Below are 113,304 nucleotides of genomic sequence, written 5' to 3' on the forward strand. Positions count from 1 at the left end.
CTCACAGACTTCTCTGCCTCTAAGACTCCCGAGTTTTACTGCAATTGCATCACACAGCTAGCCACTTGTTGGCAAAAGGCAGTGGATGCGGATGGTGATTACTTTGAGAATTAGTGATGATTATTATTTGTTTTGTGACTTTTTCTTTTTGACTGTCCAAATCAGCAAGAACCTTTTTAGTTACCTTGTATAAAAAGGGAAGAATTTTCTTTTTAACTGAAATTTATTATAAATGTTATTGCTAGTCTACATATGTGCAAATGCTCAGCATTAACTTAGAACTTAAATAGAGAATCTGTAATGCTTATCTTGTTAAGTGTGGAAAAAATATTATGTTTAAAAATTAAAAACCGTCACATAAAATTATAAATAAATAATTAAAACTACTGAAATAAAGACAAGAACTTATTATAAAAGAACATTTTTATTTATACATTTTTATTTTGAATGTATACACCAACAATGCTGGTGTTTCACTCAGTGCTCTAAAAGTTATGTAATTCAATGAAACATCTTCTCCAAATTTATTTTTGGCTCTAAAATTGCAACTAACTTTGATTAAAAGACATACTGGATTAAAGTAGGCACAGGTATGACCAAGAATTCAAGTTGATTCAAATTTGATTCATATTGCATACATGCAATATTTTAAAATATATTTGCATCATTATTTTTTTGCATCATTATGCATAGTATATTATTCTTCTCAAGGTCATGATTTAAAAATTATTAAGCAAATGGAGAAATAAGTTATATGAATTAAAAATGCTTTTATTAATTCATACAACTTCAATAATATTTTTAATTTATCCCTTAACTGTAATGGAATAAACTATTGAATATATTAATATTCAGTGAAAACAGTTCAATATGCACTCTGACATTACAATTTGAATGAACCTTGAGGAAAATAACACTTATCAATGATCAACTTCAGATTGTTCTTAATTAACTGACACCCCCAAAATTACTGAAGTCAAAACTGCCATTCATTTCACACCAGCGCATGAAGCTGAAATATTAGTTAAAAAATAAAAAATACAAAAAAAAAAAAAAAAAAGCTGTAACATTAGTAACTGTATATTTGTGATTAATATTAGAATTAAATGCAACTATACAAAATTACAAAAACTTCCAATTTTCAGTTTATTTATGGAAAAGGAATGATTGAAAAAATTATCACACATTTTGTTGCAGAAAATAAGAAGAGAACACGATGAAAATCATTATCAAAAACAAAAATCCTTATTTGTGATTCTGATATTTTAGAAACTTCATTTTCAGCAAAAGCTTTTTGCATTTAAATTTGAAAAAAAAAAAAAAAAAAAAAAAAAAAAATTAAACAAACTAAGAACACAAGCATATATATATATATAGTAATATGCGACAAAAGACTTTCTACTCATAATTATGTAATATTTTAAGTTAATTAATTTTTCAATTAAGTGGTTTTTCTAAATTTAAGAAAAATGGTCAAATATTCAATCTCTTTCAACTTGAATTCTTAGTAAGTTGAATCGAATTTTTAATAAATACTACACTAGCATAACAATAGAAACACACTGGAGGAATATTTTCAAGGAAATAAAATTTTAAAGTTCATAATCTAGTTTAAATTTCTGATAACTACATTTAACAATGATAAATATAGTGCATACAATTTACTTTTTTATCTATGTAAATTAAAATCAATATGAGAAAAATCAACTTATTTACTTTTATTACAAAAACAATGATATAAATTTACTACAGTAATATTTTAATTACTTATTTAAATTAAAAATTAAACTGAATTAGTTTTGTATATCAATTCAAAATGATTTTAATGCTCACTTAAGAAAGTTACATTATGAAAGATCAAAACTTCGTATTAAAAAAAAAAAAAAAAAAAAAAAATCTGATTTAGTAAGCTGTTTCACAGTAACAATTTTAATTTGATACTGCAATCATTTTGAGAAAAAACAAGACTGCATAATATAATATATTACTTTGCACTATTGCAATTAAATATATTTTCTGCTTAAAACTGAAAAACCTTCCATATATATACATATATGTAATATTTTTAAAAAATGACATTTGAGATGCAAATTCCAGCTTCAAGTATATATATATACATAAATTTCTATGTTATGCAAAATTGCCCAATATTTTAAAGATTTTACAGTAATTATGTTGTTTATTTTATATTCTAAATCAGCAAAATATTTTACAATTAATTTTTCTCACAAATATATATATATATTTACTTGTAATCATTTGTGTTTGTTTACGACTTAAATTTCTATATACATATATACTTGCAAACCACTTTTTAAATTTAGTTAAGACTAAAATTTATAACAAGTTTCATATATATTTTAAAAAAATTTAAAAAAAAAAAAGAGAGAGAGAGAGAGAAAGAAAGAAACAGAAAAACAAAGTTTTTTAGATTTTCAGTCCCCCCCCCCTTAATGCAATTCTCAGAATGTTCTTAATTTCTATATTTAATTATTATAAATTGTATTTCATGAATGTTTTTACAAAATGATTATATTTTATACAACACACTTCTAGTTCTATAATTTAAAATTTTAATATGAATAATTAAAAAACACTACCTATTAATCAGCTTAAGACTGGATAACTACTTTTACAGTAAAATTTTAACTATTTCAAATTTTCATGATGTCACATATTTGATAAATTATTGTATATCACTTTTTCACATCCATCTGATTTTTCAGGTCGGTATGCCAGATATTGAAAAGTACAGACATCTTCATTTCAGTGCTTCTGATTAAATACAGTAAACTGCAATTAAAATTATCATACACAGTCATGGTGACTTTTGAAACAACATGTTGCAATTTAGTTTCAAGTACTTGTAACTGAAAAAACACAGGAGCATATGAATTGGTTTTTGATTTCTCCAACTTCAGCAAAGTAAAATTTCAGCTTTCTATACTATGTTTATATTATTTTTTATATAATCCCTTAACATTATAAATGCTTTATATATATATATAAAATATTTAAAGAAACCAGCTAATAAAGGTTTGTTTGCAAGTTTACATATGAAAATTTTTGCATGCAAAATATAAAAGAAAATTTTTATTTTTAAATAATTATACTATAACTTCAATGAAACAATTTAATGATAAGTTCTATCAAATTTACAGCCTACTCCAAATTCAATGCAAATGATAATCTATATAACAAAAATGTGAATATTATTCTTAATATTAATATCAGGTTTACAAGCTTCATAAAAATAAAAGAACTTCTGCAACTGGTTCAAACTAAAGAACAACATTATTTTACATATTTAAATTTTAAATTATATAAAGTATTCATATTTCTCTCTCTCTCTTAATAACCCTAACATCAGAAAAAGTAACACATGAACTACTTTGTATATTCAAAAATTTTCTTCCTAGCTGAGATACATTAATAAGAATTAGAAGCATCTTTCATTAATTATACTAAGAGTGTAAATAACATAGCATGATGTTAAAAATGGTAAAACTACAGATATTTCTAATGACAAAAAATTCTGTACCCTATTACATAACAGCTTTGTTAATAACTAAATCCTTTTATTTTTATAACATTAAAGAATTTAGAAATGATTGTTTTATTATTATAAAGAATTTTGTTTTGTTTTTATTTATGACACCCTAACAACTATATTTTCACTGAACTAATGCAAATATAATTTATTTAAATAAAATTTAAATATATAATATATTTTTTAAAATTTGACATTATATCAAACTAATAAATAAATTTCACACATCTCAAAATATTCATACTTGAAATTCTTTAATTCAGACATTAGATTATAAAACATGAATTTAGCAAAATCTAATTCAGAATGATGAAATTTTCAACTTAGTTATATACTAACATTTTCTAATAGTATAAAAATAATTTAGGATTAGCCCCCATATCAAAGGTATCTTAAAAAAACACAGCTGTCTTTATGAATAATAAAACATTTCAAATATTTTAAATTTAAAAATTTGTGAAACATTTATATTTTTTTAATTTAAAAATCAGTGAAACTCAATAAAGAAACTGTCAAAAGAGTGCAAAAGCAGCACAGTATTCAAAGATGAAAAATTGTGCTTTCTTATTCTATAGTATATAGCCCCACACAATGCAAAAAAAAAAAAAAAAAAAAAAAAAAAAAAAAAATGAAAATTTAGTTTTTATAAAATCAAAAAAGGAAGCTTATAGTGACAAATATTTTGAATAAATAATTTTGTTATATGAGCATATAAATTGCATGAATGAAATTAAGTAACAATTAGATAAAATTCAAAAATTTCAATCCAAGCTAAAAAATCACACTTTATAATTCCTCACAGATATCAATAAGTTACTACTACTGTTTCTTAAAAAATGAGACTGGCCTCCAACCTATATTTCTTTGACTAGACCTAATAAAAATTTCCCAACTATCACGTAAGCTAGTAATTTTTGTCTTTAAGTATGCTTTCTCAAATACATAGATGTTCATTAAAACCAAAAGATATTCATTTGATATGCTTATAAAAATGATACAAAATAACTACTCTTTTTGCTAAAAGAAAGTTTTCAAAAAATACATGCACAACAGATTATCAAAACTATATTAACCAATATATTTTTAAGAAGCTAGGTCCCAATATTACAAATTAAAACAGTAAATAAAGCACAGTCTTACAGCATACATATTCATACTTCATATATGATGTAAAAATATTTTTAATGTGATTATTACAATGCAAGCAGAAGTGTTTTTCAGTTTCAAAAAAATGTATTAAACTTATTATATGCCAACATTTTAATTTAATCCAATTTTCTAAATAAATTCTCCCATAAACAGCAAATACCAGCAAGAACTGTTATGCAGCAGAAATAAAAAATAAGAAAACAATTACACTCAGAAAAAAAGGCGGGGAAAGAATTATTTATGCTTTCCATTAGTAATATATATAATTATTTTCACTGATTTACCGCACAGTCACATCCTTTAACTTGAAAAGAATCTGAACAGTTGAAAAATTCTTTAATTTGAAATTAAAAAGATCTTTTAATTTGGAGGCAAAAACTGAATATTTGTACACTTGAAAAAAATTACTACAGAATTAATTAACACAAGTACCATTAAATAATTACACAGGAAAATTTCCAATCATATTTTTATCAATAACCCTCTAATCTAAACATAACTTTTAATTTGTGACTAGCTCTAATCTACTGAAGTCTCACTCCAAAAACAAACTACTAGCAGTTAACCGATTATTAATATTCATTAAGAAATTAGATGCATGCCCATAACATATGTTTCTCAACATTTTTTAATGAGTATCAAAATATTTAACAATATGCCACCAAAAGCATTGCATTGGCATATCAGAATTCAGTTAATGTATTGTAAATACATCTATGTACAAAAGAACATATTTAAAAAAAATAAAATAGAAATAATTCTTTGACTGGTACTAGTGTCAGTATCAATCATAATTTCTGCCTTATAGGGAGAAATTAGTTCAAACAGAAAACACAAACATGCAGTGACTGCCAGAGATATACCAGTTCATCCAAAAAAAAAAAAAAAAAAACTTAAGAAATATATATCATCCTTCTATAACCACATTTTTTAATATCAATGATTTCATTTTATTTAATATATAAATAAAAATTTATATATAAGTATATAAATAAAAATTTACTTAAACTGGATTTTACAACTCAAATGTGCTTAAAGGAAGAAAATAATAAAACTCATATTTTTAAAAAGCTATTAAAGATCAACAATTAATGACAATGCATCTAAAAAATGTTTTAAAAAATAATGTGTGAATGTCAGACTGGAAAAAGATAAAAATATTATATATATGCACATCATAAGAATAATAACAAATGCAATTAACTTCTGAAAAATTCTTATGGGGAAAAAATATTAAGTTTTCTAACCAAGCATAATCTTATTTTGATCCATTACTTTTAAAAAGAAGACTATTTCATCAAACTATTAATTTTTAATTCCTTTCCTATAAAAATCATAAAAACAGGATTAACATAAACAGAATTTTAAAATGAATAAAAATTAATTATGCAAATCCAAGAATAAATCTTGATTTGGCACAAAAGTATACAACTTAAGCACACTGTCTCCCACATGCACTACTAATCAAATATGTCCGGAGTAATTAAAAAACAGTACTGTACAATGCACTTTATAATGTCAATAGATGTTTTCTTTTCACATTGTTATCATTTAAAGTTAAATGACCAGTCACATATCAACCATAATGATACATTATTTTTAAAGACACAAGACTGATTTTCAGAGTCTGTAGTACTGTGTTTCTTTGAAAACTGACATGTCCATAAAATCTACCTTCACTTAAAAAGATATTAAGGCGCTCTACCAAGTGGTAGGTAAGGTAGATTATTTCTTTTATTAGAATATTACTGGCAAACAGCTCTTGTATGACTCCAGTATAAGTCAACTCCAGTATAGTTTTCCAACTGCTTTTTTTCACACAATTAATCTTTATATTATAAAAACTAAAGTTTTTCACAATTTTGATAACATTCTTGAACTAGCTGCTTACACTAGCTTTATCAAGGACACTTCCTATATATTCTGCAAGATTTACAGTTTCTCGTTCTGATCGAAGGACAAATGGATGCTCCTATAAAGAAAAAGAAGAAAAAAAAAAAAAAAAAAAACATTTGAATATAACTGATTAAAGCAAATGACTTTTTCATGATGACAGATAATATTGAACTATTTAATGATGTTATATTCCTTTACTATTTTATGCAATATTATAAATTTCTACAATTAATAATAAAAAGCATATACATATGGCATATTGAACCCATCAACTTCTCTGTAATAATAATACATATAATAATAAATATTTATTATAACATGCTACCCACTGTAACACATTAATTAATTCACAATTAATTCAACATTAATTGAGACATTAATTCAACATTTCTGGCAAACATTAATTCAAAAGGCTTTTAAGGACCATTCAATAAGTCTTCAGTTTATTCAATAGTCCATGAAATGCATACATAGTAATAAGGAGGGGACCATTATACCCTTTCCTTCTATAAATAAGTTTACATGTATGTGCAAGAATTTATGTACAAGCTTATTAGATAATACACGTAATTCAAATTTTATTACTATAGCAATGCTTACATAACAAATGCCTTACACAATGAGTCTTGCAGAATGGCTATGCATACTGACTGGAAAGCGTCCTTGGTAACAAACCACACCCAAATAACATATTATTGTTTAAACATGAAATAAATTATTTTAGTTTTTACTCAGACAGTGCATAGATGCATTTGTGTATAGTCAAAGATATCAGCAATTTAAGTAATTAAACATAATTTTTAATGTTATGTTGCTACCAAAAAATATCAAGTCTTGTTTGAAAAGAAATGTGAGGAAGCCCAGAGGAAAATTTCTTATGGTGAGGAGAAATATAACACAAAAGCTACATGCCTGCTGTAATCGCCAGGGGTATTTAATGAAGAAGGAAAAGATCTAGTACAGTCAACAATTTCAAGAAAAGTAAGCAGCTAACTATTTTAGACATCCTCTTGAAAACAGGATTTCGCACAAAAGAAATGTAAGATGTTAATTTAGGAGTCAAACAAGAAAAATCAGTGTTATATTTGCTAATTTTCACAGGACTAGTCTTGATGGCTTTACTGAACCATCATCATCAGCTGCCAAAGAGCAAATGAACCAGATAAGGTAAAAATGGTTGGACAGGAGTTAAGCTACTGGTGACATCCACTGATGAAACAAGAAAATTAAAACATAAATTCCTTAAAGAAGAAGGTAAAGATGGACTGGAATTAGGGTCGTCAACAAGAACAGAGAGATTTTTTGAATGTGAAAAGACTCTAAAAAATCTAGTTCACCAACGGATGCTGTTTTTGAAAAATTTTGGCTGCAGAAAAATGAAATGTGTGATTTTCAGACCAATAGTGCTGGATAACAGAGGACTTCTGTGTTTCCTTTTTCCTAACATACGCTTCAAGTTCTTTAATGCGAAATTTTAAGGCTCTCTTGTTTTGACCAATGTAAATTAAATAACACTGGCAAGGAATCCTGTAAATGCCCCCAGAAATTCATATCCAGAATGGAGTCCTTAAGTATAAAACTCTGAATTTCTTGATAGGCGAATAAACGAAAAACATGCAATTTTATAGCTAATTGATAGAAAGAAAAGAATGACAACAGAATTCTTATAATCTCCTAAAACAAGAGTGTGCTTTTTGGTGTGTTGAGACAATAATTTTTTAACTGCTTGGTTAATAATGCTCGGTGAAAATCCCTAATAAATAGCTACTGCTTTTAAATAATTTAGTTCTTGATCAAGAGCCAGTTTAGAGGAACAAACCTGAAGTGCACGGAAAAACAAAGGAATAAAATAAAGCTAACTTTTGTTTAATCGGATGACACGATTTGAAAAGTGGTGCAAGGCAAACCAATGAAGGTTTAACAGTAAATGACAGTTGGTTGTGTTATGTGTAACCAAAAAAACGTGTCGTGGAACGGAAGAGAATTGCATGTTTCAATTTCAAACGTGAACTGAATAGCAGGATCAATATAATTCATTACTGAAAAAACTTTATTTAAGTCATCTTTATCATCAAACAGGGTAAAAGGTATCGTCTACGTAGCAAAAAGATACCAGGAAATTTAAAGTTTCAAATAATTTTGATTCATAATAATGCATGTATATATCAGCCAGGATGGAACTAAGAGGGCTTCCCATGACTAATCTCTCAATTTGCTTGTAATACTTATTTTGGAAAACAAAATGTGTTTGGTTCAAACACAGTTGTGTAAGGGAAATGAGCTTATCGATGTTGATGCAGGAGAAATGAAATTCACGCAAAGTCTGGTTTCTAGACATCTTAATGCACCCTCCACTGGAACATTGGTGAATAATGATTTTACATCAAAAGAAACTATGAGTAAATTTCTAGGAGAAATGTTTTAAACCTTTTTTACAAACTCTATTGAATTTTTTATGATGTAAATGTTATTGTCTAATAGAGTTGAAAATCTGGAAACTAAATATTTAGCTAACGGATATGAGGCAGTACCTAAATTTGATACAATAAGGCGGAAAAAAATACCACTTTTATGAATTTTGGGAAGAGCATATAATTCTGGCACAATTCGTAACATAGAATAAGCAATTGTTTTAAGTTGGTCAAAAGGATTTGTGAAGATTTGATCACACATTTTATTTTTGAGAGGTCCTTAGGGATTGGATTATACTGGCCTTCATTTAAGAGTTTAGTGACACCATTGATGTAAGTGTTCTTGTCCATGACAACTATCTGGCCACCTTTATCGGCCTTTGAAATAATAATGCCTGGGTTAGAATGAATTCCGTGCATTGTAGTTCTTTCTCTCACATTGAGATTTGGTTTCAAAGGTGTTTTATTTTTATTTATTTATTTATTTATTTATTTTTTTCAATGACAGATTGTGAACAATTACAAATGTAACCCAGTCCATTAATCTATACAAGGCCAGATGTGGTGGTCTCTTTATTACGGATGCACCTAATAGGTGGTCCACCATCGCCTTTCCTATGAAGGGACGGACAGTTACAACCATGCCTTCTACGGGATTTGAACCCAGTCCCTTTGGCATTGCAGTCAGCTTCCCTGATCACTATACCGACTGGGTGGCAGGCTTATTGTTGAATCTCAAATTATAGGCCATAAGATGCCTAATCATTTCTTTGTGTATATCTGACACTTTACTGAATTTAAAAGCTTTTTCAATAAGAGCCAAAATCTTTGGAATTGTGGGTTTTGAGGTTTGTGAGAAGTGAAAATCATATTTCAGAATTCTCTCTTGTTACTTCTGATATACTAACACTAGAAATAATAACTATTGTCTTAATATTTACGATGGGAGGATTTTTTGAACTACTTAAATTAGAACTATTTAAATTTCAGTAAAGAGCAGATACACAGAAAGAAATGATTAGGCATCTTATCACACATAATGCGAAATTCAGCAATAGCAATAAGCCTTTGAAACCAAATCTAAACATGAGAGAAAGAGCTAAAACGTGCGAAATTCATTCTAACCTTGACATTATTATTTCAAAGGCCGACAAAGGTCGCCAAATAGTCATCATGGACAAGAATACTTACATCGATGGTGTCACTAAACTCTTAAACAAAAGACCATATAATCTAATCCCTAAACACCCTTCACCTTCGGACCTCTCAAAAATAAAAACTGCGATCAAACTGTCACAAATCCTTTAGACCAACTTAAAACAGTTGCTTATCCCATCTGCTGTGAATTATGCGAGATTATATGCTTTTCTCAAAATTCATAAAAGTAGTATTTTTTTCTTTCTCTGTTTGAAATAAACACATTTTGTTTTCCAAAATAAGTATTACAAGCAAACTGAAGGATTAGCCACGAGAAGCCCTCTTAGTCCCCATCCTGGCAGATATCTATCTACATGCATTAATATGAATCAAAATTATTTGAAACTCTAAACTTCCCTGTATGTTTCCACTACATAGATGACACTTTTACCCTGTTTGATGGTAATAAAGATGATTTAAATAAAGTTCTTTCAGTAACGAATTCTGTTGATAATGTTATTCAGCTCACTTCTGAACTTGAGACTTGCAATTCTCTTCCATTCCTTGACATTTGATCACATGTAACAGATCCAACTTCAGTACTACCTTTTATCATAAACCTTCATTGCTTTGCCTTCCTCCACAATTCAAATCATGTCACCCAATTAAATAAAAGTTAGCTTCATTTTATTCCTTTGTTTTTTGTGCACTTCAAATTTGTTCCTTCAAATTGGCTCTTGATCAAAAACTAAATTATTTAAAAGCAGTAGCTATTGATAAGGACTTTTCAATGAGATAGTGTATGATATTCTTTGAAACATGGGTGTACGCTAAGTCCAAAGTTGCATTAGTCACAGGAATATAATATCTGCTGCTATTTTACTCAGCAAATTTGACTCATTTAACATTTGTATATGTTCTATGGGGTCAGATAGTGCTTTCGTTTTGACATTAGAAAAAAAAAAAAAAAAAAAAAAAACCTTTCGCTAAGGGATACAAAATATTCATCTCAAGGCCTGAAAACTCAAAGAGTAATAAAAAAAAGTCTCTAATGGTAGAACATCTACTTCACTATAACTGATAAAAAAATTTTAAAAAAATTAAAAAATAATAAATTAAATTAAAAGTATTCCAGAGCATCGAGAACATGTTCATTTGTTTATATAAAATGACACAGTAAGAGCCATTACTTTACTCAACACTAAAGAATTAGGGATTGTGTATAATCTACGTATAGATACTGCTTTCCTTTGCCATTAAAAAAAAAAAAAAAAAAAAAAAGATACGTTTCACTGATGATTAAAAATATTCATCTCAAAGCACGAAAAATCTAATAATAATAATAATAATAATAATAATAATAATAATAATAAAGGGGGGGGAATATAAGAGTAATAAAAAAAAACTCTAATGATAGAACGTCTATCCCACTATATCGCAAAAATAAAAAGTACCTCAATGCAGTGAGAGCATGTGCATTTGTTTATATCAAATGACCCAGTTAAAGAGACATTACACTGCTCAACACCCATCCACGAATCCCACTCTCATTCCGAAACAAAATACCAAAAATAAAAATCATTGCATAGGAATGAAAGTAAACATACTTAATTTTCGATATATTTCTCCATAACAGGCATACAGCTACATCTAGCGGCAACAAAAAATATTAATTAAACATTCTATGTAAAAAGTCAAATCTGGTATGCCCGGCAGGTAGAGTGAATTAAATGGCGATTCAAATATGACACATCCGGCCATGAGATAATGTTCGCCGCTGATCCATATACGATAAGCCTGTACTGAACGGGTTAAGGATCCCATTCCTGGTATGAATTCCTGGGATATTTACAGGATTCCTTGGCAGTGTGGTTTAATTTACATTGGTCAAACTAAGAGAGCCTTAAAATTCCATGTTAAAAAACATGACCCAAGTAGCATGGCAACGCGGTAATGCGCAAACTAAGTCGTTTTGCAAAAACATTGCAATATGTCATCTTTAAGATACCCAGATGTCTGTGAAACTCCACTGTTTTGTAACTGTTGCAAAGACATCTTTATTGCGTCTTTGCAGATGAGGTTTTAGTCGCATAGACCTCATTATTTCATCTTTCGCAGGTGATATTTTGGTTGTGAAAGCATCATATAACGACATCTTAATGACGCCTTAATGTTCGCAAAATTCCACCTTTTTGTAAAAGTTGTGAAAATGTCGTGATTATGTCCTTGTATTACATATTGATTTACGCAGAAAAATAAGCTTAATAATTAATGTATTTTTCTTCTTTTTTTAAATTTTGTATTCCTTGTATATTTCTAAAGTTTAAATATTTTATCATTTCCTGTAAACCAGAAGATAATACAATTTTTTTCTCTTTAGACTAAATATGCATAATTAATAATAGCTTTAATTATTTTTAGTACTTTAAACTATAGTTTTTAAATTTCGCTTTAAACTAAATATGCATAATTAATAATAGCCTTAAATATTTTCAGTACTTTAAACTATATTTTTTAAATAACTTAAACTCTAAGTTACGATTATTTAAGATTTCATCATTTTTTCCCTTAGGTGAGAGTAATTATGAAAGTGATTATTATAAATATATAACATTAACAGTAGGTTTTAAGTAAATAAAACTCAATTAGACATAAAAGTAAAGATATATATGTGGGTAAAAAAAGAGCATTTCTGATAACAGCATTATCACATTTATTTCTGTTAAATCTCAGAGACATTGAAAATTGCCCCTGTCATGATAAATTAGAAAGTGGTTCTTAAGGTAACATAATCAGTATTTTACCAGAACTCAAGTATAAATTTATTCGCATTTCACAGTAAAAAATATAACCATTAACTTCTATATCTCCAAGATATGCAAATGAAAGACTGTATAAAGTAGTTAATAAATGTGATAAAAAATATTTCATACAAAAATATACCTAAATCTAATAACTTCCCATATTCCTATCTAAAATGAAATAATAACCTAACAAACAACATACATGACAGCACTTTTTAAGAAAAAACATGAACTAGTAATGTTTGAATGTATAAATAGCAGAAGGAAGATAACAGAACTAAAATTTCCAATTAATAAAAAAATATTTGTGTTTTTTAAATATGAAGCAATTATTATGGATTGCAGTATTTTACTAGTAACAATGATGTTTCTTAGCACCATTTCTTTCGATCATGTGTTAATGTATTTATTTATTTTTAGTTTCTACATTTTAGAATAGCGATAGATTACAATGATTACTTCATGCACTTTTTATAAACAATAACTTTCCTTTTGTTACTGTACAGAAATAATTTAAATAATATAGTATATGACAGTAAACTAAGTGCGTTAAAGTAAGCTCTTCGTTAAATAGCACACGATGAAACATTTTGTTTCTATTTATTATGAATTTCTTTGTTATCACAAGCACATAAAAAATAAGCGAAGAAAATAGAATATACTTAAATTTAATAAAAAATAAAACCTAATTTCCAACATTCATTTATTGAGATAATCTAATAAACATACATAATGGCAATATTTAAAAAAAAAAAAAAAAAAAAAAAAAAAACACGAATTACACAGTGTTTGGAAGAATAGATACCAAACGAAAAGTAATAAAACTGCATTTTGCAATCAATAAAAAATATTTAGTGTTTTTTAATATTACACAGTTAAATATCACATAATTATAGATTACAATATTTCATAGAAATGCAATTGTTTCCTTAGCACTAGTTTTTTATCATGTATTTCATACATTGTTTAAAATCATTAACCTTTTTTGCATACTATACAAAAGACAACACACTATAAAATGTGCATTATTATTAATTTTAGCTATTACGTATATCTAATTCATCTTCAGCGGTCATATTAAGTACTGGTACCAGTCCAATAATTTCTTTGTATTTTGAAAATAATGAACATACCATAACAGCTTGAATTAGTGTTGCTTCTGTATTGATTGCATTTTCAGCAAAACCAGAAAGTGCCTTACCGGGGTATGTTATTTTTGGTTTTATATGAATTAATTCTGAGACCCAAACTTTCAATATGAACACAATAATCGATTAATATGAATGATATGCAGATCACACTTAGGACGTTATAACCGAAGCACAAAGCTAATAAGGGTATCCAAATATTGCACCGCTGAAACCACAGAGATTGAAGAACACCACCAAAACACACAAAACACCAAAACACAACACTATTTCACATACACTATATTCACGATTATCATTGTAGCATATCTTATAGCAGATATTCACAAACAAAATAAGCACAAATTCAGCATTCTCACCATGATTCTCCTCAATTCAGAGGCTTTCAAACAGAAGCTCACAGCAAAGGAATTTCACTTGCAGAAAGCAATTGAAGTAAGTAGATACAGAACAATGAGAAGATTCACAATGCATTCGACTGACAATGCATTACATTTACTTTTAATATAAGCAATATTATTTATATCAGCCATTGCTTGATTCAATTTCAAACATAAAGTCAGTCTTTTCAAACGCCTTACAGATGGCATCTTTACCAAATTACTTACAATCATATCATTACAAAGAACGGCTAGAATCTCAATTAATTGCACAGTTACTTGTTCGAATTTGGCAGCTAACCAGAGTGCGCAAATGTTCGCTTATACACTGCTCGACATTGAAAATGCAACACCAAGAAGGAGTGGTCAGAAATTTATGCAAATTTTAGAGTAGACGCACGTCACTGAGTTATGCGAATGATGTGAAATGTGCAGTTCTCCGACGCACGTGAAGTAAGATATAAGGGAAGGAACATGCAGAATGGGCAATATTAGTGTCGTTATTTCTGCCAGACGAATTTTCGAAGAAAGTTGGGTTTTGTCCCAGAGGATACGTGTAATAGGAGAGAATGTCAGGCCCGCCATCAACGAAGGCACTTCCAGCAGATAGACGATTTTACGAGGGTTATGGTGATCAGACTCAGAAGGGCGGGTTGGTCCTTACGTCAAATTGCAACTAATACCCACATGGATGTGAGCACGGTGCATCGGTTATGGCAACATGGTTGGAACAAGCAAATGTGGGAAGAAGGAGGGGTGCAGGTGCAGCCAGAGTGACGTCAGCACGCGTGGATCGACGCATCTGCAGACATCTCGCAAGTCACTTGTACCGCAATTCTGCAGCATGTGCAAGATACCCTGGATGTTCCCATGTTGACCAGATCTATTTCTCGTCAATTGGTTGAACGTGGCCTGCATTCACAGCATCCGTTAAGAAGACTGACACTGACCCCACAGCATAGACGCCAACATTTAGAATGGTGCCAGACTGGAGCAATATGGATGACAGAATGACGAAATGTTGTGTTCTCAGAGGAGTCACGCTTCTGCTTATCCAGTGACAGTCGCCGCATACATGTGTAGTGTCGACATGGAGACAGATCTAATCCGGCAGTAACTGTGGAACGCCTCACCATGCGACAAAATGGCATAATAGTTTGGGGCACTATTGCCTACAATTACAGGTCAGCTCTAGTTCGTATTCAGGGCACTATGACGGCCCAACAATACTTGGATAATGTACTGTGGCCGGTGGCAATCCCCTACCTTCAGGGGCTGCCTAATGCAATTTTTCAACAGGATAATGCCCGACCACATAGTGATCGCATCTGCCAATATGCTCTGCAAGGTATACAGATGCTTCTCTGGCCACCGTACTCTCCTGACCTGTCACCAATCAAACATGTGTGGGATGTGATTGGACGCCATTTGCAGACTCTGCCCCTGGCTCATTCAGAAGATGAAATGTGGCAAATGATTGAAAGGGAATGGAGAGGCATCCCTCAGAACACCATCTGCACTCTTATTGACTCTATGCCTAGACGTGTTTCTTCGTGCATCGCTGTCCACGGTGGTTCTACATCCTACTGAGTCGACACTGTTCTCGCACTGTATTCTGACAATCATTTTGAAATAAAGATCACTTATTGCTGCTTGCTGTCCCTGTCTTTTTTCCAAATTTCATCACTTTCTGACCACTCCTTGGTGTTGCATTTTCAATGTCGAGCAGTGTATAAGCATCCAGTAAATAATGTACCCTTCTGCTTCTCCTGACTGTCAATGAGTTTTCCGTCATATATATTGGACAGCCGTTAAATATGCATGGTCTTTCAACACTGGACGTTTTCTTGGAATTCTTAAAATCGCCCCATTTTTCATTCCGTGAATACATCTTCACACACAATCATATCTTCGTGAAAATTGTACTTTTTGTAATGTATGCGGTAAAACGTTTCATATAACGTTACCATATTAATTCAAATAAATTCGTCCTTACTTCAAAAATAATAAATAAAGTCATATTTCAGTGGTGAAATAATTGCTAACATGTGATTTGCATTGATTTGGGAAATATGATTTTTTAAAATATATAAAATGCATAACTTAATATCTTATAGATTAGTTTCATTTTTTAATATTTTGCTATAATAATTATAAAAAATATTTTAAGTATTACTTATTTTAACAAAATTTTAAAGAATTATTTAGCACGTATTTTTAGTACTAATTAAATTTAATAAATCAAAAGTATTTACATTAAATTTATATAAGACAAATCTACCTTAGATTAATATATTTAGATGAAACAAAGTAATGAAACATTACAAAGTAAATCTTATATGGACTTCAGATTCTTGAAAGGGCCGATTTAGTCTCTTTTCATTCTAAAAGTAACGCTGATGAACTATGAAAAAGATGCTAAAATGACCATGTCTAAAAGTGGTCATATCATGACGTTTCAGCAACGTCGACAAATTGCCAAGATGCAACGGCAAATATTTTGCATCTTCGCAATGTTGTAAAGACGTCATAAAAGTTACCATGACCACTTTGCAACTTTCGGACCAGTTTGCAATGTCGTGTGCTACTTGGGGAGGCATATGTTAGGGAAAATGAAACACAGAAGTCCTATTGCCCAGCAATGTTGGTCCAAAAATTCCACTTTTCATTTTCTGCAGCCAAAATTATTCAAAAAACATCTTCCATTGGTGAATTAGATTTTCTCTAAAGGCATTTCACATTCAAAGTTTTCTTGTTTCATCAATAGATGGCCAGTAGCTTAACTCCTGTCCAGTCATTCTTATCTTATCACTATATCTTATTTGGTTCATTTGCTCTTTGGCAGCTGAGGATGATGGTTTGGTAAACCATCAAATCAGATTCACAGAAAGAAATGATTAGGCATCTTATCACTCATAATGTGAAATTCAATAATAAACCTTTGAAACCAAATCTAACCGTGAGAGAAAGAGCTACAATGTACGAAATTCATTCTAACGCGGATATTATCATTTCAAAGGCCGACAAAGGTGGCCAGATAGTCGTCATGGATAAGAACACTTACATCGATGATGTCACTAAACTCTTAAACGAAGGACCATATAATCCGATCCCTAAAGATCCTTCACCTTCGGACTTGTCAAAAATAAAAACTGCAATCAAATCTTCGGAAATCATTTCAAGCAACTTAAAACATTCGCTTATCCCATCTGTTGCGAATTGTGCCAGATTATATGCTCTTCCCAAAATTCATAAAAGTGGTACAGTCAAGAGTCGTTAATCCGGACTCCTCGGGACTTCAGCGATTCCGGATTATAGATCATCAGTTTAAATCTCGTAAGATGGCATGCAGAAATTCTAAAATTAAAAATATGAAACTGTAATTTATGAAATAAAAAACAATTATGATCTAAAGGGTATCAAAATTTACAAAAAAAAAAAAAAAAAGCTTAATATTTATTTGTTTACTTTATTTAACATTTCTTTCAATGTAAGCTGTATAAGTTGCTTCGTTTTATGTGATAATACTTTCTCTTTAATTCTATAAACAGACATAATTTCTTGTTCAGTTACAAAGTTCTGCCGTTCAAGTCCCGTGATTGCCGAGCCGAGAATACCGACTAACTTGTCAATTGAAGTTTTTTCGTTTTCACTAACCTCTTTGTCACCTTCTTCATGTCTTTATCAATTTTTTGCAGCTATTCCACTTTTTGTTTGATGGACATTGAAACATACTTTTGTTTTGTAGATCCTTTGGGAGCTCTAGCATCAGAAATTCCCTTTGACGTAATCGAAAGTTCAAGTTTACTTTTATAAAATTGCTCTTACAGACTGCAAAAAATAATAATCCGGTTTCAATTCGAAAATTAAGGAACAACGCAATCATCAACATTAACTGAAATGGATAATTAGATCATTTTAGCTTATACTGTTCGTTATACATTAAACGCGCATGTGAAAACGTATTCTGCGCTGGCGCACATGCATATGCACAGTTGTAAAGGTCTTAACGCGTAAGAGCCTATGCGCATGTGTCAACGCGGCGCATGCGCAGAAAGTTTTTAGCTTTGAGGTCCGAATTAACGACTTTTGACTGTATTCCCAAAATTCATAAAAGTGGTTGATAAAGAACTAAATTATTTAAAAGCAATAGCTATTGACAGGAGCTTTTCACCCAACATTATTAATCAAGCAGTTAAAAATTTCTCATCTTAACACATTAAAAGGCACACTCTTGTTTTAGGAGATTATAAAAATTCTGTTGTCATTCCCTTCTTTCCATCAATTAGCTATAAAGTTGAACATATTTTACAGAAAATTAACTTTCGGGTTGTTTATTCTCCCATCAATAAAATTCTGAGTTCCATACTCAAAGACCCCATTCCGGATATGAATTCTTGGGGTATTTATAGGATTCCTTGCCAGCGTGGTTTAATTTACATTGGCCAAACTAAGAGAGCCTTAAAATTTCACGTCAAGGAACATGAGGCATATGTTAGAAAAAAGGAAACACAGAAGTCTTCTGTTGCTCAACATTGTTGGTCCGAAAATCACACTTTCAATTTTTCTGCTGCCAAAATTATTCAAAAAACATCTTCCATTGGAGAACTGGATTTTCTAGAGGCATTTCACATTCATAAAAATCTTTCCGTTCTAGTTAACGATCCTAATTCCAATCCAAATTTGCCTTCGGCCTTTAAAGAAATTATGTTTTAGTTCCGGTTTCACCAACAGATGGCGTCACTTGCTTATTCTTGTCCAGGCTTTCTTATCTTATCTTATCATTACTTCCTATCTTGTTCATTTGCGGTTTTGCAGCTGAGGATGGTGGTTCGGTAAAACCATCGAAACTAGTCCTGTGAAAATTTCGTAAATATAACGCTGATTTTTGTTGTTTGACTTCTGAATTACCATCAAAACGAGTTTGGTGAAAATTTCAAATATAACGCTGATTTTTGTTGTTTGACTTCTAAATTAATATTTGTCGATTTCGTTATTTTTGTCCGAATGTAAGATAGTCAAAGACAATTCATTCTTCCACCTCCAACAGAAAAATGGCTATACAATGGAACCTTGAGACATGAGCACCTCTATATACGAGAAATTCGAGATAAGAGGAAAGTATGAATGAAAAATTCATCTCTAAATTGACTCGAGCAACAAGCCAGGCTGTTGGCATGCATGGCGCCATTTCCCGATCGGCTCGACTCGGGTAATCCCCTCGGTAGTTCATTTAGTGTTCTTTGATCTACGTATTTGTGCGCTTGTGAGTTAATGTTTTATTGCATTTAACGTAAAAATAATTATTTCGCGATGCCTCCCAAGAAGATTGTTGCCTTAAATAGTGTTGCAAAGAAAAATTCTTTTATAGCTCTTTATCAAATACTGATTTTCCATGGATAAATTCCTACTTACAATTTACTGAATTACTGAAATTCAAGCTTCTGTGCTCCCTTTTTTAGGCAGAATCATATACAAATTATGTAACTATTCCCCTTCAGCATCAAACTGTTTAACTAAAAAATCCATAATACATATATAGCAATTCATTAAATTCAGGATATGTGCCTAAACATCAGTCATAAATACGTTCATTCACATCCTCTGTTTTCATAATAAGAAAGAATGTATTATAACATACATATCTGCATATTAAGAAAATCATAATTTTCTAAAAGATCATCAAGACTAATTTTGACAATTCTGAAAAGTCTTAAATTAAATTCAAATACACACAGAATTGTTTTTGCTCTCTAAAATTTAAGGAACCATTTTGAACAAAATCATTAAGAAGTAAATAAGCGTAAATTTGTGCAATCGGTTTCAGGCAAAATCATCAACCAGCAAGTTATAGTACAACAACTTATAATATGCAATTTATGCTCACCAGAAGCTTCTTATATTTTGGCCGATGCTGCTCTTCTTTGATTAAGCTGAAAATAAAGAATTATTATTCAGCTATATACAATCTAGGGATGTGTGATAAAAACAGGAAGAATAACTATCTACCTCATTTAAAATCAAGGAAAAAAATGTTCATCATTTTAATTTTTTAACACTTGAAGTAAAAAACACCATATAATAACTTCAATAATAGAAATAACATAACAGAACATCACCATAACAGAACAACTAACATAACAGAACAGAACAACACAACATAGACAACATAACATCATATAACAGAAAACAATGCATAATCTGAAATCTTCTTTGCTTTCAAATAATATGGAAGTGCTAGGGCAACTCCATTGTGTTGACTAGCAGCTTGGTTGTGTGTTGTTGGAATTGTGTACTCACATACAGTACAACACTGAACTCTAATATATTTATTAATTTCAAAAAGCTTAATAGTAACATGGGTTCTTCAAAGCCACAGCTACTCCAAAGCCACTGCTACCCTTCTCCAATCTGTGAATATAATGTATGTCATTACTACTGCACAGTACTTATTTTCTGCACTTCATTTGAGATTGTAGTTCAAATCAACCTTCATTCATGAGCATTTCATGAAGCAACACATGCTAAACGGAAATGGAGTGGAAGAAAAATATTAAGCTGTTTAAACATCTGCTGCAGCTCGTTCCCAGGTTAAAAAGAAAGTTGGGGAGTGAAAAATGACAATAAGTTTTTATTTTAAAGTAACTCACTACAGCAGCCATAATGCAGCTTTCACAGGCGAGTGGTGTAGCTCTCATGAAATCAAATATATGTATGAAATATGGCAAATAAAAACTACTCAATGTCCAAAAGAAAGTTTTCTTCTTCTTCTTCTTCTTCTTCTTTTTTTTTTTTTTTTTTTTTTTTTTTTTTTATAACAAAGCTATCAGATGTTCCTTTCCATTTGAAACCTGTTTCCCTACTTTTAAAATGATGCAAATATGGACTTGTGGTTGAACTGGAAAATCTACCTACTGCAGCTCTCGGGCTTTCCTGAATACCAACATGCAGCTCTTGCTGACATGATATTTCACTACCCCTCGACTATAATAATACTAACAATCGTATATTAATGCACAAAAATAATGTTTCATGGATAAGTACAGTTAACTGTCTTCATCGTACAAACACACATTTCTTACTTGGACTAAATGTGTCTGTAGTTGAAAGTTTTAATAGTGCTCTGTATGCTTGTTCTGCCTAATGTATTTTTCAGATTGATTTAGCCCCACCCTTTTAATTCTTCTGATTCATTATGGTTGAAGATGATACCAGAAAGGTTGCAGAATCACTGGTCAATGAGCCACCTGAAATCAAGAGGCTTTAATAGCACGCACAATGCAGATCAACAAAATCCTCTAACACTGGTCATGAAATTACTGCTTTTATAATTATCAGATAGCAACATCACTGAAGAAATTATTGCTTCATTAATGTCACACCTTTTAGCAGCATGACTGTTTCAAGTTGGCCTCCAGATATGTGGCCCGCTACAGTATAACTGTAAGCGATATTCTTTAAATGAAACCAAGTCCATAAGACTAAATAGCAGTAGTCTTCGTTTTAATTCTGAGATTAGTGTAGTGTAGCATGCTGATGTTTCTTACTTTTAAATAAAATGGCATAGTTATAGTTGTGTATATTCTGAGGCAGTTTGGTTTCGATTTTGAGACAAGTGTCATGCAGTATGCTGATGTTCTTAACTTTCAGATAATATGAAAACATTTATAGTTATGTATGTGCGCACCTATCTAATGACTTAAATAAATTATACTACTTAATTCTACCTAACAACATGACAAAAGACAACAAAACATCTTTTACTTTTGAAAAAATTTTGTTAAATAACATACATTTGTTTATACAGTAGTTATAACACCATATAAAATTAAAGAATGGATTTCATTTACAAATACAAATACAAAAAAAAAAAAAAAAAAAAAAAAAAAAAAAATGTAAAATTAGGCCAAAAAAAAATCTTAGTCTGAGACAGATTTCAGATCTTGAGAAGATACTCCTTCAGAGGCAAAAAAAAAGTTTGTCAACAACTGAAAGACTTACAGCTTACAGGTGTTTGCGCACTGGTCATTCACCTATTAGTGGACTAAAATGTCATTATTAAGGGCTAGTGTAAAATGTATAAACAACACCAAACATAGTGCTTTTCATCAACATCGCCTACAAATATGAGAATAAGTGCAATTCAGCATATCACCTACAATGGTAGCCATCTTATATCATTATGAAATAAATTTAAGAATAGCCCTCCATTCTAACAATGACCAGTAAGCACCTTTGACACAATTCACAGTGTTATCTGCCTTAGTTGAAATGGGATAAGTCCACTTAATCATGTCAGATTTGTAGGTGAATCATAGTTCTCTCTGAGAACTTCAATGGTTTATATATTTATGCTTGGAGATGAACCAGTAAGTGCATTCAGCCTATAGTGTGAAATTATACATTCTTGATGTCACTTTCTATGATAGACAGATCTCCATAACAACTCTCATAGTAGTAAAGTATTTCAACAATATTCCAAGACCAGTTTTATTAACATACCATCTACAAACAATTTTCTAAATCTACAAACAAATCTACCACAAATGCCATGATGTTCTCAGGGCTATCTCTATAACATCAACAGCCTTGCCCCACTGTTCAACTTCAATCCAACTGAGTGCATTTGCGATAAAACAGCTAATATCAGGCACATTTTACCTCACAGAACTATGAAATGTGTACATCCATAATAAGCCAGATAACTGTTCATATCCAAGCCACAGGGGTTATTAAAATAAACTGACTTATCTGCACTTCTGTTTTATTCAAACAAATGGTCTAGCTGTGCTAGAATCATGACAGATTTCTCTTGCTATTAGTAAACATGGAATCCACATATCAGTTTTCATCACACCTAAAGAAAATGTTTTAAAACAAATATTTTTTAGTTTTTCAAAGTGCCTGTTGTTAACCCATTACCTGTTTTGCGCATATGCCGTACGGGCACGGTTTTCGTGCCTGTAATGATTCGCTCATGCGGCGTGTGGCCAATCTCATTTCTTTGTCGCTTTCATTGTTTTGGCGTATTTTTTTATTTTTAATGTCTAATTAGTCATATAGATGATAGTAGTTGTCCACCAAATATTAGTTTGCGAAACGTATTCTGTTTGGTCTAAAAGCACAGGCTTTTTCACAAGTTTTGTATTACACTGTGAGTTTTTGTCTTTGAGTATTTAGCTTTTAGTATGTATTTTACATGTTACTTGATAACTTCGTTTATATACAAGTAGTGTAAACTATCTTTATCATAAAATAATGGATGATTCAGAACGTATGGAGCTAATTTCTTGTGATTCGGAAGCAGAATCTAAAATATCTGCAAATGAGTCTGGAAGTAGTGAAAGTTTTCTAGGTGACTGCGACACTAGTGACTCTGAGAGTAGTATAGATGGTCTCAGCCAAGCAAGGCAATTTTTTTAAATTCATTCTAATAATCCACCCAATCCACCTCCTAGATATGCTTTCATTGGAAATCCAAAAATTAACTTGAATATTGATGTAGCTACCGGCCAGAAATACAGGTATTTTTTGCTTTGATTATTCTTCAAGGTATTATAAAAAAGCCAGTAGTTGGGCAGTAATGGAGCAAGAGGCATTCTACATCTACACCGTTTTTTCCCGAAGTAATGTCATATCGTCGTTTCCAATTAATTCACAGTTATTTACATTTTTCAGATAATGAAAAATTTGCCATAAAGTCTTACGAGTGCCCAAAATTAGTTAAAATCTGGTCTGTGGAAAACTAGGTTCCAATCATTACCCCTGAATGAGATATCACCATAGACGAGAGTCTTATGTTATACAAAGGAAGACTTAGTTGGAAACAATATATCCCACTAAAACAATCATGGTTTGGAATAAAAATGTACATGCTTTGTGAACCAAAAACTGGATATATATAGTCTATGTTAATTTACACAGGAACAGGAACTGTATTTAAGGACATTTACAAATATTTGAGCAAATCGCTTCAGGTTGTAATGACACTAATGCAACCACTTTTACATAAAGGATACTGTCTGACAACCAATAACTTTTATTCATCACCTGAAATAGCAGATGTCCTGATTAGTTGCTGCACAGATATGTATGGAACATTAAAACTTCAGAGAAAAGAAGTTCCTAAAGCACTGTTGAATGAAAAACTTCAAAAAGGGCAAATGGTCGCTTACCAGAGAGGAAAAGTGTGCATTATGAAATGGATGGACAAAAAAGCCATGTCTGTTATATCTACAGTACATAATCCAGAAATGGTTGAAGTACCCACATACAAGAATGACATAAAATGAAAAGAGGGTAGTTATGGAGTACAACAACAAAATGGGTGGTGTAGATCGAATGGACCAAAACCTAAATACTTATCCTGTGATAAAAAAAAAGGGGTAAGAAATACTATAAAAATATTTTTTCATCTCCTAAACATCAGTTTATGGAAAGCTTATGTTTTGTACAAGATGCATGACAGTAAAGATACAAATTCACAGTTTCGATTAGATATTATCGACCGACTAATTGAAAGATATGCAGCAGTAGAAGAAAGGAAAGGTCGACCTGGAAATTTACCAACTCCACTAAGACTGACAGAAAGACATTTTTTAGAGGTGATTTCACCTACAGACATAAAACTAAAACCTGCAAGACAGCGCTATGTATGTTCACTGAAAAAAAATGACAATGGCAAAAGAATTAGAAAAGAGACTATGTATTTTTGTCAGGACTGTGACGTTGGACTATGTCTCTTGCAATGTTTCAAAACGTATCACACTAAATCAGATCTTTGAAGAAAAACAGGGTAAGTAAATGTAATTGTAGAATATGTAATAAAAAATAATTGTGTAGTAATTGTAATCGAAAATAAATGTGCAGTAATTGTACTTTTTTATATGCACAACTGTAGATTTAACTTCCCTGTGAGGCAACCATGAGAGAGAGACAAGACAACTTCCAGGAAAAACATTATTTTATGTCCTGTAAAAAAGTTGTTATAAATGCTTAAAATAATTAGAAATATTACTTTTAATAACATTTCCAAGCTTACAAATGTAAAATGAACCAAAAAATATGCAATAAAATACTGTGACATTTTTTGGATCGAATTCATGAAAAAAATGAAATTGTTAAGTGGGTAAAGTACTTTCTTTGCCTCGTATATATTTGGCAGAATATTACTTCAGTTTTTATAATTAATACTTTTTTTCTTTTGGGGGGTTAATTATTAAAAAGAAACTAATAGTTACAGATAAACTTGTTATTTCATGCAAAACACCTTTTGGTACTAAATTTAATGCAGTACTTTCATTATTGCTAATTTAATATGCTCTCTTTGTTTAAAATTTATTATGTAAATTATGTTTATGAAGAAAAAATCTTATCATACATCCCTGAAACAATAACACCTATTGAAAAACCTGTAACTAAAGTTATGTCATTCTTAATGGTGATTCTTTTCCGAAAGTATAAAAGAAACAAAAATGAACTTTTATCTTAATATCAAATAAATTTACTCTTGAATAAATTTGGCAGAACAAAATAAGAATTCAAAGTTAATAAACACATTCTATCAATAAAAAACCCCCAATGCATTCAAAACAATAAATAAATTTAATATCAGAAAAACTGTCAAAATAAATTTAATTTTTGTTTACAAGAAATAAAGATCAAAGCTAAATTAATCATTTCAACAATATTCAACAAAGTACAGATATGGATTTAGTTTTAAAAAAATTGTAAAATACATCAAAACTACTTTAGAAATATTAGTCAAGAATAAACTTCATTCTTACCAAGTATTCACAAAATTTACAAATTCTAATGTAAATGTATTTCCATTTTCATTAGGACTGATCTGTGGTGGATCACCTTGTACAACTTGAGTTAATTGTTCAAAAACACTGTTCCATTTAGGGTACGGGAACCTGCCCGTAGATACCTCAATCTAAAACAAACAATATTTAAAATTATCACAATGATTGCTACAAAATAACATGCTTTAAATATAATACAATTTATGTTCTCTATATTAAGAACTAATAAAAGATGTATGTAACAATGTCAGTTACTGCTGTGCACCATTTTAAAATTCAACCAAAAAATCTTAATTTCAGAATGCATAAAAAAACAAGCAAGAGGTTTTTATAATTAAAGGGGAAATCGTTTATTTTTATTTTATCATTTTTCCTGCAATGGGAAAGGTCAAATAAAATTTCTTTTACTAATAAAATATGCAAAAATAGAACTAGAAACTATAACTTTTGGTATATTCCTTACCACCTCAATGCAAATATATCATGTTCGTAAAAAATAACGAATAAAATAAAGGAGAAATTGCAATTTGAAGATTTCAAACTACAATCTCACACCTCAGAAAGAAGTTTACCATTAAGTATTTGAACACACAAAAAATATTTTTTTCAAATGCAAATTTTAAAAGTTCCCAATAAAAAAAAAAAAAGATTTTCTACCACTTAGATAACAAATGGCATTGGCTACATCTTTTATTAACTAAAATAAAGCTGTAAATGTTCATAACAATCATCTACATTTGTTAGAAATTAAATGCATCTGAATTTGCATTAATTAGACATACTACTAAAAAAAGTGAAACGAAGATTAAAGTTATTAAATACATTTATTGTTAAGACACAATAACACGCCGAATAAATACTCAGAAGTCAAACAACAAAAATCAGCGTTATACCTACAAAATTTTCACAGGACTAGTTTCGATGGTTTTACCGAACCATCATCTTCAGCTGCAAAACCACAAATGAACAAGATAGGAAATAATGATTAGATAAGAAAGCCTGGACAAGAATAAGCAAGTGGCGCCATCTGTTGGCGAAACCAAAGCTAAAACATAATTTCTCTAAAAGCCGAAGGCAAATTTGGATTGGAATTAGGATCGTTAACTAGAACAGAAAGATTTTTATGAATGTGAAATGCCTCTAGAAAATCCAGTTCTCCAATGGAAGATGTTTTTTGAATAATTTTGGCAGCAGAAAAATTGAAAGTGTGATTTTCGGACCAACAATGTTGAGCAACAGAAGACTTCTGTGTTTCCTTTTTTCTAACATATGCCTCATGTTCTTTGACGCGAAATTTTAAGGCTCTCTTAGTTTGGCGAATGTAAATTAAACCACACTGGCAAGGAATCCTATAAATACCCCAGGAATTCATATCCGGAATGGGGTCCTTGAGTATAGAAGTTGGAATTTTATTGATGGGAGAATAAACAACCCGAAAGTTAAATTTCTGCAAAATATGTGCAACTTTATAGCTAGTTGATGGAAAGAAGGGAATTACAACAGAATTTTTATAATCTCCTAAACTAAGAGTGTGGCTTTTAGTGTGTTGAGATGAGAATTTTTTAACTGCTTGATTAATAATGTTGGGTGAAAAGCCCCTGTCAATAGCTATTGCTTTTAAATAATTTAGTTCTTCATCAAGGGCTAGTTTGGAGGAGCAAACTTGAAGAGCACGGAAAACATAGGAATAAAATGAAGCTAACTTTTGTTTAGTCGGATGACATGATTTAAAGTGTGGTGGAAGGCAAACCGATGAAGGTTTACGGTAAACTGTAGTACTGAAGTTGGATGTGTTACGTGTGACCAGAATGTCGAGAAACGGAAGAGAATTGCAAGTCTCAAGTTCAAAAGTGAACTGAATAGCAGGATCAATAGAATTCATTGTTGAAAGAACTCTATTTAAATCATCTTTATTACCTTCAAACAGGGTAAAAGTATCGTCTACGTAGCGGAACCATGCCGGGAAGTTTAAAGTTTCAAACAATTTTGATTCATAATAATGCATGTAGATATCAGCCAGGATGGGACTGAGGGGGCTTCCCATGGCTAATCCCTCAGTTTGCTTGTAATATTTATTTTGGAAAACAAAATGTGTTTGTTTCAAACAGAGTTGAGTGAGAGAAATTAGCTCATCAATTTCGATGCAAGAGAAATGAAATTCGCGAAGTCTGGTTTCTAGACATCTTAATGCACCCTCCACTGGGACATTGGTGAATAATGATTTTACATCAAAAGAAACCATGAGTAAATTACGAGGAGAAATGTTTTTAACCTTTTTCACAAACTTTATTGAATTTTTTATGGCGTAAATGTTATTGTCTAATAGAGTGGAAAATCTAGAAACTAAATATTTAGCTAATGGATACGAGGCAGTACCTAAATTTGATACAATAGGGCGGAAAGGAATACCACTTTTATGAATTTTGGGAAGAGCATATAATCTGGCACAATTCGCAACAGATGGGATAAGCGAATGTTTTAAGTTGCTTGAAATGATTTGCGAAGATTTGATCGCAGTTTTTATTTTGGATAAGTCCGAAGGTGAAGGATCTTTAGGGATCGGATTATATGGTCCTTCGTTTAAGAGTTTAGTGACACCATCGATGTAAGTGTTCTTATCCATGACGACTATCTGGCCACCTTTGTCGGCCTTCGAAATGATAATATCCGGGTTAGAATGAATTTCGCGCATTGTAGCTCTTTCTCTCGCAGTTAGATTTGGTTTCAAAGGTTTATTATTGAATTTCACATTATGAGCGATAAGATGCCTAATCATTTCTTTCTGTGAATCTGAAACTTTACTGAACTTGAAAGCTTTTTCGATAGGAGCCAAAATCTTTGGAATCGAGGGTTTACAGGTTTGTGAGAAGTTAAAATTATATTTTAGAATTCTCTCTTGTTCTTCTGAAAGACTAACATTAGAAATATTAACTATTAACTTACTAACTATTAACTAAAAACTTCTTTTACAGTCTTCCAGTTCAAGTAGTTCAAAAAATCTTCCCATTGTAAACATCAAGCCAATAGTTAATATTTCTAATGTTAGTCTTTCAGAAGAACAAGAGAGAATTCTAAAATATAATTTTAACTTCTCACAAACCTGTAAACCCTCGATTCCAAAGATTTTGGCTCCTATCGAAAAAGCTTTCAAGTTCAGTAAAGTTTCAGATTCACAGAAAGAAATGATTAGGCATCTTATCGCTCATAATGTGAAATTCAATAATAAACCTTTGAAACCAAATCTAACTGCGAGAGAAAGAGCTACAATGCGCGAAATTCATTCTAACCCGGATATTATCATTACGAAGGCCGACAAAGGTGGCCAGATAGTCGTCATGGATAAGAACACTTACATCGATGGTGTCACTAAACTCTTAAACGAAGGACCATATAATCCGATCCCTAAAGATCCTTCACCTTCGGACTTATCCAAAATAAAAACTGCGATCAAATCTTCGCAAATCATTTCAAGCAACTTAAAACATTCGCTTATCCCATCTGTTGCGAATTGTGCCAGATTATATGCTCTTCCCAAAATTCATAAAAATGGTATTCCTTTCCGCCCTATTGTATCAAATTTAGGTACTGCCTCGTATCCTTTAGCTAAATATTTAGTTTCTAGATTTTCCACTCTATTAGACAATAACATTTACACCATAAAAAATTCAATAGAGTTTGTAAAAAAGGTTAAAAACATTTCTCTTAGTAATTTACTCATGGTTTCTTTTGATGTAAAATCATTATTCACCAATGTCCCAGTGGAGGGTGCATTAAGATGTCTAGAAACCAGACTTCGCGAATTTCATTTCTCTTGCATCGAAATTGATGAGCTAATTTCTCTCACTCAACTCTGTTTGAAACAAACACATTTTGTTTTCCAAAATAAATATTACAAGCAAACTGAGGGATTAGCCATGGGAAGCCCCCTCAGTCCCATCCTGGCTGATATCTACATGCATTATTATGAATCAAAATTGTTTGAAACTTTAAACTTCCCGGCATGGTTCCGCTACGTAGATGATACTTTTACCCTGTTTGAAGGTAATAAAGATGATTTAAATAAAGTTCTTTCAACAATGAATTCTATTGATCCTGCTATTCAGTTCACTTTTGAACTTGAGACTTGCAATTCTCTTCCGTTTCTCGACATTCTGGTCACACGTAACACATCCAACTTCAGTACTACAGTTTACCGTAAACCTTCATCGGTTTGATTTCCACCACACTTTAAATCATGTCATCCGACTAAACAAAAGTTAGCTTCATTTTATTCCTATGTTTTCCGTGCTCTTCAAGTTTGCTCCTCCAAACTAGCCCTTGATGAAGAACTAAATTATTTAAAAGCAATAGCTATTGACAGGGGCTTTTCACCCAACATTATTAATCAAGCAGTTAAAAAATTCTCATCTCAACACACTAAAAGCCACACTCTTAGTTTAGGAGATTATAAAAATTCTGTTGTCATTCCCTTCTTTCCATCAATTAGCTATGAAGTTGCACATATTTTGCAGAAATTTAACTTTCGGGTTGTTTATTCTCCCATCAATAAAATTCCAACTTCTATACTCAAGGACCCCATTCCGGATATGAATTCCTGGGGTATTTATAGGATTCCTTGCCAGTGTGGTTTAATTTACATTCGCCAAACTAAGAGAGCCTTAAAATTTCGCGTCAAAGAACATGAGGCATATGTTAGAAAAAAGGAAACACAGAAGTCTTCTGTTGCTCAACATTGTTGGTCCGAAAATCACACTTTCAATTTTTCTGCTGCCAAAATTATTCAAAAAACATCTTCCATTGGAGAACTGGATTTTCTAGAGGCATTTCACATTCATAAAAATCTTTCTGTTCTAGTTAACGATCCTAATTCCAATCCAAATTTGCCTTCGGCTTTTAGAGAAATTATGTTTTAGCTTTGGTTTCGCCAACAGATGGCGCCACTTGCTTATTCTTGTCCAGGCTTTCTTATCTAATCATTATTTCCTATTTTGTTCATTTACGGTTTTGCAGCTGAAGATGATGGTTCGGTAAAACCATCGAAACTAGTCCTGTGAAAATTTTGTAGGTATAACGCTGATTTTTGTTGTTTGACTTCTGAACATTTATTGTTTTTAAACCACTCTGTTAATCAATAAAAGATGAATAAAATTTTAGAGATAAATTGCAGATCTTACGCTTTGCTGAATGACAAATATTGGAGAATCTGCTATTCTCAAAAGCAGAACAACTATTAATTAAGGATCTTACATTTTGAGCAATGGTAACATTTGCCGAGGGTGCTGCTAGATTCCTTTCAATTTGAAACAAACACATTTTGTTTTCCAAAATAAATATTACAAACAAACTAAGGGATTAGCCATGGGAAGCCCCCTCAGTCCCATCCTGGCTGATATCTACATGCATTATTATGAATCAAAATTGTTTGAAACTTGAAACTTCCCGGCATGGTTCCGCTACGTAGATGATACTTTTACCCTGTTTGAAGGTAATAAAGATGATTTAAATAAAGTTCTTTCAACAATGAATTCTATTGATCCTGCTATTCAGTTCACTTTTGAACTTGAGACTTGCAATTCTCTTCCGTTTCTCGACATTCTGGTCACACGTAACACATCCAACTTCAGTACTACAGTTTGCCAATTTCCAGATAAGGCACAATCATGTCCACAGATTTAATATTTCCAGCACATGATTTTTTACATAAAGAATAAACAATATACCTTCTTTGAAATATTGTAGGGGGGGAACTTTGATTAACTGTGTAGTGACTATTACATCGCCTCTTTTGTCTCATTTGCAAGTACAAAACTTCTTAACAGCTTACAGTAAGAGACTGCTTAAAAACTTGTCCTGTTGAAGTGATATGCAGACATTCTTAATATTGCTTCTTCATCTTCCAATGACTATCTGCAGGTTTCTCTTCTTCAGTACTCAAATAATGGAGAGCTGTTTCCCTTCCTGTATACCTTCAAAATGGCGGCCATTTTAGCTAATGTTTGCTGGGCCACATTTCTCATCAGAACGATAAGCTTGCTTATATTGGTATCTCATATTGAATAGCAGAATTGCTATTATCATTAAATGAAGGGTCTGTGTATGAGTTTATGGCATAGTGTAGAAAGGGACGGGCCTAGAGCACAAAATTTGGAATGTATTTTGTCCAGATATGAAAAAGGCGCATACTAAACAATTTTTTAAAATTTAATTTAGCCTTTTTTTATTTAATGCTGAAATTATTTTTATTGATTTTTCATACAGAGCTTCACTTAACAAAGTAACTAAAAAATCACAAAATTTTACTATTTTGCACCATCAAATAGATTAAAGAGGAAAAGAATTTTAATGAATTTTGTACCAAATTTTTAATGCAATTTATTCACTTTTGGTGATTTTTTTAACTGCTCAAGTTTTTAACACTTCATGCTTATTATTTAAAAATTTCAATTTTTAAAATCAGTTACAAAGCTTTGAATTTTCACAGTATATATATATAACTCTTCACCTTCTTTAAAACAAAAATGATAAAAAAACATTATTAAGCATATTTCTAGAATATTTCTTTTTTAATATGTGTCAATATATGTTATTAAGCAGGAGGGGACATTCCTGTTCAGCTTATAATGTTCATAATTAAAAGGAAGTATACTGCTAATTCAACTGTTCATAATTAAAAGCAAGTATACTGTATTATATTGCATGCAATATTGTTCAAAATGTATATAAATTAATCAAAACAGATTTACTATATAAGATAAATGATACTTAAGAAATGAGATGGATGTACTTATATGCATGCTTCTATACAGTTATTGTTCAAGAGAACAAAACAAAAACTATTTTAAAAGATTTTCAAATTTCCAGTAATAAATTAAGGAAACCAAATAGTGCAATTTCTTTTCAAATTTATAGCTCTTCAATATGTAAAACAAAACTCCTTGCTTTATGAAGTTCACAACATCGCTTGTTTTAAGTTACTTAATTGCATTACCTTATATTGCATACAATAACCATAAAAGAAAGATACTACATAAACTAGGAACAAAATGGCTGTATTATGCGAGCATGGAAAATGAAATAAGATAAAATAGATCTGTTCTATTGCAAGTACAGGTAATAATTATAATAAATAAAAAACTATTCTTTGATATACATTTTAAAATGTACACAAACTATCTAGAATTTAAATTTATCAAGCAAATCTGTCAGGATTAAAAATAACAATAATACTAATAATAAAATATGGAAAAAAATTTAGGTTGACTAAGCATTTTACTTTACAAAACAGAAAAATCGAGTTACTACTATACTTAGGATCTAAGTCTTAATTGTTTTAACAAAACTGAAGAGAAATGCAAAAAGATCAACCAAAGTGATGTAAATACAGAAATTTGACAAAATCTCTAACTACAGATTAAAATAAATGACTTCTAATGTGTTACCAATGTTATCCCCAAACTCCAAACATCAGATCTGACATCATATCCTCTTGCCCTGCCTGGATCAATCCTTTCTGGCTGTAATAAAGCAAACAAAAAATGCAATTTAATATTAGTGGAATCACTAAAATTAACAAGTAAATGAATAAAATGAACCAAAAGGTGTTAATGATGAAATAATACCCGTTTGTTCATGTATTTTCTTGACTGTCTCCCACGGTTACTTCCTCAGTTTTGCCATTATTTTATTTAGTTTTATATATTAATACTTTTTATGCAGAGATTTCATGAGTCATACTTATTTCAAGAATTCGAAAAAGGAAAAAGTATGATATAAACTGGTTTAAGTGATGAGTTAAAGATACATTTAAGAATACCTAAATTTGTAACTCATAAGCCTACTTACAACCTGAAGAATAATCAGCATATGGTCGAAATAAGTAAATAAAACTGGTTTAGAAGCTGTCCATCCTTTATTTTTCATTAACAAAAATCCAAATGATACATTACCTTCTTATATTCTTTTCTCACTGACGCTCAGTTTTTTTTTTTTTTTTTTTAATTCAGTTTTCTGTGATTTGGGGGGGGGGGTCAACTTGTATTTTCAAAAATGGCCATACAGATATATGGGAGACTGAAAGGAAGTCCTTTACTGCAATACAGTCTAATCATGATCTCAACAGCTCATCTGGTTTTATGACTAATTTTATGCATAGTTTTCATTTTTACTTTCTTACAATATATGTAATAAGAACTATAGATACATTACCTTCTTATATTTTTTTCTCACTGACGTTAAGTTGCTGCTGTAGTATATCTACCACAGCAATATGGAGATAAAAGAAACTAACATTAGGAACAATATTAAAACAAAAGGAGACTATACTATTGTTGCGTTCCCCCCCCAACACCAGTTGTTACATTATTTTCTTCCTTCACGTTCGTAATGGGGTTCGTGTGGATTTGGAGTGAATAACGACGACAGCACTTGATGGAATATTGAAACACACTTTATTTACCAATATTAATCAGGACAGCTCCAAAACACTTTTACAGTTGTCAAAGATCTTTTATAAACATGCTGGAACAATCAGCGACACAGCCTTTACACTGTCAAGCAATAACGGTGAAGACAGCTTCACTGCAAAGCACCAGAGTACAGCTCCTGACTCTGCTCGGTCGTTCTTGGAACACCACATACTCTCAAGACTCTCCATGCACTCGACGACACACGCAGCACAGCTCTCGACTCTTCGGCTTCCCGAAGCTTAACACACTCTGTCGATGATGCACTAAACGACCAGCTCGACGCTAGACTTCGACACTAACTATCTCGTACTCACACTGACTCTCCGCATACCAGCAGGGTATATAGTTTATGGCGTGTGCTCGAGAACATTTTGGGCTAAACTGGTAAGAATTCGTTCCAGAAGGTTCTCTATCCGTCCATGGTATATCACCAATTTTGTCACCAAATGGGTGATTTCTCGCCAAATGTGGCAACCCTGCCTTTCCCTGCCATTTTATGGCAACCCTAACCTGCTTTGCGGGGAAGCTATCTTACTGTGACTGGGATATTTCATAACACTATAGAATAAATGCACAGAGAATAGAAAATGATATACAGTATGGAGATTCAACATCTCTGCAGATGACAAGGATTATAGAATATAAAAAAGTTATACAGAAAGCGAAAAACAATAACTGGAAAGAATATACCATTAATTAATTACAAAATAAAATATCAAACTCTATAATACACTGGAATAAAGCTAGAATTCTCAACAGAACACATACATGAAAGCAGTCTTAACATCAGAGAAGCTATGAAATCATCATTAAATCTTACATAAAAAGAGCTTCCTTTTTTGCAGTTTCTGATGTATTTATATCATCATTATTAGAAATATAACTACCCAAAACCTGAAAGAGAACAAAAGAAGGTGACATACCATTCAGTAACTTGCTGAGCTAGCAGACAGGTCATCTGCAAAACCTCTATTTTTAATGAAAACTTTAAGTAGTTTTAATGTATGAATTCAGTTTATTAATGCATATATTTTGGTACCTATTGCCAAAACATGCCCTGCAAATAGGGTTCCCACCTCTCCCGGAATTGAGCCCTGAAAATTAAAATTTCCCGGTTACTGAAAGGAATATAAAATAAATATTTCCCTCCCAGAATATCAAGTTTCTTGAAAATAAGGATACAATGTGCATGGACAAAATGGTTGACAGCGTCGAAAATCACATGACCGCGTACAGCAGCCAAAGAACGTCTATGTCAATACATATTCTTTGCAGCAGTGATCTATGGTGAGCGGTGAGCAAGCGCCTTATAAGATGAGTAGTAGTTTCATGCCGGTTTGTTGCACCCTCACATTTTCAAACCATTCTCTCATTTATTCTGCAGTTAGGTCGCTATCGACAAACAAGTGTGTATTTTGAAATTATTTAAATGCTTTCGTAATAATGTCTAGTAAAAAAAGAAAAAAGATTCTGATTCTGTAGATGAACGCGTGAAAAAAAGACAAAATATTCGACGTCGTTTCAAGATAAGTGGTTAACTCAAACTCATTGGCTTATGAAGAGAGACAACTTTAACAGAGAATGTAAAGTATGTTGGAAAACGGTTAATATTAAGTACAAGGATGTTAGAGCTTTAACCCAAAGCAAGAAACGCCAATTGTAAATATTGAATAGGGATTCTTCGCAATCGGTTTTGAACTTTTTTCTGAAGAAATCTTCAGAAGAATTATATCAGCAATTGAAATTACTTCAGTCTATCATAGGATTAAGCACCACCATAGTTTTAATACCCAGGATTGCACAAACAAATTGCACAGCACCCTATTTCCAGATTTTTCTTTGGCAAAAAAGATTTCTTGTGGTAGAACAAAATGTACAAGTATTTGCGAAAGTGTGCTTGCTCCTGCAGATCAAAAAATACTTTTAAATGAGATTAAGGAGGCGGAGTTTTTTTCAGCTGCGACTGAAAAAAAAACTTTTCTTTTCCCAGATACTTTTTTCCTCTCCCGGATTTTGACAGCCAAAAGGTAGCAACGCTACCTGCAAATCTTAACACTCCACTGCAATTCCTTCACTCCTATTCTTCTTATTTGCATATTCCATGTATTTAGGAATAGCAGAGGTTCATGTTTTCATCTCTGAAGTTTAGCACACACACTGCTTTCTACATCTTTTATGTTACCCTTTAACATCTTATAAGCATGTATTATTCTTAGAATAAAGAATACATGCTTATAAGCATGTATAAGCATGTATTCTTTATTCTAAGCATGAACAATTTTGCATATAATATAAATTTTACATAAGAAAATTATGGGCAATTTGATAACACACAGCACGGAACCTATGAATGTGTCTAAAAATGTAATCAGAATACATAAGTTAAAATTTTATTTTGAAGATAGGTAACTTAATTGATAAAAAAGGGTGAATTACTTTGTTCACACTGTATACTACAGCTATTTGATATCATTTATGATATCTGAAAAAAAATTATGAACAAAAAGACCAGACTTACAGCCATATATGGTCGGCATCCAGCATCTCTAGTCTTTGCAATAGAATCTACTAATTGACCACTTATACCAAAATCACATAATTTTATATTACCCCTACGATCCAGAAGAATATTGCTAGGTTTAACATCTGAAAGAAAAAATAAATACACATTACGAAACAATACTTCAAAAAACAGTTAGCCCCCAAGAAAGTGGAGGCTTGACACTGACATATAATGTCTGGACTTATAAAGGGCCCTATATATCATATAGCTTAGGGCCTTATCAAGTGTAAATCCGGCCTTGTTTGGGTCCACCAGCAGCCGAGCGGTAAAGTCGTTGGAACACTGGTAGTTCGGTCCAAAGTTTGAATCCACAAACAGGCTGGCTGCATGGGCATTTTTGCGGTTTTCCCCATGTGTAATGTGTATATAAGACAGTTTCTCTTAGAAAGTCCTCCACGAAGGCATCTCTCCCCTTAGGCAGATAGCCCTCAATGCTTTGCCGTAAACATATAAACCATTCACATGTTCACTTAGCATTCACAGTTTATTCACCTGTTCGCTCAGCATTTCTGCTTAGAAATAGGGGGAGATTTGTCATCTTCAATGCAGAGCATTGCATTCCCTCTCCACAAATTCTTTCAAACAACTGACAATTTTCTCCTTGTCACAGCAGCACAATTAAAGAATTTAAAAAAAAAAATTATTTATCTATTTAAAGAAAATGATGTTCCCCATTTTTTTTTTTTTTTTGTTATATATTACAGTCATGTCTAGCACAATCATGTACTATTTAATTGTACAAATTCTTACAATAAAGATTATTTTTTATTGTAATCTGGGCACGTGACATGATAAAGAAATTGTTTGATCTGATTTGATTAACTTTTGACTGGATTCCTACGTTATAAAAAGAAAAGCACATACAGTGTCCAGAATCAAGCAAAGAGTTTATATCTGCTTTATGTGTCTTAACCTCCTGAATAACTGCCTTTATTAGTCATGAGGGTTTTTTTTTATTATTTGTACATATTAGATGATAATTTACAATATTTTGTTCTCTTACTTTCTTTATAATGTAAATATCATATTCTGAAAGAAAGTTTATGAAAGTACAGACTAAAATTAATAATTATAAAAATTTAGCTAACAGATGCAGTATAATGCTTTCTGGACAGGCATCCCATATACGCGTACCCCAAGAACGTCTCTCACAGCCGGGCCTTCCATCCATGCATCACTAGAGACTGAATTCAGGGGATAAGCAACACGTATACACATTTTAAGCTGGAATGCTTTGAAGACCACTAGATGGCACCTTATGTCAATTAATTTTGAAATGAGCACAGTTTCAGGCTTCTGACCTTTAGTATATATATATATTCTGCCTGACTTCAGTATTTTACTTATCAACTGTTGCAAGGGTGGGGAAAAGAAGCATATTTTTTTTCCTCTACTGTGTATGGTCTTTTAGGGTTACTACTAGGTGGAGCTCTGTTACATTTTGCATTGTCTTCAGATATATTTCGGGCCCTTCCCTTTTTATTCCCAAAAGTCTATTACGACACAAAAGCGCTATTTACAGGGTTCTTACACATTTCTGCAAAAAAAAAAAAAAAAAAAAAAAAAAAAAACTAAGTAGTATGCATTATTACTAAACATGAATTAATTAACATAATTATTAATAATTTTGAGAATAAAATAAACTTCATGCAGTTTATCAAGTAGCATTAAATATTTTACACTTATAATAGGTTGGACATATTTGAAAGAAGATAAGGGACATTTACATTTTACTAATAGTTAGCTTTATGTTGATTTTTTTTATGTCTCATTTTGTCACATACTTGGTCAGTCTACAGCAGAGGTTCTCAACCGGTGGTATGAGTACCATTGGTGGTACACAAAAAAAATAGGTGGTACACAAAGAAGCAAGTATTTTTAACTATTTATTTCAAAAATTAAAACCCCAACATCCTGATTGAGTTTTTTCTCTAATACTCTTAAACTTATGTGATATGAGTTTGTTCAAGAGTGGTGGTGGTACTAAAGGTTTTCAATTTTTGTTTAGATGGTACACGTTAGTGAAAAGGCTGAGAACCGCTGGTCTAGAAGTTAAGTAAATAGCAGGTAGATTTTATGTCAAATGGCATAGGTTAAAATGAGAAGTAAGATCATAATCAGCATGATTCATAACAAAAGAATGAATGTTATCACGTCTGCTGCTTGTCTAGAGAGAGACCTGCTGATTAGAACAAACCTGAAAAGCCTTATGTAGGCACGGTTGGCAAGTGTTGAAAGTCAGTCAGGCTCTGCTTAATGCAGTCAATGTCATAGCTTTGTGTAGAGTTCCAGGGGTTGTAACCCAGTTAATATACTTAAGGTTCCAATAAGCCATTAAAGCACCAGAGGTGATAAGTTGTTTTGTATATACAGGGTGTTTCATAGATCATGGGACAAACTTGGAGGGGTGGTGGAGTGTACTAAAACATGCGCCTTTTTGTATAGGAATGTAGGGCCTAAAGGAACGCAAAAAAACGACACGAGAGGAAAATGTGTTTATGTACAAAATCAATGCAAAGTGCTTCTTTGCAGCAATACAGTACTCATAATAAATGTTCACTGCTGTCAAGAGTGATGTGTGAGTTTACGTACAGGGAAAAAGCTGACATGCATCTCATGTAGGGTGCTGCTAATGGGAAAGGCAAAGCAACGCTACGGTTGTATCAAGAATGATTTCCGAACAGGCGTATGCCAAAGCACACAATGTTCGAGAGGTTGCATTGGTGTCTGTGTGAAAGCAGGTCATTTCAAGCCACCTCTGACACTAGGAGTGGAAGAAGAAGTGTGCGACAACCTCGCATTGAAGAATCCATCTTGATCATAGTGCATGAATCACCTCAGACAAGTACAAGAGCTATTGCACGTCATCTGCAGCTGAGTCATTCCACCATTTGCAGATTATTAAATGAAAATGGTTTGCACCCATACCATTTGCAGAGTCAGAGTCCAAGCCTTGCAAGAGATAGATTACCCTCTTTGAGTTGATTTCTGTCATTGGTTCTTGCAGCAGTGTGCGGCACAGGCGGATTTCCCATCAGATGTGTTATTATTATATTCCTCCAAAATGCTAATTCACACTCAAAATGGCAGTCGTAAAAACAGACAGAAATTTCAGATGATTAAAATTAAGGACCTTCTGCTGATTTTGGCCCAAATTAAGGACTTTTAAGGACAAAAAATCCATTCCAAAAAATTTAAAGACTCTTAAGTACCGTACGAACCCTGGTAATTTATATGTACATTAGCCTGTTTGTGAATATGATGATGCAGAATTTTAAATTTTGACACCAATGTGGAGACCAAAAATTCTAGGTGGAAGTTGGAGGAAAAAAATATTTCATTTCTAGAATAAAATCTGGTATTAAAAATATAGAAAGGCAGACTATACTCACAAATGACTTGATATGAAAAATTACGTAAATTAATGACTGCCCAATTCTTTCAGTCTCATTAACAGATTGCATAACAAGCGTCTAGACCCCAAACCTCACTTTTGCTCATCGCCCGGTTTTCGGAATGACAGAGGGAAAAAGGGAATTTCGTCCAAGCGCTCATGTTGGATTTCATCCAAGCGTTCGCAATTGTTCACGTTCGAAGACTGCGTGCTTATGTTACTGTCGCTTGAAATGCTAATGAATATGTGTTAGTGGTATTATATTTACTTAGCTTAGTTTTTCTTAAAAATAAAGTGGCTAATTTCATTCAATATACTGTGTAAGATTAATTGTGTGTAAAATTTCCGTTTGTAAATTGTGCAAAAATTTGAATGCAAATTTTTCAAATATTTATATTATCCAATATGAGCAGACGATCTTATGCCAGCAGGTGACTGCATTTTGGCTAATTAACTGTTAATTACATTAATTTAAATCTCATCTATATAATGGGTAAATAAGGGTAAATAAATGCAATATTCAGTAACCACTGAATGCTGCATCAACGTTCTAACTAACAAACATTAGTTAGAACTTGGAATGCTTCGGGCGAGCAATGCAGTTTTAAAAACTCTCTCACTTTTATTGTTTCTTTTGTGTGTTACTTCATTAATATACTGGTGTTCATCATACTTGATTGTTTTAATTATTAGCCCCAAGATATGTTCAGTGATAATGAGAAGAAATGTGTTATAGCTGTCAAAAAAGTGTTAAAAAGTACAACCAATAGAAATTTTAACAACATTAACCACCAAAACTACAAGGAATGTTTCTTTTCTCATGAAAATAATAACAAATATTAAATTAAGCATTTATAACATGAATTTACATTGAAAATTAAAAAAATACTCTTACCTGTGGAAAAAGCGAGTGTTGCGTTCGCGCAACATCAGCGGAATAAGACTACGGATGTTTAGTGAGTAGGATTGTACTCGTGTGATGTTTCTTTTGAGTGGAGCGCAGGATTACTTTTTAGCTGTATAACGTTTTATAAATCTACAAATCACTTTACTTGTAATTAATTTAATATTAAAATATACATTGTATTTCTTTTATAAATATAGATTTTATTTCAATTGAAAGATTCAAGCATGAAAAGCTTGATTACAGTCATGATGTAAAGCTACATTACATACTTTGCATCTATAAACAGTCTGGCTATTGTACTCTTTACAACAAAGTCTTTTGTTATCAAAAGACTTCACGATAAAATGACTACCATCTCCATGCAATGGTTTTTGAATGCTGAATTTACTAGGTCTTCCTCTTGCTGATCTATTTCTGGCTAATTCTACACTCTCAATAGGAGTTTGCAAAAAGAATAATACATTCTCGCGTCTGAAATCTAAAAGAGACTATATTTCCAGTAGTAAAAAGTGGTGATATTTAGTAAGTTTAGATATGGTCTCACCTCACGGTCGCAGACATTTAGCCGACAACCACTTGGCCGACGGGACACTTAACCGACACCAGTTAGCCGACAAGACATTTAGCCGACAAGGACACTTAGCCAACATGGACACTTAGCTGACAGGACATTTAGCCGACATGGACACTTAGCCGACAAGGACACTTAGCCGACAGGACATTTAGCCGACACGGACATTTAACAAACAGGTCATTTAGCCGACAGGTCATTTAGCTGACACAGACACTTAGCCGACAAGATAGTTAGCCGACAGGACATTTAGCTGACACGGAAAGTTAGCTGACAGGACATTTAGCTGACATGGACAGTTAGCCGACAGGACATTTAGCCGACACGGACAGTTAGCCGTCAGGACATTTAGCTATGGGACACTTAACTGTCAACACATTTAGTTAACAGCCGACAGTGACAAAGTTTAGCTAACACGTACCCAAGAATTATTCAAACCTAGTATGGATTACAAAATTTCTCGACTTCTCCATAAGTTCAATATTTAAATTAATTTTTTCACTATCAGTAAAACTCAGTTTTCGATTCTTAAAGATATAATATGTGCTTTTAATTATTGTGTTAATTTAGAATTGCTTGATATGTATTGTGCTGTTTGGTGTATATTGGCCAAATTGAAAAAGCACTGAAATTTCTCGTCAGGGAATATGAATTAAATTTTGAAATAAAAAAAGAATTTTTTTAGCTAAGTACGACGTTCACTTAATTACATTTTAATACGGGATCTTCAAAAATTATCCATAATCTTTCTTCATTTAATCAACTGGGTTCTTTTGAACACTTTCACATGATTAATAATTTCTCTTGTTTACTTGTTCCTTAATAATAATTTTTCAATCTCGCTCTTTCAAATGCTTTCAAATTTCTAATATCTTTACATTTCATTAATATTTTACTCATCACATCATGTTACATTCTTTCCTTTACAAAATCGTTTGGCTCCTCCCACTAATGAAATTTCCTTTCCCTGTCCTATGAAGTGACACAGTCGCAGATGTAGTATGTATCCAAGCATTGCCTTACCCTGTATATAGCAAGTGAAATTATTGAGCATAATTTTTTCTGTGCTAGCATTAAGTTCGGGCGCATTCAAATACCATTTTAGCAAAACAGGAGGTGATGAGCAATTATATTCATAGGGAGCAATTGTAGTTATTTGGCAGATACTGTTTAGGCATAACTTGGTTGTAGGACTATCGTGCGAGAATCCGGAGTAAGGTGGGATCATTCATTTCGTGTTACGAAGCGCAGTTACTCGAGAGACATCATAGGCTAGACTTAACTGGCTGCTGTCCTCAGCGCAGTAGGAGTAGACCGTTTTGAAATATCTGAATATTGCATTAAAAATTATTGTTATTCTTGAATTATATTTCATATAGAAATATATGGTGGTGAGGGTTAGTTTAGCAAATATATTTTATTTTGTTATTAGAAACAATTTAAAAAAGTGAATTTGTAAGACAAGCAAAGGTATAAATTATTTGTGACTATAATTTGCAGTTCATGTCACCATTCTTGAGATAAAAATATTGTGATATTTTTTTACCATGCCTCTCGCTTAAAATACTTACTTAGGTTAATGTTTATTGCCCTAAACTAGTGCATAATGTTTAATTTAGAAGTAAAATATTCTTTAAGGTTTTGTTTTATTTATAACTGAAGCTGCAGAGTAGACCACAAAGTAGGGCGGAGCAAAGCAACACATCGTGAAAAGTCACCGTAATGTAGTGCCATCTAACAATGCTAGATTTAACTATATCTGTCATGTAAATAGGTAATATTATTTACTATGTTTTGAAAGTCACGATGTGTAATTTGCAATATAATATGTTATATTGATGTTTTTCTTATAAAATATAACTTTTTTCAATATCTGTTAAAAATGTATATATTTTCATTTCATTTTTTATTCATTCCCCCCCCCTCTTTCATTCCTTCTCTTTCTCGTTTTTGGTTTAAAGGCCACCTAACAGAAGTAAGTTTGGTTTATGTAATTACGGCAATGCCAGATGGCTATTTGATTAAGGGGAGGGATGCCTTCATGGAGGACTTTCTATGGAAAACTGCCTCGTATACATGTTACACATGGGAAAAACCACGAAAACAGCCTGTCTGTTCGCCGGATTCAAATTCGGACCGAACTGCCATTGTTCAGTGACTTTACCGCTCGGCAGCTGCTGAGTCTAACAGAAATATTGACCGTTTTACTTAATATATAACCAGTCTCTTCCAATAAAAATTGCCTTTTTAAGCTAGAACTTTATTAATACATTCAGAAAAATGGGCATCAAAATTTTTCCCATTAACATGTAGCATCACCATGTCCTTCTACAGCTTCAGTTATGAATAAAACAAAACCTTAAAGAATATTTTACTTCTAAATTAAACATTATGCACTAAGTATCCTGTCCGTGTTGGCTAAAGTTTAGGGCTAAAAACATTAACCTAAGTAAGTATTTTAAGCGAGAAGCGTGATCAATAAAATGTTTCAGAATTTTTATCTCAAGGATGGTGCAATTATAGAGGTCACAAATAATTTATACCTTTGCTAGTCTTAAAAATTCACTTTTTTAATATTTTTTAATAACAAAATAAAATATATTTGCTTAACTAACCCTCACCGCCATATGTTTCTTTGAAAAAATATAATTAAAGAATAACAATATTTTTTATTGAATTATTCAAATTTTTCATGACACGGAAAGGAAATTTCATTAGTGGGAGAAGCCAAACAATTTTTTAAGGGAAGGAATGTAACAGGATGTGATGAGCAAAATAGTAATGAAACGTAAATATATTAGAAATTTGAAAGCATTTGAAGAGCAAGAATGGAAAATTAATATCATTAGGTAAACAAGAAAAATTATTAATGATGTGAAAGTTGATTAAATAAAGAAGCTTTATGGATAATTTTTGAAGATCCCATATTAAAATGTAATTACAATTACATTTTAACATGGAAATTGAAAGGGACCGCCATACTTAGCTAAAAAAATTCTTATTCCTTTCGAAATTTAATTCATATTCCCTGACGAGAAATTTGAGCGCTTTTTCAATTTAGCCAATATACACCAAACAACACGATACATATAAAACAATGCTAAATTAACACAATAATTAAAAGCACGTATGAGATCTTCAAGAATCGAAAACTGAATTTTACTGATAAGTGAAAAAAATAAATATTGAACTTAATGGAGAAGTCGAGAAACTTTGTAATTGATTGTAAATTTAAATAATTATTGGGTACGCGTCAGATAAACGTCACTGTCGGCTTAGTGTCCTATTGACTAAATATCTTCACAGTTAACTGTCCCGTAGCTAAATGCCCTGACGGCGAATTCTATGTGTCGGCTAAATGTCCTGTCGGCTAAGTATCCTGTCGGTTAACTGTCCTGTCGGCTAACTGTCCGTGTCGGCTAATGTTCTGTTGGCTAAGTGTCCTTGTTGGCTAAATGTCTTGTCGGCTAAATGTCTTGTCAGCTAAATGTCCTTGTTGGCTAAATGTCTTGTCGGCTAACTGTCCGTGTCGGCTAAATGACCTGTCGGCCAAGTGTCCGTGTCGGCTAACTGGTGCGGTTTAGTGGTTGTCGGCTAAGTGTTACGGACCCCTCACCTCATATAATTTATCAGTATTGTCAATTTGACAATTGTCAAATGCAAATTCTGCTTCATATTCCTGTACTGCAAACATGATATCGATTTTCGTACAACAGGAACAGAAATGTCCTTATCAAAAGACCAATACATTTTTTCTCAAGGTTAAAAATTATATCCTGTAAGCAATAATATTTTGATAAATCTTCTCATATAGGCTTCAGATGCAATAAATTCTGGGCATTTTTTTTCCTCAGCCTATATATTTGTCTGTTCAACAAGAAGAGAGTAAATGTCTAAACCAAAAAGAAATTCGAAAATCTGTGCACTAGATTTACCTTGTATTTTGTCTTTTATAATTTCTCTTCTATCTCTTTCTTCATGCTCTTCCTGAGACATAACTAACAGTTCCTTTTTTATCCACTTCAAGATTTCAGTCTTCTGCTTTTTAAACTTTTTTGTATGACTATAACTGCTTTTAGAAGGCTGAAACTTACTTCTTACGTGAATTTCAACTTCCCCAGCAGTATCATTTGGTAAAATATCATTATCATTATTTAAAACATTGCCATTCCTTTCTTCTTCGTCACTAGCTTCTGCAATTTCTGGAGAACAGCAACAATATCAGTTTCATTCTGGTCATTTTTAATATTATCATCATCTGTTTCTTCATCAAAAAATCTTTGAAGAGCTTCTTTTAATGTAAGATACCTCGTTCTAGGCATTTTTAAACAACCAGAGCATGAACGAGAACATCGAAAGAAATGAGTGAAAAATGAGTGACTACCTGTTTCTTGCTGACGTTGCGTCAGCGCAACACCTGTTTTCCCTTCCTTCCCAACACAAATATAAACATCTGAGTGATGTAATGTTCTGATAAATGGGGACCTTGACTAAAAATAGATCACTCAGATGGCGATTCTTTCTTTAAATATTTTCAGCAAAAATACCTGATCGAAAATTTTGCTTAAAGTATGAGATTAATTACTATAAACAAAATGATTGTTGAAGGCAAATATTTTTTTATAGAAATAATCTTCATAATATTCCCTACACAAAATCATCTGCTGGTATAAAATATCTTAGGTAGTTATATTTATATACGCATTTATTTTGACCGTTGCATCAACACAACACCAGTGGCTAATGGGTTAAGACTTTAGAGAAATAAATATAAATTTTTCCTTTGTGTTATTGTTTTTAATGTTTATGTATGGTAAATAGTATGTGAAATTTAAAAATCTTATTCTTTCATATTATTAAAAATGTTTCTTTTCATATTTTCATAAAATTTGAAAAAAAATGTTCATATGAAAAAATGAATATTTTTCTCTAAAATTTTACTATACTCCATAATTAAATGCCTACGTTACAAATGAATGAAAAATAACTTTTTAATATTTTCAGAAACTTCACAAATTTCAGAAAATTTCATTTTTAATTGAAGTGAATATGTCAAAGCCGTGCATCTATTCGAACAAGTACAAGAGACAGTCAAAAACAAAATATATAACAAAACTAAAATACTTCTCTCTTATCAAACTACAAAACAATACATTATTATATTATTCTGTGATACATAACATTATTTTGATTTCCTCAGTTAACTTTTCAAAGTTAATACTCTAATAATAATAACCACATTATCAACAGCATACTGATAATCAGAATATGAATAACAAACTGAGAATTATGAAAAATTTTATAATAGATGTCAGCAGTGGCGTGCCATAAATGGACTAGGGACTAGGCTGCTCCCCTAACATTTTACACATTAATACAAGTATATTTATATCCAGCATTCAAAAGCATTAAAAGAACATCATACAGAGGCTGTTCGCACATTTTCTAGACGATTTTGGTAAGCGGTAATAAAAAATCGTTTGCTGCAAAAGAAGTAATTGCAATTGTACTGTGTTTTTAAAAGTCAAAATTATCATCTGTGGCTTGAAAGTTTTGTTTTTATTCAAAATGGCGAATTTAACAAAGCAGTGGTTCGAAGGCTACATTTAGCTCTTTCCGAAGAGAAATATGCATACTTCGTTATCCAAAAACGATGTGAGAGTCATGGTTTTGTGATATCTAAAGCGTCAATAGGTAATATCATCGGGAAAAACGGACATCTTCGACTATTGCAAAGGTACATTGTTTAATGTTAAAAGAAAATTCCCCTAGTCAAAGGACAGTTGCAAATTCATTAAAATGCTCGGTGTCCACTGTAAACAAAATGATAAACGTTGATTTAAATCTTAAGAAAGCGAAAAAAAGCAATGTGCATCGCCTTCTTCCAAAGCATATCGCTCAACGCAGGACACACTGCAGATTTCTATATGAGAAACACTTATATAGAAATGGAAAACAATTGTCACAATAGATGAAGCGTGGGTGTATTTAAATGACTGTAACAAAAAAGAGCCATTTATTATCATAAAGGTGTAAGGTGTATTTAATTATGGCAAAGCACACGAGGGCTATCTGCCTAAAGGGAGGGATGCCTTTCGTGGAGGACTTTCTAAGGGAAACTGGCTCGTATACACGTTACACATGGGGAAAACCACGAAAACGGCCATGCAGCCAGCCCATTTGCGGGATTCGAACCTCAGACCGAACTACCAGTGTTCAGCGTCTTTACCGCTTGGCCGCTGGTGGGCCGCTTTATTATCATAAAAGGGGAGAAAAAGATTTAAGTACATGGTTCAAAGAATCAAAAGAAAGTTTTTCTAAGGGATTCATGATTGTTGCTGGTTTTTCTTATAATGGGAAGTTAAAAATAAAGAGAGTGCAAAAACAAATGTCAAGATTAACTCCAAATACTATCAAGAACATATTTTATCACCAATTTTTCTGAATGAAATACCATCGCTTTACCCACAGTGCCATCAATCTGTGAGACTCCATCACGACAAAGCTAGAAGTCACATATCAAAATCCACTGTAAATTTCCTAAAAGAAATGGAACAAAAAACTGGTAATAAGGCCATACCCTTCACTGATATCCCTACTAAATCTCCTGATGTGTCACCTATGGATTTTTGTGCTTTCGGACTTTTAAAAACTGCATTATCCAAATGTTGTCCCAAAACCCTAACAGGACTCTGGAAAGCTGTTCGGGAGGAATGGGATAGAATACCTCTTCTGCCACTTCAAAAGGCATTATTACCCTGGAAATTGTGGTGTTGAAAGATAGTTCAGAATAAGGGATGTCAAATAAAACATTTAAAACACAAGAATTTTATGTAATTTAGTTTTGTGAATACAATACACATCATCTAAAAAATGTGTGAACAGCCTCTGCATTACCTCTTTTTATACTGTAAGCTATTCAAAAATAGTCAGATTTATGCAAGAATAGGAAGAGCTTGGGTCTCGCTAGTTCTATGAAAACACTGACTACCTGGCTTTCACCTGTTCTCCTAATTGCCTTACATTTGCTGTTAACTAATGGCTGTAGGTTATAAGAAACTTTGATTTCTTCATGACTTTTCAAAACAAAATTAATTTAAATTTTAATGCTATATTTTAGTTTCTTCTTCATAAAAGCGTTTTTATGGTGCATGAGAGAATTTGAAATAACATACGCTGATGCAAAAAGTTTAAACTATGGAGAAGAAAGCAGTACAAAGAGCTAGTCCTCATACAAGAAACGACAACAGAGCATGCACAAATAACAGCTGATACCATTTTATGACAGCATGCTCATCAACTATCTTTGTATAACCCTTAGTCCTGACTGTTTGTCTGTCAAGTTTTTTTGAGGCATAATATGTTTCCAAACGTTACAAGAATAACGATCGGAGTATAGATGAAAACTCTCTCGGTTTTTGACACATCTAACGATCTAACTGCCTAATTTCCCAATTCTTCATTTTTAGCTTTTACTACTGAAAGTGTTTTCAGCAATAAAATTAAACTTTGCAAAGTTTAATTACTAAATTAATGAAGCTTAAATTGTATAAATTTCATTCTACTATCCTTAGTGATCTTCAGCACATTTTTTTTTATTAAATTTTAGATCAAATTGCCTTAATATACTATAGACATTTATAACACTTTTATGAAGATTCAAACAATATTTAATCATTAAATATTTGTATTTAATTTTATGCCAGAATCATTATAAACACTTGAATAAACTGAATTGTGTTATAAAGTGAATTAAATAAATTTTAAGTTCTTTTAAAATGGTCATTAGATCCATTTTGGAACAAAAAACATAAAACATATACAATGATTTCACCAGGATTCACACTCTGGACCTTTCAGATGCTAGCCAGATGTGCTTCCAATTACACCATAAAAGCACAGGGTGTTTGGACCTGGCTCCAAATTCTGACAGAGATGAGTTATTGTCAACCACATTATAGTTTACACCACTATAGAGCATTTTTTTACTTTTTAGAAGCAAGAGACAAAAAAAAAATGTAGAGTGCCGGGATGGGATTTGAATTCCAGGCCTCCAGATTGCTACTTGAATGTGATTCCAATTACATACAAAGGCCCACGATAAAGGTGAAAGTATCTTACAATTATGTGGTAGATTACTAAGTTTATCCACACAATAGTATATGTATCAATTATTAATTTTATTTTTACTATATTTAAAAATACTTTGATAAATTTCTCTCTTTCCCTACTGAGAATTTTCTTATTATAAAAGTGTAACAAAACTGCTTATTACTTAAATTACCCCCCCCCCAAATGAAATTAAGCAAAGACCATAAAATTTATGCCAGAATCATTATAAACACCTGAATAATCTGAATTGCGTTATAAAGCGAATTAAATAAATTTTGAGTTTTTTTTTTTTTTTTAAATAGTATTGCCACATAGCATGAAAATTCCCAGAAACTCTCAAATTTTATGATTGAACCTCCTGATTTTACATATTTCACAGATGGCAGCTAAGCAAAAGGTATCCCTACTCCACATGTTCTCATTTATACAAGCATAAAACATTATGCCCATTATTCCAAAAAGGAATATTATATAATTTCAAAATTATTAATAAAAAGTAGCCTGTTTTGCTGGTGTCTGCCGATAACATCGCGGACGAAAACGTCGCGGAGAAAACAACGCAAGGTAAAATCGTCGTGCTACAAAACATCGTGGGAGAAAACATCGCAGTTCTTAAACATCGCGGGAGAAAACATCTCAGTTCCAAAACATCGTCGTCGAAAATAAAGCGGTTCAAAAACTTCACAGTTTGAAAACATCATCGTCGAAAATATCGTGGTTAAAAAATAAAGTATCTACAAATCATCGCGTGACTATAACATCGCAGACATGCTTTTTTCAGACTTTAAGAACTGTAAATAGATATTCCCATAATAATTTGTGAGCGCAAGATGGAAAGAAAGATAATTTGTTTTTCATATTTTATATTAACTAATAAATTTTTGCTGAGAAAATAAGAAAGAAACTTAAGCATAGAAAATTAATGCAACTTATAACACTTAATAGAATTTTAAACCGACATAGTTAACTAACAAAGACCATTAATAAATCATTTTTTATAGTTTTTACTGGTAATTTTTCATAAAAAGTATAATCCGTAAGTTGCATTTAATTAAGTTTCCTTCTTACTTTTTCAGCAAAAATTTATTAGTTAATAAAAAAATGTGAAAGTAAAAATTATCCTTCTTCACATCTTGCGCTCACAAATCATAATGGGAATATCCATTTACGGTCATTAAAACCTGAAAAAAGCATGTCTGCCATGTCATCGTCATGCGATGATTTGTAGGCACTTTATTTTTTACCACGATATTTTTAAACTGCGAAGTTTTTGAACCGCTTTATTTTCGACGACGATGTTTTGTACCACGATGTTTTAGAGCTGCGATGTTTTCTCCCACGATGTTTTGTAGCACGACGTTTTTGCCTTGCATTGTTTTCTCCGCGACGTTTTCGTCCACGATGTTTTCGGCTGTAACCGTTTTGCTGGCATTGTGCTCTATTTGTCAGAGCATTTTAACCATCATTGTACTCATTAGTCTTTATCTACAAAATATAATAAATCTTCTCATAATGATCACCTCCTTAAAATGACCACTGCCGAAAGTGAATAGGATTTCTGTGAACATAAATAAACACTAGAACTGAACTTAATCTCTCTAAGACCTTTGTATGTGCCCAACTGTGCCTAGACAGGCTCATCATCATGTCTAATCCCCTTCAGTAAAAACCATGGCATGCCACTGGATTTCATATATGTGATAAGCATAATCAAAAGAAGATGAATATTATCATCATTCAGATCAAACCCACTGGCATGTTTAGTGCAATAGCAATAAAAGTATTGAAGGGATGGGACTGTGTTTACTATTATAATAGAGATTATCCATCATATCAATGCAGCATTCAGTGGTTTCGAACTACCATTCATTACTGGCTTCGTTTCTCAAACTGAATTTCTTAATCCGATGTCATATCCAACACAGCGAATCACAAATTATCTTTTTGACTGATGGATGCAACCATAATCATACATGCTTACATCTGGGAAATATGGTATTTATAGCCATATGTCAAGATCAGAAGTCAAAAAAAAAAATTCCACAATATATTTTAATTTGTGTTCTGTAAGAAATGAACATACATTTATCTAATGGTTTGTTGTGTCTCTAATGGTTTGTAGTAACAGGTGTCAAAGTAATCCAAGAAAAATGTAGTAAGCAACAGCTTGGGGGATAATCCATGGTGAGTATAAATAAAGGAGTCCATACTTATCAGAATTACAAGCCACAGTTTCACAAGATTTGTATTGGGTTGGTAGCTAAATTTATTCATATCAATGGTCACTGATATGTTCCAGACAGTTTCCTTCTTACTTAAGCTTGCAAATTTGTTCTGCAATAATGCATGCATATCGACAACCGCTCTGAAATCAGTTTAAGTGAAACCCACTTCCAGTGTGAGCCAAAAAGACATCATGAATCATGATTCTGGATGTATGAAAGCTTCTTGGTTTTGAACCAACTCTCAATTTCACACTTCACCACTTTCAGTTTCACTTTTGCTATAGTGTTTGATGGCATCCCATTCACCATGTTTAAAACAGCAGAACCAATCCTATAGCTGGTTTTACTTAGGGCATTCATCTCCCATTACTTTGTGCATACTCTGATGTTTTTCAGCCCATAGGATTATTTCATGCTGAGATTCATGGGATTACTTCCTACTATAAATGCAAATCAAATGAACTTCCTCCTTATATATCTACTTCCCCAATTACCTCAATATAAATGATAATACACACTGATAATTAATTATTCAAAGACTTAACCAAGTGAATACAGGCACTTCACATGTGTTGTTCAACACAGCTGACTGCTGAACGGGTTGGATCTATAAGACACAGTAAAATTAGACTCACCTCTATGAATTATATTTAATTTTTCTTTAAGATAATTTAAAGCCTTTAGAGTCTGAAACAGAAGGAGAAAAAATGATAAATTAGGCAAAATATAACATAAGATAGTAATATAATTAAACTTTTGATATTTATTGCACATATTTTACATAATAAAGATAAATGTTTATTGTAAACACAGCATAAATATTCACACCTTGGCTGTATCAAATATAATGATTAGGTAAAATCTGTTAGATTATAGTGAAAAGTGCCCTCAAATTTGAGACATTTAAGTTCAGACATAATGAAATAATAATAATTTTTAAACTAAAATTTTTACAAATTTTTTTATTTATCTATTACTTCACAAAACAAAATAACTTTACATAATTACCCACATTATTTTATACATAAAGACACAAAGATAAGACATACATAAAGGCATAATTTTATATACAGGGTGCCCACTCATGTCCAGTACCACCTGTTTAACTGTCAAAGGGCTACAGCCACACTCATAAAAGTGGTGTTTAGGTATAGTGTTTAGGCTATGTGCTACTAGATGAGATAGTTTACACCTGGCGGAAAACGGCAGAGTTAGCGTCCCTATCTCGAAAACAATGCGAGATAGAGGGGGAAAAAGTGAATTACAAAGTTGTAGAGCATCGTCGATTTAGTACAAAAAGCAACCTTGTAGATATGAATACTAAAAACATGAATGCTGAAAATGGACATTTGTTTCTTCGCGATTTCCGAAACTGCGACACCACGAAAATTGAACAAAAGAGAAAGGATTATCTTTTGGATGAAACACGAGCCCGTATCGTGGCACAATGGTATCGCTTGTAATTAACAATCGAGAGAACAAGTGGGGTGCATTCTTGTACTGATTGTTTTTAAAAACAGTGTAGATAACATGCAGATTGTGTAACAAAACATATCAACTCAACACAACTTGAGCTTGGTGTGTGAATTTGTGTGGTATGTAAATTGTCTATGAAACATCACACATGCTCACCTGAGACAGCTATAAAAGAGATAACTCCTAGGGGTTGTATGTTGAAGGTCATGTTCATGAAACAATTTTCCAAAAATGATTATTGTGAGATGGTTCTAATTTACAGTGAATGTGGGCACAAAACACGGCAGCACAGTTGTATCGGCAATGCTTTCCTGCATCCTTCTCACACAACCATCCTACAAGTTGCAAAATCTTTAAGGGAGACAAGCTGCATGACTAGCTGACTTTGATCTGGCAGACAAGCTAAGGTAGGGTGGAAAGTACACACGGAAGATGTCTTATCACGCGACCTTACATATCCAAACAGCAGCACAAGAGAGGTAAAAGAAAATTGTGACCTCTCAAAAAATTGCATTTGGAAAGTCCTAAATAAATTAGGTGTTCATCCATACTGGCCAATACCTAATCAGGCATTACTGACGGGGATGCCGAGAGACGTTTTGCAATGTGCATCTTTGTCATGGATCAGATAGAGGTCCAGCCAACATTCTTGGCAGATGGACGGATGAGGCATGCTTTTCGTGAAGTAAAATGTACAACAGACAGAACACCCATTATAGGGCAGTGGGGAAAATCCATCATGTTCTGTCGAAGTTCAACGTCAAATATGGTTTTCGATTAATATTTGGTATGGAATTTATACCAACAGGCTAATAGGGCCAATATTTTATCAGGGTATGTTAACAGCCACACAATATTTAGAACTTCTGCAAGACTTAATACCTGATTTTATTGAGAATCTGCTATTGCTTCAAATCTGGAATGGATGGTTCCAACATAATGGCGCACCTACGCACAAGATGTCACAAGCGAAGCAGTACCTGATGGAGGAATTTGGAAAACAAATAATCGGGTATGGTGGTTTTGAAGAGTGGCTTCCACGTTCACCTGACCTGAATCCAATGAACTTTTCCTGTGGGGATTCCTCAAACAGCAGGTGTATATGACACCTCCACAAGCATTGTGGGACCTTCAATGACGCATTACAGTTATTTATTGCGCAAACATGTCACTCACTATGCTACAATTCGTGCAACTTTTAACAAGGGTCCAGATGTGCATATCAGTTGACAAAGAAAAGTTTGACCATCGAAAATAAAGGTATCTTGTGGTAACTAGTTGTTTTTTAATTTCCAAGATCATTTCATGATGTCACAGTGTAGGAAATCGTAAACAAACAAATGCATGCTTAAAACGTTCTGTTCTTAGCATTTATCTTCACAAGGTGTCTTTTCGTATTAAATCCAAGATACTCTACAGCTTTGTAATTCACTTTTTCTTCCTATTTTGTAAGGGATGCTAACTCTGTTGTTTTTCACCAGATGGTGCTGTAAGCTATCTCCTCTAGTAGCGCATAGTACTATACGTACAACCATAGTACCATACATAGACACCAATTTTATGACTATAGTAGCAGCCGTTCAGCAGTTTAACGGGTGGTACTGGACTTTAGTGGGCCCCTGTTTAAAGGCATGGACATTCGTATACAACTAGTTAAATAATACTAAGCATAGTAAATACTCAGTATCCTTTAACCAGATATGGACAGTTATCATATAGAGGATGTTTTATATTGAATGCAACAAAAAGAATAGCACAGTACAAACTATTTAATTGATTTGTTAAGACAAAACAGATTAATTCTAAAATTAAAATCATACAAGTTTTATCTGGCAACAGAGAAAAATCTTCCAGTAATGAAATTACTGCTAGAGGCACTGTTAATCAAAATGGCACCAACCATGCAGGAGAAAGTGTACTATATTCTGGAATACATCCAAACATGTTCGTCTATTGTCATCCAAAGACACTTTCACACAAAATTTGGTTAAGAACCACCACATCAAAAGGCGAGTAAAGAAGTTTCAGGACGTGGGCTTCTTGAGTAAAGCCCAGAATGAACAGCAGCCAAAAGTGAAATGGTTGAAAAAAATTCATGAAATATTTTTACAAAGTCCCACAAAATCAATGTGCCATGCGAGTTCTGAACTCAATGTGCCTCATGTAACAGTGTGCTATGCGTTGCAGAAATATCCATAATTTCGACCATACACCTTTCAGGTAGTGCAGGGTTAAAGCTTTCTGACAAACTGTTGCGTAAAGCTTTCTGTTAAAAAAAGAATGAACAATGAAGAACAACTGGAGATGATTTGTTAAGACAAAACAGATTAATTCTAAAATTAAAATCATACAAGTTTTATCTGGCAACAGAGAAAAATCTTCCAGTAATGAAATTACTGCTAGAGGCACTGTTAATCAAAATGGCACCAACCATGCAGGAGAAAGTGTACTATATTCTGGAATACATCCAAACATGTTCGTCTATTGTCATCCAAAGACACTTTCACACAAAATTTGGTTAAGAACCACCACATCAAAAGGCGAGTAAAGAAGTTTCAGGACGTGGGCTTCTTGAGTAAAGCCCAGAATGAACAGCAGCCAAAAGTGAAATGGTTGAAAAAAATTCATGAAATATTTTTACAAAGTCCCACAAAATCAATGTGCCATGCGAGTTCTGAACTCAATGTGCCTCATGTAACAGTGTGCTATGCGTTGCAGAAATATCCATAATTTCGACCATACACCTTTCAGGTAGTGCAGGGTTAAAGCTTTCTGACAAACTGTTGCGTAAAGCTTTCTGTTAAAAAAAGAATGAACAATGAAGAACAACTGGTAATGAAGATAAAATGGAGATGAATGGTTTTGTGAACAGACTTGTGTATATGGATAAATTTCCCATTCTGGCAGAGTTAATCACCAATTTAGTTTTGGGGCATAGAAAATACACATGGTATAACAGAACATGAGCCTGATTCTCCAAAGGTGAACATTTTCTGCCCCATTTCTCACAGTTGTGTTTTTGGCCTTTTACCCCCTACCAGGAAAAATCAGTTAATGGGTGCATTTACCAAGATATGCTATCAGAGGGATTGTTCTCTCAGTTTAAGGAAGTGGTTCCCAACTTCAGAAAGATAATGCTCCACCACATTGGCATAAAAAAAGTACAAGAGTACCTGAATCAGCAAACTGACCATGCTGGGTCAAGCAATATTCCACTTTGGGTATCTCAGTGGCCACTATGTTGGCCACTGAGATCCTCATCTAACCCTTTGATATTTTTTCCTATGGGGTTTTGTTAAAGATATACAAGATCTATGCCTTCATTTCCCCAGGACTTTCAGCAACTGAAAAAGTGAATAACTGAAGTGATTAATCATGAGCAAAGGATATTCTATCCCGAGTATAGCAGGAACTGGAATACCACATAGATATTTGCCATGTCACCTGAGGAGCACCTACAGAACATCTATAAAACACTGTAAATTTGATTATCAAAATTAAGTAGTTACAGAGTTCACAGGTATGCTTTCTTTTTACCCCATTCAATACAAAATCTGTTACTTTTCAAACTCTATAAGGTGTTTCTCCCGCCTTCTTGGCATGCCTTTGTGGTGTGGTGGTCTGCATGCTGGGCGTGTATTCCAGAGGTCCGCGGTTCGATTCCCGGCTTGCCCTGCTTCCAAAAATACCTAATGTCTCCACAGTGGCGCCTGAACTAAAAGGATGGTGGATTATGATTCTCTCAACCCAGGATTTGGCAATTGGATCCCCTAAAAACCCCAGTCGCCCTTTAAAAGGGGGAGTATATAAGGTGTTTCTCCCCCCTTCTTGGCATGCCTTCATGGTGTTATGGTCTGCACGCTAGGCATGTATTCCAGAGGTGCGCGGTTCAATTTCTTGCAAAGGCGTTTGCTCATTTTTCATCTTGCCTACTTCCAAAAATACCTAATGCCTCTACAACTGAAGGATGCTTTCTTTGAATTATTTTGTTACAGCTGATACGGAGCAACCTTGATGGATATGGATGTATAAATACAATCTTTTCTGCTTGTATTATGCTCTTTTTTTAAAAAAAGGAGAACAAAATGTTAGTCAGATGCTTGTAAAATTTGTGCTATACATGAAAAATTATTTTTTTTTTCTGATATCACAGGTCGAAGATGGTTTAAAAAGTTTAAGAGTGGAAATTTCAGTCTTGAAAATAATGTCTACTCTGGACAACTATCCTGTGTAAAAAAGGATCTATTAAAAAAGGCTACAGCTGAAAATCCCAATTATACAGTTCAGGAACTATTCGATAAAATAAATATTCCAAAAAACACACAGTACATGATTATTTGAAGAAGAATGGGTATATAAACTGGGCTATGATGTATGGGTACCCCATACTTTAACAGAGCAAAATATGCTTGCTCGACTTTTGGCAGTGATTCTTTGATAATAAAATACAAAAGCTCCTTATTTAAACAGTTCATTACTGGAGATAAGTGGTGGATACTATACAATAATGTTACTAGAAAAACGATAATGGGGTAAGCCAAATGAACCTCCTTTGTAACATCGAGATGGGGACTGCATCCCAAAAAATTAATGTTTGGTATATGGTGGGACTACAGAAGAACTGCATACTATGAAATGTTGCCACCAAATCAGATAATAAATCAAAAAAAATTTTTTTTTTTTTTTTTCCAGATAGCAGTTTTAATAGTAAAATTGTAGCAAAGCAGTCAGAATTGAAAATCATCGAAGTGTTGTCCATCATGATAATGCTTAGTTTCCTATTTTGATAAGTGTCTGAGAAAAACTTAGTAAGAGTGAGCTATTTTGCGTCACCCATCATGTTCACTAGACCTTGATTTTCATCTCTTCAGATCACTTCAAAATTTTCTGAATGACCTGGAATTCACTTCTTTAGAGACTGTCAAACAGTGCATCGATAACTTCTTTATGAATAAACCTACTGACATTTTTAGTAAAGAAACTTTCAAGATACCCGAGATGACGAAATTTTAAAGAATAAAATGGTGCTTATGTGATTCAATGAAAATTTCTTGTTTTCTTAGAGTTTCTATAGCAGTATCATTAAGTCTGTAATGATGCTTAACCCTTTCAAGACGGTCGTCCCATATACGCATTCCCTAAGAAGGTCTCTTACAGCCGGGCATCCCATCCATGCATCACTAGAGATTGCATTCAGAGAACGGGTGATGCATATACACATTTTAAGCTGGAACATTTTTTCTGAAGACCACTAGACCGCTGGGCACGAATGAGAATTTTCTGAATGCACATCCTAATAAGGCAAAAATGCACAACCCATCTAAATTTGGCTTTCTAATATTCAGAAGGAGTGCACATAGTATTACTTAGCACATTAGTGATTTGAAGAGTATCTGGATTATTCTATGAGCATATTACATAGCAGAGTTCTATAACAGCCATTGTAATAATATTATAAGCAAATCACAGATATAAGTTAACGCATTTACTCAAATCAGCAAAATTAATAAATCAACAAATGGAAAGAGATGCATGAAAACTTTTAAAAATAGGAAAAAATACTTGGAATGTAGATAATTAAATTCACATTATAACAGGAGGCAAGTAAATATTATTAATGCAATATCATTATTATTAGTGATGATACCAACATAAATACATGGAAATATAAATAACTGAAAGCAACTCTAATGAAATGAGATAAATTAAGAGATATTAATAACATGAATATACTGTATTACTTCAAATTTAAGCTACAATAGAAGTTTAAAACTGAAAAATTGGGAAAATATTTAGCAAAAAGCTGCCTTCAAAGTTAAGCCCAGTAGGACTATACAGCTGAAAAAACTAGAAAAAGTAGAAATTTCAAAATAGATATTAAAAAAACATATGTTTTAAAACTATGTTAATTTTTTTAAACATTATTTATTCAAGACCCGATCTCTGGAGAGCGCAAAACTGGCAGAAATCAGTTCTTAAAATATTCATTTTGAATTTACACAAAATCTGAATTTCATGTGAAAAATTAGAATAAAAGCGTGTGGCTTTAATTTTTAATGGTATAGTATTCCAAATTTTGCAACATATTAATTGACCTGAGGAAATTTTATAAAACTGCCTGAAGTCTTGTGACTAAAATTTTCCTAAAATTTTTTTACAAATCAATAAATTAATAAAATTGTAAAAGAAATTCTACTATACAGTATTTAAATGTAAAGATGGTTCAAATGAGCAAAAACACCATCAAAATTACTGTTTGCATTTCATAGATAATTTTGAGAATTTAATGAAAATCTGACACTGTAAAATCTACGTTCTTAATACAACTTCCCAGAAAATTTTGACTTTTCCTTCTATTTCTCTGGTGAAATTATTATGCAACTTAAAAAAATTATTTACAAATTAAAAGTCTTGAAAAGGATCTTGGTATTTAAATTAAGTGTTAACTGCAGAATGTTTTAAAAAAACCCTGAATAATAATGACTAGTGCTATGATTTTAGAACTGCATAATATCAAAATAAGAATATAGCAATGAATAACTAAACTCTAGAATTCACTGATCGACTTGTGACTAATATGTTCCTGACATTAGATTTCTTGCTGCATATCATGGTATTTTCGTATTTTCCCCTTGACCTGAAAGTTGGCCAAGATCCTGTCAAAGTTGCACCAATTATTTCACAGAATTCTCAAGAAACTGATGCTTATTTATTTAATAAAGAATGAGTATTCAACCTGTTTCATTTTTACGCTTCATAAAAAGACTTTTGTAAGTTTTTACAGTTTTGTTGGGCACTCTGATTTTAAGAAAGCTCTGTTTAGAATGCTATGACTACAAACTTCTTTCAGGTAATTGTTTCAATCTATTAGTGTTTCATCAGCCATACTCAGCTGATCATATTGTGTTAATACACTTATTTTTTCATAATAGGATACCATAACTTTGAAAATAATCTGCAGCTTAATATTTCATAGAAGGCAGGTATTAAGTTTTAATTATTTTCTGAAAATGCAAGAAAAATACATCAATAAAAATTAACTTGTATCTTTGCTCATAAAAACAAAATGTGGCTTACTGAGAATCAATCAGGGTTCATCAAACAAAAGCACAGATGTTATGAGCATGTTGTTATTTACCCACAACTGATGCAAAATCGCACTGCTTGGTAACAGTTTCACAGTCAATGGGATAATAAGTAAATACTCAAATGACGTTTTCACAAACATTTATGAATACATATAAATTTTTATAGAACTAAATGCTTTATATGAAGAATTTTTAGCTCAGAAACATACTGCCATAGTAACTTTTCCAAGAAAACTTTCGGGTATTCTTTGATTGAGCTTTTCATGTACAATCTTGTAAAATTTATCTAAAGATGTATCCATTAGTTCCATGCAAATCCAACAATCACCCTAAAATAGAAAATAAAGTACCTTACAAATTTCTGTTATACAAGTAACTGTCAAACTTTCATTAGCATAATGATTAATTAGAAGAGCTCAGTGGTGGCTATATTTAAAAATCATGTCAATAACAGCCTTGAAAAATTACTACAAATCCTCTTTAAGATGAGAAATACAACATTTTTAAAAGTTAAATTTTATTTTTAAAAATATAGCTCATAGATACTGGTAGAGATATTCTATAGGTACTGTTTATAGATATTGCTTAATGATATTGTTGATATTTTTACAGTTAAAATATACATAGCTATCAACTTACTTCTTTAAATATTGCACCAAAAAACTGGACAATGTATATACAGTCATTACTCTTCATAACAACTTCTAAGTCCATTAGAAGTTGCTTCTGTTCCTTTTCATCTACTGTTGACCTAATCCTCTACAAACAGAATGTAGAAAATCAGAAGTTAAAATTTTTTGTAATTAATAATTTTCCTTTTTGGTTTAAGGTTAATATATATTACATATTAATTACATATAACTATTAAAAAAATATGTAAGAAAATTACATACCTTTACAGCCATTATTGTGCCACTCATTTTATGTATCATTTTATTCACTGTACCAAATGCTCCCCTTCCTATTTCACCTAAGTCTTTGAGATCATCAGCAGTAAAATCGTAGGTCTGTTTAAAAACAATGGGGATTAAAGGTTATCTTTTTTCACATTAATATTAAAAAATAAAAATATAACTTTTAACGTGACAATGAGTTTACAGAATTAAATAAATGAAAGATATTACAAAACATTCTTTCATAAAAAGTTTTGTAAGATATTATAGTTCTCAATCTAGAATGGATAAACACTCATGAAGCTATTTAGTAAGGATACACGGTGATTTCACTTGCTCGCAGAAAAGTTATGCCTATATAGCACTCAAACACATACGAACATTTCAGTCTTTTTAAATTCTGGGAAGAAGCCCCCTCTATTCCTTTGCCCATAGCGGAGTCAGGTGTAATAATAAGCAGTGGGATGTTTGTTGGAAACACTTAAATTTTTCTTTGAGGAAAAGATGAGATGCTACTTGTTACAAAAGAAGAGCATTAGCTGGGTATGTGTGGTTTTCTTGGAGTGATGGTTTGTAATTCTGAACTGAAATTATAGTGCTCTCATGATGTTTAAATTTGCAGTAAAAATTATGAGCAGTTTACAAAATGTACTATTTGATGGTTTCAGTTTTTAAATTGGTATGCAATGTACTATTCCTTATAAACCAAGAAGCAGTCACTATTTCCCTAAAGGTTTTTATTTTGCGGAATTTGACTTTTGTAGGGATTCATTTTTGAAGCACAATCCCCTGTGGGATAGAAGTAAAACAAGAGATTACTGTTTTAAATAATATTTTATTCTGAAGTGAAAAATTGCTATGTTTTAAAAGAAGAAGTCTTAAGTTAGGTGTGGAAATATTAAATTTATCTTTTGCAAAATAAAGCCTAAATGTGAGTTGTCAAGTATGACGCTTAAGCATATAACTTCTTCAAACTCTTTAACTTCTTCTTCGGTATGTTTCTTCTTCAAATAATGTCAGAGTAGATAGTAAACTGAATGAATGACTTCCATGAAATATAATCACATTTGAACTACAGCAAATTAGTGTAAAAATTCCCATTGCAGACTGCTACAGAATAGTGACAAGATACAAATTGATAATCTTTGGCAACTGATAGGATAAAAATTAGTGTTTATTTGATGTCTACATATTCTTTTCAGATGATAACAAAGATAGTAATTAATAATATAATTATGATGTAAATATGTACTGCAAACTTGGTCATGATGCGTTCAATTTACAGGAATGATGATCAAGGAAAGAAGAATCTGCAAAAGAAAAGGCAACTGATTTTACCTTACCACTCTGTTAGAATTCTAAGAAATAAATAATTGTATAATAAATCTGTTGTTTTATAGGTTCTAAGCCACCAAATTCAAATCTGTGAACATATGAATTCATATTTGAATTGATATTTGATTATATATGGAAATTTATTTCAATTTATATTGCATTCATAACAAAAGGATACAGCATTCAAATTTAAGAAAATGAAATTCCACCTACATGGAATTAGAGGTTTAATTAGTAAGCTCTTTAATGCAATAAATGAGAACCAGGAAGAATTTGAGAAATAATTAAGAAGTGAAAATAGTCATATTGTTGCGTGCATACAATTCATAATAGAATCAATGCACACAGAGCTGATGATAGTTATATTAAATTTATTTTATCAACAGAAACACTTCACAGTTCTGGAACTTTCCACAAAAACACTCATACAGCTCTTCACAGTGCCCCACAGCACACACAATTAGTAGTTAAACTTCAATATGAACATGAAACACAAGAGAATGCAAAGGTGAAGCTCTTATGGAAATTTCAATACTCTAAAGTCACTCTTAACTAACAACTGTCAGCTACTGAGAAACTGATACTCTCTCCAGTGTTATATAATTTCGAGGAGCTTGAGGTCCAGATGCAATTACAAGTTGCATATATACATTAATTACAGTTATTCAATTACAATACCCATTACAGTTACACAGAGGCTAAACCCAAATGTTGCCAAATGGTCCGCAACTTTTAGAAATTTCTCACCAAAATTGGCCTGTTGCCAGCTTGGCGATATCTAGACAAATTAGTGAGGTAGCCATTTATTCAATGTTAAATAGACTTGTCCCTGTTTTCTTACTTTTCTGATAAAGCATCGTTTCTTTAGATTGCCATGTTACATTATACAAAAAAAAAAAAAAAAAAAATACAACAATTTCACATATAATTGCACTAAAATTATCTAAACACGTGTAAAATTTATAACAATATTATATTAGCTGAAAATTTACTTGGTCAGTCAGTTAAATAAAAAAAAAGAATCTCAACTAAATGAAGTCCAATTGAATCTTAACCTTGATTTACACAGAATTATGCACATGAAATGTTGTCTGTAAAATGCAGACACTACTTAAGAGAAAGAGATCATAATACTTTGTTTGAAACATCCACACATCTGCTCATCAAGTGAAAATTAATTTTAGTTGTTCCTAATTCATCTGATTCTTATTCTACAAGTTCACTTTCAGCAGAAAATATAAAAACCAACAACAGCTTGCTGAACATTTAGGAAGAGTGCTTAGCACATTTGTTGGATTTGCAATCTGCATATCAGTTACTGCAGGTCAATGGAAACACTACATCAGCAAAACCCCAGTCCTTTTTATGCATGAAAATAAATTGGCCACACTAATGCAGAAGATGGATCTCACAAAGAAGATATATCCTGGAGGGAACTGGAAAGAACAAGCTGTGATATAATTCCTGCATAAATCAGCTAAAACGATGTAAGATGTGGAAGGAAGAGATGCCTAATAATATATCCTTAACTATTTTATTTTGTTATATTTTTCTTGTAAATTAATTTTGTTGTTTTCGAAAGCCTCTTTGGTACACCATTTGACATACTGAATCATTAGATGAAAAACAAGCTTGCACCACAAGACTTTTCATGGAATTTTATTCAAAAGATTAGAGCAACTTCTGTATCCTGCAGAACTATTACTAATTTTAAAGACAGATAACTGCTTGACCAATGGACATGATTTATATAATAATGTGATTCTTCATTGTAAGTAGTAAGAAGATAAGCATTGTATACATATTTGAGAAGAATTTAATTTATAAAAGTGATGGCTAATAGATCAGTATCAATCAGGATAAGAAAAAGGTTCTAATACAGCTTAACGTATTAGAACTCGATTCCTTTTTTATCCTTTTCAAATCATTCAGGACTTCCCATGCAAATTCTACAAGCCATCAAGGCTCTAGAATTAGCATGGGAAGTCCTGATGATTTAACACACCTCTTGGTAACCACTTCACTTACTGTATAATCAGAATATTGGTTTTCACAGTATGGAAGGAATATGTACAGATTCTGAGCGTTCAGAGAAAAGATATGACATACTTAGTTTCTGGATTTGGAGTATGTTTTTAATCCAGTCACTTTAAAATTTGTCAATGAATCAAAAGATCCATGGATCAATACTAGGTGACAGAAACTGCAGTATTTGCTATTCTCATCAATAGATAGCATCACTATCATAATGAAATATGACGGCTTATGTAGTTAATTGTTAAAATTGGCTAATGAAAGTAAAACCTGTACACTACTAGAGGCATTAGAAATTCTCATACAGTCAAAAGTTGTTAATCCGGACTCGTCAGGACTTCGCCGATTCCGGATTATCGATTTTTCCGGATTATAGATCATCAGTTTAAATCTGGTAAAATGGCATGCAGAAATTATAAAATTAAAAATATGAAACCGTAATTTACGAAATAAAGAACAATTATGATCTAAAGTGTATCAAAATTTACAAAAAAAAAGCTTAATATTTATTTGTTTACTTTATTAAACATTTCTTTCAATGTAAGTTGTTTAAGTTGCTTCGTTTTTTATGTGATGATACATTCTCTTTAATTCTATAAACAGACATCATTTCTTGTTCAGTTATAAAGTTCTGCTGTTGAAGTCCTATAATTGCTGTGTCGAGAATACCCACTAATTTGTCAATCGAATTTTTTTCGTTTTCAATAACCTCCGTCACTTTCTTCGCTATCGGAAGCGAATTATAATGACGAGGCATTTGATTTAAATCATATCAAAGACGAAGTACATCGAAACAAAATACTACATTTAGTAAGCAATTATAAGCCAAATAAAATAAAAACATCTGCCCTGAAGATAAGGATAGTGCTGACAGATCAACTTCCACTTCATTGCGTGCCATGGCGTTAAAGATAAACAAAGTTTAGATAAACAAACGTTAAAGTTTAGATAAACAAAGGATATGCCTTTATCCATTTTTTGCAGCAATTCCACTTTTTGTTTAATGGACTCCGAAACATACTTTCGCTTTGTAAATCCATTACATATTAGTAAATATAAATCGGAAATTCTATTTGACATAATCGAAAGTTCTAGCTTACTTTTATAAAATTGCTCTAACAGTCTGCAAAAAATAATAAGCCGGATCCAATTCGAAGATTAAGGAACAACGCAATCTGCAACATTAACTGAAATAGATAATTAGATAATTTTAGTTTAGCTTATAACGTCCGTAACGCGCATTCGTGAACGTATTTTGTGCACGCGCACACGCAAATTCGCAGCCGTAGAGGTCTTACGTGCATGCGTCAACGCGACGCACGCACAGAAAGTTTGTAGCTTTGAGGTCCGGATTATGGGTGTCCGAATTAACGACTTTTGACTGTATTAGGTAATAAAAGCATTGGAAGAATCTATGTCTATAATGGTTTTCTTTAATCACCAAATGAAAAGAAACAATAGCTGTTATTCCTGAATCTATAAGGTCCTCACTTGGGTTAGCAAATATAATATGAAATATAAGAATATTTTCATCCCACAGAATACTGTAATATTGATTAGCTGCTTAATATCATAACACATAAATAAATGCCAGAGATTGTGATCTCTAAAAAGAATATTAATATATAAAAACATAGTGTAGTATCTGGTGACTGTTTGGTGATCAACAGAGCGTGGTTGGCACGTGTAGCTCTTCTCCAAGAAAGGTTAATGCAGTTTATGGGAGTTGCATGTTAGCCTCAGAAGAGGAAGGTAGTAGATTTATCTATGCTGCAATAGCGACGTACTGCTCTGATTTTACTATTATGCTTTGAACGATATTTTTTAATAAATGTTTGTTTCGTCTTGTTAAATGGTGCCTTATTGAACCACGAAGCCATTACACATAGTTCGCATAAGTAAAAAATCAGGATTAAATAATTCATGATAAACTTAAGTCACCAGAACTAATATATTTTTAATATAATCCTTAAAATGAATATTCCTTATATCATCATGAGAAAAAAAAAAAAAAAAATTCTGCTTAAGAACGTGACTGAAATTTTAACTACCAAAGAATGTAATTTGACTACAAAGACAAAAAAGCTCTAATCAGGTAAAGAATGTTACTTGAAATTTTAATGGATAAATATAATTTCACAAATGGTGTTTATCTGGAATGGGAACATTGATCTATGCTTCTTTTTATAAGAAGCTTCAAAAGATTTTTATTTCTTTGTTTCCTCCTCCTAAAGCATTTTGTTCAAGCTTTTGTAAAAATAATTCAGAAAGCATTACACATTTGGGTAATATATAATAAATCAATAGGCATTTTTTTGCTCATTTAGAAAAAGGACTTACAACTTCCGGTGATATTTTCAGCTTCCCAGAAGACTGAATACTGTGCGTAACCCATCCTCTTTCACTGGAAAAGAAATAAAATTTTACATGGAATTAAAGCTGATTAAAAAGTTAAATGCTGAAAAAAAAAATACCATATAATCTGTTTAAATATTAGAATCTCATACCTAAAATAGAGTATGGATTAAAGGATTTGGAGTTACACAATTAAATTAGGCTGACCAAAAAGAAAGGAGGGAAAAGGAAGAATGAGAGAGAAAAAATTGACAGGATTCAGATTTAATATTGCACCAGAGGGTTTGTTGAGGTTTCTATGCTCTTGCTAAGTTTGCAGTTTACCAATCTGCTCTTGGACTCACTCCTAATAACACAACTTTTTAACTTTATTATTACCCATCACTTTCTTTGCATTTATGCCTCATAGAAATTCAACAGCAAAATCACAAAATATTTAAAAGCAGCAAATCTTTAGAATTCCTGATAAAGTTTTGCCATACTATAAAAATATTATATAGCATTAAGATTTAGTGAAAACATCCTTTTATTTGTATTGCCATAAAATTGTTTCTATTCACTATATTATTTCTTTAAAACAACACATGGTGATAGAATATGGTGGCAACATCTTCTTATTTAAAAAGTGATATGGACAAAAATGTGCAAATTGAGACTATAGCACTTCTGCTAAAAAGCATTTTAGATTGTAGAAACTCTTAAAAACAGATATCGAGTATATAAACAATGTATTTAGAAAATAAACTATAACTACATTTTTCAAGTTACAAGAGTGTAAATAAAAATGATCGCCAAGTATACATGGCAATCATTTTTAAGAAATTAACAGACATAATTAAAATTAATAATTCAAACTAAGCATACTACCAATCTAAGAAACCTTTCAAAATTTCACTGTTAGCATAGTTTGTAATCTTGAAAACAAAATTGAAAAAAAAAAAAAAGCCTGGTAAAATATTTATAAGGTCTTAGAAGATTTAGACCAACCTAATACAAAATTACACACAAATCTAGCAAATATGAATCTTTATGGCTGAAAGTTACCAAAAATCCTCAGATCTAAATGGATTTGACTATGCAGTATGAATACATGACTAACACTATAAATGTAGCACTATTGTGAACATATGGTATAACACTACTATCATCAAATGGAAAAAAAATTTTTTTAATTGTGAATCCTTTATAGAGTGCTTACCAGCAGCCGAGCGGTAAAATCGTTGAACACTGGTAGTTCGGTCCGAGGTTCGAATCCGGCAAACGGGCCGGCTGCATGGGTGTTTTCGTGGATTTTCCCATGTGTAACATGTATACGAGACAGTTTCCCTTAGAAAGTCCTCCACGAAGGCATCCCTCCCTTTAAGCAGATAGCCCTCGCGGCTTTGCTGTAATTAAATAACCTAACCTTTAAAGAACATGAGTTTAACCCTTAAGTCACAGAGATATCCACAAAACATAATGCAACTCTATCTGCTATAAGTGGAACCAGGAAATGAAAACACCACAGAAGCATCAACAAGGCAGCTCAATAAAGTTAAAGCTCAGAGATTAGACCTGAAACACAATGTCAAATACATTCATTGCAAAGCTTTAACAACTGCAGTAAATGATCTCTCTCTGTCTCTCCTTGGAAGTAAAAGGCAAATTTTCCAGTACAGAATTGAATTTGACAGAATGTTTATTGTGATTTATTTTTTGTATAAGAAATAAAACTAATTCTCAATTAAGAAAAATCTAAAATCATATTAAAAAAGACATAGGCATTCCATCAGAACCATCTTATCAGGCATTCCATCTTATCAGAACGCATCTTTAATTCAGCAAACTAATATACTACAAGTATTTTTACACATTAGTTATTTCCCTGAAGCCCTTCGAAAAGATTTAAAGCTAATTTTCCAGAAAAATCCAAGGTTGGAATTCTGTTTTGCTAGTTGCTTCCTTGAAAAATATTGCCCACAATTAAATATTATAGCTGTAATTTACTTTTAGATTTCCAACTGTTATGATTTTACAAATAGTGACACTTCTTAATTCATTTATCAATTATTATGTTTAAAAGAAAGAGTAAACACAAGAGTTATCAGTGAACGGATACAGATTTGCAACAAACCAATTAGCCCCTACGTTTTTTAACCTTTCAAGCATTACAGGTTTAGCCCCGAAATTTCAAATTTTCTCAAAATGTAATGAATAAATGTTACTTCCTTGATTTTAAATAAAAAATTACCCTCTCACTTTGCACCTTGATTCCTTTTCTTCCAATACACATCCAACCCGAGATCGGAAATATTAAAATCTGGCAGAAATTTTCATGTGTTTCAATGAATACAAAAGATGCCCTTCTATACAGAATTTTATGTCCATAATTACTCATTAAGCAACTTCATAATCCATATCTGTATTAATTCATTGCTTTAATTCCTTACATCAGCTGTCATTTCACTTTCAAATGTATATTCTGTAATGAAGTCCAATTTCAAGCAGCTCGTACTCATTTAGCAGTCCAAATAAAATGTCTTTTATCCAGTTGTCATCTGCATAATGATTTGCCTCTTCCTTCTCACCATGCAGTTTCTGATGAACAATGATGGATTTCTCTTTTTCCAACTTCTGACCCATATGTTAAATGATACAAAATTCTCTCCTAGCATATAGTAAATTAGTGAAAATGTTCTAGAAATAGAAACACTTTTTAGTTTCACAACTTGAAACCATTCCAGAAAAGTAGTTTCAACATTTCTATTTTCTGCTTTTATTGTGCTTCCTTGAGAGATTTCCATTTTTATTAGTTCTTCATTAATTATAATTATTTGTTTAATTAAACTGCACAATCCTATTTGGAAAGCCTACAATTTAAATGAAGTTTTCCTTTGCATGCAGTTACCAAGAACATCAAACTCAAATTTAAAAAATGCTTCTTCCAGTGATTCAATCAAATTTCAAAACTTCACATTCTCAGACAGCAAAAAGATTACCCTTTGCTTATATTGTTGATCTGCCACTTCATTATTATAAGCATGACCAATACTTCTTAAGCTTTTCCTTCAGCTTACAATAATCATTTATTTTTTTATTCAATGACTATTAATATATGGTAATGTTAAGAAGCATTTTTTGAACGTTTTTATAACGCTCCACAAACATAATGTAGCTATTCCAAACAGAAAAGTCTGAATGTGGAAAATTTATAACAGCAAATAGAAAAGCTGTATTTCTACCTTGGTTATGTTCTGTTATCAGGACCGAATTCAGGAATGTATGTGTATATGTATGTACGTGTTCATGTATGCATGTCAATATGTTAAGTACAAATGTGTGTATATATAGTACATATACACATACTTACATGCACATGTCAATATATTCATACATTTCTGAATCCTGTCTCAATAACAGAATAGTAACTATACCTCCTAGCAACTGGTATATGAGAACGAGTCCCACTCATTTACAATGCTAGTAGAGCAGGGTTTCTCATGAGGATATTTCATAGTTTCAGGGCAGGGGAATGCAAGCATCCATTCATTTTGTTGCTCTGTCTATAGTTTATGGAAAAGAAAAAAACACGCCTTTATTCAAGTTTTGGAATTTATCAATATTTCTACACTTTTTGTCGTTTTATTAATAAAACACATTGAAAATAATCTAAATATATAAGTATTTTTCAAATTTGGAAATAGAGAAGGGAAGAACTTTTAGCACAAGGGAGCATGTGGCTTAAAAGATTCAGATACCCAGTTCTAGAGGACTGTTTTTGTCAACCTTCATACAAAAAAATTCTTTGTTCTTCTTTTAAGTCCCGTGCACACAAAGAACATGTTACACAAAAATACTGTCTCACATGTACAAACACCAGGGCAGAGCTTAGTTAAACCATTCAGTAAAATAAACACATGCTCAGGGCATCAAGAAAAAGAGGGCACCATGAAGAGGTGCTTAGGAACTTAGGGAAGGGGTACCATAAAAATTCCCATTACCATCTGACCATGAAATGTACGGTACAGCTAAACCAAGAAGGAAATGGTAAAAAAAAAAAAGCTGAAATGTATATAAGGCCATTAAAATCTTCTAAATGCTTAGGGCCTCTTGAAATGTTCATCCAGTTCTGGACCAGGGATAGGAAAATTTTGGTTAGACCCATTTTATTGAAGGATTATATACCCGAATGATAAAGCCATGGTTCATAATGTGTTAAATGGATGAACTGCAAAAAGCTTTGATAGATGCACACAGAATATTCTGCAACTGAAGAATCAGTGTTTTGTCAATATGAGTTTTTAAGCAGCAGAGAAGAGTTTAATAATTTGTGGTTTTTCTATTGATTAGTACACATTTGTACTGGCTCCAACAAATTTGAACACAATAAGTAATTGAGTTCATTAACCAGTGAGTTTAATATGTGGTGGGCATCATGCACTGCTCAAAACAATTAAAGGATATTGCGGTTTTAGGTGGATCTTGTGTCTGGGAAACTTTTTAGCTGATTGATACATGGTCGACAGACGTAGTAGATTATATGAGAATAAATTACACATGTTTGGCAGAAAAAAATGCATTTTATTGCACATTTGTGTACAAAAGGAAAAAAACACAATCTGTGCATATGCGGAAAAAAAAAAAGAATAAGAAAAGGTCTTTTCTTCGAAGGAAATCATTTTCAGTAGGGGGTATGGTTTCCACGGATGGCTAGCAACGTTGAACACCTTTGAGGCATGGAGTCAATGAGGCTATTATTCACGAGTTGGGGTATTCTGTCCCACTCTTCCAGAAGAGCTCTTTCCAGTTCTTGGAGAGTTTGTGGGCGTGGTTGGCGGCCAGCAACTCATCTTTCTAGAGCATCCCAAACGTGCTCTATTGGATTCATGTCTGGAGAACACGATGGCGATTCCATTCGTACGATTTCTTCCTCGAAAAGGAAATCCTCCACCAGGTTAGCACGATGTGGCCTGCAGTTATCATCCATTAAAATGAAGTCATCTCCGATTGCTGCAGCGTAAGGGACTACAATAGGTCTGAGGATATCATCCCTATATAGGCGACCAGTCAGAGGTTCATCTCGAATGATGTTGAGGTCTGTGTTGTGCCCGTCAATGGAGATGCCACCATACACCAACACTCCCCCACCGCCAAATCTGACACTTTCGTGCACAAACGCCGGATTATTCCTACTGCCACGGTCCCTCCAGATGAAAATACACTTATTATCAGGATGAACAGAAAAACGGGACTCGTCAGAAAAATGAACATTGCTCCATTCATTTGTCCTCCAGTTCACATGCTCTGTTTCCCACTCCCTGCGGTCGCGACGATGCCTTGATGTTAGTCTAACACATACCATCGGTCAGCGAGCATACAGACCTACACCATGGAGCCGGTTTCGGACAGTCTGAGTTGAAACCGTGGTGCCAGTAGCCGAGCGAAGGTGTTGTTGGAGAAGAGTAGCATTCATATTTCGGTGTCTCCGAGCCGTTAACACTAAATAACAATCTTCATTGGGCGTTGTTGCCCGTCTACGACCTTGCCCTGGTCTTCAGCTTGCACTTCCAGTTTCCAAAAAATGGTTCCAGATCCTGGAAATCACACTTTGTGACACTCCAATGGCTTGTGCTACTTTGGCTTGAGTTTGGCCCCCTTCTAACCTACCAACAACTCTCCAAGCTTCTGAATTGGTTAAATGACTTCGCTGAGACATCGTACTCATCAAAACAAAGCAGTAACTGAATGCCGATCATCCTTGTCTTCGTTGTCTTTTATTCAGTTGAAAGTCAAATTTCATTCTCTGCCGCTGAAGCAACGTTTTTGACGTCGAACTCAAAATTAGCATACTCCACACTTTTGAAAAATCAGAAAAATTTGCATTTGTGATTCTCTTCTTCCATTTTCGGCAAAAAAAAAAAAAAAAAAATTCGCTTATATCTTTATTTTATATAAAACTTACAATATCATTTAATTGTTTTGAGCAGTTTATTTTGAAGTTATTTTATTAATTCTCTCCCACTCTAATACTAGAGATATTATTAGTACTTGGGCATTAAAAAGAATCTTGTAACTATTTATGAATTCTTTATACAAAGAAACATAATCTCATTGAAATGCATATCACATATCAGATAATGTATTAAACAGCATAAAAATTCGTGTTATACTATTAAATAAAAATAACCATAAAAAATATATACATACACAGGAGGAGGATGGCAACCTGAGAAATTAGACAATGAAGCATTTTTCCTAGTGCAAGAACTGTTAAAGCTGAGTTTCAGACGATCCCTTTTCTCTACAAATAAAAAAAACTTTGAATATTAAACATGAAACTCATATTATAATTTTTTCCACATCCTTGGATGTATGTGTGTAGATATATAAGTCAGAGGGAAATATGTATATAAAAAAAAATACAATTTCAGCAATAATGTAATAAGTTGTGGATTTATTGATAGCAGAGATGTTGATCCATATTAAAGAGCAAACTTGGCAGCCAAGGCGGATTAAATATTCCTTTTTATTTCAATTGACATTTGTGGCCACAACTGGCACGCTCTAATCATACCTATTTCAAGTATATTGCATTTCTAATAGCTTTAAAGTATGAAGAGAAGCAGCAATATATCTAGGCTAAGGGGCAGAAAGCAAAGTGCATAGTTACCCAATATGGAGGCTTATTAAGAGAAGAGTTTTGGTTTAATTTCTGAATTAACTACATCATCATCATCATCATGTAAAAGCCAAATGTTATGGATTATTCTAGAAATGCTGCAATCCAGGGGAAAAATATTACTGTTTTTAGAATAGAGAGGAGAAATACCCAGATTAAAAAGAAAAATTAAGGGGCTTTTGCTCATTTAAATTATAATTTTAATTGATTTACATATATGGATGTGTGTGTATATATAAACTTTGTACACTCTATCCTTATGGATTTAATACTTATATACAAGTCAACAAAAATAACTCAATAGCACCATTTTCAGCCAATTTAAACTTTACAGCAGAGAAAAGGCCTTCACAACCAAAAATTCTTACCTACTATACATAAACCTAAATTAAAAGCACTATTCCAAAATTTATTTAATTCTGCCTTTCCTTCCGCCCCCCCCCCAAAAAAAAAACTTTTTAAAAAAACTTTGTCCTACATTCCTGCAACAACAAGTCCCTTCTACTCCTTGAAAAGTACATTATTTCAGAATACACAGATATACAAATTATTAAAGACCGAGTTTTATATTATTGTAAATACACATTCTCTAAAGCTAAAAAAACCTTAAAATTAATTTTCTGCATCCACAATTTAAACAATTACACTTATCCCACATTCTCTACAATTGTAAAATTTTCTTCTCAACAACTGATAACCTTACCAGTTATAGCATTTAAATATCAAAAAACCTTAAGCAGTTTGCTTACTAATCACTGTGAACTAAATGAACCACCAGAATGGTACTGAAAATTATCACAATTACTTCCCGTTGTTGATTCCTACCACCAACACATAATTACAGGAAACTTGGATATCATCGAAAACTTACAACTTTTAAAATTAATGAAATACGGAACAAAATACAGAGCTGTCACATACATCAATAAAAAATTTTGCTTTAAAAATATAGAAAATAACATTAACGAATTTATATTAAAGACTAGCTTGCAACTTAAGTTTACTTTTTGAAATGGAAGGATGAAGTATTTCAACAAATTAAACCCAAAATCAAACTTTTAAAATTTATTAGTATGTATTTTAAATTGATCCAAACTTTTATCTAGTGTTAAAAATTTAAAAACATAATTTACAATCACTAAAATAGATAAAGCAAATAATAATTTCAGTATTATTTGAAAATTTTACTACAAATTCTTCAAACAGAATTTAATAAAGTCAATATTTACCAACTAACACAGCTTAGACTACAATAACAAACAAAATTAATAAACTTCATATAAAACTCATCTTTCTATCATACTCAAATTTAACAGAATTGCTAACCTTTATGCTCTTCATAAGTTTCATAAATCCCCAATTAAATTCAAATTCACAGCAAATTGCACTAATAGTTACAAGAAAAATAGAGACTATGCATTTGCACAACAACTTGAAAAGATATGCAACTTAATTTTCACTACTTGTAACAGAGAACATTATTTTTCTTGGATTATCAATAATAACTTGGATGGAAAAAAATGGAAAAACTTCCTTCACTACACTATATTAAATAATTACATTAAATTTGACAATCAACTTTTTAAACAAGTAAAAGGAATAACAATAGAAGCTCATATGTCTAAGTATTTCTAAAATTTTTTGTTTATTCAAGAACATTAAAGAACAATTAAAGAGTTCTGAATACAGGTTTTGTTCTTTTTGACTATTTGAGTGAACAAAATTAGAATAATCTGCAAGACTTTTTTATAAATTTTTTAACAAATAGCCATTAATTTTTTTAATTTAATTTTCTTTTAAAATAAAAGACTAAATGTAAATTAACTATTCATCCTAATGGTCCAATCAGATTTATCAGAGGGTAATTAATTAAAACATTAAACAAGAACAATTAAAGAGTTCTGAAAACAGATTTTGTTCTTTTTGACTATTTGAGTGAAAAAAATTAGAATAATATGAAAGATTTTTTTACAAAAACTAAACCTATTCTTAAATGTATATATATATATATGTGCATATTATATACATATCTTACACGTATAATCTTAAATAAGTGTATAGATAAATAGACAGATATAGATTTACATATAGATATAAAATATGCAACTCAAAATTCTAATTTAAATTAGTAAAAGCACTGTAATTCTGCATTTTAATTTGTACCTTGCTGTTGCTTAGACATGTTGTTTGCCTCTGCTATCAATCATCCAATCTCTGAAAATGTATGCTATTGGCAGGTGCACATTACACCCATGACAATGTGTGCACCTGATTATGAACCTCAAGGCTTTCTTTATTCAGGAATAAAACTAAATTGAATCTACGACCATGTCAGCAAGTTTTCTTTTCCATTATGCACTATGAAGCCACCAGCTCTGACCAAGTTAACACAATGAGCCATCATTCTAACAACGCAATAAAACAACTTCCTAAATCCACTATTGGGAATAATTGCAATGGATTAATGATGGTTCTTTTCATTATATGTAATAACTTTTTTCACAGCATAGCTATAAGGATGACACTTGAAAAGAGTGGTCGTAAATTCAACATATAATTTTATTCCTTTATAGCTATGGGAGTGCTATGCACTCCACAATTTTATATAACTTACTACATCTTTAGACAATGGACATGACAGTGCAGAGATGAATAGCACATCTTAGCAAGAGCAGAGGCTAAGTGAAAAAGGGAGGAAAGTAAATGCATGTTCAGAAAAATAGTTAAAAGGTTCTTTAATTTGACTGCTGAAAAATATCAGCAATGCTATGCTTACATAAGATGGCATGATGTGGATTGATTTGGAAAGATTCATTCTAGAAAAATTAATATAAACAATTTTTACTTTTAGAATAGAAAAGAGATATTCAAATAAAAGTAAGGATTACAGGCTATTGCTAATTTAAGTTATAATTTTGAGTTAGACATTTTATATCTTGCATGTACATATACATTTATAAATGGATACTCCATTTTAGTAAATCCCTTATTAAGAAACAGTTTCTAAATCGTTAAAGTCTTAAAGCTGAAAAATCAATGCTCTCCCATTTAGCAAACACTCTATACTAAAAGACATAAGCTTTCATCCTAAACACATCTGCGAACCAGAGGCTCAGCTGTATATAAATTGTCTAAATGAATACAATATCATAAGACACTTCATAAATTACAGATATTCCAGAAATCCTTCGTAATCAGAATAACTTGATTTGAGTGAGGAAAAATGGGGCAAAAAACGAATATATGATATAACAATAAGCTGATTAAAATTTAGACTTTTTTAACATGCAAGTAATGTCTAAAAAATGTTTATATTAAAGTGTGATTCATTATTTCGTGATATTTTAATTAACTTATCGCTCTATAGCATGAAAATACTTTAACATATGATATATAAACAAATACATGTTCCCAACTTTTCATTAAAAAAGTACTAATAAAAAAAATTATAGTAAAAAAGCAATTTTCCTGTATTAGTAGACTACAGATTATCAGTACAATTTGGCTAGTTTCTCAATAATGAATAACTTCTTCTTTCATGAATAATTATATACTACTTTTCCAGAATTTCTAAATGTCTCCATTAAAACACTTTCTAATGTGAGATTTTAGCAGCTAGCATTCTCTTCAAAAACAGTCTTTTTTGGGGCTGATGAAACATTCACAGCAATTCTGCCATTGAACACTTTCTGAAAGAACTCTTTTCAGGTTTTTAAAATAATTTATTCTTCCTGAACCTCTTTAAACAAAATTTTTACCTTCGAATTTTATTTTCCTCCTAGGAAAATAGAATAAAATTGCAGATTTTCAAATAAGAACTGGGTAAGCATGGTAAACATGCCATTTTCTAGTATCAAAACTCCAACACTTGAATGGATATTTGGGTTTCAGCAGTGTCACAATGAATCAATAAGATACCTAACAATTAGAGATAAGCCACCTAAACGTTCCCAAGTGTTCTTGCCCTTCTTGGTTACTGAGTCAGACTCTCTTCGCCTTGTACCATACCAATACAGCAGTCCATACTGAGTGCTCGAATCCTAAATAAGAATTTCTTTGCGATTCACTAATAAAAATCAAGATGCAGCTAAGGCAGCTAGCCCTAGTCTTCTATACCAAAATTGAATAACTTAAACCCAATTGTTTGCAATCATTAAGCAGAATCAACCCTGATTTTGCACTGTAAATATCTGACAGTACTTCCACTAAATCTGATGTGGATACCATGACTTCCTTGTACAGCCCATTAAATTATATAATTTTTTGCTCCACTTCATTTACACATATTTTCTTGAGTTATTCTAACTTAATTAACAAATCTTCAAGGCAAGTTGAAAGTGTCACAAAAAATTACAAATTTTGAAATTAAATATCCTGGTCAATTTTGTTGTACGGAAGTCAAACTATTCTTATTTTTTCATAACCAAGTGTAAAACTTTCCCAAATATAAATAATACTGTATTAAAAGGTAAGTTTCCCTATTTGTACAAAATTAATTTTTTTTTTATTTGACTCTGCCAAAACATGAATATTTTTATCATTTAAAACACTTCTGTAATTGGAAACATATGATTATGGCCAACGATTACAAAAATAAAGGCTAGGTACAGACTTTTAAGCCTAGTAAGGGTGTGGGTATGTACACTACACAAAAAAAAGGGGGGCACAGTTCTATATCTGCCTTTTTACTGCCCCGATTGACGAAATGAAACTTACATTTTTAATGTCACGAAAGCGCGACTTAGGTTATATATTAGATTTAAATATAGCAGGGTTGACCAAACTTTATGTTAGTAAGAGCCGCACGTTTGAATTCAGGAATGTTCATGAGCCGCATTTAGATTTTCTAAAAGCCATAAGTTCATATTTACGTCATTATAGAAGTAGTGGAGGAGGTTATAAATAGAAAGAAATCCCTGATAACTTTGTAAAAAGAGTCTAAACTAATTAATTACTTCTTTTTGGACACTGAATAGTTTTAGTTTACCATATTTCATACATATATTTTATATGCACGAGCCACACAAATTGCCTGCGAGAGCCATATCAGACTCGCGAGCCGCACTCTGGCCACCCCTGATGGCATTGTTCTAATATAGGTATTTTGACACAAAATCGGACTTTTTCTAGAATAACATACCAATTTTTCTCCATATTTCCATTCTATGACTCCAATTATGCCAAACTACCAAGTTTTGTAAAAATCGCATGATTCGTTTTTAAATAATTAGCTCTCAAAATTTTAGCTCCTCGATGTTAATTGAGTTTGGTATATATTTATTAATCTCTCTTTTTGTATTAAATTTACTTGATTTTTCCTTTTCTATTTTGAAATTCAGGTTCATTCTAAATAAAATTCACCCATTTTTTATAATTTACTTTTTAAATTTATATTTTTAAATAACTTTTATAAATTTTTTGAAAAAAATTTTGAATTGCAATCTATAAAATTTTTACCATCACCTTAAAGTACACGTATTTCTAAGCATATCTGCAAAATATTACAGTTTTTTATTCAAAATTTCCAAAGATATACGTGATTATATATTGGCATGTTTTGAAATTTGGCATATTTGTTGAAAGCGATAAAACATCAAATGTGGTTTAGACACTTGGCTAAAATTATTTGAAATTAAGAACGAAAAAACTATTTCTCCTGTTCATGCACAATGTAAAATGTAGGAAAGAGGTGCGCTTTTTTTCGCTCCAGCATAATGGAAGGTCAAGGAAAACTGGTTGCCATATAATAAGAAGTGCACCAAGTAAATTATTCTTGGCACAAACTGAAAAAATTATGCCAAGATAAATTTTTGAATTTCTCCGAAAATTTCGCACCAAATTTTACAAAATTTAATATCTAAGGATAATTTAAGTCGTAGAATATGGAAAAAAATTTGAATGTTACTTCAGAAAAAGTCTTATTTTGTGTCAAAATACCTAGGTTAATACAATGGTATATATAAATCTAATATATACCCTAAGTCCTGCTTTAAAGACATGAGAAGTGCAATTTGAATTTTGTCAATCGAACCGATAGTACGGGAGATGTAGAACTGTCCAATTTTTTTTTAATAAATTTTTACCTTCGCTGTGTTATCATCTGCTACTTTACTTTAGCTGCATTTAAATTGAATTGCCTAAAACTGAGAAAGTTTGTTTAATGTTTATTTTCACAATGTTTTTGAGCAAATGTTGACAGTTTGGGTCATGTCCCAGCTTTGAAAAATATATATATATAAATATAAATTTTTTATATTAATCCTCTTAGAAAGAATGTTTTAAGTAGTAATTTCCTCTCGTGTTTGAGATTATATAAAATCATCTTTCTTAATATGGAAATTACTAGGCTTAAAAAGTCTAAATAATATGATTTTGATTATTAATAATTCAAAATAATATGATTGTTTGCACTCGATATAAGAATTGGGTCACTCAGTGGTACAGGATATGTGTTGCTGGAATGATTTATTTCTTTCTCATTTAACAAAAATATTTTAATTCAAATATTTTGGACTTTGGTTTAAACTTTATTTATAGTTAAAATGTCTAGAGAATGAAAAGCTGTCTTCAGCTGAAATGCATTTGATGCAACTGATATTTTTAAAAATTTCACAAGGATGCAAAATTTATGGAAGTGTAACAATCGAAAAATCTCAATTTTCTTGTGTCAACACTGAAAACAAATGTAGAGGGAAAGAAGGAAATTAGAGGGGGGAAAGCAAAAATTTAAAATGGAAACTACGTCAAAGAAGTTGGGTGTTCAAAGAGAAAAGACTTGGACGTGTACACCAGCAAATAGGCAGGGCCGGATAAAGGGCGATTGGAGCGATTTGGCCCAGTCAGGCCCCGCGTTACCATCAAAATGAACAAAAAAAATTTTGAAATTTAAAGCAAATTGCTTTTGACAATAATGGATAAAATATGAATTATTCAAACAATTAAAAATATATTTATTTTAAGTTCGCTTTGCTGGGTGAGATTTATTTATTGTTTATTATTATATAATATATACTTTATAATATAGAAAACTGATACCGTAAAAGTTCATGACAAATGTATTGAATTTAATTGGTATAGTCCTATATTAGAAAGATTTTGCACTACGTACGTGAACTACTTTACGTGTGTTAACTACTATGCAGGTATATGCACGCGCAACTAGTTGCGCAACCGTACCAGCTGGTGGTAGGTGTATAGCCAGTTGTGGATGCATAGCTAGTATCAAATGTCAATTGTTTCTTGCATTTGTAGTTCGCTATTCTTCTAATCGTTATAATTATTAGCATCGTATTTTGTAACTACAATTACTAATTGTTGAATAAGGTAAATACTAATTATATTACATAATCTTTATTAACAAAAAATTATTTTTAAAATTAAAAATGGATACCTAACCTATAATTTTATCATCAGATGTCGAATCCACTGAAACGAGAAAGAGAACACATAAAAAATCTAAAAATCATTTGGTAGCTATGCTTAAATGTACAGAGCTTCAAAAAAGACTTTCTGCTGAGCAAACAATAGATAATGTTCTACAGAAGATATTGAACCAAGAAAAATTTGTTTGTATAAGATATTTGAAAGGGGCCCCGTAAAGAGGAGAGGAGCCCTGCAAAAACAATTCCAATCGGGCCCCGCATCTATTCGATCCGGGCCTGCAAATAGCAGCAATTGAGTTAGTGCTAACGGAAAAGACAAAAACGATATCATTACAGATTAAAGTGAAGAATGACTGGTTTTCGACTATATGGTTGTATAACTTTAAATTATGTGATAGAACATCATATCATATCATTAATGGCACATCCCATGATTTCTTAGTCGAATTATTTGCAGATTCAGAAATTTATCCAGTGACGTATATGGATATGATCTAAAGATATTTTCCCTCTTGATGAAACCAGTCTTTCCTTTTATCTCATGCCTTTAAAATATCTATACTTCACGACAAGCTAACCTGAGAACACATACAAGGCTAGAACGACCTTTTCACAGCTTTTCACCCTGTTCTTCAAGTTATCCATACATGGCAAACTGCCTGCGGAGATTCAATTTCTTTAATGCGCTGCACATTTGGCGACTTCTTGCCAAATCCAGCGTATTTAAAGAACAATATTTTTATGCAATAAAGCTGCAATTGAAATTTATAGTTCATTGTAGTGTAAAATGTAGGGCATGTTATTCCTTACCTTAATTTGTATGAAAATTTTCGCTATTATCTAAATGTGACGTATACGAATTTGATGACATTTAAAACCCGAATCGTTACTTAAAACTTGAAACAGAAGAGCTAACAATGCATTCTTTACAGTTTGGGTCAAATTTTTTTCCGTTCACTTAGATATAGAACATATAAATTTTGAAAATCAGGTAGTAAGTTATTTTCTATTAATTTTTAAAAATTTATGCAGCTCTTTGCTTCCAAAGCAGTGGACGATGGGAAAATTTTTGATTTTTGTTTTTTAAAGACGTTAATTTGATTTTAATTTGTGATTGTTTAAAAAACTCTGAACTATTAGATAGCAGACATTATAAAAATTGTATCCTGTATTAATTGTACCCTAAGACAGGCCCAGATAATCATCCTTTTACAGTAAGTTTTATCCTATCTTTCTGATTACTGTTTAAAATAAAAAATAAAATAAATAAAAAGGCTGAAAACTGAGATCTTCAGATTGCAGTCTAACTACTAAAGAGTTTACCATTAAAAATTTTAAGGCATTAGAAAAATATTAAAACTTTAAAATTGTGACACAAACATAAAAATCAAGAAACAAATGTTCTTATACCAAGTTTATACCAATCAATTAAAATATAACATTAAAAATGTCTTATATTAGTTACAACAAAGTGCAAATTTTCATAAGAACTAAAAAAGTATTTAAAAAATTTTAATTTTAAAGAAGTGTGTTTATTGCTTTTAAGGCATTTACCATATTAATTAACGACTGTTTGCTTGTATTTAAAAGACAAAGTTTTTATGCTTTGACAAATAAAACGTCTATCGTTATCGGATTTATTAGGAAAATGCTCTTGTAATCTGACAAAAACTATACATTACGATAATCTTAGTGGAACTGTGCAGTAGTTTTCCACCTCTACGAGCTTGAAAATTATACACATATGTAGAAGATGAAGCAGATACCATAACAATAGTTTTTTCCTCCTCTCAGTCAGTGAATGAATGCTTTAATTGCTTTTCTCCTCAAGAGTGGAGTGAGGTCGGGGTTGCTGGAATTTGAAGTTTCACCAATAATGCCAAAAAAAGGGGATGTCTTCCTGCTGGTCATCGAATGATTGATGGATAGAATGTAATCTATTATTTCACACATTTTTTCCCCTTCCATTCTCTTTATTCAACAGTATTCATATTTCACAGCATATTTTTTACAATATTACTTCTCGAAATGGTAGAACTATATTCTATAAGCGGACGCATACACTTTCTACTATATTCAGTGTTCTCAAGTTAGGTTGACTTGCAGTATAGTCACTAAAGACTGATAAAGGGCTCTGACCAAATACAGTACAAAGTCTTTAATCTGGAATGATCTATAATCCGGACCTCAAAGCTACAAACTTTCTGCGCATGTGTAAACACATAATGCATTTACGCATGCACATAACACCTTTACGCATGCGCGTTTAATGTATAACAGACGGTATAAGCTAGGCTAAAATTATCTAATTATATATTTCAGTTAATGTTGCAAATCGCGTTGTTCCTTAATCTTTTAATTGGATCCAGATTATTATTTTTTGCAGACTGTTAGAGCAATTTTATAAAAAGTAAGCTTGAACTTTCCATACCTGCCAACCTCTAAAGATAAAAATTCAGAAGATTTCTCCCACAAATTCAGATTTCTCCAAAATTCAGAAGATTTCTCCAAAATTCAGAAGAACACGAAGAATTAATATCATGGTTTGATATTAAAAAAATAACAATTTATACAAATAGAAAAAAGAAAATTGTACTTACATTAGTAAATCTCAATTAAGTAGTAACTAAAAAATTTATTAGGAAACATAAAACAAGAACTTTATGTTACACAAAAAAATTATTGCAATGAATTTAGAGTGCATTTTTTGGCTTTAGCCAAAAATTCTTTGGAAAATTTCTTGTCATAACAATTAGTTTCCTCATAACATTTAGCAATTAAAATGTTTTCTAGAGTTTTTGGTGAAATTGAAGAACGAAACATAGTTTTGTTTTTCTTCACATCACTGAAGACTCTCTCGCACTCAGCATTACTGTGTGGAATTACGAGAATAGCACATAAAACTCTTGCTAGTTTATCATATTTTGTGTTCCATCAGCTCTTTTTATTCTTTTTATGGTACCAACGAGGACATCAAGTCTATCTTCTCTAGAACTGGCAAAGTCTTCAAACTGTGCAGCAGAAAATGGGTTCTGTAGTTCATCTAAAGCATCATTATGGCATTCATTTTCTTTAATTGTTAACAAAAATGGAAATTTATCAATAAAAAAACGAATCTTTTCAAAAGATGAATTTCCAATTTGTTTCAAATTTGCCACTTCAGCATTTAAAAGAACTTCATTTTGCAAAGGAAACTTCCTTACAATGTAATCACAGGCTGAGTACTTTCTAACACATTGAAAAAATTCTTTTTTCTCATGATCTTTCAAAGAATTTACAAGTTCCCTGGTTTGATTTCCAATTATAAGATCATTGTCATCCTTTTGATTTGCCAAACTATTATAGGCAACACGAATCAACACATTGTTTTTCACAACGGACGGTTTTACAAACTTAGTATAAAGTTCTTTCAAAAGATCATTAAGAATTTGGATAAGCAGGGGAGATTTTGGCGCCCACAAAGAAAAGTGTGGGAGAAGAAACAAGTTCAGCGCATTGGATTAGCTGTTTAAGCGGCGAGTTGGGAGAAACCGCAGGTTACTGGATTTGAAGTAGTCGGTAGTTGGCGATAAAACACGATGCAATTGCAAAAATCGCTGAATTGGCGAAAAATTCTAAAATTTCGACAAAAATCACTAAAAACACTTGAAAAAGGAAAAAAAATCGTAAAAAATGGATTACGATTGTAAAATCGTAAAGACAAACGCATTTTCGTAAAAATTATGAAAAATTCGTAAAAGTTGGCAGGTATGACTTTCGCTTATGTCAAAAAGAGTTTAGGATTCTGGAGCTGCCAAAGGATCTACAAAGTGAAAGCATGTTTCAATGTCCATCAAACAAAAAGTGGAATTATTTTAAATGCTGCAAAAAATGGATAAAGGCATATCTTTTGTTTCTCTAACCATTCCGAAATCTGTTTATCAGTTTCACACTGCTGGGGGATGGGGGGGGGGGGATCGCGGCTGTTTATCTAAACTTTAACGTTTGTTTATCTAAACTTTGTTTATCTTTAACGCCGTGGCGCGCAATGATCTGGAAGTTGATCTGTCAGCACTGTCCTAATCTTCAGAGCAGATGTTTTTATTTTATTCGGCTTATAATTCCTTACTAAATGTAGTATTTCATCTCGATGTACTCCGTCTTTGATATGATTTAAATCAAATTCCTCGTCACTATAAATATCACAAATACACATCAAATAGTTTTCTGGTTGCAATTTTCTAATTTCGACTATGCGTAATGTGTGCTTTACGCATGCGCGCGTTGTAAGAAATGTTTAATAAAGTAAAATAAATATTAAGCTTTTTTTTTTTGTAAATTTTGATACTCTTTAGATCATAATAGCTCTTTATTTCATACATTACGGCTTCATATTTTTAATTTTATAACTTCTGCATGCCACCTTAGCAGATTTAAATTGATGATCTATAATCCGGAAAACCCCCTAATCCGGAATCGCCGAAGTCCCGACGAGTCGGGATTAAAGACTTTGTACTGTACTGATGAAATGGATTGAACTGAATTGTTCAGTTACGACAAAGCAGGGCTATCTGCCTAAAAGGAAAGATGTCCTCGTGAAGAACTTTCTAAGGGAAACCAGCTCGTATACATGTTACACATGAGAAAAACCACAAAAACACCCCTCCAACCCCTGCAACCTGTTTGCTGAGATTCGAGCCCCGGAGCAAACTACCAGTGTTCAACGACTTTACCGCTTGGCCGTTTGTGGGCCCTTTTGAAATGGAAGGCGATAACTTTATTTAAAATTAATGCCAGAAATACCAAGATGTTTTGAAAAGTTGAATGTTTTTTTTAATAAACTTGCAGAATGCCTGAAGAAAAAGAACAAGCTATTAAAAAGAAAAAAAATTTTTTTGCATAAAATTTAGTATTTTTTTTAATTAAAAATTTTCTGATTTTATGATATTTGATTCTTGCGATTTCAAAAATAAAATATTTGACCAAAATATGAATAACATTTTAAGAAATTAAATGTAGGATAATAAAATTGTGTAAAGCAATGGGCACAATGATGAAACTGTTTAAAACAATGTATGCAAGTCATTCTAAATTAAAATGTTGGATAAACATCTCTTATTTATATCTTTTCTGAACGAACATTGAAAGGCGTGTTAACTGTGCTTTACTGTACTTTCTCTTTTAATATATGCACTTTTCAGATGCATCACAGTATGGGTCACAGAGTATTCTTCTGAAAGTAATGCAATTGAAATAAATAAAATCAAATTCTCAAAAATTTATATTAATAAATAAATTTAAAATGTGCAGTTTGAATGAATAAATAGAAAATTTTAAAATAATTATATGAAGAGACAATGCAACACAAACAATTAAAATAAAAGTCTACAAATTTAAAAATTACTTAAAATAATAACTATGACTGAAAAATACAGTGAAGAAAACTATTTGAAAAAAAAAAAATAAACGATGCACCTTTTATTTAAACTAAGCAGTTTGAATGAGTAAATAGAAATTTTTAAAACAGTTATTTGAAAGAAACCATGCAACTTAAACAAAATAAAAATAAATAAAATTAAATTAAATAAAATAAATAAAATAAAATTCGAAAAAGGAAAAAAAAATATTTAAAATAATAACAATTATATTTTTTTTTTCCAATGGCAGATTGTGAACAGTTACAATGTAACACAGTCCATTAATCTATACAATGCCAGATGTGGCGGTCTCTTTATTATGGAGGCACCTAATACGTGGGCCACCATCGCCTCCAATGAAGGGACAGGCCTTTTCCGAGATTCGAACCCAGGCCCTTTGGTATCACAGTAAGGCTTCCCTAACCACTATACCGTCTGGGTAGCTTAAATAATATAATGTTCTTTATAATATATTTTTAATTATAATTATAATAATACAATTATAATTAAAAATGTAATATAAAGAGCATTATTTGAAAGGAAGAATGTTGCAGCTTTTTATCCGCTCATGCACAATGTAAAAAGGGAAAGGAAAATAGGTTGTCGTGTATTAAAAAGTTTGCCAAGTGAACTATTCTATTATCTTGGCACTATCTTTTCTGTTTGCGCCAAGATAAATATCTAAATTTCTCCGTAAATTTCCCACCAAATTTTACAAAATTTAATATTTAGGCATAATTTGAGTCGTAGAATTGAAATATGCAAAAAAATTACATATTATTTCTGAAAAAAACCCAAATTTGTGTCAAAATACCTATGTTAGAATAATGCTATATATAAATCTAATATATATCCTAAATCGTGCTTTCGAGACATGAAAAACACAGTTTCAATTTCGTCACTCGGCCCAGTAGAACAGGAGATATAGAAATGTCCCAAGTATTCCCCCCCCCCTCACAGTGCACAATTTCATTGAAATATGCACAATTACAATACTTGTTTTACTTCATACACGGGAATAAAAAGAGGCTTTGCCATTGTGAAGGGTTATAGCTAGACAATAGATCTTTGATAGAACCATTTACATCAATGTTTTTCACACTACGGCCTGCAGACTACAAATGGTCCTCAAAAACTGGCCTTGTGGTCTTCATATCTCCCACAATTTTTTTAATTAAAATTAAATTCATATTAAACTAAAACTAAAAATATCAGAGTTTGGATTTGTAATTGGTTGCCACTTTTTCTCCCAAGACTGATATATTTTTTAATTTATTACCAGTTACCTATGAACTACTCACTCTACAATAAGGATTATCCAAACTCTAATAGGCTTAAATTATTAAAAAATTATACACTCATGAAGCCATGTCATTATGCCCATCCCCACATTTTTCAATGAACTCGTTTGGATTACATCGAGGGCACACGATTAAGTGGGAATGGTATTTAGGTGCTACTGGAAAAGGTAAGGAATCATTCATGCACTTACTTTTCCAAGTGATGGGAAAGGCCACTGATCTAAGTTAATTTGATAGAGGACATATTGTAATGGTCCGAAGACTCGGAACGAGTATCCCCAAAATTGCACAAGTGGTAGGTCTTTCATGATTTACCATTGTTGGTATTTATGGAAAATGAATAAATAATGGTTAAACCCACAGTAGATGCCAAGGTGTTGGAAGTCCATGTGTGATCAAAGAAAAAGGACATCAGAGACTGTCCCGCTTGGTACAGCAAAATCAGCACGGGACAACCGCTCAGCTAACAGCCTAATATAATGCAGATCCAAGTGCAAGTGTTCCAGAACAAACAGTTCAGTGGACACTGTTGAATATTGGGACTGCGCAGCAGACGTCCCACTCATTGTCCTCTGATGACCAAGCGTCATTATCAACTATGCTTATAGTGGGCCCGGAACTTCGAGATTGGACAATGGATAAGTGAAAGACAAATGCCTGGTTGGATGAGTCATGATTTCTCATTCACCACTTCAATGGTCATAGCAGGATACACTGCCTTTCCAGGGAAACAATTGCTCGCTCTCCCCCTTTCCATATAGCAGGTCATACCACAGACTGGTAGTGGTGGTATTATGCTTTGAAGGAAGTTCTCATGGGTGGCTCTGGGACCCTTAGATATGGTAGAACAGACCCTGAAAGCTGCGGACTATCTGAACATAACTGTGGATCAGCTGCACCCTCACACTGCAAGTGTCTTCCAAACTTGAAATGGAATCTTCCAGCAGGGCAACGCCTCATGTCACAAGGCTCGAACTGTGTTACAGTGGTTCGAGGAGCATAAGGATAAATTCCAGTGAATGTCCTGGCTACCTAACTTGCCAGATTGTAACCCAATAGAGCAGATTTGGAATGTCATGCAGCAGCTCAGAGCTCAAAAACCATGTCGGAATATCTCAACTTTGCATAACCTGGCCCCAGCCATCTACAAAGAACTTGTGGTATCTATGCTAAGGCGAGTTGCAGTTGTTTTCCAGGCCAAAGGCTATGCACAGTGTTGTTGAGTAGCTAGTCATGTTTTGACTCTTCAGTGTATATACCAGACATGGCCAAACTGTGGATTGGGAGCTACTTGCGATCCTTTGCCATCTGAAATGTGACTTGTTTTGAATAAATATAGTTTAATTTTTTAATACAAATGGATTTTGAAATAGAAATCCTACAGTGTTACATTTCTTTATTAATCGCTAATTTAATTTCTAATATTATGTATGTAAAAATTTGATAGATTTCGAACTATCCACTGCTGGCTTATCTTCTAAGCAACAAATACATAAAAAAATTACAAATAATTCCATTTCTGGTAATTACTATTATGTTACTTTTTGAACAGGTTAATGGTCATCGGAATACACTAATGCAATGTTAATCTAAAACACAATGCTAATATTTTTTACTTATTCTCCCTAATATTTATTTTCTCAAGATAATTTTACTTCAGTATCTGCTTACATTCCTGTGTGATCCCATTGTTCCCAATAGTTATGATCCAGCTGGAAGGTTTGCTATTCGTTGTAGTGTATTACTTTTATTAAGTCCTTGAATGGCATAAGTAACTGCTGAAGAAATCTATTTTGCCTTGCCATCCATATAGAGCTCTTTTAATCTGTGGAAGAATTTTACAAGGATTTTATTTTTGGTGGAGTGAACCTTCAGCCTCTTACTTGTTAGAAGACTTGTATCAATCTTCTGCGGAACTCCTTCAGAATCAATTTCCTATTCCTATTAATTGGTAATCCTAGGCAGAGATCATAATTTATTTCATCAATGGTTGTATATGCCGAAATATTTGGAGTCGTGGAAAGAATCACTGGTTTGACAACAATTTAAATTTTAGTCAAAATGTTTAATTTCTATTTTATCAAATACTGTTATTCCAGATAGAGATCTTTCACCTTAATCATCAAATTTTCATATCAATAACATTGCATCAAGCAATGAGGGATCAACAGAACAAAAAGTCTCTCTTTTCCAAACTTTCTGCCATTATCGTCATATTGATATTAGTAAAGTCTCGTTAGCTTGTGATATTTTCTCGTATTTTTCGATTTCTTGTTTGATAACCTTTTTCTCTCTACCTCGCACTAGATTAGAGGCATTTTGCTTCCACGCTTTATCTAAAACTGTTCAGCCTTTAGTACTGCCACACTGCAGCTGCACCAGTTGTCCCGGCTCTAATGCCAGCATTACATTTCTTTTAATCTGTTGATATCTTTTGTCTTCCTAATTTTCAATCATCATGTACATCTGACACAGTCCAACAGTTAGAATATGGTGGATCCATACACCTATTTGGCAAGATCTTAGGAACTAAACTATTGTGCAGACATCTGCTATGTTATGTTACAAAAGGCCTCCACATCAAAAACCATGCGAAAGGGCCACCATGAGAGATACTGATTATTCAAATACCTTGCAATCATATTCCCCTCCCCCTTTTTTGTAACTTCTTCTACACTGGGCATCAGTAAAAGTAGTTCTTCAAAAATTTTGCGAAAAAAAACTTAATGCTTTAGCTTAGGATTCAAAAATTCGAATAATCTCACTATGTTGGACCTTATGTTAATTGTGTGGAGATAAAATTACTTTTTAAGCAAAAGCATAAGGTTAATATCTTTTTTTTTTTTTTTTTTTTAATCTTCTTTCTCAAATAACAGTATCTCTGCAGTGTACGTTGACATGTATCATTTAATTTATCCTTGACAAAACACTCACTTGACCAGCACAAGAGTTACAAATTTTTATTTTCTTGGAACTTGAGATTTCTACACACAAAACAGTAAATATAAGATGTATTTATTCATATTTGTATGTAATCATGTTAATCACACATTCATTAATTTACTTCAAATTTTTCTTTATATTCATAACCTGGCTCATTATTTTTAAAACAATTTAAATTAAGACTTGCGGCTCTCGAATGTTCATAAAATCTATCATGCGGCTCCTATCGTCTTGGAGTTTGAAACTCCCTAGTAAATACCTTTTCAGCATTTTCTGATTATCTGCAAACCTTGAGAAGAAATCACCAGATAGATCACCATCACTAAATCACCAAGATAAGTTACCAATTACGTCACCAAGTCAGTCTACCAAGGTACATCACAAAAAGGTATTTATGTGGAAACCTAGATATATGCACGTACAGATTTAAGCTTTCCAAATTGGACCATTATTTTTCTGATTAGTATCTGTTGCATTCAAGTTCCTTTTTTTGTGTATGTGAGAAATAGTAATGCGGTTGCGGAATTTGCTGGTTGATAAAAAGGGAACATTACATTTCTTCAGAATGTATTCTTTGCTCAATGTTCAAATTCTTTGTTAAGTGATACAGAATGCAAATTCCACATTCCACAAACTGTACTTCGTAGATAAATGAATTTACGAGCTGATGCTGCAATTTGTGCAATTTATTTTGTTTCTTTTCACTCAGAAGAGCTATAAATTTCGTTCTCGCATTTTGCATCGAAAACTTTAAATGTCTGTTTCACTTGCCACCAAAATTATCACCCTGTGTGATATTTAAAGGAATTAAATAATGAAGAATCTGCATAAATGCATGGATGTTTCTTGCATTGTGATAAAACAACAGTATCTAGGGCCATCAAATTTTGAATAACGTAATTTTCCAGCAAATATGGGCATCTGGAAGCCCAAATTTGAAATTTGTTTTTTTATCTATTTCATATTTTGTAACACTTCAATGAATTTTTGATTAACAAAGTCAAAGATTTCAAAGCGAGCAATGGCAATACTGCACGGGAAAAAAACATTTTTATCTCCAGTGCAAGAGAATCTGTATCAGAAAATCTAAAGGTATCTCATTTTAAAATTATTTTGCAATATTGCTGTTGAATTGAATTTTAAGTATGAAGAACATGATATTTAATGAATAAAGGTTTTTTTCAGATTTTGATTTTTTTTTTTTTTTTTTTTTTTTTTTTAAGGCCACGTGGGGAAAAAATAGCAGGTGCAGTGGCAAATTCTCTGACTTTATTTAAGTGAAAACAGATCATGGTGTACATGGACAGAACAATTGTCCAGTGATGAGTGGTGCATGAAGCCAAGTTCCTACAAATCCCTGGTGTTTTTTTAAGTTAAAACAAATTGCTGTGTACATAGGGACTATAGCACACACACAGAAAAAAGAGGGTACCGTATTTACCCGCATATAAGTCGAGATATTTTGGTCAAAAAAGAGACTTCAAAGTGGGGGGGGTCGACTTATATGCGGGGCCATAAAAAATTAAAAGAATCGGAAGTTCAAAAATTTCTTTATATAATGCAGTTGTTTTCTTCCCGCACTCAAATTGGACGACTTATCAGATAAGTCACTTACTTGAAGTAATTTCATGACTTAAATTATGTAACGAACTAATCACAGAGTCCCTCTGAAATGATTATAAAATCATTTAAAAAATGTTGTATTAGCCACAAACTAGACGGCACGGAAGATGATGTTGTTTTTGAAAGTGAAAATGACGATGAAGGCTCTAGTAGTGATTGTAACAATACAGAGTTCGAGACTGAAAATATGTATGATGACGAGCCAATGACGACAGAAGAGTTCTATGAAATGTTTGGCGAATCTGACCATGAATCGGACGTTGAAGGATTTTGATTTTGTTTATTTACCAAGGTATTTTTTATCGTATATTTACATTTTTTTCTCAGATGATTTTGAATAAATGTAGTACTTAAAAAAATTTTTTTCAATGTTTCTCGATCGATTTCGGAAGTGGGGGGTCGACTTATATGCGGGTTTCTTATTTTCTACAAATTTTTTATGTCGAAGTGGGGGGGGGTCGACTTATATGCAGTATCGACTTATACGTGGGTATATATGGTAAGTGTTTTATCATGGATGTTTTTTGGATTTTTAATTTTGCTAACTGGTTGTTGTTTTATGTAATTTTTAGTGTGCTACCCTTTCTGCAAATGGCCTGTTGTCTTTCATATCTTAGGTTAAGAAAAATTAATCTCCAACACTTGGCAACTTTCTGGGAAGGTTGGGTGATAATCAGAGAGTACCAGATTTTCTCCTATTAACGTAATAAAAATTACATGAAACTTTAATTAAATGTTTTTTTTAAATGCCCTAATATGTGCAAAAAAATTACTTTTGAATTTAACAAGAGTAATGCAGCTTATAAAAGCTTCTAATTCATAAAAGTGGTTCCCGCATGAAAAGAGTTTGAAAAATGCTGACCTAGATCTTGCCACATATCCACAGACCAAATTCACTTTTGCAAACAAACTCACAAACTCCTCCTCCACTCCATATTAAAACATTTTCATAGTTTCACTTCATGAATAAGCAATAAAATGAACTACTATGTAGTGATGCCAAAATAAATATTACAATTCAATTTTAAAAACCTATTAACAAATTAAACATGTTACAAAATAATTTTGTTAATAAAAGGCCAACTAGCTGAATTCCACCATTGTCTTAATTTTTATTTTATACTTTTTTATTACAACAGTCAAAGTTTACCAACCTCATATAGCTATACTATTGCTACTTTAGTAATTATTGCTAAAAAAATAAATGAAACATGGTGCAGAATAACTCATTTAAAATATGATTAGCATTTTAGGTAAATGTTTTATGAAGAATGCATGATCAAAGCCTTCCAGACTTTTAATTATATTTTTAATTACAGTGTTGCGCACTTGTGAATTTCATATACCAACCATCAGACACAACTGATTAAAACTTCACCACCTCAAGTTTAATACTGAAAACAATAAAGAAAGAATATGTAAAAAAAAAAACACAAATGGCACATACCTTGAAAATATGATTTGACATATTTTATAACTGAATTATTATTCCTAAGCATTGAATATAATAACAGGCATTTCACGTTTGAATTGTACCTCTGATTGAGATCACATGTGATGGCATTAACATGATGCTATATTAATTAATTAACTATTAAACTTGGAGTTAATAGTGAACTGAAATTTATGAGAGTGTAATAATGAAATTGATTAATATGTTGTCCACATCACATGCCAAAAAACTGATGGATAAAGCAGAGAAAAGAAGGTTTCATATAATTTGGCTTTAAGTCTGTCTCATTTTAAGGATTATGTCAAATGCACACAGCAAAGCAAAGAATATCCTTTTTGGTAAAAGTATATTTTAGGGTAACCCTTGGCGAAACTTGGCGATTTTTAGTGGTACATGGATACTGAGTTTATGCAATTGTTTGACTTATTATTTTGGCTTGCATAATGGCAGCAAAATTTGCCGCTACACAAAGCCAAAATAACACAACAAAGAATTACACAAACTCAGTATCCATGTACACATCAACCTATTTTCATTTTAAAAAAAAATGCCATTGCGCACTCGCTTGACTTTATCCATGTACACGTCGACCTACTTTCACTTAAAAAAAAATTAAAGAATTGCACAAACTTGCATTGTGCACTTCCTTCACTTTGTCCATGTACACATCAATATATTTTCACTTAAAAAGTCAAAGGAGCACCCAATTCTACAATACAGGCAAACAAAAAATACATAATCTCAACAAACTACATTTTAAACCAAACAATAAAATACCATAAAAAAGGAAAAACATGTTATACATTTAAGCACTACAAAAAGCAAATATCCACTTACCCTATTTATTATAAGTTCCTTTGTCTTTATTCTGTGGCACACAAAATTCCTTAAAAGCATCCAAAAACTTCCTAAACTTATCTGAACTATAATCCGTATATCGGCGTCACCACATCTGAACCTTTCTTCCTACAAAACAATTCAAATCCATCTAAACGGTTTTTTACGTTCGGCTAGACGCATATCCTTCCTACATACAGGACACAAAATGGCTACTAAATAAACCTTTATTTACACACCAGTAAATTAACGCTCTTTTTCTCTTTCATTCCAAATTGTACAGAAACTTCAAATTAATCTTACTACATTCAGTCATTCTACCGTCTAAACAATAAAACCAACAAACACCACAAAAGCACTTAAACATCCCATGATTTAAAATTTCCTAGAATAATGCACCCGATTACGTCACAATAGGGTTTCCATAACATTCAACTACTCAGGCTACCATAAATGAAACAACAAGTTGGTGTTATATGAAACAACAACTTGGTGTTAAATGAAACAACAACTTTGCCATAGTACAAGGGGTACATTAAAGTCTATTCTAACCGCCTATTTTACTTCTTTGCACAAAATAAAAGAAGTAATGTATAAACAAGAATAACTTCGACAATACTACTAGTAAACTTTTGTATTCTGACAAATTTTGAGAGGGAAGTGTCACTGCCATATCCTCAGGACTGCTATAAATAATTGTTACATAATTCAATTATTGTTTATGTCTAATGTTAATGCTGGTTTTACTGATTATAGAAAAAAAATTCTTGAAGCAAGATTTGTCACAATATCATAAATACTTTTCTCTATAAAAGATATTGGTTAGAGTAGACTGAAGGATACCCCTTGTATTATAGCAGTTTCATTTATCGGCAAGTCAAGGAATGCGCAATGCCAAGTTTGTGCAATTCTACGATGTTTTTTTTTAATGAAAATAGGTCAACATGTATATGGAAGTCAATGGAGTGAACAATGCCTAGTTTGTGCAATTCTGTGATGTTTTTTATGATGTTTAAATGAAAATAGGTCAATGTGTACTTGCATACCAAGTTTGTGCAATTCTTTGACTTGTTATTTTGTCTTTGTGTAGCGGCGATTTTTGAAGCTAAAATTGCCAATTCACAAAATAACAAGTCAAAGAATAGTATCTGGACATATGAAAATAAAACATTATGTAACAAAAAGTCATAAGTATTATTTTAGAAACAAATAACAGAACATTTCAAAGAGAAAATTCTCACTGTACATTTACTAACAATTAAAAAATATTTTTAATTCATTCATTTAAATGTTACGTATGATCTTTTTCCAATCTCTTAATAACAGAATAATTTTGGAACCGAAATACATCCCTCTTCAGAAATAAACAAATTTTGTATTAGACCTTCTCCCCCCTCCTTTGTTTGGCCAAATGTTACAAACGTCTATGATTATAACAGAAGAAAACACAAATAACCAGGAGAGAAGCTTTAAGACCCAAATTATTGAAAGACAACTTAAACTTTAAAAAATATACAACCGACTTTCAATTAATTTTTCTCACATTTCATAATTTTTAAATATATTTGAGTAATATAGCAACAAAATTGCAATATAAGAATTCTAAATTAATTATGTAGGTACACAATGAAGAGTAGGAATTTAATTTACGATTCGACAAAAATTTCTATGTTTATTTCACATTAGGGTAAAGAAACCATTGCCAAATCAGAAACTCATCAACCAGTGACCGTCTACTGAATATCGAAGATTAATCAATATTAGTTACATAAATATACGCAATGTGTTCGTAAATACACAGATCTGCCACTTTTTCTCAATTTCAGTTATCAAATTTAACATGTATATTTAGACAAATATGTTTAACATACACAAAAGATAAAATCCATTACACATCATAAAAATATAAGTGAAACATTATTACATTAAATCAACATGTATGCAATATGATTTGACATTATGAGGTTTAATAAAAATGACTATGAAGGTAGCACAGCACTTCAATACCATCACTCCTGTTATAACGGTAATTTCAATACACTAGTTCGAAACAAATTTATGAACTGACACTGTGTTACACGTTAAGTCAAAAGTAAAGTCAACACAGTTTCAATTATATATAATTTATAATAAATATTTAAGTAGTACATATTTAATATTTAGCATGAATGGTTAGATTTAGGTGAATGGTTCAAAGGATGAAGAACTAAAAAACAATATACTTTACATATTCTTAACAACGAACTACCGAATTTCTTTAAATATATCATCAAATAAAATTTATTTTCGATGATAATACAACTTACGTTTTGAAAAACAAAACACAAAATTAATTCGATTGACTCCTCTCATAGGTTTATAATTAGAGACACGTAATAATTTTAAAAAAAAGTACTACAGTTTAAAATACCATATCAATTATTCTCAGCTATATTATTTGTTGCCTATTTTACAAAAGGTAAACGTATTTACTTATAAAAAAAAAATACGGCTAAGTTTTATGATCTTTCTCTGTAACATGTAGTGTATTTATTAGGTGACATGCAAACTGCCAAACTTCTTATTCATAACAGCATTTATTTACCTTGGCTACGAGAAATACTGTGTCGGTGGCTGTGATTGTGATCCGCCATTGTTTATTCACAAAACTATAGTTTCTAAACGCATCAAACACAGTAAAGAATTTTAGGAGCAATTTTTGGCTTATTTATCCTACATATAGAGAGTTTATAACAGAGTACAAAACCGCTGACAGGTTCAGTTAGCAAACGGCACCCAGCACATCTACATCACTCACTTGATACACAAATCTCATTTTGTTTGTGTCGATCATACTCTCGAAAAGATTTACGGAAAAGTAAAAGCGAAACTAGAGGCTTTGCGATAGCTATTAACATAAATGTTTCGAAATTGTTTTTTCGGCTGAGATTAATTAGAAAAAAAAACTCTATTTCTGAAGAATATAAACAACAAAAATTAAAAAGATGAAAAGAAAAAATTAAAACTGAAAGGGTTCAAATTTTAATGATTGCCTAAGAGGCATCTTTTAAAGTTTGAATATCTACCTACATAATTAACCTTATTGATCAACAGATATGGCATAGGTGAAATAGTTACAGCTGGTCCAGCTGATAGAGGCGCTGCGATCAACGAGGCAAGCGGCTGCTCGTTCACAGCGCTCCGTAAAAAAAAGTGAAAAAAATTCCTTTCCCCTTGGTGATTATCAATTAAATTACTTTGAAATAGTGTTTTTTCTACAAAACCTATATGTTTCCAAAGTATTTCCTCTCCGATGTTGACGAGAGTAAAACAGCGGACAATGTGAGGACGAAAGCCTGGAATTTTAAGATAAATACTTTTCTTTCATCTAAACTAAGGGGTCTAGTCTGGACACCGGTCGAGATCGATATCGGCAAACCAGTTGGGATTCCCTTTCCACTCGGCAGCAGAAGGAAGAGCGAGTCTGGCCCCTTTCAAATCCGTCGGCGGAAAGTGAAGTGGAAATTCCGTGCGGAAGTGACGTTTATTGCATAGCAACCAGTCTATCTCACCTCTACATTGCTCCAGGCTCAGGGAAAGGGGTAGTTTGTTGTCAAAGGGGCTGTTTCGCACGTGCTTATTACTGAGGATGGCGGTAGAAAAAAAAATCGAGTTCGAGTAAATGGTAAAATTTTTCGAAAAAATACGCTGCTAAATTTAGTAAAGAGTATGGAAAAAAGAAATGGGGAACGTTAATGGATATTTTAAACGAAGAAAGAAATGGCCTTTTTCAAAACTTCAGGTATGTGAAGAAACGTAAACATAATTTTACGTATGATCTTTTGCAAAATGGAAATTTTCTAAAAGGTTACATGTTTGTGAACTATTTGTTAAGAGGAATTTTATGATTAAAATACATTATTTTGTCTGAAAAGGTTATGCAACAACGTCATAAGTCAAATAATTGAAATATAGCACCACGTACGCGTGTTTAATATTCCTAATGAATTTGAATAAAAAAAAATTTAATTTTTAGCAACCCATGATTATATCAATAATTTTATTTATTCAGGAATTATACCTATCACGTAGCTACAAATATACTATGTATCGTAGATACCAATAAGCAGTGAGTAAAAATATAACAAACGTTTAACAAAAGTAATAGGAAGAAAAATAAAAATAAATAACTATAGGTTAAATCATAAAACATATTATCTTGCACACACACACATATATATATATATTAACATATGCAGTGAAAGGAAATTGCAATACATATTCCTATTTATACCCTTTTTAAATCGATCCCACCAGTGACCGTGTGGTAAAATTGCTGAACACTGGTAGTTCGGTCCGAGGTCCAAATACTGCGAATCGGTTTGTTGCATTACCAATATATCTCTGATAGCCAATATATCTGTCATTACCAACATATTTCTCGTAATTTCCAAAAGCATAAAAAATTAAGGCATTCAAAACCTCTTTAAATAAATAAATATATGTGTATACAAATGTATTATAAATATATTAATATATGCAGTGAAAGGAAATTGCAGTACATATTCCTATTTATGCCCTTTTTAAGTCAATCCCACTAGTGGCCGAGAGGTAAAATCTCCAAAAGCTGGTAGTGCGGTCCGAGGTTCGAAACCCGCGAACGGGCTGGACGCATGGGCGTCATTACCAAGACCATTTACCATAAACTGTATAAATATATTAACAGATGCAGTCAAAGAAATTGCAGTAAATATATATTTATACCATTTTTAAATCGATCCCACCAGCGGCCGGTAAAATTGCTGAACACAAGAAGTTCCGTCCAAGATTGGAATCCCGCGAATGGGCTGGTTGCATGGACGTTTTCGTGGTTTTCCCCATGTGTTACGTGTATACGAGCTAGTTTTCCTTAGAATGTCCTCCACGAAGGCAACCCTCACTTTAGGCAGATAGCCCTCGAGGCTTTGCCGTAATTACAAAAACTAAAAAGCCTTAGCAATTTATTCAGATCTAAAAAGTGGTTAAGCACTTTTTAGATCTGAATAAATATACACAAAACTGATGTAATATCTAAAAGTAAACCACATTAAAAAAATCTGATAACTACTTATAAATCTTGCATTATAATATTGACCAGAATTTAACCGAAAATTATACAGGAATTTAACATGTTTTATACAAGAAATTCTAGAAACTATTGGAAATTGACATTTATATCGGTACAGTTAAAACTACTTAAATAAATTTTTTAACTCGAAGCAATTTAATGTAAATGTTGAATTTAGGATGTGCATAGTTTGAATTGTATACTGCATATTCTTTAATGCACGTCTAATGTATTACATTTTTTACACCACAAATTCAAATAAAAGTAGAGGGAAATACATTATAATTTAAAATATAAAATTTATAAATTACTCATCAAAATATAAAATTAAATACATTGATATATGCATTAGTTTAAAAATTACAATTTTAAATTAAAAGTATGCACCCCTTCTTTATATGTGAAATAGGAAAACACCAAATATATTATTTTCACTAAAATTTAATTAAGGCATTGGTAATGTAGAATAAATAATGTAGAATCGTCAGCATCAAATGCGTTATTTCTATAGCGAAATACTCGAGTTTTTCACAAACCTTAAGAAATTAAAATATCTATTACGTACACTTTCAAAAATAATCCGTGACCTCCGCCGTCCTCAGTTTAGCTCTAAAACGACAATCAGAAACTTAAACGGCAGCTGACCATCTGACGGAAAAATTTCCGACGCTTCGACCTCTGTAATGATTGAGACGATGACACCAGACTCGCTCTTTGTCGAGTAGATCGCAAAAAGCGACCCGTTCTTCTATCTCGACGGTGTCCAGACTAGGGCCCTAAATCAAATTTCTATAAATAAGTGCTTTTAAATCAATAAATTTTAACTTTTCATCAGTTTTTAGCATTAAAAATACTTGAAATTGCTCACTGCTTGTGGCTTCCTTTGTGAATCAATTCCAAACAGACGTCAACGTTATCATTTACAAAGCAGCCTTATCTTGTTTGAGGATTCTCGTGAGAGGGAAATTTGGGGACTCAGAGCATCGCGCTATTTCCCTCTCGGATCTTCTGGATTCTCTTTTTTTAGATCGCTTTAATATATTTTCGCCTTTAAATAATATTATACCTCACCGATTTTTCTCATACTCTTCCTTGCTATCTGTTAAGTGTCCCTATGTAAGGGATGGTTTATTCTTCAATGCCTTAAATAAAAAGCTTATATAAATAACAGTGTGCCTCATTGTGTTATACTAGCATTAATTAACTAGTAATAAATTATGATAATCTTGTAATAAATTATGATAGTTAAATTATTAAATACTATGTTTAATTTGTGTTTTTAATACACACACACACACATATATATATATATATATCTTTTTTTTTCGTGTGTGTGTGTGCGGTTGTCGTCTGGTATTGTATATGGTTCTATGTTGTTTGTCTGCTGCTGTTTTTTGAAAAATGTATGGAAATGTTGGGAACGAAAATGGAATAAGTTACTTTAGTTAAATTAATATCTATTTTTGTTTGATGACTTTTGTTGATATCTCAGGATGCAAGCATACATATTACTTTGTATTCTATGCTAAATACCTTGATACGAAGCCTTTTAACACCGTCACATTTTTTTCCCCAGTAACACATCTATTCACCATTACCAAACACACTCACCACACACACCTGTGAGACACTATTTATTGTAAATGAAGACAAATTCTTTTCCTTTTAACTGCACTCATGGACACAATCGTATTTTAGGATATTTTCTACTTCTTTTCCTTTTCTTTCTATAGGCCTTTTTTTTTCCTCTATTATTTTTGAGCCATTTATTTTAAATTTTATTTTGTCCCATCTTTTCTTCCTGGCCTTTTGAACTCGTACAAGATGTACGAAGTTCCTTTTTACTCTCCTTAAATACGAAATTGCGCCCTTTTCTATATACCTTTCCTTCGCATCTATGCTTGATTTTTCGCCCATCGGAGCAGAAAGACTCAGCGGGTGCAAAATAAGATATCTGTCTCCTTCAAGGAGGTTAGAATAGAAGGAGGGAAGGTTCAACTCAAACGGTGAAGCTTGGCGGCCATCTTCCTGTTATCACCGTGACTTGTGCAAGGAAGTCTGTCATTGCAATATTTTTTTTCTTTTCTTTTTGAAGCATGTCAGCTTGTATTGCATATGGATGCACAAATAGATTCTCGAAAAAAATTCCGGGCATTATTTTTCACACGTAAGTATTAATTTTCTTTTTTTATGTAATATGACAACTATGTCAAAAAATATCACAATGTCATGTGGTTTTCTTTCCAGATGTGAAAAAAAAGGACTTAAAATAGGTTATTTAATATAACTATAATCAAAATATATTAAATACATTTTAATGTTTCTGTTTATAGCTGGTATCTTCGTTCCTTAAGATACAATGCTATATGGTAGGATTTAAATTGTATAATTTGAACGTTTTAGTTAATTCGTTTTATAACTATCATGAAAAGTAAGAAATCAATTGTTACTATTTTTATTAATTGTAAAGGTGTTAAATAAAGCAATGCTTTTCTTTATATATTAATTATTATTCATTTTTTATGTTAAGATAAACTGTTCTGTTGTTAAAAATTGTTTGCATAAACTTACAAATTTCTGGGCAGTATAGTGATAAAATTAAGTAAAATATTTACACCATTGAACATGTGGAAAGATGTATCCAAAAACTTATATAGGTGTATTTCTCTAATTCAACTTAATTAAAGGCGGTTTCTTTGAGATTAATAAATATGAAATGCGCATAAACTGAAATCAATGAATTCACATAAATCTGTTTTATTTTATTAAGATTTATTTTCTAACCTAAGCAAATCCGTGAAATATTCAGAAACATCATTTTTTAAAGGCTTTAATGTTATGCGCATGCATTTAGATTTCGAACTATTTCTTAATAATTTGCTGTACATAGTAAATTATGGATATCATCTTTATTACTTTAAAACAAAAATTCAACAATAGCAAGGGATTTCATTATAAATTTAACATATTTTTACTGGAAAATAAATGCACGGAACAGGTTAGAAACACGTACATGTCACTGCCGTAATGCAATGTTTTGAAGTCACAAACATGGACGCCGCTTGTTCGGCGGAGTTTCATTCCCCGATAGTGGAGGAAACCGCGAACCCTCCCTCCTTCTATTCTAACCTCCTTGAACATTTTATTTAGGATTATTATTATTTATTTAGGATTTATTAGGATATTAGATGAATATGCATTTAGTCTAACATAGGTATGTTCAATATCTTCTGTATATTTAAAAAAAAGAAATATGTAATGTAATTCAGACGCGTAGCCAGGGGAGGTGCGCGGGTACTCCCCCGCTTCCCCACTATCTAAATAATTTTCAATACATAATACTTAAGTTTTTAAAATATTACTCTGCAGCTTCCCAAAATTTTATGTTTAACATAGAATGAACGGAAAGTCTATGATTTTGCATTTAGAAGTAAGATCAGGAAAAGTCCTCCTTGCTCAGCAAACAAGCGGCGGGAAAATACTTCGAAGGTTATGTGACACTTTCAAGTTGTAAAGGTTTTATTCTTTTATAGCTTTGAATAGTCCTCAGTGTCCTATCCCACTTTCCCCATAGCTATAGCCTCTTCATTTCGGTCTTTTTTCATTCTCCAGTATTCCAGTTGGTGTTCACAGTTTAAGGTGTCATGTTATTTAAATCCTAATGGGGTGATGCTATTATTATATGGGTCAATAGCTTCACACTTTTTGGCAAAATATTCCATTTTGGCCTACGCAAGAATCCTGCTAAAGGTACCAACCCGTAATTATGACGTCAAAAATCCAGTGAAACGGTCAGCGCCATCTATTGACAAAATGCTGCACTATCTGGTTTGGAAGTACTAGGAGATGCTGATAACACTAATATTTTGGTCTTATATATAAAAGATCTATAAAAGTTCTTAAAATGAACTGACTGAAAGTCCATATTGGTGAAAGCCCATAGATGCCAACGACATTGTGGCGTTTTTACTAATCCAAAACTTGTAACTATCTTGGTGGTTCAGTTCGTACGTCTTAGGCGATGAAAGGCTCAGTTTTGAGCACAACAACAAATAAATTTATTTACATGATTAATGAAATAAAGTGCAGTATTAATTGTGCCGTTAATTATTAAGTCCGGCGACTCCCTTACAAGCATTCTTACTCATAGTTAAGCACATCTCATTAGCACAAATTGCAATTCTACATTGAAGAAACAGGTGGGGTACAGCGCCCTCTATAGGCGTTTCTTAACAGACATGTTGGCCAAAGAAACTGCTGTCGGCAAGGCCGGGGATGCATTCGATATTCAGGCATACAAATGAATTATTATTGGTAAAATCGAGGATTTCTATCATGATTGCTGGAAAGAAAAATGGAATATTTCGGGGAAAAAAGGTATTTGTTGAATTTTCTAAAAATATGAGAATGATATGTAATTATGATTATAATCAAATAATTACTGGGCAGGTGCGCTTCATGGCGTAACTGAAGAGATTTTAGTTGCAAAATAACAGTCTTTATAATTTTTGTAGTGAAGGCAATGTACGGCATTTCGTCAAAGACTTCGTATTACTGTGGCATGTTAGGGAAAAACATGGCAACATAAAGGAATTCTATTACTGCAGGAAAGAGTTTAGATTTGCAAAGGATTCGATAAACTTTATAAATGTCAAAAGAACAATATTGGAAATTTTGATTTGATATTTTTAACAGTATTTTTGTTTTAATCTGTGTTGAGTGTGCTGCAATAAAAATGCCAGGCGGGTTGTAGCACATTGACATATCAGATTACATATCACATCATGTTTCACATGCAAGTTTACATTGAGAATAAACTGAGAAAATACTATTTAAAACTTTATACCACTGCACTTTTTATATATTTCAGGTACCGATTTTTTTACGCAGATCTTGGATATAACATTTCAGAAAATAAAGCATTCGTTGACACTTTCAGAAATCTACATGAAAAATTAGCGATGCCCTCACCGGAACTCTAACCTGGACCAGTCGAATACGCGCCGAGTGTGCTACCGTTACACCACGGAGGCATAAGCAGAAAGTCGAGAAAAAATACCTCATAAAATTATATGTTTGTATATTATTTGAATTTGGAATATGACTGCAATTCTCAGCTTCAAAGAATGTCAGCAGAATGCCTACAATATGCCTTTATACAATTTTCTAGAAATTAGAGAAATAAATTTATTATCAAAAGAAAAAATAACACTATGACCTTTAAACTGATGTTAAATTTAAAAAAAAATCACTTAGGAGAATTTCGGGAAAAAGTTTTTTTAATTGGAAATTCCTTTGAATTAAAAAAAAATTAAATTGGATATTTTACAATTTCTAAATCGGTTTATGAAAATAATAAGCAGAAAAAAATATATTTAGTAGCAAATTATACTCACTATGAATGACGTGCTTGGAATATATGCACATTCTTCATGAAAAATTTGGTGTGTATTTAATTATGGCAAAGCACACTAGGGCTATCTGCCTAAGAGGAGGGATGCCTTCGTGGAGGACTTTCTAAGGGAAACTGCCTCGTATACACGTTAAACATGGGGAAAACCACGAAAACGTCCATGCAGCCAGCCCGTTCGTGGGATTCGAACCTCGCACCGAACTACCAGTGTTCAGCGACTTTACCGCTCGGCCTCTTCATGAAAAAAGTTTTCCAATACGTACCCTTCTAATCGACTCTTCTCTTCTGACAATAACATTCGATCCAAAGGAAAACGTTGTAACCTACTGTTTAGACTTGGAAGTGTATGTCAGATCCGAATTTCTGGAACGTTTTGAAATACACTGGAATTTGTATTATCTTCTTTTGGTATATGTCACTTCCATAAAATTCAGTTTTATGCTACACAAAAACAGGTTCTCAGCAATTGTATCAACAGTTTCAGGCAGTGTTAAGTAACAGCAAGCGAAGTAGATACGTTCCGCTAGAGAAGAAGAGTGTGGTCTCGTGTCTTACGAATAATTATCGCCGCATGTGCTGTGTTTACATTGGAGTCCAGCAGTGGGGTAGCTAGGGTGGACATCTGAGCCCGGGCCCAGCATTCATGAGGCGCCAAATTGATGTTACGAAATTTTAGAATGAAATGTTTTCCGTTCTTGGCCCAGAGAAAGGAGCGCAAAATTTTTAGATGTTCCGGGCGCCAAAAACCCTAGCTACGCAGCTGGAGTCCAGAGATGATGTTTCACTAAATATTAATTAATTTTTAGAGTTTACAATTTTACAGCTATTACGAAAATTTTTTTAAAAAACCTTGGAGGGGATTTCTTAAAAAAATTGAGTAATATTTGTTTTACAGTAATGCTGGATAGCACTGTACCTATAACAAGCTGTGCTAAGGCAGAAATGAAGAAAACTATTAATTATAAAACATCTGTACGAATTTTAAGAAACGAGGTAAGATTAAAAAAAAATATGCACGATGTTTACCAATATTAGAAATTTTGGATAATATTCAGAAAGCCTTGGTGACGACATCTGGCTCCTTTTAGAATGAAGGCAACAATTTATTGCACTACCAGAAGTAAATATTATATAGCTAGACAAAAGGCTAGCTATATAATATTTACTTAGGAAAAATGATTAGGAATTTTTTACTTCTATTCGACTGCTGATTACACGTTTAGATCTGTTTTCTAGTGAAATTAGTATTAAAAGTCAATCTTTTTTTTTTTTTTTCATATTGTATTCTCATTCTGAGTGAGAGGTGAGGCGAGCAGTAGCTGTCCCAATCTAGTAGGCGGACGGCGAAGTGTCTTATTAGTTTTTACTGCGATTTCTAGTTCTGATTTAGGTACTCTCGGGTACACGAAAATGTCCTCCTACAGGCCAGATGACGAAGGAATGGATACGGACAGGTCAAGAATTTCGACGAAATTGCAACCGGCGAAATGGAATGTAGAGGATTTTGTTAAAAAAGGAAAAAAGAAGAAACCAAGCCTTGCACGGATGGTAAGAAAGACATTTCTGTTTCAACTGATCAGGAAAAAATGGGAGTATCTGATGGAAACTATTAGAAAGCATGGAATGGATTACCTTGTGAACCCAGTTCTAGACGAACAAGCGGCGATTTCACAGAGCATTCAAAATGCTAAGAAACTCAAGCGCGATGAAGATGTCCAGAAAGAAGGGAGAGCCAGGTGGATAATGAGAATCCAGATAACGAGTGGAAAATTCCAAGGAAAACCAAGGACGGGTTCTATTACGGGGCTCTTAAGCATGTAGCCTTTATTCCCATATCGTCAAAGAATTATTTTTATCGCCAAAAAGAGGGTTCCACAAAGAGGTAAATTTAGTGCCAAAATATTAATTTAACAAAAAGAGTAACTGCCTTCCACAGTGAGAAAAGGTAAAAACACTGAAGGACTTAAATTAGTAATTTTGGTGTTGAATAAGGGCCAGAATCAATTTGGAGGGTTTACATCATGAATTTTGAAAAACATCAATGTTTCCTTGATCAATGGTCATATGGTGTTAACAACACAAAAGCGGAAACTTTCGCGAAAATCTTTATGTCGCAAGTGCCTCAGGTCTGTGGGAGGAAGCGGAAACTCGTTAGGCGAGTTTTAATGAAAGAGACACGGCCAGCAATACCTCTGAGGAGAAACTCTTATAAATATAATAAGATTGCATTAACTTTAAGTGTTACGATAACTATTGAAAAAGCATTAAGTTCTCTTAAAGAGATTAAATTTAAATCAAGTAATCCTTGCACTAGAACCCTTTTAAGAAGGGAACAAAGATGTGCTTAGAGCCTGATAACAAGCGCTTACGGTTGAAACAAGTAAGATTGCCCGATTACGGGACAAAGAGAGAGTGACTCTGAAGGAAGCTGAAAGTTCAGTAAATTCACTCAGACGGGGGGAAGCGAACGAGTGTATTGAAGCTTTTTTCGTCTCCATAGCAACGCCTCTTGGGAAAAGGAAGCGCATTATATGCGTTCTCCAGAATAGCTCTGGGTCTTTTTTAACGATGCAATTCCCGGTTGATAAACAGGGAGGCTGTGGAGTACAGGGTTTCCGATCGAAGGAACCTTTTGGAAAAAGTTAGCCGAAAGTCGCCGTATAAAGCGATTTATGGGGAGAATTTTGGCTGCATTATGAATGTCCTCGTTCGTAACAAACCAAGGACTTTATAAATTTGCCGTAGCATAGCGTTCTGAAAAATTTGGACATGTTTCCTGTTAGTAATTGCTGCTGCGCCCCATACCGGGCTAGCATATGTCAGAATTGGCCTTATCATTGATTTATAGAGCAAAATCCCGTTTTTCGTGGACAGGTCGCTATTTCTAGCAACAGTAATTAAGTAGCGACACTAAGGCAGTAATTGGGTTTTGACAACCTTCGCATTGGATACTGTTTTTTGAATGCGAGGTTACCAAGTTAATTTTGAATCACTCCTAGATACTTATAGGTAGAAACCCAGGGAATTGGTTCTCCGAAGAACTGCAAGTTAGGTAAATTTGGGAAAGTACTTAGGATAAATAAAGTGGCTGCACATTTTGCGACATCAATTTTGATTTTCCACAGTCCGAGCCAGAGCTCTAGGCTTGATAGATTATTCTGTAGTGCTGGGATTATTAAATTTCGATCACGGCAGAATTCATTCAGGCGTTTAAGTAAAACAAATTCATATATATTTTTGAGAGAGATGATAAGAGGCTAATAGGCCTGTAGTTGGCGGGAAGATTTAAATTTTGACTTGGTTTTGGAATGGGAATGACTGCGGCAATTTTCCAACATTCAGGGAAGTAACACCTTTTAAGGTTAATCAAGACCTTCTCCATACAATATACATAATGGGGAAGTTTTTAATCATGCGATTCGAAATTTGATATATGCCAGGGGCCTCCTTCAGCTTCATTTTATCGATGAACTCCAGCACCTCAGTTGGATCAGTCGGCCTGAGATCAGGCGTGATGGATTGTGTTAAGAAACGTTCAACACGTGAGTGTATGCGCCCCTGTGTAACCGTACTGTTACAGTAGGCGTCGTTATTTGTACTGAATTGTGTAGCAAGGCTGTCAGCAATAACTTCAGCCTTTTCAGTATCTATAAAAAGCCCTCTGGTTAGCATTGGCCGTTTCAAGAGGCGGAATGTGTTTTTATATTGTTTGCGCAGTCGGGCGGCACCGCGCCAAACCGACCCGTCGTCAGTGACTCAATGTAGTGTTTCCACTCCGCTTGTTTTTGCAAGCGGGTTTCAGACCTAATCTCGTTCTGTAGTCTGCGAAATTGAGCACGGATACTGGGATCACGTGTTCTCTGCCAAAGTTTTCGCAGGTAGTTGCGCCGCTTAATTTTGGATTTAGTATCCGGCGGGAGCCTAGCGCCGGGATGTGAGATAGGTTTTGAAGCCGCGGCTCTCGCTTCTTTCAATAAAGACTCCATGTTTTTGATACGCCTGTCAAAGTCCGCATTGCTGGAAATTTTGATAGGGGGTAGCCGTACGTTCCAAAATAAACCGAAAATCGTCTCAATTTGTTGAGACTTGCTCCTCTTATTTTGAGTATCGATTTTGAATATCTAGGGTAATCAAAACAGGGTAGTGATCAGAATTTAACTCTTGAATCACTTTAATTTCATGCCGAAAGTAAACATTTTAAAATGCAGCCAGATCAAGAACTGCAGTGGACCCTCTTACAGGGTAGAAAGTCGGGGCAGTAGGAGCTATGATCTGGACATGGGAGCTCTGAGCCCATGAATTTAGACTAATGCCAAATCTGTCTCTATTTTCCAAGGAAAACGACAAAATCCCCGGTGAAAGAGGCTGTCATGGAAATTACCCATGAAAATCCCTTCAAACAGCTTGGAGAGAAAGATGCTAATGAGGAAGGCGGGAGCTACTGAGATGGAAACGGCTGTTCCCGTGCGATACGCCTGATTGGCTGAAGATCGATGAACTCCTTACCAAAAACTGCCCAGTTGGATATGAATCGAGTTTCAAGTATAGAGCCATACATGTCTATGTAAAAAGCCATCGGGATTACCAAACCATGCTGAAACTTCTCAAAGGAAGGAATACTCCATTTCATATGTACCAACCACGTCACGAAAGAAATATAAGAGCGATTCTGAAGGGACTCCCTGCTTCTATCAAGGAAGACTCTATTCTTAGCGATTTGAGAAAAAGAAAATTTCCTGCTGTCAAGGTAAAGCAGTTTGAAAGTACAAGAAATGGAGTAAAAGCCAAACTGCCCATATTCTTTGTTGAACTCAAGAGAAACACTGAAGGGAACCAGATTTTCCAGCTGAACGTCTTCAGGTTCGACATACGGGTAGAGAAAAACAACCCGAAGAAAAGGCCTGTGCAGTGTTTTCGCTGACAGGCCTTTGGTCATACGCAGCATCTATGCAATAACCCAGAATGATGCGTGAAGTGCGGAGGGACACACAGGAGTAACACCTGTTCAAGGACACCTGAGGAAAGCCATGCTGCATTTTTTGCCAAGGGGAGCATGTAAGCAGTTTCCGTGGTTGTGCGGAATATAAGAAGAGGTTTGAAAAAGGAGGACAGCCCAGAACCCACAAGTCACTCGAGAAAATTTTCTTGAGTTGACAACGATGGACCCCCAGCGCAGCAGAACTGTGAGCAAAGCCAGCTACAGTGAAAAGCCGAGAAGTAAGCTTGCTAAGTCGCCAAAATCATGGAATCACTCTTATCCTGGGTTGTTAGCCCAGATATTCAAGAACTGTTCAATGTTTTTTCTGAAATTCTTAGTTTCCTTAGAAACATCAACTTAGCTGAGAAACTTTGTGATTTGCTACAAACTGTACAGACCTCCATGCAAGATTAATCTTTTTGTCTTAATTTACTTTCAGCTTTCATCTTTGTTCGTAGACAATACTCACTTACTTCTCAAGATTACCAAACTTCTTTTTGTTCCACAAAAGGTAGGGTCTCGGAACCCAAGTACCCTGGTGTTAGGACACCATTCTACTGGACCTGTTTATTAAAAGTCAACTAATGCACATTTATGACATAAAATGCAATATTTACTTTTGAATCTGACTTTATGTAATCAATGAAGTTCGTAATTCCGCTCAAAACAAATTGTGATATTACGAACTATCCATAGACATCCTTAACAAATCTATAAATTCCGAACAAGCAAAATTCAAATTAAAAAAAGCAGTTAATATTGTTGCGTGCACACAGATTCGTAACAGATTGAATGCACACTGGTCTGGCGATAGGTTAATAAAATTTACTTTTATCAAATAAAAGCAATTCAAAGTTCTTGAATTTTCCACAGATATATTTGTGCACAGCATAATAGAGTACAACTAGTAGTTACACTTCAAACTACTACGAACATGAAACACAATGCAGAGTAAAGTGCACCTAAAGAGAAAGCGGAGATATTTCAATTCAAGCTGAACTAAAAAAACTGCTCAAACTTAATTCTTAAATCACCTCACTTGAAAATGTTCAATCTGTTTCTTGTTTTCCATAGTAAATTATGAACTTGACTGAAGACTGCTTCAGGTAGAATAGTAAGAATGAATAATGTTCGATAATAATTTATATTGAGGGATATTTCTCTCAGATGTCTTTTAAATTCCAAAATTTAGCATACACACGTAAAATTTGTGCTTAAACATCCTCCTTCAATGCAATAAACTCTTCTTGCATCATACAGTGTCAATGTGAAATAACCAATCACAGAAATCAGGTGGCAGCATATCGCAGTGGAATTAGAAAACATTGCAATTGTTGGCATAATGCAGAAACAGAATGATTTATCTGATGTCCAGAAGTGCCAAGAATGGAAGCATTTCCTAAACGACTAATTTTCTACAGTTCGCATGCCGGCATTGTAAAAGTATACTACGCATGGCAAAATGGCATTGTCAATGATGTGCCAAATATGGTGCATCAAGGGCCATAGATGACAGAGGTGAACGACGGCTGCAGAAACGCATTCGGGCAAACAGATGTGCAAGTGTTAAGCAACTGACCACCTATATGAACCAAGGGGCTACCAACAATATCACCTGAATGATGGTTCAATGAATGTTGCTGCATATGGGCCTGGACAGAAATGCCTGATGAAAGCACATAGGCTAACTGCAGTTCATCGGCAATGAAGACTGGAATTTGCATGCCAGTACCACAACTAGATGTTCAGCGTCTGGTGATAGGTGGCTTTTTCCGATGAATCACATTTTATGCTCCATCGGACAGATGGACTTTGCCATATGTGGCGTGAAATGTCGGAAAGCAAACACCCTGCAATAATTGCCAGAAGGGGGTGCATTATGGTTTGGGGAATGTTTTCATAGCACTCTCTGTGTGCACTCATTGTTGTCGAAGGCATGGTGAATCAACAGAAATATGCATCCGTTTTCGCGGACTATGTCCACCCCTACATGCGAATTGTTTTTCCTCAGAATGATGGCATCTACCAGCAGGATAATGCGAAGTGCCATACAGCTCGCAGTGTACATGTGTGGTTCGAAGAGTACCATGTGAGTTTACTGTACTCGCTGGCCAGCGAACTTCCTGGACTTAAACCCAATCGAAGATCTGTGAGACCACCTTGATTGGGTTGTTTATGACATAGATCCTCAACCGCATAACCTAGAGCAGTCACACGCTGCACTAGAGTCAACATGGCTCAACATCCCAGTGAACGGCTTCAAAACATAATTGACTCTCTTCTTCCTGCTCGTCTCACAGTGGTCTGTTCTGCAGAACGCGGTTATTCTGGCTTTTGACAGGTGGCCACATTAATGTGACTGGACAGTGTAATATCCAGATCAAATATATTACAGTTCATCAGTTCTCTAAGTCATGCTGGTACTTTCAAATTTTCAATGTGTTGGAAGCAAATAAATTTTAAAATTTTGCAAGTGGCTTGTATGTAACAAATATCTTATGAGAAGTTTTGCATTCTTTGCATTGTTTTAGTTG

At 32.6% G+C, this 113,304-nt stretch overlaps 1 protein-coding gene across 1 annotated transcript; it reads right to left on the bottom strand.

The window, feature by feature from the left end:
* Window positions 1-405: 405 nt before the first annotated feature.
* Mkk4 (dual specificity mitogen-activated protein kinase kinase 4) lies at window positions 406-98,096 on the bottom strand. Its single transcript, XM_035364318.2, has 12 exons — window positions 97,878-98,096; window positions 73,887-73,980; window positions 67,686-67,749; window positions 61,977-62,090; window positions 61,723-61,842; window positions 61,293-61,412; window positions 53,155-53,206; window positions 37,266-37,393; window positions 33,722-33,796; window positions 26,262-26,413; window positions 20,363-20,408; window positions 406-6,671 (listed from the first exon to the last, which is right to left on the bottom strand). Exons 1-12 carry the CDS (start codon window positions 97,924-97,926, stop codon window positions 6,579-6,581), a joined length of 1,107 nt encoding a protein of 368 aa, XP_035220209.1. The 5' UTR covers window positions 97,927-98,096; the 3' UTR covers window positions 406-6,578.
* Between the last annotated feature and the right edge of the window lie 15,208 nt (window positions 98,097-113,304).

This window comes from Stegodyphus dumicola, chromosome 3 (assembly GCF_044657685.1).
Source record: "Stegodyphus dumicola isolate Sdum_Otavi_A_Nest chromosome 3, ASM4465768v1".
In the NCBI taxonomy this organism is placed as follows: Eukaryota; Metazoa; Arthropoda; class Arachnida; order Araneae; family Eresidae; genus Stegodyphus; species Stegodyphus dumicola.

Bases quoted from the DNA above. Each gene is read 5' to 3' on its own strand.
- Mkk4 (XM_035364318.2), bottom strand. From the start codon at position 97,926: ATGGCGGATCACAATCACAGCCACCGACACAGTATTTCTCGTAGCCAA. The intron at 61,413-61,722 runs GTAAGTTGATAG...TTTCTATTTTAG, and splicing joins TTGGTGCAATATTTAAAGAA to GGTGATTGTTGGATTTGCAT. The intron at 53,207-61,292 runs GTATGTTTCTGA...CTTCTGTTTCAG, and splicing joins TTGGAAAAGTTACTATGGCA to ACTCTAAAGGCTTTAAATTA.